Source organism: Erithacus rubecula (assembly GCF_903797595.1).
Source record: "Erithacus rubecula genome assembly, contig: SUPER_W_unloc_1, whole genome shotgun sequence".
NCBI classification, from domain to species: Eukaryota; Metazoa; Chordata; class Aves; order Passeriformes; family Muscicapidae; genus Erithacus; species Erithacus rubecula.
The window spans coordinates 1874973-2019151 of NW_027635709.1; the positions used below are offsets into that span (position 1 = coordinate 1874973).

At 44.1% G+C, this 144179-nt stretch overlaps 1 protein-coding gene across 1 annotated transcript; it reads left to right on the top strand.

The window, feature by feature from the left end:
• The first annotated feature begins 3353 nt into the window (after window positions 1–3353).
• Window positions 3354–100886, top strand: LOC306814081 (electromotor neuron-associated protein 1-like). Its single transcript, XM_079329796.1, has 5 exons — window positions 3354–3718; window positions 15752–15853; window positions 81934–82016; window positions 90659–90799; window positions 100833–100886. Exons 1-5 carry the CDS (start codon window positions 3538–3540, stop codon window positions 100869–100871), a joined length of 546 nt encoding a protein of 181 aa, XP_079185922.1. The 5' UTR covers window positions 3354–3537; the 3' UTR covers window positions 100872–100886.
• The last annotated feature ends 43293 nt before the right edge of the window (window positions 100887–144179 follow it).

A 144179-nucleotide genomic window follows, 5' to 3' on the forward strand; every position in this document is an offset into this window, starting at 1 on the left:
AAGGCTCCAGCAGCCCCCTATTTAGTAGTCTTTCTATCTCAGGTTTTTTAGTCCCCTCCTTCCTTCTAGGGAAATGGGGTATTGTTTTATTCTCACGGGGACCTCAGGATTCTTAATTTTTACCGTGAATGGGGCTATTTTCAGTTGTCCAACGCTTCCTGGGTTGTACCACACATCAGGACTTATTCTGTCCTCATCCTCTTGTCTAAGGGGGCAAAGCCTAATTTGTAATTCCTTTTCCACTACTTCTATTTGAATTCCTAATTCTATGATCATGTCTCTTCCTAATAGGTTATAATCAGATTCTGGTACTAGTAAAAAGTCCCCTATTCCTATCTTTGATTCTGATTCCACCGTCATCCTTTTTATCACCCTTACTTCAAAAGGTTCTCCTTTTGCCCCCACCACAGTGGCGGTTTCTTTAGACAGGGTGCATCCCTTGGGCAAAAATTGAATGGTAGATCTTTCTGCACCCGTGTCGACCAGAAAGGTTATCTCCTGGTCATGGGGACCCACTCTCAGTTTTATCAAGGGCTCTTTTTGTTGTTTCCGGGTCCTCATTAAATAGAGCCCCTGACCCCTCTAATCTGCTTTGAATTCTTTCTCATCTCTAATTCGGACTCGACATTCCCTCTTGAAATGTCCCCTCTTTCCACAATAAAAGCACACCTTCTGGTCTTGCCTCTCCCTTGAATCTCTCGGACCCCCAAACTCTCTTATAGGCTGTTTTTGCATCTTTCCCTGATCTTGCCCTCTACTTTCCCGCACCGCAGCAACCATCATCCTAACCTGTCGCTTGTGACTCTCCTCTTCCCTTCTAACATATACCTTCTGAGCCTCTCTTAACAACTCATCCAAGCCTCTATCCTGCCAGTCTTCCATCTTTTGTATCTTCTTCCTAATGTCTTCCCAGGATTTTGAAACAAAGTGCACCTTCAGCACTGCCTGTCCCATCTGACCATCCAGGTCCATTCCTGAATAAAGTTGGAAGTTCTTCCGCAACCTCTCCAACCATTCCGTGGGGGTCTCCTCCTTTCTTTGTCTCTCATTAAAGGCTTTATTAATATTCTGACCCCTTGGGACTGATTCTCTAATTCCCTGAACTATAATAGTTCTTAAGTCCTGCATATGGGTTCTATGGGCCAGGTTCTGATGATCCCAATTCGGGTTCTGAAGGGGCCATTTTATATTTGCTGCCGGCCCCTGCGCATGTTGGGCATCCCAAATACGCATCCCCTCCCTCCTGATCATATTCTTTTCCTCTGCCGTAAACAAAATGTTTAAAATAGACTGTAATTCCTCCCATGTATACATGTTTGGGCCTAAAAACTGATCTACCCTTTCAGCCACTCCCAATGGATCCTCCAACAAGTGTCCCATTTCTTTCTTGAAGTCTCTCACATCCCCCGAGCTAAGGGGCACCGATATAAATCCTATTCCCGCCTGCGGTCCCCCCATGGGCATCTCTCTTAAGGGAAACAGCCCTTTCCGAGCCCTGCTCCGAGTTGTTGGCCCAGTATATTCTGACTGATCTAAATCCGAATCTTCCTCCGGGGGTGCATTGGGACCCCCTCCTTGCGCTTGGGGTGGGGGCACATATGGGGGAGGGACTATCATAGTCTCCTCAGCTCGACCCCCCTTCTTCTTCTCCTTATTCTCGCTAGATTTTTCTGTTAGTTTAAAAATAAACACCTCTGGGCGGCCCACCCACACCTTAGCATATTCACTCTCCTCCAGGTGAAAAGGTTTCTTTGTATTTACCCAAATGTTTAGTTTTTGCTTCACCCAGTCCTCGGAAGACCCAAATACTGGCCAAAACACACCCTTTGAGATTTCCTTTCCACCCCATATCTCTACACAATAGTGTATCATCCTAGCCTTATCCTTCCCCCCTGCGTCCGGAAAATGTTCCCAATTATCTAAAAAAAAAACCCCAAGGGACTGTCCCCTGGTACAAGTGGGAGTTTAATCCCTGCAGGAGGCTTACTCTTCCCCTGTCCCATTCCTCCGGAGTGCCTTCATTCACACAAAAAGTCACTTTCGCTTCCCCTGTTTCGTGGCCCAAGCCCTCGCGGGTCAATGGGAACCGCACTACTAAAGGGTCCGCACTCACTTGGGGAATCTGGCTGCCAGTTCCCCTCTCAGTCACACACCACGTCGCCGCACTCCGGGATCCCGACCCCGCCCGAACGGATCCCCTTTTACTTACGCGTCCCGCGTCTTCGTCCGGACTTTGTGCACAAAATTTAAGGGGTCAACCGGGCCCTTTTCTCCTTTGCTTTTGCCTTCTGGTTTTAGGTTCGTCGGTCGAGGTGGGAGCGGGGGCTCCCGTCCCTCGGGACCACCAAGAGGGTGGGGCGCGCCTTCCCACAGACGGGAAATCCCCCTTACCCAATCTCGATCCGAGTCACGGCACCAAATTGTTATAAATGAGCACAAGGGCCATACTCAAAACCAATTGGAAAAATTTATTGAGTACAGACAGCAAAGGCAAAATTGCAGCGCTGGGTGGCAGGGAGTCTCCGCTCCACAAAACTGCCACACTTTCCCCCAAAGTTCGTTCTCTTTTAAGTCCCCTGATTTCCGGGTGCGCACGTTTCTCCGGTTGCTAGGGGTTCTTCCGTTGTCAGCGCTGATCCTTACAGTACCCTTTGTTTTCCTAAAAAAAAGTTACTAAGACGTTTGGTTATTGTGCTAGCCTAAGTAATCACATACCCACAGACCAGCCCGCATATCCGGGCTTCAAGATTGCTTATCTAAGCCCGCATGTCCGGGTTTCAAGATAACCTATCTTACAACGAACAAAAAGGTCACCATTCCCTCACAAAAATTAACAAGAATATTTAGATTGCCATTAGGGAGGGAGGGAAATACGGCTAAAATTTTGCTGTACTACCACAGAAAGATGCAGGAGACTGGACTCTTGGCCTTGCACAGTGGAGTTCCTTTTTTCATCCAACATCATGGTTGCAGCTGGAGCCTCATTGCACTGCCATTATGCTTCAAGGCTGAGATCCTGGGAGAGCCTCGGGGAGTGGGAGATGGCAAAGACAGCAGTGAGGGTGTGGTAAGACAGGGTAAGACAGCAGGAGGGCAAAGGAGAAGGTTGTATATGTGAGGGACGACGGACCTGCGCCGGCCAGGGGAGCACAGGCGAAAGGGTCACGTGGAAAGTCGGGGTGCACCTCAAGGCCACCCTTGAGGCGGCCCCTCGGGAAATTATTCTCCCCCCTGAGTTCTTCCTGCTTCCGGGGACCTCTGCGGGGAGCATTTGCCGCAGATGACATCAGCTGTGCATGCTGGAGAAATGGTGGTGCGGGGATGCGCCGGCTCCCCCTCCCCCCCGCCCCTTTTCCTTCTTCTCCTCCTCTTCCTCCTCCTCCTCCTAGCCAGGTTCCTGCCCTGCACCGTGTCCATACAAAAGCGCCGCCGCCTCCCCATCCACCCTCACTCCCTACCTTCTGCGGTGCAGCCGCGGAGCGGCCTTTCTCCCCCCAGCATCCCGGATCCGCGGGACGGAGGAGTGAGGCGCCCACGATGGCCACCGTGGTGGTGGTGGAAATGGATTCAGAAGCCTCCAGTAGCATCCCCAACCCCACCCCCCTCTCGTCCAGCCTTTCGCACCGCTTCCTGGACAGCAAATTTTACCTGCTGGTGGTTATTGGCGAGCTGGTGACCGATGAGCATCTGCGGCGGGCTATCGCCAACATCGAGAGAGGTGAGACGGCGGGGAGCGAGGCCGACGCAGGCAGCGCCGGAGCCCCCAACCCGCAGACGACTTCCCCTCAGAGGGCAGGCAGTCGCTCCCCGTTTTCTTCCGCACGAGGCCAGCGGGGCCGTAGTCTGGGTTCGGCCGGCGGGGTGGGGGGCCTGGCTGCTCCTTGCTTATGATCGGGGCGACACACGCACGGCACAGAGACATAAGCTGAGAAGTCTAGGTCTCTGGTTTCTTCTTTTTATTGCACGAGGGGGGGTCTTCGTCCCATCTGCGCGCACGCCCCTCCCGTCCTACCGGACTGGGAGCCAGGGTCAGCGACTGCGGGCCGGGCCTCGTGCGGCGTCCGGAGGAGGCGGCGGCGGCTCCCTGCTGCTGCCTGCACAAAGATCTGCAGTCGGCTCGACCTGTACCGCACCCCACTGTCCATCCCCAGGAGCGTCTAGCGGTCAGTGGGCAAAGAGGGCAAGCCTCCTCCTCACCACTGTTTGGGGTGGAGGGGCTGCGGCAGTGACCTAGCGCCGCCGAGACCCGCCCGGAGACAGTGGCGGGTGGGCGTGGCGCAGTCCGCACTGCGGTCCCTATGGCAGCCCGGAGCTGACAAAGGGTGTCCGCGCCTCCAAAAAAAAAAAAAAAAAAAAAAAAAAGCCAAAAAAAACCCCCCCAAAAAAACCGGGGCTGGGACTGGGGCGGTCGGGCTGGGCGGTGGCTGTTTGGCGTTTCCCTCGGTTCCTCAGCAAACCCTTGTTCCCCACCGCGAAACCAAATAAGAGGGATTCAGGGCGTTTTCCTTTTCAGTGGCAAAGATCCCTGAGCAGGAATGCGGCTGTGCCTATTGTGTCTAACTTTCGGCTACGAGACTTTTCTCTTGCCTGGAGAATTTTTCAGGACCTAGGCTCTATATGCACATAGATATTTCAAAAATGAAAAAGATATGGGTAATAAGGCTAATACCTGAGTGATCAGCCTCATTATTGTCCACCTACAGGATGCAATGACTCACTGTTTATTTGTCCTTAAGACAGCAATACAGGAAGGTATCTCTAGTGAAATGACAATATTATAACTTCTCGATGTGGTTTCTGATACAATCAATCACAGTGTACATGGAGAGGGGAACAAAGCCCTGTTGCCATAATAGTAGCATGAAGCACAAAGGAAATTATTGCTGGACTCTATAGTTTGTTAAATTCAATTTACACATGATTTTGTAACATATTTTTGTTCTGGGATGGTGAAAACAGAAATATCAGAAACCTGCCATTGTTAGGAGAGAGAGACCTTGCGAAGGGGAATTGTTAGCAGCCTTGTCTTATAGGTGTGGTTCAGCAGTCCAGCTAGGACTTAATTTGTCTCCATTGTTTTCTCAGCTATTGTTGCTTTAGTTGGCAATTTTTCTTGGTTCTTTTTTTTCATAACTGTTTCTGGTAAAAGGCTCTCTCATCACTGCTAACCAGCTTCACTGTGACCTGTGTATCTTTATTACTACCATTGTTTCCTAGGGACAACTACTGAGTCAGATGCTTTGTCATTCAGAGCCTCTTCAGCACTGCACTTTGCCAATGCTATCATAAGTTTTGGTTGCGCCAGAAGTAAATTGGCTGCATTTATTTACATTTTTATCCACTTGCTCTATACATTTTAATACTTATGCCCTCAAAACATTTGGTGTCATCCTTCTCTGAAAAAATGTTCTTCAGTTTCTTCATTACACTGTTCTATTAGTCTCTTCTATTGTACAGTTCCTGATACATAGCTCTGTTGCCTCTTGCCTCTGTTGTCTGTCTACTTCTTGCCACTTGCAGTTTTAGATATTCAGAGGGAATGCTTTTGCCTTTTTATTCATAATTTTGGGTTAGAAGTCACCTCACTGTTCCTGGTGTCATACAATCTGATTGGAACTTTGCTTGCCAGGAAAAAACCTTGATCGAATTTTGAGGTGCATTGTTCTGGATGAGTATACTAGGAGTCTGAAGCTCTATGTGAGGCAAATATGGTATTGGCTAATCTCTTTCATATGGAAAAATTTGCTGTAGTCTGGAAAAAATGTCTTCTTTCAACCTTTATTCTCAACATAGCCTTAGGGTTCTTGATAACTCTGCCTCACAGTCTTCTTTGATACATCTCCTAAGTACCATCTCTGAAAAGTGTGTATTCATGCACTGAACTGCAGCACATGTCAAAGAAAAAGTCTGCTGATAAAACATCAGTGGTGTGATGCCATGCAACCTGGTGGAATGCAGAGTCATTTCTCAATATATCATGAAGAGGGAATGGTATGGTGAGCTGCATTTCCAGTAATTATACTTAGGATGTCACTTTGCTAAGGGGCCAATCCTCCAACCCATTGTTCACCAAAAAAGAAGGAGGGAGCAAAGACAAAACTTCAAGATTTTTCTACTCATTTGGCAGATGCTACTGGGTGTGCCCTGTCTGCTGTCTGATAAATCCTGTGTCTAGTGGCATTGCACTCCTAAGCCTGCAGAAATAGCTTCAGTTCAGTCATACTTCCAGTAGTTACTTCCATGCTTGTAATGATATACATAATTGGATTGATCTTGGATTTTAGTTCCAGAATTGCCTCTGTTCTACCCAAACCTGATTAGGTATATAATACATTATACTACATTATAATGTATGTCCAGATTTTTTTGCATCCAGAATGCTGAATCATACAGCTGCAGATTTGGAATATTCTATTAAAATCCCAACTTCAGCTTCTAGGACTATTGTGTGCATTATATATATCTAGGTTTTTTCTTTTTGGACATTTTGGAAATTGCCTAGCTCATCAGTCTATATCTAATCAGAATCTTATCCCTACTACAAATTAGGATTAATGACGAAAGCAGCTAGGGATGGATGGTAGACAGATCCTATCATTAGTAGCATGTGGTGGTTTGACCTTATCTGGACACCAAGTGTCCATCTAAGCCACTCTATCACTCCCCTCCTCAACAGGACAGGGAACTGAAAATATAATGAAAGGCTCATGGTTTGAGGTAAGGACAGGGAGAGATCACTTGCCAATTACCGTCACAGGAAAAACAGACCTGACTTGGGGAAATGAATTTATTACAAATCAAATCAGAGTAGGATAATGAGAAGTAAACCCAATTCTTATAAAAGCACCTTCCTCCCACCCCTCCCTTCTTCCTGGGCTTTAACTTTATGCCCGATTTTCTACCTCCTTCTCACTGGTGGCACAAAGGGAAGAGGAATGGTTGTTTCTGCCACTCCCTCCTCAGGGGGAGGACTCCTTCTCTTGCTCCATTGTGGGCATCTCTCTCCACAGCTGCACAGGTTCTACCAGGAGCCTGCTCCAGCACTGTCTTCCCTTTGGGACACATCCACCTGCTCTGGTGTGGGGTCGTCCAAGGGCTGCATATCTGCTCCACTCTTAACCTCTATGGGCTGCAGAGAGACAGCTGCTTCACCACGGTCTGCACCACAAGCTGCAGGGAAATCTCTGCTCTGGCGGCTAGAGCATCTCCTTCACTAGCCTTGGTGTCTGCATAATTGTTTCTCTCACATATTCTCACTTCTTTCCAGCTGCAATTTGCTTCTGCACAATAAATTTTCCCCCTTCCTATATATGCTCTGACAGAGGTGTTATTACTGTCACTGATTGACTCAGACTTGGTTCATCTTGGAGCCAGCTGGTGTTGGCTTCACTGGACATATGAAAGGCTTCTGGCAGTTTCTTGGAGAAGCCACCCTCTAGCTCCCCTACTACCAAAACCTTGACATGCAAAACCATGTTACGAACCAGTTTAACATGGAAGACCAAAGGAAACTAAGCCTCGGTGAATAAAACGTATCGGATCCAGAAAGATTTGAAATATACACAAAAAAGGTGATTAAAACCAAACGAGGTTAGATGTTGGTGCCAAAAATTTATATATGTTATTTAATAGTAAAAGAGGCAAAAAGAAAAAGAAAGAAAGAAAGAAAGAAAGAAAGAAAGAAAGAAAGAAAGAAAGAAAGAAAGAAAGAAAGAAAGAAAGAAAGAAAGAAAGAAAGAAAAAGAAAGAAATAGAAAAAAAAGTGTGTGGGGGAGTAGGACAGGGAGAGGGTGGCAAGGGTTAGGTAGAAACATATCACCTATTCAAGGGCCCCAACAACATCTTGTGGCTTCCCTTCATCTGGTCTTCTTGGAGGTGAGGGTCCTCTGCCACCACGCTGTGCCATGCCATGCTGTGCCAAAAAGTACAGAATCCACTGGATTAATAAATGTTTTGGCCAGGTGGGAATGCCCAGGTCCCTCTCTTGAAGGGGACCAGTTTGACACCGTCCTTTGCAACGCTGTGGATCTGTTGCATCATGTTGCAGTGCTCTGGTGCAGGGTCTGGGGACCCCTTTGGGAGAGGGGGCCTTTGATGGGCCATGACACCCCTCTGTTGTGGATAAGCTGATAGCTCTGGGGCTATGGTCTCCACCCTGAAGATGCTAAGCTTGATCCCTCTGTGAATGTATTTCTTCTCTCCCCAGACCTGAATTTACTTTATCTCCATCAGTGAGCAGTCCAGGGCCTCAGTCAGAAAGCCTATTCAGGGTGTGGTAGTCTTAAGTTCAGCACCTTGTTGCGAGGAAAAGGTTAAAAATGGAAGAATGGTGAGGAGATGGTAGATTCTCTCAAGTCATCTTGCAGCTGGGAATGTCAAGGCCTGGAGAATAAGTGTGGCAAACACCAAATATTATGCCTACTGCTGTTTATCCTCTCTGTAGTAATAACATAGGTGTTTGGAGAGACTGGGAAGCACTCATGGACATTCTTGAGCTCCCTGTTTTAGGAGAGAGATCAAAGCTCACAGATCATAATAAGCATGTGCATGGGCCCTTGATTAATTGGTGCAAACATCAGGCCTGCCACCTGTCAGAATGGACTGAGCCTAATGGTGCCTGCATTCCCACTTGTGTATCTCTACCTGGGTGTTGCTTCAGGATCCTCCAGTTAGCCAGGTAATGAAATAAATTTCCTCTTTGCATTTCAGCCATAGTTTTATGGTTGTTCTGACCACCTATGTGTGTTGATTCACACAATCTTCTTTTCAATGTACTTCAGCTTTGTGATCAATGTTAGTTTACTAGTCATAGTTTTTATATGCACTTTATGTGTGTGGTATTATATCATCATTACTTTCTGGCTCTCAGAAATTTCTAAGACCTGGAAAAAGTTAAAGCCTGCTGAGCTGTATTTGTCTGACAAGACTACACTCCAAAAATGCACCATATATATTGCCAAGAGATTTTTGAGAAATTAACATAAGGAGACTTACAGAAGACTCTCACTGCTTGTGCCTGTGAACAATGATGCATAAATTCAGGAGGTGGAGGTGGCCAGTTATAGTTCAGTTATTTTTCTCTTGAGTAGTTATGAAACACACAGGCGATACTTTACTTCCAAAATTATTTAGTTTCAAATGGCAGCTGCTTAATAGCTGCTATCATATCACAGTAAGAAGCATGGTCCTACCTTGACTGGAATGCTGACAAGGAAAAGCCCTGGATGAATTACCCCTGAAGAGGCTTCAGGCTCTTGAAATGCAAAGGTTCACTTATGCAGAGCTGCAATGGGAAACTACCAGGACAGATCTGGTTTCTCTGTTCTTCCCCCTCTTTCTTCTTCTCTACCTTCAGCCCTGCAACATGGTTTCTGACAGTGCAAGACTTGACATTTCCTCTGCCTTGAAAGAGAATATATTGCATGAGAGGCAGTGTTGACAATAAGGTTTGCAGCCTGAAATCCTGACGAGTTATGAGAAGAAATATTAGTGTTAGTCTCTTGGTAAAGGGTTGACCACACAACTCTTCAAGCATTTCCCTACCCCAAAGGTAACAAAACCCAAAGTGATTAAAAAATTTAATGCAAAGACATGATCAGAAATGTGGGGAGGGACCACTAGACAATTTCTCACATGCAATCCCTTATGCATTTGCCAGCTAATTTGTGTATTTTTAATGACACTACTTTAGGGAAAAAAAGAAAAAATCACTATAATTTTGGTGTTCAAAATCACTGCAGTGCTTGGATTTACCAGTAGTGAAACCATTTGCTCATTATTTTCAAAACAAAGGAAGAAAACTATAGAAAAAATCACAGAATCATAGAATGGTTTGGGTTGGAAGGGACCTTTAAGATCAATTCCAACCCCCCTGCCATGGGCAGGGACACCTTCTACTATACCAGGTTGCTCAGAGCTCCATCCAAACTGGCCTCTCTTGTAGCCGGGTCTTCCCAGAACCTTCTCTTTTCCAGGCTGAACAACTCTAACTCTCAGTCTTTCCTCATAGGAGAGGTTCTCCAGCCCTCTGATCATCTTCATGGCCCTCCTCTGCACCTGGTCCAACAGGACCTTCTTATGTTGGGGGCCCCAGAGTGGGATACAGTACACCAGATAGAGGTCTCCTAAGAGCTGAGCAGAAGAGGACAATCACCTCCCTCGACCTGTTGGTCATGCTTCTTTTGATGCAGCCCAGGATGCAGTTAGTTTTCTGGTCTGCAAGCACACATTATTTGATCATGTCAAGCTTAGAATCATATCAGGGATCTCTGATGCAGGATATCAGGGTAAAGGAATCTAGAGGGTAGTGGTCAATGGATCAGAGTGCTGGGCCTTGGGGTTCTGTATTGGGACCAGTGTTATTTGATATCTTCATTAATGACATAGACAAAGGCATCAAGTATACCCTCAGCAAATTTGTTGATGACACCAATCTGAGTGGTGCAGTTGACACACCTGAAGGACAAGATGTCCTCCAGAGGGACTTGGACAAGCATGAGAAGTAAGCCCATGGGAATCTCATGAGATTTAACATGACCAAATGCAAGGTGCTGTACCCAGGTAAGGGCAGCCCCTGCTATTAATACAGACTGGGGGATGAACAGATTGAGAGCAGTCCTGCTGAGAAGGATTTGTGAGGTGCTGGTGGATGAGAGGCTGGACATGAGTCAGAAGTGTGTGCTCACAGCTCAGAAAGAAAATTGTATCCTGGGCTGCATCCAATGCAGCGTGGCCAGCAGATTAAGGGACTTGATTCTGCCCCTCTGCTCTCATGAGACACCACCTGAAGAACTGCATCCAGCTCTGGGTTCCCCAGTACAGGAAGGACATCAACCTGTTGGAGTGAGTCCAGAAGACAGGCACCAAGATGATAAGAGGTATGGAGCACCTTTCCTACAAGGAAAGGCGGAGAGAATTGGTACTGTTCAGCCCAGAAAAGAAGAGGCTTCAGGGTGACCTAATTGTGGCCTTACAGTACCTGAAGCGAGCCTACAAGATAGATGGAGAGAGACTATTTACAAGAGCATGGAGTGACAGGACAAGGAGGAATGGCTTCAAACTGAAAGAAGGTAGGTTGAGATTAGATATTAGGAAAAAATTCTTTACTGTGAGGGTGATGAGGCACTGGAACAGGTTGCCCAAAAACGTTGTGGATGCCACATCCCTGGAGGCCAGGCTGGATGGGGCTCTGATCAACCTGGTCTAATGGGAAGTGTCCCTGCCCATTATAGAGGGCTTGGAACTACAGGATCTTTAAGGTCCCTTCCAACTCAACCATTCTGTGATTCTGTGAATCTTGGAAGAAAGACACTTGGGTCAAGGGGGATTAGATTAGAGAACATCTATGCAAGCTTGTCATCCACAACTCCATGGGCCCTGACAGGATGCATCTACAAGCGTTGAGAGAGCTGGTGGATGCCATAGCTAGGACATTCACAATCATCTTTGAAAGGTCATGATGATCAGGAGAGGTGCCTGAGGACTGGAAGAAAGCAAATGTCCTCCCAGTCTTCAAAAAGGGCAAGAAAGGGTGCCCACAGAACTACTGGCCAGTCAGCCTCACATTGATCCCTGGAAAGGTTTTGAAGCACCTCATTTTGGAGGCCATCTCTAAGCACATGGATGACAAGAATCACAGAATAAGCTGAATTTGAAGTGACCTAAAACAATCATCAAGTCCAACTCCCAGCCCTACACAGCACCATCTACAAGAGTCACACCATGTGCCCAAGAGTGTTGTCCAAACTCTGCCACGCTTGGTGCTGTGACCACTGCCCTGGGGTGTCTGTTCCTGTTCCCAACCACCCTCTAGGTGAAGAACCTTTTTCTAATATCCAACCTAAACCTCCCTTGACACAACTTCAGGCCATTCCCTCAGGTCCTGTCACTGGTCACCACAGAGAAGAGATCAGTATCTGGCCCTTCTCTTCCCCTCATGAGGAAGTTGTAGACTGCAATGAGGTCTCCCCTCAGTCTCCTCTAGGCTGAACAGACCAAGTTACCTGAGCCACTCCTCATACAGCTTCCCCTCAAGGCCCTTCACCATTTTTGTCACCCTGGTTTGGATGCTCGCTAGTAGTTTAATATCTTTCTTATATTGCAGTCACCAGAGCTGCACACAATATTCAAGGTAAGGCCACACCAATGCAGAGAAGAGAGGGACCATCACCTCCCTTGACTGTCTGGCAATGCTGTGTTTGATGCATCCCAGAATATGGTTGGCCCTCCTGGCTGTTAGGGTGCACTGTTGAATCATATTCAACTTGCCATCAACCAGGACCCCCAGATCCCTTTCTGCAGGGCTGCTCTCCAGCCCCTCGTTCCCCAGTCTGTATGTACATCCAGTGTTGTGCCATCCCAGGTGCAGAACATGGCACTCATCTTTGTTAAACGCTGGGGGTTTCCCAGCTCTCTAATTTGTTATGGTTCTTCTGCGGGGGGAGGGGGCTTTGGAGCTCTTTTTCCCAAAATTTGTCCTAAACTTGGACAGCCTCTCTGCCTTCGAGGGAGTCAGCAGCTCTTCCCAATTCAGTGTCATTGACAAACTCAGTATTTATGAAGACAATTAAGGGCACTGGCCTAAGATAGAGCCCTGCAAAACCCCACTAATGACTAGACTTAATTCATTGCTTTTGTGGTCCTGGCTGGGTGGCCTATAGTAGACTCCCACGATGACATCCACTATATTTGTTCCTTAATCCTTACCTAGAGGCTCTCAACCATGCCATTACCAACTGCAAGCTCTGTTGTGTGAGTTGACACAGGCAGCCAGAACAACCGCAAACTCATGGCTAGAACACAAAAAATTAATTTATTTCTGTTATCTCACTAACTGGGTGATCCCCAAAGCAAAACCCAGGCAGAAGCACTCAAGTGGAGACACAGGCACCATTAAACTTTGTCCATGCTAGAGGATCCCTGGCCTGCTTTTCACACAGGCTTATCTAGAGAAATTCCCAGCTGCAAGGTCACTTGATCTATTTACAATCTGCCTCACCAGTCTTCTGCTTTTAACCCATTCCTCCCAGCAGCCATACATTCCAGACCCTCCATTACATTCCTCCCCACCTTGCCTGCCCTGCCTTTTCCTATTGAAGATCCTGTAACCATCCATCATGACACACCCATCCCACCAGATTTTACTTATGCCAATGGTGTCATATATCTAGGACTTGGCCAAGGCTTCAAGCTCCTCTTGCTTGTTCCTCATGCTGTTCATGGTGGTATAGAAATATTTCAAGTGCAGTTCAGTGTAGCCAATAAGCTGTGGAGACAGAATGAAGGATCTTACTAGTACTCAGTCCCTCAAATTTTGGCATGTCCCATTGCTTATCACTGGCAGGCCTGGTTTTGTCCCTCTTCCCCCCTTAGAATCTAGTTTAAAGCTCTATCAATCAGCCCTGCTAAGTCCTGAGCTTCTCATTAACTAACACCCCCAGGTCTTTCTCCTCAGGGCTGCTCTCAACCCATTATCTGCCCAGCCTGTATTTCTGCTTGGAATTGCCCTGACCCATGTAACAGGACCTTGCACTTTGCCTTCTTGAATTTCATGAACTTTGCACAGGCCCACATCTCAGCCCTGGTAAGGTCCCTCTGGATGGCATCCCATCCCTCCAGAGTGTCAACTGTACCACACAGCTTCATGTAATTGACAAACTTGCTGAGAGTGCATTCTGTCCCACTGTCCATGTCACTGACAAAGATGTTAAACAGCTCCAGTCCCAATACCAACTCCTGGGGAATGCTACTTGTCACTGGTCTCCACTGGACATTGAGCCATTGATCACAACTCTTTGAGTGCAATCATTCAGCCAATTCCTTATTCACCAAGTGGTCCATCTGTCAAATCCATGTTTCTGCAGTTTAGAGACAAGGATGTTGTGTCAGACAGTGTCAAATACTTTGCACAAGTCCAGGTAAAGTCAGTTGTCCTTCTCTTATCCATCAACACTAACCCCATTACAGGAGGCCACCAAATTTGTCAGGCGCTATTTGCCCTTAGTGAAGCCATTTTGGCTGTCATAAATCATCTTGTTTTCCACGTGCCTTAGCATAGTTTCCAGGAGGATCTTCTCCATGATCCTGCCAGGCACTGAGAAGAGACTGACTGGCCTGTAGGTCCTCAGGTCTTCCTTATTTCTCTTTTTAAAATTGGAGGTTATGTTTCCCCTTTATTCAGTCAATGGGAACTTCACCGGACTTCTCAAATGATGGGTTGTGACTTAGCAACTTCATCCGCAAGTTCCCTCAGGACCCATGGATGCATCTCATCATCGGGTTCCATGGACTTGTGCACCTTCGGGTTCCTTAGATGCTCCTGAACTCCTACAGCGGTTGGTTCTTCATTCTCCCAGTCTCTGCCTTTGCCTTCTGTGACTCAGGCAGTGTGGCTGAAGCACTTTCCAGTGAAGACTGTGGCAAAACCTTCATTCAGTACCTCAGCCTTCTCCATATGTTGGGTTACCAGGTCTCCTGTTTCCTCATGGAGAGGGTCTACCCTTTCCCTAATCTTCCTTTTATCATCAATGTACCTATATAAGCTTTCCTTGTTGCCCTTGACATCCCTGGCCAGGTTTAATTCTCTCAGGGCTTTACCTTTTCTAACCTGATCCCTGTCTGCTCAGACAATCTCTCTGTCTTCCTCCCAGGCTACTTGTCCCTGCTTCCACCCTCTGCTGTCTTCTTTTTTGAGTTTTTCCGGGAGCTTCTTGTTCATCCACACAGGGCTCCTGTAATTTTTGCTTTACTTCCTCTTCTCTAGAATGCATTGCTTCTGAGCTCAGAAGAGGTGATCCTTGACTATCAACCAGCTTTCTTGGGTCCCTTTTCCCTCCAGGGCTTTATCCCATGGTACTCTACCAAGCAGATCCCTGAAAAGATTAGTCTTCTCTCCTGAATTCTGAGAGACTTTATTTTCTTTAAAGAAGAATCTTAAAACATGTTCTGTTAGTTTGCTGTAGGTTTTGGTTTGGTTCTGGTGATTTTGGTTTTTTTTTAAATTTAGTCATCATAATGTTATGGTAGGAAACTATAAATTGGCATTTTGGCTATAGTGATTTTTATTTCAAATTTCAATCCTTAAAAATACATTTCAGAAAAATACATTTTATGATCATATATGTGCCAAGTGTCTCACTTTCTAAGTAGCTGGGGAAAAGTGGTAGTGAATAGAGGATGAGATTTATTTTTTTAAATAAAAAAAGATCAAGCATAGCATTTTAAAGTCTTAAAACTAGGATCACTTAAATTTTAATTTAAATATGCACCATTTCAAAGATTTTGAATGAAGTCAGCAATTTAATATTTTGTATTTAAATATTAATTTGCAACATGCTACTTGTTATCCTTTTTTTTTCCTCATATAATTGTCTTGCAATAGAGCTAACATATCCTCTGAGTGATTCAGTCTTTTCAGTTTTATAAAACAGTGTATTGCTATTTTAAAGTAAATTCCAGGACATCTCATAATGTGGCTATTAGTATGTTGGAATGAGCAGTCATAAATCAGGGGCCTTGAATGATTGTTACCTTTTGGAAAGGCAGATTTCCTCTTGCTTATGACTAATCCCCATCCAGAGTGCTTTTTATGAGTGCTCAGCACTTTCCAAAGGATAGCTGCATGGCTTGAAAGGAGTTGAAATTAGTTTTGGAATTTAGAAATATGCAAATGTCATTAGTGTAAATGGAGAAATAATCAATTAAAACAGTGTTCATATATCAAGGTAGACATGTTTTGCATTTTAAATTTTAGGAATCCGATCTTGGGATACAAGCTTGATTGAATGCAACTTGGATCAAGAACTAAAACTTTTTGTGTCTCGTCATTCAGCTCGATTCTATCCTGAAATTCAAGGTGAGATTTTGGAAATGTTGGTCAAAGTTTTGTATGCTTTTTAATGAGTAGAATTAACAAATACACTCAGGTATCGGATGGTCCTCTTTTATTTGTGATTCTCTACAATGAATACTTTTTTCTTTGTTTTAAAATAAAGCCTGTAAATTATAGTTTGTTTTAACGTTTTGACAAGAGGAAATGTCTGAAACATTTGAATAATCAGCCTTTTAGGTTAACTTCATGTATCTCACCATGATTATTTTCGCAGTAGATGTTAGTATTAGACTACTTTTAAAGTTAAGTGAAACTCACTTTTTGACTGAACAGTTTGTTTGTGTAGCACCAATCTATTAGTCCGGGAGACTGAAGCTGTTCTTCACTGTGATAGGTAGAGCACATACCGAAAATAACCTGAAAGATTAGCTCTCCAGTTTGATAGAGACTGAAATAGCATCATGGCTGTTGTACGAGCATGGCTCAAGCCCCATGTTTGTCCCTAAAGGGCTTAGACTCTTTTTCTTGGTATGAAAAAGCTGAGGGGTAGAGGGTCTAACTTGACTCGCAGGAACTTTCTTTGGCTTGTATGAAGATACTAGAATTTTAAAGGCTGCATATTCTGCTGCGTTTTCTTCGAGACTGTCATTCCTTTAGAGGATTCATAAAATAAATTTAAAAACCCAAGAATTTTGTGAAGTGTAAAATTTTGTTTTATTCTTAGTGCATGGAAATCAAGTATTTGGTAAGTTTTCTAGCATCTCATTACTTTAATGCAAATGGTTAGTGAGTATATGAGAGATTTTATACTCCAAGAAGTATAGGTTGCTTTTATTGGTGTAATTATTGTGGCCATGTGCACATTGACTAGTACAACCTAATATTGATGAATGTTATAAATTCTGACTTCAGGAACATCTTTTAAGTATGATGATGCCATGGTTTAACCCCAAGGAGCAGCTAAGTACTATACAGCCACTTTCTAACTTACCCCCCATCCTGGTGGGATGGTGAGGAGAATCAGGAACAAAAAAGTAAAACCTGTAGGTAGACATAAAAACAGTTTAATGATTGAAACAAAGTATAATAATAATTGTAATGGTAATAAAAAGGAGAGGGATACAGATAAAACCTAAGAAAAACAAGTGATGCACAATACAATTGCTCACCACCTGCTGACTGGTGTCAAACCCATCCCTGAACTGTTATTGGCACCCATTCTGGGTAACTCTCAAAGTTTATATACTAATCATGACATTCTATGATGTGAAATATTTCTTTGGCCAGTTCAGGTCAGCTGTCCTGGCTATGCTCCCTCCCAGCTTTTTTGTGCACCTCTTCACTGGCAGAGTTAGACTGAAAAGTCCTTGACTTCAGGTAAGCACTACTTAGCAACAACCAAAACATTAGTGTGTTATCAACATTATTCTCATACCAAATCCCAAACACAGCATTGGAGCAGTGTCACGGTGTGACCTGGGTTTTGCCAATTTCAATATATTAAATTTATTTTAGAGATAGGATTTAGGAGTAGAGACAACGCAGGCTTAAAACTTAAAAGGGTATAAGAAGAAATTTATTAATAACACAAAAAGAATTCAGAATAAGATTTCTAGATTATTCCCTCCTCCCCCTCCCTTCATTCCACATCTCTTAACAACATACAGAAAACACTTCAGTCAGTTATCTACTTAAATAATCATTTCAGTTCACTCTAGAGAGAAAAGTCCCTTGCTTGGTTTAGGCTTAGGGGGTGTCTTCACCTTCACAGTCTGCATCCGCCCAGACCTACAAAACTATGAATTTCCTCCCATTTTCACAGTCCTTCCAGAGCTGTGCTATGGGTTATATTACACACTTGGGGTACCACTTTTAAAGGCAAGCTGCTGAAAGGCAAATTTCTCTTCATCTCTTTTTCTATTAAATGTGTCTGTCCATATTTCCAGTCCCAAAACAGAGAGCCCCATTTCTTCAAAGCAAAAAGGTCTTTTTTTCAAGCACTTAAACCTCCCCAAGTATATTTCACAGTTTAAAGGAATTTTAGTGTAGTCACAGTCCCCTTATAGCCCCACAAAAAAGGTTTTCAGCTACTCATCAGTTGCATCTTTTCAATCTCTTCCCATCAGGAACTTTATCTTCATTCCGCTGACTTCTGTAGACTCCATGCTTTATTTCTTCTCATTCAGGGGAGCTCAGGAGATCAAGAATCTTATCCAGGCATTAAAAGAGTTAAAATTGCATCCAGAACGTGAAGAATCCACGTGGTCAGCTGGAGGCCTCTTCTCTCAGAATGGGGGGGGGGGAGGGGGGAGGGAGAGCTTTTGGTGGGTCCCCGATTTCCCCGCTTGGCCATGTCACGTGGAGACGGGAACCGAGCTGAGCCGAGCCAGGAGCTGTGCAGGGCCAGGGCCATGGGGAGCTGGGGGCCACCAGGCCAGGGCCAAGACCGAGCCCTGGCCCCGCCGAGCTAAGCTGGGGCTGGGCCAGGGGCTGCTAGGGCAGGGGCCAGGGCCGTACCAGGGCCGAGCCTGAGCCCAGGGGCCGGGGCCATGCAGCCGGGGTCGTGGGCTGGGGCCCCGGCCAGAGCCACTTTACCTCCAGAGAGGCCGAAAACCAAAAGAGAACGGCCCACCCCCTACCAATGTGATTTATGAAAACAAAACAACTCTCTCATTGGCCACCTGGGATGTCAACCACCAAATCATCCCTCCGACTGGTCCCTGCATCCCACAGGGGAAGCTCCCAGAGGGGGGACCAGCCCCTCTGTTACCCCAGGCGGCTCTGCCTCCCACCCTTCCATGTGGAACTAGCACAAGCAGCTACTAAGAAAATAAAAATGAACTCTATCCCAACCAAAACCAAGACAGGTGAAAAGGGGTATGAAATGTTTTATCATACTACTGCATCACATTCCATTCCTAAGGTCAGTTGCTATACACTGTTGACAGAGGTCTTGATGTCTTGCTAGCATGGCATCATTGACCTGATGGTCTTGAATACTGTACCGAATGTCTTGTGTTACTAATTCTTCCTCTTGCAGCATAGATTATAGCAAATTTTTCCATATCTATAGAGAGTAAAACCTTATTTTTCAGCACTGATCAGTCCTTAAACAATAAGCTGCCAAAATCTGTGTTGAAAGAGCTTTAAGGGAGCCTGAAACTGGGAAAGAGGGAACATCCAGGAATAAATCTAGCCCTCCTGACCAATTTAATTTCTCAGATTTTGTGGAGAAGCCCATTGACACCTTCAGAGTTCCACTGCATAGATCAGAGGATAATATTTTAGTTTCTCTATTCTCTCTCTAGTTCTCTGATGTAGAATTTTTATGAGGCTCCTTTATGTGTTCTCTACAGTTTGATAGGAAGGAGGGGGTTTCTCTTGCCATTTGTCAATAAAATTTTAGAATTTCTGATTTCTGTTCAACAAATGTTGAATTTTGACTGTTTAATCAGGAAAACTGGCAATATTTATAATAAAGAAGATTGCAAACATGTATTCTCTTAAACTCAGAAATTCTCTGGAATTTGAAAAACTAGGTGACCTCTTGTCCAAGGAAAGTATTCATCCAAGATGATGGGATAGTCTATGGGATTTAATTAAACAGCCTTTTTTCAATCTTTTGAGATTGAACTCTTTGTGCAACTCAAACTTAGGGACAGTTTACTCTTGAGAGTAATTTAGTATGTCTGCACAACGCTTAGTATAGTGAGGTCTGACTAATGGATGAAACTTTTTTCGGATTATAATGTTTATTATGATAATTGCAGGACCAGTTGAGTACATGCTTGTATGCTTTTCAAAGCAGTTTGAAAATATATGCAACACAGTTTCTAAGAAGATAGGTGCAAGAGAATGTCTGTCAAAGCATTTGTGTGTTTTCACTTGAGGAATTTGAGGTCTAATCCTCAGACACAGCAAGGACACACAGCAAGGGACTAAAGTTTTATTCAACAGCAACAAAAATGCACTTTATTGAGTGCCAACAACTCAGTTTTGCGATAGAGGGGACAGATAAAGGAAACAAAGTAAAGAGAGAGAGAGAGCGAAAGATGGAAATGGGGAATAGCTACCAATAGATGAGACGCGTCCCCGTGGTCGGCCAATAGACACAAAGGTCCTCGTGGACCTGCCAATAGACGCAGTGTCCTCATGGTTCGGCCAACAGATGCGTCTTCTGCGGGGAGATCTCAAAAGTCATCTTCAGAAAGTCATCTTTTATAATCCTTTTCCAAAGTGAGTGGCCTCTGGCCAAGAGGTGGGGAGATTTATGGACTATTGTATGCAGAGACCGTTGCTCCGAGAAGCAGGTGCAGGAATAGGCCACTATAGCCAGTACACTGCTCGAGAGCAGCATACCATGGCAAGCAGCAAGCACACCTACAAACAGTCCCTCGGCAAGCATCCACCTCAGCCAGGCCAGAACTCCTGTCCAAAGCGATGTGGGGTCCTTGGGGTCTTAGTCTCTGATCTTGGATGGTCATGAGGCAGATCAGGGAAACTTCAGACTGACCCTTACAGTTAGTCAAAAACTAACTAAAAGCAAAGGAGAGTTCTCTCTGGCTGGCCGCCACAGCAACACAATCCAGGAGAAAAAGCGATGAAACTCCTATCTCTATGTTTTGAAAACAACCGTGTCTTGACATTCCACTGCTTATCCTTCCTCTCCTTCACCTAAAATCCGACCTTAAAAGTACAAATCTTATTTCTGGGCTAAACAGATGAATGGGGTTACAATTCAATGTCACAAAGTCAACCCAAGACAATGTGGAAGAGAAACGAGTACCAATTGCCACCTAGACAGTGCACTGCCAGCAGTACCAGACAAATCGAGATGCCATGATTCCCATCTGCAAGATGATCCATGAGTTGGAGAGTCAAGGAGTGGTCAGCAAGACCCACTCGCCCTTGAATACCCCCATCTGGCTTGTGCTCAAATCTGATGGAGAATGGGAATTGACTGTGGGCTATCGTGCTTTGAATGAAGTGACTCCACCGCTGAGCTCTGCCGTGCCGGACATGCTGGAACTCCAGTACGAGCTGGAGTCCAAGGCAGCAAAGTGGTACCCCACCAGTGACATTGCCAATGCATTTTTCTCCATTCCTCTGGCAACAGAGTGCACGCCTCAGTTTGCTTTCACCTGAAGGGGCGTGCAGTATACCTGGAACTGACTGCCCCAGGGGTGGAAACACAGCCCCGCTATCTGCCATGGACAAGCTCCAGAACATCTGCAGTACATTGATGACATCATTGTGTGGGGGAACACAGTAAAGGAAGTATTTGAAAAAGAAGAGAGGATCACCCAGATTATGCTGAGATTTGGAACACCAGAGCAGCCTTTTTCAACTGGATTCCAGAGGAAAACCAGACCATTCTATATGATTACTGGGCCTTCCGAGGAAAACTACACCCTTCTACAGGACCACTGCTTCAACAGAACCACATGTGTCACTCCAGGAGGACTGCAGCCACCATTTAATCACACTGCTACCAACACCCTGACTGATGGGGTTTTCAGGTTGTGTTCTGGTACTGTCAGTGTTTTGGGTTTTTTTATATTACTGCATTTCTATTTTAATTCTCCTAGTAAAGAACTGTTATTCCTATTCACAGAATCACAGAATAATGAGGTTGGAAGAGACCTCTAAGACCATCGAGTCCAACCTATGTCCTAACACCTCAACTTAGAGTCTAGACTATAGCACCAAGTGCCATGTCCAGCCTTTTCTTAAACACATCCAGAGATGTTGATTCCACCACCTCTCTGGGAAGAGCGTTCCAGTACTTAATTATTCTTTCGGTGAAAATTTTTTTCTTAACATCCAACCTATACCTTCCCTGACATAGCTTGAGACTGTGTCCTCTGGTTCTGTCAGTTGCTGCATGGTGGAAGAGACTGACCCCCACCTGTCTACAGCCTTCCTTCAGGAAGTTGTAGAGAGCAATAAGGTCACCTCTAAGCCTCCTCTTCTCCAGGCTAAACAACCCGTGCTCCTTCAAATGTTCCTCATAAGGCTTGTGTTCCAAGTCCTTCACCAGCCTTGTTGCCCTCCTCTGGACACGTTCAAGCATCTCAACATCCTTCCTAAACTGAGGGCCCCAGAACTGGACACAGTACTTAAGATGTGGTCTCACCACTGCCGAGTACAGGGGAAGAATGACCTCCCTGCTCCTGCTGGCCACACAATTCCTAATGCAGGCCAGGATGCCGTTGGCCTTCTTGTCCACCAAGGCACATTGCTGGCTCATATTCAGCTGGCTGACAACCAGCACCCCCAGGTCCCTTTCCACCTGTATACTATCCAGCCACACTGTCCCCAGCTTGTAACGTTGTAGGGGATTTTTATGGCCAAAATGTAGAACTCAGCACTTAGACTTATTAAACTTCATGCTGTTGGACTCTGCCCATCTATCTAACCAATCTAAGTCTCTCTGCAGAGCCCTTCTTCCTTCCAATAGATCAACACAAGCTCCCATCTTAGTGTCGTCTGCAAATTTGCTAATGAAGGACTCGATGCCCTCATCCATATAGTCTATAAAAATATTAAAAAGAACTGGCCCCAGCACAGAGCCCTGAGTGACACCACTGGTGACTGGCTTCCAGGTGGATGCAGCACCGTTCACCACCACTCTCTGGGCCCGGCCATCCAGCCAGTTCCTAACCCATCGAAGAGTGCTGCTGTCCAAGCCGTGCGCTGCCAGCTTCTCCCGGAGTATGCTGTGGGAGACAGTATCAAAGGCCTTGCTGAAGTCTAAATAGACAACATCCACAGCCTTTCCTGCATCCACCAGCCTGGTCACTTGGTCATAAAAGGAGAGCAGGTTGGTCAGACATGACCTACCCTTCATAAACCCATGCTGTCTGGGTCTGATACCCTGGCCATCCTGTAAGTGCTGTGTGGTAGCACTCATTATGAACTGCTCCATTATCTTACCTGGTACTGAGGTCAGGCTAACTGGCCTGTAGTTACCAGGATCCTCCTTCCTATCTTTTTTGTAAATGGGTGTCACATTGGCCAGTTTCCAATCATCTGGAACCTCACCAGTGAGCCACGACTCATGATAAATGATGGAGAGCTGCTTCACCAGCTCATCTGCCAGCTTCCTCATCACCCTGGGATGGAACCCATCTGGTCCCATTGATTTATAAATATCCAAGCCTCCCAGCAGTTCTCTGACTGCCCCTTCTTGGATAACAAGAGGATCATTCTGCTCCCTGGCACCACTTACCAACCCCTGAGGACAGTTGTCTTGAGGACAAGCTGTCTTACCACTAAAGACTGAGGTGAAGAAGGCATTAAGCATTTCCGCCTTTTCCTTGTCTTTTTACTTCTTAATCTTGCAATTTCCTCCCTAAGCTCAGCCACCAGTGAAAGGAGGTAATTCGCCTGTTCACACCACAGGAAGGCCTCCTCCACTACACCCCCTGATGCCACTGATAAGCTCAAACACTCTGGGCAGGAATGGGTCTGTACAGATGCATCCCTTTTGGAGGGCTCCACTTGGTCACATACACTTACACCAACCACAGTTTTTGACCGTGTAGAAACCATTACTAACAGAAACCTCAAATGCAAGCAGGCAGCAAAAACCACCAAAAAACAACACAGAGGACACCTTACTAGCAAGAAAACTTGCAAACCTGCCTGCTTGTCCTGCCTGTGCAAACTGCTGCGCAAACTGCGGTGTCCACGCCCCAGCCCCTGTATGCCCAGCTCCTGTTTGCCCGCTCCTGTTTGCCGCGCTCTGGGTAGCCACGCTCCCCAGAGGCCTCTTATAATCAACCACTTAGCAATGAAGGAAGCTCCACCCCTCATTCCTCAGTGACTCACAAAAGCAAACCACTTACCTGTTCAACAATCTAATAACCAACCCCTCAGCAGCAAGCAAAGGAAGTTCCACCCCTTGTTTCGGAATGGTTCACAAATGCCAATATTCCTCACAAATTCCTATATCTTTGCCTGAAAGCTCCCATATTTCAAAATTATAATAATTGGGAGGGAGGGGGTTTACATTTTCCATTTGAAGAGAGGCTTCTGCCTTCCTTAGCAGACACCTTGTCTTTGAAACCAAGATAGGTGGGAATTCTCAGTATATCCCCCAGGGCAGGGGTGTTCACAATGGAATGATGTATTACTGTGAGGTCTGGGTTATTTTGGGACTTCTGATGGTCTAAGTCATGGTAGCTGCATATTCTGCTAGTGACATTGAGTCCATTATGGCCCATTAGCGGAGATGATCCCTCAGGCTGAGTGTAGCTGTGCTGCTGCTTCCCTGAGGGGAGTTATCACATCTGAGTCATTGGTATGAAGAAAAAGAAACAGGGTTTGCCTCATTTTCCTAATCTCATTTAACACCCATTTTTTAGCATGAGGTTTGGGTGTGCACTGGGCAGCTACTGCAAATGATCCATTATTAACAGTTATCAGAAATGATCTAGAGGGGTGTAAGAATACAGTTTGGTTAGCCTGCCATGAAATTAGACTTATTTGTGCTTTTTTTTTTGCCAGTAGATGTCATTGTCAATGCCTATATTCATTCCTGTGCAGTAAATGAGTACATATTAAAATTAGCATGAATACTTCTCTACTGTTTTTAGGTTATGGTATTTAATGTGATACATATGTTTCTATTTTGCTCTGATCTTGCTTGGAGTTCAATTTTCAGACAATTCAGATCTGTTGACTTAAAAGGACAAATCCCTCAATGTGAAATGAGCTCAGCAAAATTAAGATCTATCATAGAAGCAAAATGTAGCTCAGCTCTTAGTTGGAAGACCACAGAGAGCGATCATTTATGAAAATACTTAACATTATGTTGATGACACCAAGCTGTGTCATGCAATTGACATGCCTGAAGGACGGGATGCCATCCAGAGGGATCTGGAAAAGCTTGAGGGGTGGGTCCATGGGAACCTCATGAGGTTCAACAAGAAGTGCAAGGTCTTGCACTTCGGTCAGGGCAATCCCAAGCACAAATTTAATCTGGAGGGAGAATGGATTGAGAGCAGCCTTGAGGAGAAGGACTTAAGGGGGTACCAGTGGATGAGAAGCTTGACATGACCCATAAAGCATAGAATCATATGTCCTGGTTTGAAGAACAGGTGTCTTGAGGATAAAGGCAGAAGTTTTCCTTTGAAAATAGAGACTTTAATTCCACTCCCCCCAAGTATTATAAATGTTTGAATCAAAGACTCTAAGGCAGAGATAAGGGGGTAGGAATAACAGCTTTTTTGCTAATATATTTAACCATACAAGCAGAAACAAAAGCAGTTGTTAAAATTACCAATAAAACAGAACAGATAACTCGGTTCAGTCCTTTCTTTAGCTGCAGGCACTCTCTGCACTCGCTCCCGGTGCTCCAGATGGGGAAAGCCTGACAGCTGCAGAGAAGCGGGTGGGAGCAGATGCGAAAGGGGGTGGCAGCAGCCACGCCGGTCTCAGGTGGGAGCGGGCTGGAGAGGGCAGCTCCTTGCTCACCACTTCTGTCCGGGTAATTAGCTGTGTCCTCAGAGGTAGGAGGCTGTAATGGGGGAGATGCAGGGCAGGTGATCGCAGACCGTCTGAGTCTCCTGCGTTCAGCCACATGGCTGCAGACAAGGGGTCCTCTTCCGAGCTCGCCTGAAACATGAGCAACCCCTCTGGAAACATAAGTAGCCCCTCCGGAAGCCCAGCTCCCACCTACCCCTTTGTTTAGAGTCATCAAAGATCCTGAATGTAACCCGGCCAGTTCCAGTGGCATGATAATGGGAAAAATTCTTTCAATTGACACAGTAATAGAAAAACACTCAACCCCCAACATTTTCCACCCCAAATTTTTAACATGCCAACATGCTACAGCAAATTAAAACTTTTAAATCATATACATACATGCAGTTACAGGCACAGTATCATAGATAGTTCACCCTAGAACAAGGTCTCCTTGGAGTATGCATTGGGTCGCTCCATCCTTTTGCATCACCCACCAAGTGCAACCTGGTCCTTGAGCAAAAACCACCCCACGAAGAGGATTGTCTTTGCTGGAGGCAGAGTTCACCCAGTTTTTCCTAACATGCCTCTTAAGGTGTACCACTGGGACCTTATGTTCATCTGGTGTTCCCAAGGGCTCAGATGGGCAGGGCCTGCTCGATTAGTGGAACCTCGGGTATTCACTAACCATGTGGCCTTTGGTAGATTAATCTCCCAGTTCCTGAAACTCCCCCCATCAAGTGCCTTTAAGGAGGTTTTAAGCAGGCCATTGCACCGTTGGACTTTCCCAGCCGCTGGTGCATGGTAGGGAATATGGTACACCCACTCAATGCCGTGTTTTTTAGCCCAGGTGCTTATAAGGCTATTTTTGAAATGAGTCCCGTTGTCTGACTCGATTCTCTCATGGGTACCATGCCTCCAAAGGACTTGTTTCTCAAGGGCCAGGATGGTGTTCTGAGCAGTGATGTGCGGCACAGGGTAGGTCTCCAACCATCCAGTGGTGGCTTCTACCATGGTCAGCACGTAGTGCTTGCCTTGGCGAGTCTGAGGCAGTGTGATATAGTCAATCTGCCAAACATCTCTGTACTTATATTTGGACCACTGCCCCACATACCAGAGGGGGTTCACACGCTTGGCTTGGTTGATGGCAGCACGTCTCACAGTCATGGATAACCTGAGAGAGATGTCCATGGTTAGATCCATCCCTCGGTCTTGTGACCAGTTATAGGTGGCATCTCTGCCCTGATGACCTGAGGCATCATGGGCCCATCAAGCTAGGAACACTTCTCCCTTGTGTTCCCAATCTAAGTCTATCTTTGAGACCTCTATCTGTGCAGCCTGATCTACCTGCTCGTTGTGCCTGTGTTCTTCATTTGCCCGACTCTTGGGAACATGGGCATCCACATGACGGATTTTCACGGGTAGCTTTTCTATTTGTGTGGCAATGTCTTTCCACTCAGCAGCAGCCCAGATTGGTTTATCTCTAGTGCTATAAATGAATGCAATGGGCCATAAAGGATCGAATCAAAATTAAAAAAATTTATAAGTTACAGAAGGCAAAAGCAAAATCCACAGCGCCGGGCGACAGAGGAGCTCCTGCTCCGAAACTGCCGCACCCCCCCCTCTCAGCTCGCTCCTTTTAAGTTGTTCAGTTTCCGGGGATCCATGCCCCTCCTCTAGCAGTTCTACGCATGCTCCTCGGGTTTCATGCCCCTCCTCTAGTAGTTCTGCGCATGCTTCTCCAGTTTCTAGGGGGTCTTCTTCTGCCTTCTGGTGGTCGAGGGATGAAGGTGAGTAGTCTTCCTCATCCTTGTTTTACTTACCCTTACTAGCACTTAAAGCGATAGGTGATTAACGCAAGCAAAGTGAAAATAACTAACAGCATCTTGGCAAGCAAAGCAAAACAATTAGAGACATCTTGGCTCACTCTCAAGGTCTTTCAGACAAGCAAAGCAAAATAATTAACAGCATCCTTGCAAGTAAAGCAAAACAGCAAAATGATATCCCAGCCTCCAAGTCCTTGCAATATCCTCTCAAGGTCTATCAGGCGAACAAAAGGTTTTTTACTCATCACAACTCTCCCCTTTTTCTATATTATTACTTTTGTTCGCTAAACCTTTGTAATTCTTTCTTACTTAATTCTGAATAGTCTTCTGTTTCTTCTCCATTTAAGGCTTCATATTTTGCTCGTATTAACATGAGGTGAACTGCTTCTAACCTGTTCTTTACTATGCTAATGATTTTGTTATAATGCAAGGGCCAAGGGTGAGTCCTAAGATTAGCAAGATTAATGGTCCTGCTATGGTAGACAACAAGGTTGTTAACCAGGGAGAATAGTTAAACCAAGATTCATACCAACTTTGTTGGGCCTCCCTTTCTTTTTTACGTTGCTCCAGTTGTTTCTGGAGCTCAGCCATAGTGTCAATTACTATCCCAGTGTTGTCCACATAGGTGCAACACTCCTCCCGCAAAGCCACACACAGCCCCCCTTGCTGTAAAAACAGCAGGTCTAATCCCCGTCTATTCTGTAATACAACTTCTGAAAGAGATCTTACTGATTTTACGAGACTGTCCATTGCCTTCTCTATTCTACTTAAATCCTCATCTACTGAAATTCTGAGATTTAAAAATCTTTGCTGTTGGTTCACTAAGGAAGCCACTCCTGTCCTCACTCCAGCACTTCCTATGCCCAGTAATACAGCAACTGTGAGGGCTGTAAATGGTTCTCATTTTTCTATGTGATGCTTTGAAGTGATTTGATGAGCATACACATAGTCCTTTGGGTAGTATACAATCCGGGGCATTACCATGACCTGAATGCAGTATTTGGATGTTTAATTGAAAATAGATATTGATATACACGGGGTTACTCCTAATGTGTTACAAACCCACTTGGTGTTTGCAGCAGGGGTTAACCATTGGGCTGGTTCATGGGAATCAGTTACCGCCATTTTTACCCCGCAGAGGTGGTCTTTATCTCGAGGTATGTTGCCTATACACCTCCCCTTCCCCTTTACCTGAGCCATTGACACTCCTGGGGTGTTTTCTTTTCCCCTTTTCCAAAGGCACAAGGAGGGATTGGTCCCGTTTACTTTTTTAGACTTTGCTACAGAACCTAAAGCTTCATAAAAGGGTGGATTAATACTGTAGCATAACCAGCACTCCTTAGTCAAATTGGGGTATGTGTCATTCAACAGCCTAAAGGTGGCTTGTAGAATTTTCCATAGGGCCCCTCTACTTGATTGTGTCATGACTGTGGTTCCTATTAACTGTGATTTATTGTTGGCCTTCATGAAATTTTCTTGGGTCATGCTGTCTAAGTCACCCTGATTTATTATTGTGGCTTCTGAGTCTATTATTGCAGGATTTGGTCCAACAGGTTGAGGATCGTGGGGTACAATTTCCTTTTTTATAATAATATATCCTCCCCGGTCTTTTTCAGGTTTCCATATTCTAACTCCCCAGAATTTTCCTATTACCCATCCTGGGTCCTGGGGCTGCGTGATGTTAAGATAGACCCATTTGCAAGTACCGATATACATCACCCCCCCTGACAGATCTGTCCAGGGCTTTTTACATCCATGTGGACCTCTTTCAACTCTTAAGTATTTATCTTGAATTTGGACCGGCCATCCCAGGGAAATCGTTTCACAGCCCCAATATCCACAGTAAAATTCTCCAGGGTAATTACAGTATGACCTTCCTGGGTTAGATGCTGGACACATGTAGAATACACTATAGGGGCTAGAACCCCTCCTATCAAGCAGGTCATCCAGGGTTATATTAAAGCTAGGACTTCCCGAAGTAATTTGTGTTTGAATTTCTCTCTGACCTTCCCATTTTACAAGTGACCATTTAAAGGGCTCGTGACTCGCATGCACCCCTTCTAAAACCATTAAACAAATTATTCCTAACTGGAGGTAGCAGCTTTCCCATTGTCCGCAACTTATCTGCCAATGATTTTTTTGATTATTCCAGTGTCTATTTTTCCTGCCCTGGGTTTTGATCTCTGATCTCCTCTTTGCACCTGGGTAACCCTCTCCACAATATTTTCCTCCTCTGCCTCGCCCATCAACTCGGTTGCAACGAGCTATGGGGGGTTCCATCTTCTCGGCAGCAAGAGTATTCTTCAGGAGGGGTGCTTGTCCCATGCTTTTTGATTCGTTTTATGTACTTGTTCCACTTACGGGCTTTAATCAGAGGAGTGTAACAGCTGAGTTCAGGTACCCACCGTCTACACAGGGCAGCTACAATTTTGGCTACAAATGGGGTAGGTTTGTTAGAGTGATAACAGTAAAATCGAGGGTTCACTCCCTTTGAAAAGATTTTCCACCACTCTTCAGATCCCACCGAAAGCCCACCAGCAGCCACTATGGTGGCTAGGACTTGAGAAGTGAGTTTCCTTTGACTCAAATAACAATTGCAACACACCCCCCTAGGGATGTAACCGTTGCGGCAATGGGCCCACCACTCCTCTTTACAAACTAAACAAAGAAAACATACAAATGGGTTACAATTTCCCCAACAATTTTCAGCATTACATTTGATTTTAACTTCAACACCCAGTAAGCTTTCCCCGCCCTCTAGTCGTGCTCCAGTTTTTCTGTTTTCTATTGTGAAAGAAAAGTATTGTGGGTCCCAAAGTTCAGCATCCATGTGATACAGGTCTCATATCCTAGAGAAAGGAGAAAAAGGAAAAAAAAAGTCTCTCAAGGCTGTACCTTCTTTTTCAGTGTTAGCTTCAAGTCCCCAGGTGTGCCTTTCACTTCCCACTCAGGATTGTTGGTAAACTTGGATGGATCTATTGGTCCTTTGATTCGACTTGCATGAGTCCACCCTTTCTCTTCAGTGCTCACCGCTGTGTCAGTTGTAAGCAGCACCTGTAAGGTCCTTCCCACTTAGGTGTTATTGGATTTTCCTTCCAACTTCGGACCAGTACCCAGTCTCCGGGCTGAACCTGGTGTAATACAAGATCTAACGGTGGTCTCTGTGCCAACATTCCTTTTTCCCACAACTGTTTCCTGAATTTCATTAAGATTACTAAGTACTTGTTAACATACTGTTCATTAACATTCGGGTTTGTCTGTGTCTTTTCCAGACTATAGGGCATGCCATATAACATTTCGAATGGGGAAATTCCTAAATCCGCTTGGGGTTGAGTCCGGATGTTTAACAAGGCCAGAGGAATGCACTTAACCCATGATAACTTTGTTTCTAATACCAATTTAGTAAGTTTTTTCTTTATTTCTCCATTCATCCTTTCTACTCGGCCTGAACTTTGAGGGTGCCAAGGAGTATGCTGTTCCCATCTTATTCCCAATGCTACTGCTAACTCTTGAGTTACCTTCGAGGTAAAGTGTGGCCCCTTATCGGAATCAATTGTTTCTGGTACACCATATCTGGGAACTATTTCTTCCAGTAAAGCTTTTACTACTGTCTGTGCGGTTTCTCTGGATGTCGGGAAGGCTTCCACATAATGGGTAAGATGGTCTACTATTACTAAAAGATATTTAATCCTCCCCACCTTTGGCAATTCGGTAAAATCCACTTGAATATTTGCAAAGGGTCGTTTTGCTAAAGGCCTTCCCCCATGGGGTAATTTTCTGAGGTTACTTCGATTTACCCGCAAGCAGGTAGGACATCCCTTTGTAATATATTTAGCTGTATCATGGAGCCCAATGCTCATATACTTGGCAGCAAAGTGATCTACCAGCCCCTGGGCTCCCCAATGAGTTTTCTGATGTAATTTATACAGTATCCTTTGAGCTACTGCCTTTGGTAATACTTCCCAGCTGTCTGATAATATCCACTTCCCTGATTCCTCTTTAACCCCCATTCTCCTAAGTTTTCCTTTTTCCTCATTCGTAAAAATTGTATCAGTCTTGTCCAAGTTTGGGACAAATTTTAGGAAAAAGACCTCCAAAGGGCCCCCTCCCCCCCTTACAATTCCTTCCTTCACCACGCTCGGAAAGAATTTTTTTCAGGGGAAAGTGGAAAAAACTTTTTATTAACAAAATACAAAAGAAACACTTCCCAGCACAGACCCAGATTGAGATGAACTCGGCAGATCTTCGCCGGGAAGGGCAGCAGAGCTTCTTTGGCAGACTTCCAGAGGTGGTCTCCGAAGTTCAGATCCGTTTCCTCTGGAGCCGGTGCAAATCTTAGGGATGGGGGGGGGGGGGGAAGGGAGAGGGGCAGTTTAGGCAGCCGGGGGGGGGGGGGGAAAGCAGCTGAAGCAGGGGGGGGGAGGGGGGGGGGGGGGCAGCCGAAGCAGCAGCCAAAGCAGCAGCCAGCGAGCAGCGAAAGCAGCAGCCAAAAAGCCCCAAAAGCCGAAAAACACCCGGCTAGATAAAACAGCCCGGGGGACGGGCCTGCAGCTCCATGGTGGGGGGTAGGGAGAGGAGCTAGTCAAAACATAACCCATAACAAGTCTCGTCATCGTTATTGACTCCATCCTCGTCTTTTGGCCCCCCTTTTTCTTTTAGGACCATTTCTTTCAGGGCTGCCCGTTTTGCCTCCTGGTCCGCAGCGTTGTTTCCCCTGCTTTTAAAATCTATTCCTCGTTGGTGTCCCTTTAAATGAACTGCTGCTAACTTCTTTGGCCCTCTCAGAGCTTTTAATATTTCAACTATAAGTTTTTGGCGTATCAGATCCTTCCCCTGTGAGTTAATAAGACCCCTTTCTTCCCATAACTTTCCAAATGTATGGACTACCCCGAATCCATATCTAGAGTCAATAAATATTGTCCCCTCCTTCCCTTCAAGAAGTTTCAAGGCTCTTAATATTGCATATAATTCACATGCTTGGGCAGACCATGATCTGTCTAATGTGCCCGATTCCACCACCTGTAAGTTTGGACCCTGTACTATTGCATACCCTGATCTTCTCTTTCCTTCTATTACCCTGGAGGATCCATCCACAAAAAGTTTTTTGCCACTTTCCAACTCTTCTTCTTCCAAATCCGGTCTAATCTTAGTCTGTTCTTCTATTGTAGCTATACAGTCATGGGCTAAAAATTCATGCTCTGGCTTCCTGTATAAAAATGCGGCCGGGTTCTGTAGTGTAGTAGTTTCTAACTTCAAATTGGGTGCCTCTATCAGAATCCCTTCATACTTTAAAAGCCTAGCATCTGATATCCATTTTTCTGCTTTTTGCTGTAATACACCCCAGATATTATGAGGGGACATTACTTTAAGATTACCATTAAAAGTAATTTTTCTAGCTTCTTCCACCAGTAAGGCACATTCGGCCACTATTTGTAAACAGGTTTGCCAGCCCCTACTCACAGGATCTAAAATTTTTGACAAGTAAGCAACAGGCTTCTTTTTCCCTGCTCAATCCTGGGTAAGTACCCCAAATGCAACACCCTCTTCTATGTTCACAAACAAGAAAAAAGGTTTTCTTAAATCTGGGAGGCTTAAGACCGGGGCATGGACCAGACTTTCTTTTAATTCCTGAAGTTTCTCCATGTCCTCCTGCCTCCATTTCATTATTCCTTCCTGTGTTAATTTTTGGTAAAGAAATCTAGCTTTTCTGCTATAATTCTCAATCCACTGTCTACAATACCCAGTAAGTCCTAAGATTTGACGAACTTGTCTCTTGTTCTTTGGAATGGGTAGTGACATAATTGCTTGGATTCTTTCAGGGTCTATTCTTTTCTCCCCCTTCTTTAAATAGTGCCCCAAGTATTTTAACTCCTCTTCTACAAACTGAAGTTTAGTCTTAGAAACCTTTAATCCCTTAAGCCCCAAAAAGTTCAATAGCTTTATACTTTCTTTTCTTACATCCTCTTCATGTTCCCCTGCCAAGAGTAAATCATCTACATATTGGATCAAATTGACTCCTGGTGTTGTTTGGTAATCCTGTAAAATTTGTTCCAATGCTTGTCCAAACAGATTTGGAGATTCTGTGAACCCCTGGGGTAACACTGTCCACCTCAATTGTTGCCTCCTCCCTGTATCGGGATCTTCCCATTCAAATGCAAAATAATCCCGGCTCGCCTCGTCGAGAGGACAGGCCCAAAAGGCATCTTTTAAATCTATAACACTATACCATAAATTGTTAGGCCCCAATTTACTTAAGAGTGTATATGGATTTTCCACCACGGGGAATAGAGACACTGTGCGTTTATTGATTTCTCTTAAATCATGAACTAACCAATAAGTGCCATCTGATTTGCGCACAGGGAGTATCGGTGTGTTAAAGGGTGACATACATGGTTCTAGCAGCCCCTTGCTTAATAATCTATCTACCTCAGGTTTCAATCCCCGTCGACCCTCAGGGGATATGGGATATTGCTTTATTTTTACCGGGACCTCCGGATTTCTAATAATCACTGAAAATGGGGTTAATTTTAGCTGTCCCACGTTTCCTGGGTTGTACCATACTTCGGGGTTTATCTTTTCTTCATCTTCCACCCTAAGAGAGCAGAGTTTAATTCGTAGTTCATTCTCTGCTACTTCTATCCTTATTCCTAGTTCTATAATCATATCTCTTCCCAATAAATTATATTCAGATTCCGATACTAACAAAAAGTCTCCCAATCCAATTTTTGATTCTGATTCAACTGTCACCCTTTTAATAACCCCCACTTCAAAAGGTTCTCCTTTTGCTCCTACCACCGTAGCAGTTTCTTTAAATAAACTACATCCTTTTGGCAAAAACTGAATAGTCGATCTTTCAGCTCCCGTGTCAACCAGAAAAATTATCTCCTGGCTATGGGGACCCACCTTTAGTTTTATCAAGGGCTCCTTATGATGTTTCTGGGTCCCCAAAAGATAGAGCCCCTGACCCCTCTAATCTGTCTCAAACTCCTTCTCATCCCGAATGTTGACCCTGCACTCTTTCCTGAAGTGTCCCTTTTTTCCACAATAAAAACACACCTTGGTGTCACGTGTGTCCCTAGGCTCCCTAGGCTCCCTTACTGGCCGCTTCTGTGTCTCACTCCGATCTTGTTCCCTACTTTCTCGTACCGCAGCAACCATCATTTTAAGCTGTCGTTTGTGGCTCTCCTCTTCCGTCCGAACATACACTTTTTGGACCTCTCTTAATAACTCATCTAAGCCTCTATCCTGCCAATCTTCTAATTTTTGTATCTTCTTTCTTATATCCTCCCAAGATTTAGACACAAAATGTACTTTTAACACTGCCTGTCCCATTTGGCCATCTGGATCCATCCCTGAGTAAAGCTGGAAATTCTTTCTTAACCTTTCTAACCACTCTGTAGGAGTTTCATCCCTCTTTTGTCTCTCATTAAATGCTTTATTGATGTTCTGGCCTCTCAGGACTGCTTCCCTAATTCCCTGAACTATGATTGTCCTTAAGTCCTGCATGTGTGCTCGATGCACAGGATTCTGATGATCCCACTGAGGATTTTGAAGGGGCCATTTAATATTAGCTGCAGGACCCTGAGCGTGTTGGGCATCCCAGATACGCATCCTCTCTCTCCTAATCATATTTTTCTCTTCAGCAGTGAACAAAATGTTCAGAATGGACTGTAATTCCTCCCAGGTGTACATATTGGGGCCCAAAAATTGGTCCACTCTTTCAGCAACTCCCAGTGGATCCTCTAATAAATGTCCCATTTCCTTCTTAAATTCCCTAACATCCCCTGAACTAAAGGGCACAGATATAAATCCTATTCTAGCCTGAGGTCCCCCCATGGGCATTTCTCTCAGTGGGAACAGATTTTCCTGGTCTTCCTGTTCTTTCCTTGTTTTATTTCTTGTGACTGGCCCCTGATAACTAGGTGAGTCTGAGTCCGAGTCTTCTGCTTAGGATGGTGCACTCGGAACTGGCACAAACGGTGGTGGGACAATCAAGCTTTCCTCCCTTTTATTTGCCTTCTTCTTTTTCCTTCTGCCCTCTGGTTTTCAGTTAGTTTATAAATAAAAGCTTTAGGACGGGCCACCCAAATTCTTGCATATTCACTCTCCTCTATGTTAGGGGGCTTCTTCATGTTGACCCAAAAATTTAATTTTTGTTTTACCCAATTTTCTGTTGATCCAAAAATCAGCCAGAACACATTTTTAAAAATTTCCTTCCCACCCCAAACCTCAACACAGTAATGTATCATCCTGGCCTTATCCTTATTCTCTGTCCCAGGGAAATAGTCCCAGTTTTCTAATATAAACCCCAGGGGACTGTCTCTGGGTATGGGTGTGAGTTTAACTTCCCCTGTCCTATTCCTCCGGAGTACTTTCACTCACACCACAAATCACTTTCGCTTCCTCTGTTTCGTGGCCCACACCCTTGCGGGTCAATGGGAACCGCACTACTAATGGTCCACACTCGCTTGGCGATTTGGGTTGCCAATATGAGCGCGCTGCGTGATGAGGGCAATCCACTTGCTCCATGTGGCGACGGTGGCGTGGTGGGTAGAGGGAACCTTTCCTTTGAACATCCGCCCCAGCACTGGCAGTCGGGGTTCCAGGAGAAGCTGTGCTTCTGTGCCAATCACCTCTGAGGCAGCTTGAACTCTTTCATAGGCAGCCAAGATTTCCTTCTCTGTGGGAGTGGAATTGACTTCAGACCCTTTGTAACTTCTGCTCCAGAATCCCAGGGTCAGCCTTGGGTCTCACCAGGCACCTTCTGCCAAAGGCTCCAGGACAGACCATGGTTCCCAGCTGCAGAGTAGAGCACATTCTTTACCTCTGGTCCTGTCCTGACTGGGCTAAGGGCTACTGCATGGGTGATCTCCTGTTTGATCTGGGCAAAGGTTTGCTGTTTGTTCTGGGCCCCAGTGGCAATCGTTCTTGCGAGTGACCAGGTAGAGAGGGTTGACAATCTGGCTGTACTGAGGAATGTGGATTCTCTAAAAGCCGATAGCACCTAGGAAAGCTTGTTTTTTCTTTCTTGCTGGTCAGTGGAGACATTGCAGTGGTCTTATTGACGACCTCAGTGGGAGCCTTGCACCGTCCATCTTGCCACTTCACTCCCAGGAACTGGATCTCTTGGGCAGGTCCTTTGACTTTGTTCTTTTTAATGGTGAAACTGGCTCCCAGCACAATCTGGGTGATCTTCTCTGTTTTCTCACATACCTCCACTGCCGTGTTCCCCCACACAATGATGTCATCGATGTACTGCAAATGTTCTGGAGCCTCACCCTTTTCCAGTGGAGCCTGGATAAGTCCATGGCAGATGGTGGGGTGTGTTTCCACCCCTGGGGAAGTGGGTTCCAGGTGTACTGCACACCCCTCCAGGTGAAAGCAAACTAACACCTGCACTCTGCTGCCAAAGGAATGGATAAAAATGTATTGGCAATGTCAATGGTGGCATACCACCTTGCTGCCTTGGACTCCAGCTCGTACTGGAGTTCCAGCATGTCCGGCACGGCAGAGCTCAGCGGTGGAGTCACTTCATTCAAAGTACGATAGCCCACAGTCAATCCCCATTCTCCATCAGACTTGAGCACAGGCCAGATGGGACTGTTGGAGGGTGAGTGGGTTTTGCTGACCACCCCTTGGCTCTCCAGCTCACAGATCGTCTTGTGGATGGGGATCACAGCATCTCGATTTGTCCGGTACTGCCAGCGGTGCACTGCCATGGTGGCAATTGGCACCTGTTGCTCAGTCACTTTCAGGAGTCCTACTGCAGAGGGGTTTTCTGATAGTCCAGGCAAGGTGTTAAACTGCTTAATGCTCTCTGTGGCTACAGCAGCTATTCCAAAAGCCCACCTGAACCCCTTTGGGTCTTTGTAGTAGCCGTTCCTGAGGAAGTCTATGCCTAGAATGCATGGTGCCTCTGGGCCAGTTACAATAGGATGTTTCTGCCACCCCTTCCCTGTCAGGCTAATCTCAGCTTCCAGCAAAGTGAAGTCCTGTGATCCCCCTGTCACCCCAACAATGGAAACAGGTACCTTCCCCACATGTTTTGGTGGTATCGGGATGCATTGTGAAGCCTTATCAACTAACAGTTTATGCTTCTGTGGCTTTGATGTGCCAGGCCATCGCACCCACACTATCCAATAGATCCTGTCATCCCATGCCTCTCCCTGGCTAGAGGCAGGGCCCCTCTAGCTCTGGTTATTATTTCTTTCCTGGGCATATATAGTGGAGGTTCCTTCCAGGGGATCTGACAGATCATCCTCCTTGCTGTAATACCCTTCACCTTGCTTGTGGGAGGTTGAGGCTACCTTCATTTTTGCTTGGTTCCCTCACCTAGCATTTCCCTCCCTGAGTTGATGCACCTGTGCTGCCAGGACAGAAGTGGGCTTCACATCCCATTTTTCCATGTCTTCCCCATGGTCTCACAGGAAGAACCACAGGTCAGCTCGTGGGGTGTACCCTCTCTCTCTAGCTGGGGAGCGTTCGGTTGGGTTATAGATTTGGGGCCTGTGACTTGTACTGGTGCTGCACTGATCTTCCTTATCTCCTCCCTTATCTCTTCCCTCATCTGCTCCCTCATATCCCTCATCCTCTCTTGGACCTCTTTGAGGTCCTTGACCACAGCAAAAACATGGGCCTGTATTGGGCCATTCATCATACTCTCTAAATTTCTGAGCTTTTTGGCAACAGAACCCACTGTCTCTCGGTGGTTATCAGCATTGATCATTGCAATGAAGGTGGTATATTGTGATGGCCTCAGGGTTTCCAAATTGCACAGCATCTGCTCTGTTCACGTGACCTTGTCAGGGTCATTGTCATCCTGTCCATCCCTCCCAAAGTATATCTCTAATACTGCCACTTCTCTCAGCTGCTGGATCCCTTCCTCAAGGGTCTTTCAGCGCATTCTACGGTGGTGCTCCTGCATTCTCTCTCTGTGGACAAACCTCTCTCATTCATTAAAAGTCTGTCCCAGAGGGAAAGGTGGCCTTACTCCCTTACGAATATCTGGTCCACACCTGAGTCTTGGGCCAAGGATCCCAAATTCCTGGCCTCAGTTCCATCCAGTTGTACACCTGTTCCCGTAAGGTCCCAGACCTGGAGTAACCAAGTTGTAAAAGCCTCACAGTCCCGCCGTGCAATGTCTTTATACAGGTTACGGAGACTATTGTATGAGTGGGACTCGGTGACGATCTCAACCCCTGGCTCCCTTGCTGGTTGTAAGGACCCTCCTTGCTGATCCCCATTATCTAAGTGCCTCGTTTTAATCTTAGATTTCCTAGTTTCCACAGGAGCAACTGCTGCTGGCTGTGGCTGCTCCTGTGATCCAGCTGGAACCTGGACAGATACAACATCTACAGGTTCCACTGCAGCAGCATCAGACTCTCCCTCTTTAGGGCAGAGGGAGGGTTTCTCACCAGCTGGGGAAAAGTGCTCCTTCAACATCTGGCCATGCTCCTTTAGCATCTGGCCTTGCTCTTTCAACATCTGGTCTATCTCCTTCACTAGAGTCCCCACCCACTCTGAGTGGTTCATTTCTGTGGTGGGCTGTGGGGCAGGATCAGGCTCTGGGACAGCATCACTAGTCTGTTGGAGTGTGTTTATTGGAGGGCCACAATGAGTATCAGAGGGCTGTAACACCTCTCCTAGTGGCAGGTGTCTCTGGTCATTACAGTGGGTTTTGACTAGATGAGGTCCCTTCCAACCCAAGCTATTCTCTGATTCTATAATTAATTATGCAGTACCAGTGGGGAAAAAAACAAAAGCATTATACATATGGCTATATTTGTGCATAAATGAATGCATGCTGTGGATCTATCTGAGGAAATACTTGTTACAGATCATGCATTCTCTGTCTTGTCAGAATGCCTCTAACAGACATGAGCTTTCCCTCTTTTGAAGAGTCAGTATAATCACACCAAGACATACAGTAGTGTCTTTGCTCCCTTAATGAATTTAAAGCACAGCATGAAATAGAAGACGTGACACCTAAGCAAGTAGACTCTGACTTACTTGTCAGCTTTCCTCCTGTCTCAGTCTGTGGTATGACTGTCTATTGGGAATATATGACTACAGTAGCATATAATTTGACAAAGCATTTCAGTGTTGTCTATCTAAAAAGACTGGTTCAAAGAAGTTAAATCCCAGTATGGCCTGTTGTCTTTCTTATATGACAGAAAAAAATTCATGGCTTTCTAAGTGACTGTAGAACACATGATAAATCCTAAATCAAGACACCTGAAGTTTAGTTCTTAACTTTGCCCCTCAACTGCATAAAAATGGTCTGTGACTGTAAAACTTGGATGTTGTGGACAAGCCTTGATCTGGATCATTCAGTTGCAGTGACAAAACAACCTTTTTTTTTTTCCCCTTGTTTCAGCTTCCCATCAAGGACTACTCTGCCAAGTGTGACAGTAGAGAAGCTAATGTCAGTGTTTTATGTGGTGAGGTCTTCATTAGAATTTAGAATGAGGCCACCAATCCTCTTCAAATTTACCATCAGTCTTTGAGCTACCTGACCTAGTGGAAGGTGTCCCTGTCCATGGCAAGGGGTTGGAACAAGATGACCTTTAAAGGTCCCTTACTAACAAAGTCATTCCATGATTCTATGATTTGAAAATAACAGAAAAGTTGAAAAGCTGATATTAGCCATTCACCATTTGTGGAACTTCTTCAGATTTCTGAGTTGTGTTTAAAAAAAAGGTAAAAAAATAAGTGAGGGCTATTTTATGAAACTGAACACCTACCTACATCTGTATGGGCAAAAGCTTTTGATATACATCATTATATATTAGACAAACATTGGAGTGCTGTTGAAGAATTGCAATTTTCTAGATCCCGTCTATAGGTAGTTTGAGGGAACTGGTTTTAGTTTGTAACAGGGTTCCACATAAAATGAAATGCAGCACTACTAAGTTGCTGTGGTGCCACATGAAATAAATCTGAGCAATTCTCTCAGATGGTTTCCTTGCTAGTTAAGTGCTGGAGTTGGCTCTAAATCATCTGACTTCCATTAGACCTTAACCCCTCTAGGAAACTCAGCATTTGCGCACAACACAAGCTGGTGAAATATTTTCTGCCATCTCTATACAAAGCTTCATGTCAGGTTCAACCGAAATGCTTTTAAGTGCTGCTGCATGTCTGTGGAAATGGGTGCTTTATGATTACTAAAACCTTTTTGCTGGTCCTAAATCTAGAAATGCTTGCAGGCTAAATGTTAAAATGCCATGGAGAGATGAAATAAGTGACATTTTTATTACCCCTCAGAGACTGACTTAGTGAGTGACACAACTTTCAAATCCTGGGGGAAGACAAGTGGCAAGGAATAGTATTTTCACTTCGACACCTCTGCTATGCTATCTCTGCCTCTGCATGACTGCTTATCTCATATCCAAAGGTTAATTAGAAGACTTTAAGATGAAGTTGTGGAAAAGAATTTCAATTCCATCTATATGGATTATGATCTGGTGGAGTTCATTAGCATGCAGACAGACTTTGAGTGTAATTAGTTTTGATGTGTACTGAGCATTGCAGTGGATTTCCTGGGAATTTAGTGAACATTTTTCTAATTAGAGATGACAGTTCTCTGCAGCAGTTCTTATATGTATAAGATGAAGCTATTTCACCAGGTACAAATTCTGTGCCCTCCTGTAAAAGCTTGCTGTAGCCATGCAGGCAGGAAGTATCCTCCCTTTATGGGGCAGCAAGGGTAGTTCTATGCTCCTCAGCTCAGAGGCTGTCTAAACTCTTTTGGGAGACATCTTCTTCTTCCTAGGATGAAGTAAGAGAGGATATGAAAAATGATAACTCAAACACTTGAAAATGCAAGTAGGTGTTTTCAGAACTAGATCTGTTTATCTTTTTTTTCCACACTGAAGTTGGTGCAGGGACAGTGTACAGTGTCAAGGAAAAAACAAAAAGTAAATCCAAGCTAGACTCTTGACTGACTTCTGGAGTCTGCCCACTTTTATCATATAGATGGACAGCTTTTGCCTTCACATGTGCTGGTTCATTGATTTCTGGTTTCCAAGCCCTTTGACTTCTGATAGCAGGTATTTTTTTCTAGTAGTTTAACAGTGGATATGAACTACCACTATTTGTTGTTCATACATTTCTTTTTGAGACTACAGTTTCCATCAGTGAAAAATTTACTGGTTGCCAGACTGTAGGAAGATTCGACCATAAATAACTTCATATACTACAAAGTTCAGTGTCTAATCTGGAGTGCAAGACTTGCTGCAACAACCCTTAGTGCTTGTGAACGGATCCATCATTCATTATTCATGGGCTACCGAGCAAATTAAATTCTCTAAATTGAACTAGAAGGAAAGATAGAAATTACATATAAACTGAGAAACCATAATTTTGTATTAAATACGTGTCTGTCTTGGTTTAGATGACGGCAATCCATTTACTTCATGTGGCATCTGTGGTATGGTGGGTAGAGGGAACCTTTCCTTTAAAAATCCACCGCAGCACTGGTAGTCAAGGTGCCAGTGTCCAGAATAAGTGTGCTTGAGATTGCTCAAAAGATCACCAGCAAGAGTATGAGCAAAAGTCAGATTTAATATTAAACTACAAAGCACAACAGATTTGTTGGCAAGATTTACTCCACTTACAAAGGGCAACTAAGACACAACAGGGAAAGAAAGCAACAACAAAACCAAACAAAATCCAGGCAATTAAAGCAGAAATTAATTGAAACTACCTAGAGGTGTGTGTATGTCTGTGTGTAAAGACAGTATAAATAAGGATGAAAAGGAATGCAGTCTAAAACTTAACAGTACTTTATCATATATCTTAATTTTTAGTTTAACTATGATCGGGGCTTCCACGGGGCATCAATCGATGGCGGACTCACGACTGATGCAAACGTCAGTCCCTTATTATCTCAACTTTCATACCTTCTTTCTGAGTTTCCTACAGGCAGCTCCACACAACACTGACTCCTCCTCTCATTTTCTCTTCCTTCTGCACGACCTCCTAACCCTGTCTTGTCCCTCGCACAACTGCCTGACCCTTCCTCCTCACAGCACGACCAGCAGATTCCAACTGACTCTTGACCGGCTCACCCACTCTCATTGGACGTAGCTGTGACCTATTAAGGGCAAGGCTGTTTCCAGTCTTTGGTAATTAGTACAGCTGCAATTTATCAGGGGTGAGAATGCCTTCAGCACTATCTCTACTCTCTTACAATCCATCCTCCCACACTTAACCTTGACAATCTAACAGCATTTATCCTAAAGTATAACTGTAACTTAACCTAACTTCCAGATTTCCTATAGCATATGTCCAAAGGCTATGCATGCAGACATAGTCAGTGCAAGATAAAGTACATGTGGAGAAATTTTTATTTAATACTATGTTTTTATTAATACTATGTCTTTTGGCCTAGGTGTTTATGAGGACGTTTTTGAAATTGGTTCCATTGTTTGACTAGATTTTCTTAGGGGTGTTATGTCTTTATAGGATTTGCTTTTTTAGATCTAAGATGGTGTTTTGAGCAGTAGCCTGAGGTACAGAGTAGGTATTTAAATATTTAGTGGTGACTTCCACTATGGTCAGTATATAGCGCTTGCTTTGGTGGGTTTGGGGAAGGGTGATGTACTTAATTTGCCAGGCTTTTCTATATTTATATTTGGACTACTGCTCACTATACTATAGGGGCTTTACTCACTTGGCTTCCTTGATTTTAGCATATGTTTTATAGTTATGGAAAACTTGAGAAAGAAATACTGTCTATGGTTAGATCTACTTCATGGTCTCATGCTCATTTATAGCTAGTATTCTTGCCTTGATGGCCTGAGGCACTATGGGCCTACTGAGCTAGGAATAACTTTATTTTGTGTTGCTAATCAAATTCATTTGAGACACTTCAATTTTTGCAACCTGTTTTACCTGCTGATTGTTTTGGTTCTCTTTATTAGCCTGACTTTTGGGGACATGAGTATTTATATGACGGACTTAAAGATAGCTTCTCTGAGTGGTAATGTCTTTTTACTTATTAGCAGCTCATATTGGTTTACTTTTACCCTGCCAGTTGACCTTTTTCTACTTGTCTATCCAAGTTTACAGAGCATTGGCTATGACTGACGAATCAGTATAAAGGTATAGCTTTGGTCACTTCTTTTTTCAGCAATGTCTAGGACTAGCTGAACGGCTTTGAGTTCAGCAAGTTGACTTGATCTATCTTCTCTTTTATTAGCTTGTGTGACCTGTCATGTGGGGCTCTATATGACAGCATTCTACTTCTGGTTTATCCCCACGATGCGACAGGAACTGTCGGTGAAAAGAGCATAACGTGTTTTTTCTGTTGATTGTATGGTGGAGCTTCTTTAGTCTTTATCACTTGTTTTTGCTGTTTTTTGTTAGTGAGACTAAAGTTTTCACTTTCTGGCTAGTTTGCAATTATTTCTAAAATTTTAGGGCGATTTGGGTTTCTAATACGGGCATGCTGTGTGATGAGGGCAATCTATTTGCTTTATATGGCATTGATAGCGTAGTGAGTAGAGGGAACTTTTAAACATCTATTTTAGCATTGGTAGTTGGGGTGCTAGAAGGAGTTGTGTTTTTGTGCTAATTACCTTTGAGGTGGTTTGAACTCTTTTATAGGCAGCTAAGATTTCTTTGTTTTGTGGGAGTGTAGTTGGCTTCAGACCCTCTGTAACTTCGGCTCCAGAATCTAGTGGTTGGCTTCAAGTTTTACTAGGTACTTTCTACTAAAGGCTTTAAAACAAACTATTGTTTTTGACTGCAGAGTAAAGCACATTACTCACCTTTGGTTCTCTCTTGACTGAGTTAAGGGCTACTGCATGAGCAATCTCCTGCTTAATTTTGGCAAAGGCTTGTTGCTGTTTAGTGTAGAAGATGTTACCCCCCCAAAGTATACCCCTGCGATGCCATCCCATGAAACAAAGAAATTCCTTCAAACAAAACCCCCCCTCCCTTATCGAAAACCCTGTTATCTCTTAGGATTTCTATTGACTCTTAAAGTCACTAGTTAATTGGTGCTTTTCTTACTTAGAGTTTTAAGATAATTGGTTAGTTTGTAAGTTGTAGTTTTTATTGGTTAGCAACTCAATCCTCTGGAAACCTATATAAAGTCTTTGTTATCTAATATAATTAGACCGTTGCTAGCATCTCCCTTCTAGGACAATAAAGTTTTCTTCGGAACCTTTGCTGCGCGGTCTCAAGCCTTTACACTTCGCTAGTGAGTAGCTGAGGGTTCTGTATCCGGAGTTCAGAAATATCTGGACTCAGGGCTGCAGACCCCGGGGTTGGAAAGCATACAACCCTAAAAACAGCTACCATTTAGGGCTCTAGTGAAAACTGTTCTTTTTGTGGGTAACTAAGTAGAGAGGGCTTACAATTTGGTTGTACTTGGAAATGTGCATCTAAAAACTTATGGCACCTAGAAAAGCTTGCATTTCCTTTTTGTTGGTCAGTAGAGACATTGTGGTGATCTTATTTATAACTAGTGGGAATCAGATGCTGTCCATCTTGCCACTTTACTCTTAAGAACTGGATCTTTCGGGCAGGTCTTTTGAGTTTTCTCTTTTTGATGGCAAAGCTGACTTTTAGGAGAATTTGGATTGTCTTTTCTCCTTTTTCAAATATTCCATTGCCGCATTCCTCTACACAATTATAATATTTATATACTGCAGATGTTCTGGATCTTCACTCTTTTTTAGTGCAGTCTGGATCAGTTTATGGCAGATGGTAGGACTGTGCTTTTACTTCTGGGGCAGTTGGTTTTAGGTGCATTGTATGCCCTTTTCGGTGAAAGTAAACTGAGGCCTGTATTCTGCTGCCAGAGGAATGGAGAAAAATGCATTGGCAATGTTAATAGGGGCATATTACTTTGCTGCCTTAGACTTTAGCTACTATTGGAATTCTAGCATGCTTGGCATGGCAGCACTTAGTGGTAGAGTCACTTCATTCAAGCCACGATAGTTTATAGTCAATCTCTATTTTCTGTTAGACTTACTCACAGGCTAAATGGGGCTATTGAAAGGTGAGTGGGCTTTACTGATCACCCCTTGGCTCTTTAGTTTACGGATTATTTTGTGGAGGGGGATTACAACATCTTGATTTCTCTGATACTGCTGGCAGTGCATTGTTGAGGTGGTAATTGGTGCTTGTTACCCTTCTACTTTTAGGAGTCTTATTGCAGATGGGTTTTCTGATAGTTTAGGAAAGGTGTTTAATTGCTTAATGCCCTCTGCATCTACAACAGCTATTCCAAAAGCCCACTTGAGTATTTCTGGATTTTTGTAATAGCCATTCAGGAGGAAGTTTATGTCTAGAACACACGGGGCTTTTGGGCTGGTCACAATAGGATGTTTCTGCCACTCCTTTGGAGTTAGTCTCACTTCAGCTTCTAACAGTGTTAATTGCTGCAATCCCCCCATTACCCCGGCAATGTAAACAGCTTCTGCCTCTACATGTCCTGATGGTGTTAGGGTACACTGTGCACTAATATCAACTACTGCTTCATATTTTTGTGGCTCTGATGTGCTAGGCTATCGGATCTACACTGTCTAAAAGACAGGGGTTTTTTTCCTTCTTCCTGGCTAGAGGCAGGGCCCCTCTAGCCCTGTGTCCTGGGTTGATGTTATGACTAGCTCCTCTCCCTGCCCCCGCCATGAAGCTGCCAGCCGCCGTGGCAGCCCCTCCCCGGGGCAGCGTAGCTAGGCTGCTTCTGCTTGCCCCCGGCTTGCTTCTGCTTGCCCCCAGCTAGCTTCTTGCTGCCCCCGGCTTGCTACCCTGCTGGCTACCCCGGCTGCCCCTCTTCCTCTCTTCCTTCTTCTCCTCATCCCAAAAATTTGCACCGGCTCCAGAGGAGACGGATCTGAACCTCAGAAACTGCCTCTGGAAGTCTGCCAAAGAAGCTCTGCCGCCCTTCCCAGCAAAAATCAACCGAGTTCGTCCCTCTCTCTTGGTGAAATTGTTTTTTTTGGTCATCTAAGTCTGTGCTGGGAAGTGTTTCTCTTGTGTTTTGTTAATAAATAAGTTTTTTCCACTTTCCCCTGAAGAAAATTCTGAGCCCGGTAAAAAAAGAAATTCGGGCGGGGGGGACAGATGGGACTCCTTTAAAAGTCTTTCCCCAAATTTGTCCTAAACTTGAACACCCTGATTATAATTTTTTTTCTGGCCATACATACTAGAGGTTCTTTTAAGGGGATCTGACAGATTATCCTTCTTTTTGTAATACTCGGCAGTTCAGTTATGGGAGGCTGAGGCTACTTTCACTTTAATGGAAGTTCTTTGGTTCGTGTTTCTTTCTTTGAGTTGACGTATCTGTGCTGTTAGGACAGAAGTGGGTTTCCTATCCTACCTTTTCATGTCTTTTCGATGGTTGTGTAGAAAGAACTACCGATTAGCTTGTGGGATGTACCCTCTCTAGCTGGGAGAAGTTGGGCTCTGACTTTGGGGCTTGTGACTCACAATGGTGCTGCACTGATTTTCCTCATTGTTAGAGTGTGTAAAACAGAAGCCTCTTTGAGTCCCTCAGAGAGGAATGTAGGGATTGAATTAAAGCTTTTAGAGGAATTAAAATATATCGAGCCACACAGACATGAAGTAGAAGTGTAAGCTTTAGTTTTAAGTAAGTAGAAATATGTCGCTGACTGTGGGGTCTCTTTATGCCTGAGATCCCTCACAGCAGGACATTCGGTGGTTTTAGAGTCCAGGTTTTCCCAGCTGATGCACCGAAGAAGCAGTCACAGGCTGTTTTCTGAGGTTTCCAAGGTTGTTTATTCTTTCTTATCTAAAGAATTCTCTCTCTAAGTTACAGAGGTCTGTCTTGCAGGCTGGTCAAGGCACACTGACTGCCCTTGGGGCAGGACTTATCTTTTATACTATAAATTACGTACCTAATGTTTACAATTACTTTCCAATACGTGACACCTTTATTACACTGTCCCACTTTCTCCCAAACCAATCCAGTGGTGCCATCCTGGCCCAAAGATGGATGGCATGAAGAAGAAAAAAGAAAAGACATACCACGCCCAAAATCCTCCATCTTAGCTTTAAACCCCCTAATATAAGCATTTCTAAAAATTCACTTTTCTACCTCCTAGCAATCTAATTTATACTCTATTTATTTTTTGTGATTTGCAATTCTTCCTGCAAAGAGAATAATTTTTCCCAGGGGCTTAAATCCAGTCCATAGGGGTCCTGGGTACTGTGCCAAGGCCTCTGAGACCCCTGCCCAGGGGGTCTCGAGGCATCCAGGGAAGCCAGGGGAACACCCTGGACTCCCACAGAAATATTATTAAGCAGCATAGATATGAAGTAGAAGTGTAAGTCTTAGTTTTAAGTAAGTAAGAATATGCTTAAAATGCCTTAAAGAGAGTAAAAGGTCCTAGATTCTAGTGTAAAGTTTAGGCCTCATTGAAAGTTCAGGAACTTAGCCCCAGACATAATGAAAACATAGTAAGAACATTGCTTATATTTTCTAGATAGAACAGATAGAACCATTTATGTGAATACATAGAACTATATGCATAAGTTATGTGTAAGAATTAACACTATTTTTGTACTATAGAACTAGAGTTCTAATGGGTGAAGAAGGAATGTTTTAGGTTCGTGTTTTTAGCTCATTGGATGATTTACAAATAAAAACCTTGGAACTGGAGTGAAAAAATCTCCTCTACCCACCATCATCCTCATCACTACTACCTCACACTTGGAAGAAGAAGAAGAGACAGAAGAAGAGAAGAACAGAAGAAAAAGAAATACCAGGGAGCTGCTGCAGCTGCTTCTGCTCGGGACTTTATACCAGGGAGCTGCTGCTCCTGCCACTGCTCATGAATCTATGCCAGAAAGCTTTAACATGACTTTGATATTCTGGACTCTTTGCCTTTGAGACTGATGTGCTTCTACAATAAACAACTTTACAGCAACCAACAACTGCTCTTGTCTCTTTGAAGGCCTAGACCCAGGAATAACTCAACACCTCATCTCTTCTCTCACTACCTCCCTCATTTCCTTTTTGAGATCTTTAACCACAGCAGAGATTTGAGCCTGCATTGGGCTATTGACTATACTGTTATAATTTTTGAGCTTGCTTGCAATAGAACTTACTGTCTCTCGGTTGTTTTCTGCATTAATTCTTGCAATGAAGATGGTATATTGAGATGGCCCTAGCTTTGCTAGGGTCTACAACATCTGCTTTGTGTACTGGATCTTGTCAGGGTCATTATTATGCTGTCCACCCTTCTTAAAGAGTACTTCTAGTACCACTGCTTCTTTTAGATGTTATATCCCTTCTTTAAGGGTCTTCTATTGCATTTTATGATGGTACTCCTGCATTTTCTTTTTGTAGACAAACCTCTCTCTTACACTCATTAAAAGCTGCTTTCAGAGGGAAAGGGGCTTTGGCTCCCTTACGAATACCTGATCTACACTTGGGTTGTGGGTTAAGGGTCCCAAATTCCTTCCTTCAGTACTATGTAGTTGTACGCCTGTACTCATAAGGTCCCAGACCCAAAGTAACCAGGTTGTATAAGGCTCACGGCCCCTTTGTACATTTTTTTGCAGATTACAGAGAGTGTAGTATGACAGGGACTTGGTGATGAACTCAAACTCTGGCTCCCCTTGCTGGTTGTGAGGGCCCTCCTTTCTTACCCTTATTAACTGGGTGTACTGGTTTGATTTTAGACTCTATTGTTTCTACAGGGGCGACTGCTGCTGGCTGTGATTGCCCATGTAGCTCAACTGGAACTTGGACTGCTGTAACGTCTGTGGGTTTCACTGCTGCATCATTAGACTCTCCTTTGAGGCAGGTGGAGGGTTCCTCATCAGCTGGGGAAGTGTATTCTTTCAGCACTTGGCTCATCCCACGTATCTCCTTTACTAGAATCCCCACCCAATCTGAGTGGCTCATTTCTGAGGTGGGCTGTGGGTTAGGGTCAGGCTGTGAGGCAGGATCTTTAGTCTTTAGGGTAGTGTCAGATTCTTTGTCAGCATCTCTAGTTTTTGAGGTAGGCGTCAGGGTGGTTATCCAAGTAAATCTCCTCTTATCTTTGAATGCTAAATAGAATAGGTTTAACAGGCATATCAGTAACACCAGCTACTGTATGATAATATTAGCATTTAGAGAATATTTGAACCCTTCAAAAACTGGTGGGTTGGGCCCAAAAGAGCTGGGTGAAGGTCTGGGAGGGAATTTCCCCCAATGTTATTTACTCACAGTAGGTACTATTATTAAAGTAACCCTAAAAACATAGAGTTAGTGTGTGATAGCCCTGAATTTATGTGCCCGTCTTCTAGAGAAGGTAAAATTCTATTAAATTTTCACCTTATTAACCTGTAAAGAAAACTGGAATATAGCCACAGCAGTCTAAATTATAGGACTTATGTTTAGATAAGGGGCTGCAAATGGGAGAAATATAGCTGTGAGAACATACCACCTGAACCAGGGTGCAGTATGCTGTAACTCCTTCTTATCTATCCCTAAGAAGGAGCTAGGCACTGCATAGGATAAACAAAGATTCAAAAGAGGCTTCTTGCCTTTCTCAATGTTCGTAGTTTATTTCATGGTGGTCCCAGGGCAAAAGAGGAGGAGGATCTCAGATAACGGTCTTTTCTAGGAAAAGGTCAGGGAGGGGAATTTGGCTCTCTACCTATAGGATAGGGACAGGAGGGAAGAGTTAAAGCATTCCTTATACCTCTGGTATTGGGTTACAACATCTCCCTGTTTTCTGTTTATTAAGTGGGGAAAGATATTAGATTTATTTTGATTGGGATTATGATTTTGCCCACCATTTTTAATTGGTGGGAGAATCAGATTGTTCTATGTTTTTCATTTCTATGTGATTGACTACAGAGGTAGAAGGAATGATGCCATTAATAGCTTTAAAAACTAAGTGACGTAGGATCCCGAACGCCATTATTACAAGGAAAAGAATAATAAAGAATAACAAAATTGTTTTAACTATAGAAGTCCACCACCCTGAGAACCCCCAGCCTTTGAACAGTTCATTGAATCAATCTTCTGATTCTTGCTTCACTTGTCCAATCAAGCTGTTCATGTTTCAGAGGGCAGTGTGGACATTAGGAGCTTTTGAGGTCAGATTTATGCAGCAAAGTCCTTCAAATTCCTGGCATTCATGTCCATGCAGTAGCAGAAGAAAATCTATAGCAGCACAATTTTGGAGTGTGGCCTGCCTGGTAATTTCCTCATCTAGGAGAGAATTGATGGCGGTTGATGTTAAGTTTGCCTGTTTAACAACCCAACACTCTAGGTGGCCTAATTCACCTAGAGCTTTGGCTGCTGCGACCCATGGAAGAAACACGGACACAGCAATTCTTTTTGATTTGGCCCAATGGAAAATATCAGCATTACAGTTTGGATCTAGATTGTCAGCACTTCTCTTTTGCATTTTGTCAGCTGATTTGTTTTTGTGGGTCCAGTCACTAATTAAGGTTTCATTGGGTGCTAATAGGGACAACCGCCCGAAGGTACATGGCCCTCCTGGAAGCTGAGAAGGAATCCCTGCCCATGCCCGCTCTCCACAAATTAAAAAAAATCTCTTAGGGAGACTTTTGGGACTTGAATAAGTTGGGGTGTCCATTGCAATATGGTTTAGAATATTGCACCAATTTTTTGCCATGAATTCTCTACGAAATTGTCGTATGAGATGTAACTCATCAGTGTGAGTAGGTTTTGGGACGATATTAAAATGAATGCAGTATTGTGCTGGGTAGGAACCCAATAACTCTAATTCTTGGGGTTTCCAAGCTGCTTTGGGCAACTGTGGCAGCAACTCCTCTATAGGGTTTTTACTCATTATAGCCTCCTGCCTAGGATTTTTGTGAAATGGAATGGTGTATATCTCAGGAAGTTCATTGGGCTTTTGTGTTTCAAAGGTGGCTGAATATTCTCCAGCCTTCAATGGGACCCCTACCAGGCCGGTGGACATAGGATCTTTTGCTGCTGCAGTGGACAGACATATGTTTTCCTGTTGGAGCATCTGTGCCAGGGTCACCCAAATGTTTTGACGTGGCTGAGGGATGATCCATGCATCTGCCAAAATGTTCAGTGTTAACAAGAAGACAACTTGGAAGGGGTTCTTCATGGGGTTGAGTGGAAAGTAGGTTTTCTCTAAAAGGAAAAACAAACATTTTAAAACACATTAAAAGTCTCTGTCTGCCAGAATGTACTTCTTTATGAAGATTTTTTCTCTTCTTCCCGGCGGCGTCTTCTTTTTGAAGCAGTGGCTACTTGCTTCTCATCTTCTGCTGGAGCTGGATTTTTTGGAACAAAAGGTTTCACCCACTTTTGGGGAATCCACCGAGGGCCTGAGGGAGTGGATACGCACGCATAACCACGTCCCCAGGTAACAAGCTCATAGGGACCTTTGGTTTCCCATGTTTCTGGGTCTCTAATCAAAACTGGTGGATGCTGAGACAATTTGAACTGTTTACTGCTGTTAAAAGTGACATACCACAGGTGGACTCATGTTTTCAAATGAACAATTCAAGAAATTGATAGTGAACTGGGCTTTACAGAGCTTTTGCTGTGGAGACATCCACACAGTTGAACTGCTCTGTCTAGCCAGAACCTGTTTGAGCATCTGGTGGGCATGCTCAGTCACAGCTTGGCCTATGGGGGAGTGGGGGGGTGCCAGTTTTATGTTCCACTCCCCACTGCTGGACAAATTCCAGGAACTCCTTGGATATGTATGCTGGGCCATTACCTGTTTTGATTTACCTAGGGATCCCCAACACTGAAAAGGCTTGCACTAAGTGTTGTTTGGCATGCAAAGCCTTTCCTCCTGCATGGGCAGAAGCATAAATTGCACTCGAATATGTGTCAATACTCACATGGACATATTTGAGGCGACCAAAACTGGGAATGTGTGTGATGTCTGTCTGCCACACTTCACAGCTGCCAAGGCCCTGGGGATTAACCTCCATACCCAGTGATGGCATGGCCTGGAGCTGGCAGCTGGGACAGGTGGCCACAATGGCTCGAGCCTGAGTCCGTGTTTGCTGGAACTGACGGACCAGACCTGGAGCATTCTGGTGGTATTGCTGGTGGCTCAGCTTTGCCTGTTGGAAGATGTCAGGGAGGCGTGATTTCTCAGCTGGGGCTGCAAGGGAGTCTGCCACTCGATTCCCTTTGCGATTTCTCCTGGCAACTCGGTATGTGACCGGACATGCATCACATAGAATGGATGTTCTCGATGTGAAAACTAATAGATTAGTTTTGAGAGCAGCTTGAAGAGATGCTCGTTATCAATATCTTTGAGAACTGCCTGCTCCGCTCTAGACACTACTCCAGCAACATAAGTTGAGTCGGTTACCAAATAAATGGCTCTGAAAACTTCTCAAAGGCTCTCACAACTGCAGCCAGCTTGGATATTTGGGGCGAACCCTCCAGAAACTCAACATCAGCTTCCCAATGCTGAGTCTGTGGGTTTCTCCAAGTCATCACCAACTCGTGAGAGGCCCCTGATGCATCTGTGAACACTGTGAGATCTTCGAGGGGTCTCTGACTCCTCTTGTCATGAGGAATGAGGTGGAATTCCTCATTGAACAACTTATGAGTTGGGCCATGGACTGATATTTGTCCACTGTAGCTGTCTAGAGATATTTGGAGGCTGGCATTACTCTGGAGCAAGTGTTCAAGCATCTCTTTGGTCAGCCTTTCAGGAGAGTTCTTTCCCTTCTCAGAAAGTTTGACCGGAAGGTGAATGCATGCAAAGCCACAACCAGCCAGCTCACACAGTCTCATCCTTGCCTTCTGAATCAGCTGAGCTCTTGTGACTGAGTGATGGTTTTGGATCTTTGATGGGAGAGGAAGACGCACTCTATAATTGACAGTGAATCTCTCTGCCCCTCGATCCACTGGAATATTAGACTATGCAGGTGTGGTAGTTTTCTCAAAACAATGAATTTTAAAGGCAGCTTGGGCTGATAACAGTGAGCCTGCCTCTCTGCCAAAGCTTTCTGTAACTTTTTGATTGCAGTTTTTGCCTCTGGGGTCAGTTCCCTGGGAGAAACCAGCTCTCTCTCCCTCTTCAATAAATTAAAAAGGGTTTGTAGGTTTTCATTAGTGAGGCCTAGCCAGGGCTTTACCCAATTCAAAGACCCACATAGGGAATGGAGTTCTGCTAGGGTTTTGGGATTTCAATTGATTTCCAATTTCAGTGGGACAATGGTCCGTGCAGTAATCTCCAAGCCCAGATACTTCCAAGGCAGCATCCTCTGAACTTTGACTTCCTGCAATTGAAATCCAGCAGAGGTTAAAACTTTAACCACTAGGTCAAGTGTGTGTTGGAGTATCAGGTTATTGGGAGCACACACAAGCACATCATCTATGTAATGCAAGATTATGGCTTCCTGTCTCTGTGCACGCACAGGGGACAGCAATGAGGCTACATACCACTGGCAGATGGAAGGACTGCACCTCATACCTTGTGGAAGTACTTTCCAGTGGTACTGCTTCATTGAGGCTTCTCGATTTATCAAGGGAACTGAAAAGGCAAACTTTGGGGCATCTTCAGGGTGTAGGGGGATTTGGAAAAAACAGTCTTTGATGTCTAATACAGCCAATTGCCAATCTCAAGGTAACATCTTGGGGATTGCATCCCAGGTTGAGGAGACCCCATGTACTGAATCACTTTGTTTATTTCTCTGAGGTCATGTAATAATCTCCACTTGTCTTTCCCAGGTTTCTTTATTACAAAGACCGGGGAATTCCACGGGCTTGTATTCACTTCAATGTGGTTTTTTGCTAATTGCTCCTCTACAAGTTCTTCAAGCGCCTTAAGCTTTTCCTTTTTTATTGACCACTGTGCTACCCAAATTGGTGTGTCATTCAGCCATGTTAATTTCTGGACAGGGCGCTCCACAGTGGCCAGTTCTGAAAATACTGAGGAGTTTTAAAGATAATAATTTTAATTCCCCACTGGAACATGGTGCCTCTCCCCCATAAGGGACACTTGTAATCTATAACAAATGGACAGACACTAGCTAATTTTCCATCCAGCCCCTCAATTTGCACGATGCTTTTTGATATTTTTGCCAATTTATTTCCTTCTATACCTTGAATTTTTCCAGCCACAGGTTGCAGTTCCCAGTGTGAAGGCCATATTCTTTCCCTTATGAACGTCACATCTGCACCTGTGTCAAGCACTCCTACCACATGGAGATGATCTGATCCATGTATTAGGTTGCATGCCAAAGAAGGTTTTTCCTCACCCACCGTTTCTACCCAGTAGGCCTCAGGTGATTTTCCATCTGCTGTGACCTCCGCTGGAATGGGAATGGCCTGGGCTAAGATTTGCCCTTCACCCAGGTAGAATGGTGGCTGAGAACAGCATGCTAATATTATGAGGCAGGATATTTTTCCTTTCATGATCATGGGAGCTACTTCAATTTCTAAGGGTGTGTGTGCCATGGTTCCAACAACAAAATACTCACTCTCTATTTCCGTGTGAAATATGGTCATGTCTATTGACAAGTCCACTGTAATAATTGGTCAGTCAGTAGACCTGAAATTAAAACCTTTGGTAGTCTCCAGCCTGAAACGGCCACAAGGCTGCCGGACCTGGTTAATAGAACATTTGACATTTAATTTGTTTTGTAAACGCACACGTTTTGTCCCATTTTCCCCCTTTGTTTTTAAGAGAGAGGCTTTTGCCAGAGTAGTGCCCGCAGTATTTATATCTTTGCGCGTTTTTATGTTAATAGAGGGCTCGCGCTGTAAACTCAGGTTTTTTTGTTTGTTGGATTTCTTTTGTTTCTGGTTAAGAGGGCATTCCCTAGCGAAATGTCCTTGTTTTTTACACTGGAAGTGGGTGATATGCTGCAGCTGTTCAGGTGGCACTGGTTGCTTCTTTGCTCGTGGTGTTTCAGCTGCTGCAGGCTTGGATGGTGCTTGCCTTGGATTCCTTTCTGGTGCACTGAACAGTTCTGCTTTACTGGTGCAGGCTTCTATCATTTGTGCTAAAGTTGGTTCTGGATACATAGGAAGACATAGAATAACTCTGAGACACGCTTCATTGGCATTTCTTTGTGCCATCTCTTTTATCAATTTTTCCTGGGTTGTTGGGTCATGCACTTGTCTTTCCACCTGTGTGCGCAGAGGATCTACAAATCTTAAAAAGTTCTCAGAATCATATTGTTTAACAATAATATAACTACCAGTTACTTCAATTGTTGGTAATTGATTAAAAGCTTTCTTGGCTATATTGCAAATTTTATCTAAAATAAATTTAGATAACACTTGAGTTTTTTTTCAGGGCAATGCCAAGTCCCTTCACCACATAAATGAGTGTAATATCATTTTCTTCAGAATATTTGGAATTGTCAGGGCTTTGGTGAAGCTAAGTTAAAAGAAACATTAAAGAACGTTTCCAAATATTAAACCATAAATCATATTCTGAGGGAGTTAGCAAACACCTGAAAAGATCCTTTAAATCGTGAGGTATCATCTAATTTTAAGTAAAAGTTGCTTTCATCATACCTTTAAAAATTTCACTGCTTCTACCAAATTTTCTTTGTACTTTACAAATTTCCTTTTTATCCTGGTGTGATAGAGGTTGGTAATCTCTCTTGCCATTTCTCCTACCAACATAGACTACAGGACCAACTGATGGTATATAGTCTTCTAAGCTTTGAGCTTTAGGGCTAGGTGTCTCTTTATATGTCGACCTGGGAGATTGTGCATTCTCCCCTACTGCAGGGACAGAGTGTGTTCCCCAGCTTCTGTTAGCTGAACCTTCCCCTCCCCCATTTCCTGCAGCTGCTGGGTTATTACTTTTTCCTTGGCCTTTGCTGTAATTAGGAGGATTGGTATCTGTAACCTGTGCTGGAAAGAGGTGACTAAGGGAACCTGTGGGTGTAGGGTTACACGGGACCAGAAACGGGTTATGAGATGGGAAAGGGAAGGGGACAGGGAAGGGAATTGAGGGAAAGAAAGGGTTATGGGACGAATAAGCTGAAGCATGGCTGCTTCCATAGATCATGTGGTCCCCACTGTGAGACCAAGAAAAGTTACTTTTTGAACTATCATCACAGTGCCCTTGAGGTAAAATGGGTGAAAGAGACGGGTATAGAGGGGATTGTCTGACAGGGTGTTCAGAATTTTCAGAGCTTGGGTATATGGGGGGAGGAAACTTAGTAGCTTCCTGAGGTATCTCTTGTTTCTCGTCCTTTTCAGGGACAGGGAAATTTGGGGGATATGGGGGCGGGGAGGGGGGGGGTTTAAAGGATTTATCTGTGGCTGTCTTTTGTTCTCTGGTTCTAATAAGCATTTGCGTACTTGTAAAAATATTGAGAGAAATAGAGCAGCATTAGAGTCAAATTTCTCTACTTTAGATGTTAATAAATTTCCCACATTATCCCAAAATAAAACTGAATTTATATTTTGCAATTCACAGTCTGGAATTTCAAAAAACAGCCAAGAGACAAAATGCCTTAACAGTTTTTTAGAAACTGTAATTTTTTCGGCATGTAAAATTTCTTGAATCTGAGAAAATGCAGTCTTTTGATGTGCAGGCAATTGTGTGCCCATTATGACATTTTAAAAGTGATCTGCACAATATCCTATACTTCTACGCAACACTCACACAAACAAAAACTACTCTTTTCTGACCCGAAATCAAAAACCCCAGGAGGAAAGCGAATGCGAGGGTTTCTGTGATCGGGATGATGCAACCCCGAATACGTGTCCGGCGTTCCGCCGGCTGTGCCGGTCCCGGAATGGCCCTGCCACCTTGCACTTCTTTTGGGGGGACCCTGCGTGCCACGCAATTCTGGAGCTGTTCCCAGTGGGGTTTATTTTTCCGGTTTCCACGTGCATGGCGGGGAGCCGCTCTGCTCAAATTGTGGCTGCTGCTGTGTCGCTGCAGGGTCCTAGTACCCGTCCCTGCTGCCGCGCTACCGCTGGTCCGCTTGGGGGCCTTCCTTCCCACCACTAGGGGGAAATTTTGGGGTTCCTGCTTCCCACGTGGGACTTTTTACCTGTCCTGCAAACCTGGGCTGTTGTGTGGTTCGTGGAAGCTGTTTATCCTTGAGCTGACTTACTCTGGCGCTAGTGTAGAGTTCTAGGCTCAATCCTCCCTGCCTGGGGCTGTATAAAAGCAGCTGCCAAGTGTTGGGGGTAGTTGATAGAGCTAACGAGCGTAAAAATCTCCAAAGTGGGATTTTAGCTACCTGTGGGCTCTTGATTTTAAGCTGCACGTTGGGCGTCAACTGCAGTATGCTGTAACTCCTTCTTATCTATCCCTAAGAAGGAGCTAAGCATTGCATAGGATAAACCAAGGTTCAAAAGAGGCTCCTTGCCTTTCTCAATGTTCATAGTTTATTTCATGGTGGTCCCAGGGCAAAAGAGGAGGAGGATCTCAGATAACGGTCTTTTCTAGGAAAAGGTCAGGGAGGGGAATTTGGCTCTCTGCCAATAGGATAGGGACAGGAGGGAAGGGTTAAAACATTCCTTATACCTCTGGTATTGGGTTACAACACCAGGGAAAGCTAGACTGCATGTTGCCACTTAATGCGGTTTCTATATCTGGCACAAAAAAAAAAAAAAATAGCTTACTCAGGAGTTGTTTTTTTTTTTTTTTTATGCCTAACATAGGGCACCAAAATCTGTCTTGGTTTGAAAGACAGGTGTCTGTTAAGGAAGGCAGGAGCCTCCCTTGGAATGGAAAGTGTAAACCCCCTCCTTCCAAATTATTATAATGTTGAAATTAAGGGGCTCTCATGCAAAGATATGAGGATAGGAATAACAGTTCTTTACTAGTATGTGTAAATAATGATTATAAAGGCCAACTACATCTTAATAGGGAAATTAAAATAAAAATGCAGTAGGATAAAAACATTGACAGAGTCAGAGAACAACCTGACACTGTGTTTGTCAGGGTATTGGTACCAGTCTGATTAAATGATAACTACAGTCTTTTTGGAGTGACGGATGTAGTCCTGTTGAAGCAGTGATCCTGTAGAAGGGTTTAGGTTTTTTTTTGAAAGGTCTAGTGGTGGTATAGATGGATCTGATCTTCCTCTGGGAATTTAGTGGAAAAAGTCTGCTCCGATGTTCTAAATTTTAGATTTTATTTAGGAAGGAAATGCTTGGCTCCTCCCCTTGGGTGGAGCATCTCACAATGGGATGATGTAATTTTATCAGTCATGCAGTGGGACTCAATGGCCTACTTACAGAAGATATTTTTTGGACAAAGGATAGGTTGTGGAAGAGATAAAGAAAACTGCTCCACTTGGTTTTAAACACTGGCTTATTAACAGAGGATATCCCCTCTGGAGTTATGAGGGATGGGTTATGGAAGAGATAAGGCATACTGCACTGCCTGGTTTCAGCAGATGGTGATAGAAGATATACTTATGGTTGCATCTTGCATTACAGCCTAAGTCAGGATCATGTCATATTGCTTCATCTGATACTGCCAACAGTGCACTGCCGAGCTGGCAATTGGGACATATTGGTCTTCCACCTTCAGGAGGCCAGCTGCAGAAGGATTTTCTGATAGTGCAGGCAAGGTGTTCAATTCCCTAATTCCCTGTGCCTCCACATCAGCTATTCCAAAAGCCCACCAGAGTAGTTTTTGGTCTTTGTAATAGCCGTTCCAAAGGAAGTCTATGCCTGGAATAAATGGGGACTCTGGGCCAGTCACAGTGGGATGTTTCTGCCACTCCTTCCCAGTCAGGCTCACCATGGCTTCCAACAGGGTCAACTGCTGCCTTCCCCCATCACCCCAGCAATGGAAATGGATTCTGCCCCCACATGTCTTGATAGCATTAGGGTACACTGCCACCAGTATCAACGAATGTTTCATATTTCTGTGGCTCTAATGTGTCAGGCCATCAGATCCACACCATCCAAAAGACCAGATTTTCCTGTGCCTCTACATGGCTAGAGGCAGGGCCCCTCTAGCCCTGGCTGTCATTTTAAAGCTTCCTTCAAGGGGATCCACCATATCATCCTCTCTTCTGTTATACGTGGCAGCTCGGTCATGGGAGGCTGACGCTACCTTCACTTTAGTGGAACTTCTTTGGTTAGTGTTTTCCTCCTTGAGTTGATGCAACCATGCTTCCAGGACAGAAGTGGGTTTCCCATCCTACCTTCTCATGTCTTCCCCATGATCATTCAGGAAAAACCACAAGTCAGCTCGTGCTGGGGGATGTCATGCTCTGACTTTGGGGCCTGTAACTCGCACTGTTCTTCCTCACCTCCTCCCTTGTTGCATTAAACCAGACTGGAGTCAGTTTCTTCATGAAAGACAAGCCAATTCTTTATTCACATAACTCATTTTTATACAGTTTTCACAGACCTCGTGTTTAACTCCAATTGGCTAGTAGTTCTCTTGCCACTCAATTAATTGATTAGAAGGTGCTTTTGTGTGTACATGCTAAGATGTTTTCTATTCACAGGTGTTTACATTCTTTCTTTGTTGATTCTCATGGGACAGATCTTTTGTTATTACAGGTGCAATTTATTTTTCTCTACAAGAATAGGTCGTTATGCAAATGGACTCTCATTCTCAAGATTCTTTCCCTGATTTTATAAAGCTTTTCTTTTATAAGATTCCTACCTGTATGCAACACTCCCTCACTTCCCTAATCTCCTCTTTAAACTCCTCTTTGAGATCCTTAACCACAGGAGAGACATGGGTGTGCATTGGACCATTGACCATACTCATAATTTCTGAGACTGTTGGCGGCAGAACCCACTGTTTCTCAGTTGTCCTCGGCATTGATCATTGCAATGATGGTAGTGTATTGGGATGGCCCTAGATTTGTCAGCTTCCACAACATTTGCCCTGTGCACCTGACACTTTCAGGGTCATTATCATGCTGTCCGTCCCTTCCAAAGAGCACCTCCAATACTGCCACTTCTCTCAGGTGTTGGATCCCTTCCTCGAGGGTCTTCTAGCACATTCTATGATGGCACCCAAAAACATACACTTGGTGTGTGATAGCCATATATCCATGTGCCTGCATTCTAGAGGAAGTTAAAAATCCATGAATTCTTCACCTTATTGACCCATAGTGGGAACTGGATGGCAGCCACAGTAGCCTTAGTCATAGGACCCATGTTTAGATAAGGAGCTGTAAATGGGAAAAATATAGCCACAACCATGTGCCAACTGAACCAGTGTAACCTAGACCATATGGTGCCACCCAACAAGGTTTCTATATTCAGCACACAAAAAATTAGTTTACCTAGAAACTGCTATTCCTTTTTCACCCTTTCCTGTCAATGCACTCAGGCCCCATGTGTGGTGCCAAGGTCTGTCTTATTCTCAATTCTAAGGGATGTTACCACCTTCTTTGGCAGACACCTGTCTTTGAAACTATGATCCCCTTCCCTTTGAATTATTACAACGTTAAAATTAGGTGTTGCACTAGTTTGAAAGCAAATTAGTGGGAGATCCCAAGTCAGAAATACAATTTAATAGGAAAATAAAATTGATATAATAATGCAAAATTACTGACAGAGTCAGAATACAACCTGACACCCTGTTGGTCTGGGTGTTGGTAGCAGTCCGATTAAATGGTGGCTGCAGTCCTCTTGGAGTGATAGATGTGGTTCTGTTGAAGCAGTGATCCTGTAAAAGTGAGTAGTTTTATTCTGAAGGTCTAGTGGTGGTGTAGAAGGGTCTGGTCTTCTTTTGGGAATCCAGGGGGAAAAGGCTGACTGTGGTGTTCCAAATCTCAGATTATATCCAGGTAGGAATGCTTGGCTCCTCTCCCTGGGCGGAGCATCTAACAATGGGATGATGCAATTTTATTAGTTATGCGTTGAGACTCAGTGGCCAATTAACAAAAGATATCCCCCTAGAGGGAGGATGGGTCATGGAAGAAATAAAGAACACTGCCCCACCTGGTTTTAGCAGATGGTGCTAGAATACATAGTTTTGGTTATATCTTACATTGCAACCTAAGACAGGGGTTTTCAAGCATAGATATGGGAAAAGGAATACCAGTTCTTTTTTAGTATGTATGTGTATAACAAGGCAAACAAGGGACAACAATGGCAGCAATGACAAATAAACAAACAGAAAACTCAATAAACAGCCTCTTTCTTGCTCTTTCAGTAATTTCCCTTTGGTGTAGTTATGGTCACAGCCAGCACAGGCGCTGGTGGGCTCCTGGTGGGAAGGGTAGATGCGATGATTCTTCTGCATCTGCAGAGCGTGCTCCAGTGAAAGCTCAGAGACCACGTGGTTAATGCTGGCTTGGCCGAGACAGGAAGTCATGGGTGACAGCTGGTCACAGTTGCCAAGCTACCATGCAGAGGTGGCCCATACAGAGACACCCCACAGGTCTGCTCCCGACTCTGCCCCAAACAGCTGGGAAACAAAAAAAGAATTAGGCATATTTGCAGTCCATCCCTCTAATCATATTAATGGCCCTTCTCTGGACTCACTCTTACTGAAAACCATGAAATAAACTCTCCAACCAATTTGCTAGGTTAGAAAGCCAACATTAATTAGCTGTGCTGGATGCGTGGGGATTTGTCCTAAAAGCATACATGCCGAGTAACCTAACAGACCAAGGTATATTCCTGAAACTAATACATATTCATCACATTTCCCGAATACATGCATATATGCTAATTATTTGTGTGGACTTATTTGGATATGATTTCAGATCTGATGAATCTTTTCTCCTTTAGGCTATCCCAAATATGTAGTCAGGTCATAATGTACTTCTGTTACCATTCTTTCCTCTGGTACACAATCCCCCATTTTCAATGTTAAGGTATCAGCTCATACATATTAATCGCTAATAAAAGTAAACAAGGAGGCATTAGCTGGCACAAGACTTTTTAGTGATAGATATAGGGAGTTAACACAAGGCTGCCATAATCTCTGGCCTTTGTACTAAGCACTGGATGGTACAAAACTAAGCATTAACCATGAATATAGGGATCATACACTTCTCTAAATTTTAAATAATTTTCCAACATCTTCCCTCACTGCTGCATAGACTTCTTCTTAAAGAAATATAACTTGTTTAGTAACAACTCCAACTCAAGGAATAACTTTCCTGTGCTGAGGATCCCAGAGCTGGACGCAGTACTCCAGGTGGGGTCTCACGAGAGCAAACTTGTTTCTGTAGGGAGAGTCCAAACAAATTAGCCCATTTAAAAAAGGAAAAATACATCGTGCGTTAATTTTGTGTTTTGCATCAGTGCTATCGGTAGCTTCCCTGGCAAGTGGGCCACAAGGTTTAGTTAAAGTCATAGGTACAGTACTGATGCATAGTAGATCGAACATCACAGGCTATCATGTCTGTAATGTCATATATTATCTTTTCCCAGTAAGTGGAGTGCTAAGCTCATTTTTAAAAAATATTCTGCTTACAGGGCTTCCAATAGGCCTGTATTGATTATTTAATTGATGGAGAACTCTAGGAAGTCTCATATCTGAATGACCTTTGTGTGGTTTGAGATTCCTTTTCAATAAGCCATTAGCACTTTCTACCATTTCATTTGATTGAGGGTAGTATGGGGTATGGAATGCCCATTTAATTTCCTCTTGTTTTGCCCAATCTTGCACTTCTTTGCACAAAAAATGTGAGTCATTATCACTTTAGATAACATCAGGAGTAATTAATTTGTGAATGAAAATTATAGCCCTTGTACTATGTTTCACTGATTTTCTTTCTGACACTTAGTCACCATAAGCAAGCCAGAGACTACTTCCACTCCTTTGAGGATGTATTGATAACTCACAGAGGATTTAATAATTTTCCATGTAGACCATAATGTTTCCTCTTTGTTGGTATATAGAGGTGGTGCTTTAGCAGGGTGATCTGCTCTTAATTTCTATCTATGCTGGGAACATTCTGTAAGAATAGTTTCACAAGTTCTTTCTGTTTTTATTTCTTTTTATATTTCTCTATTTTGTTTCTATTTCTTTACTCTGTGGAGAAAAATAAAGTTCTTCTTTATGTGTGTGGCCTAGGTTTTGATGCAACCATTCTCCCAATAAATACCACTCAGGATTTAAGATGATTTTCCTAATTTTAGTTAGCTCATCTGCCTTTTGATTCCACTTTGGTGCTGGTTGATTAACCTTTGTATGAGCTTTTGCCCATCCCATCTTGAAAGGTGTTTTCCTGGCTTTATATAACAATGATTGCCAATTTTTGCTTCTCCAAACTGGGGATCTCTTCACTTCCTAATTCAAAGTTTCCCATTGTTACTGAATTTTTGGAACTCTCTCAATATGGACAAAGAGTCAGGTTTAGAAAGGAGACATTGTTTATTCTGCACAGGAAGTTTCCCAGAATTCAAACAAGCAGTGAGAGAATTGATGCATTGGAATCTACATAAACCCACCTATCTAATAAAGAGTCACCACCTATTAGTGCATAATTGTTTAGCTTGTGCAACCTTATGTAATATGTCTCACTGTACCTGTGTAGCCCTCTTTGAGGGTCTCTGGTAGTAGTTTGAGGAGGTCCCCCCCACTCAGTTTTAAGCAAAGTTCAGCTCAGGATGCATAGAATCCCAGGTTGAGTGCCAGTTCTGGTTTGCTGTCATCAGAATCACCCCAAATATCTCCATCCCAATCTTTGGGGACACCACTAGTTTCCTAATCTGTAGGAGCTTAGGGAATTGAGTAACCTGTAAAAGCATCATTTTGACCTGTTCTCAAGACTTTTGTGTTTTTTACTTTTCTTCCTGTAATTGTTTTTGCAGCTGTTTGATTTTTAAAGACAGCAATAACTCAGTTCCCTTCCTACCCTCTATTTCTTTCTCTAGGTCCTGCTCCTTCATTTGTTCTATTCTCCCTTTCTTTTGATGCAGCCCAGGATACAGTTGGCTTTCTGGATTCTGAGCATACCCTGCCAACTCACATTGGGCTTCATGTCCATCAATACATCCAAGTCCTTCTCCTCAATCCATTCTCCATCCAGGCTTTATTTGCACTTAGGATTGCCCTGACTCAGGTGCGGGACCTTGCACTTGGCCTTATTGAACCTCATGAGGTTTGCATGGGCTCACCTCTAAAGCCTGTCGAGGTCCTTCTGGCTGGCATCCCTTCCCCCCAGCATGTCAACTGCACCACACAGCTTGGTGTCATCTACAAACTTGCTGAAGGTGAACTTGATCACACTGTTGCCAACAAAGACATTAAGCAGCATCAGTCCCAATACTGAACCCAGAGGGATGCCACTCATCACTGGTCTCCACTTGGATGTTGAGTCATTGACTGCAACTCTTTGAACGTGACCATTCAGCCAATTCTTTATCTGTCAAATCCACATCTCTCCAGTTTAAATACAAGGATGTCATGCAGGACAGTGTCAAATGCACCACTTATATCCCCCTGTTCCATCACCAATCCTGTGAGCAGTTGCATGGGGAACTTCAGTCCAACCAGTGAGTGTATCCTGTGGCCCAACTCTGCTGCCCAAAGGTGGCACCTGCGCTTGGGCCCCTGAGTGCTCCCATTCCAGGATGACTACAGGCAATGCTTTGGCTCTTCCTTATCTCATCACCAAGGGAAACTCCATTCCCTTTCAGGGAGTCCTCCTGTCTCTGGCATCCCTGATTCCAGCCAATTTAACCCCTTCTGCAGTTGGGCCTTCTTTCCCTCCATTCCTGCCAGATAATATCTTGGTCACAAACTACCACTGCAAAGCAGTTACAATTTAAATTTCCCTTCCAAGAGGGAGGCTCTGTTTTCATCCAAAATATGAACAATAAGTGTTACTACTGAAATTGGGCAATCACTTAAGCCCCCAGGGACTGAAGTGATTTCAGAAAGCACAGTGTGTCACTAATCCCAAGTGAAACACAACAGCCATAAATACCATTTATTTTGAGAGATAAAACTTAAAATGTACCAATATTTTTCTGCAAACCAAGGACAGCTAATAATTCTACACTTAACTATAGCTCCCGGGGATTGGAGGTGTTCCAGCCCTGGGCTGCTATGAGAGTCCGAATAGCTCGGAGAACTCCTGAGGCAGGGCCAGCTACTCACTAGCAGAGATAGAGACTCTGACACCTGCTGCAGATGTTCCGAAGGTAATTTTATTTCTTCAAAGGGGAGTCCGCGTGCAAAGTCCAGTTATACAATATAACAAGGATTTTTTATAGCTTTCTAGAGGATTGAATTCCTAACCAATGAGAACTACAAATTGCAAACTGTCCAATTACCTTAAAATTCTAAGTAAAAAAAGACCAATCACTTAACAACTTTAAAAACCAATAGGAATCCTAAAAGATAACAGAAGTTTTGATAAGGAGAAGGGGGGCATGCTCTAAGGGGTTTCTTTGTCTTTAGGGAACCAGATCCCAGGGGCCCTGCTTGGGGGAAAATCTTCCACATTGTACTTTTGCAATGTAGTGTTGTAATAGACCAGCCAGGACTCAGTTTCTTCGTCCAGGGAAAAGCCCCTTCTTTATTCACATAATTCATTTTTATACAGTTTTTACAGACATTGTGTTCAACTCTGATTGGCTTGTAGTATTCTTGCCACCTAACTCATTGGTTAAAAGGTGTTTTGTGTATACATGTTAAAACACTCTTTTTCACTCAGATGTTTACATATATTCACTGATTCTCATGGGACAGATCTCTTGTTTCTCCCAGGTGCAGACTGCTTTTCTTATGAGAATATTTTGTTGTGTTAACTGGCTTTTTGTTCCCAAGGTTTTTTTTTTGCATGGGAACTTAGAAGCTACTGCTAGCATAGCTAGAATAGCAGGGCCTAAACCGTATTTTATAAGACCTTTCTTTTATAATATCTCTGTCTGCAACAACCGAGTCCAAATACTAACATCATAGTGTCTAACTCTTAATAATCAGCTAAGAACTTCTAGAGCAAACATTAAATAAACTCTAAACTTTGCAAGTGAGCATCCCCAATCAAAATTTGGGCTGTTAACCATGTTGTCCACCAGGGTCTTTCAGCTGTCATCTCTGGGCTACTCCTGGGAAAGCTGAATAAGAAAAGCAGGTTGGCTCTGCACAGGGTGGCCTGAAAGCCCATTTCCAGAGCTGTGCTAACCGAAATGCTGCTTTTTTAGCTTTGTTACTGGGCTTGCATCCAATGTTTACATTGCATTACCAATATTTGCTCTATATTGCTTCTTTCGCAGTGTTTCAGATAACATACATTTTTATTTTATAGCTCTCCTGCTTGTCTCTAATTTATGACATTTATTGAAAATAAACCCATTTGCTTGCAGACTGTCAGGCAAAATAGTTAAATCACAGGGGCTTAGCATCTGTGAAATATTTTGCTATCCACTGGAGTGGTATCAGGAAAGCAGTGATGGAAAGCCATAAACTGCCTGAGATTAGAAGTGTATTCTGCAGGACCCCAACTTTCATTAGGAAGGTTAAGCACATTTCAAGCACTTCCTAAAATAAAAACAAAGGCCTGTCCAGAATGGACAGTTTGATGCTTTCCTAATGCATTTCATTATTGACTTTTCAGTCTTTAAAAAGCATTTCTATCCTTTTCTTCATGCCTCTACTGCTCATGCAACTCACAGTCCTCCTTAATGGATACTAGGTGCTTGCACAAAGTGTTTCAGAGCAGGGGAAGGATTTAGTATGCTTGCCAGGAGAAGGATGGGACAGGCCTGAGGCTGCTTGTCTCGGAGTATGCTGTTGCTGCAGATATGCCTATAACAAAAGTCTCTTCCCACCCAGACTTTGAGCTAAGCAAGCTCTACCTGAAAGTGCCTTTTAAGAGACTAGGCATTTTCCCAGGAGTTTAGGTGGAAGCCAAGACTAGATTGAGTAATCTGTGGAGGTCAACCAAAGGTAAAGCCAATCTTGTGCCTGCTGTCCCCCACCCCACTGGTAATACTCTGGAAGTATGCAGTGACAAATACATGTGCAGTTTCTTTCATTGGGGGCCTTTGCTGAATATTTTTGCTTCTCTGGGTGTGGCAGAACAGAAATCCCATGAGAGCTTCCCTGAAATGGCCGCAGTCTTCAAACTGGCAAAGGGCTGACATACAAAGAGCAATGAGGTCAGTGGAACAGGCTTATTTACCTGGCTACTGAGCTCTGGTGCTTATGCTCTCCTGCTAGCTATTGACAACTTATACAAGTTCTAACAGTCTCGGCACCAGTCAGAAAAACCACAGCATCTTTACTGAACCTGAAGGCTTGGAGTTGGAGGGCTTTCAGATTCTGGCATAGGTATGTTTGGAACATGATTTTCAAAACATAACCACAACCCCCCTTCCCCAACAAAACATAATCAACAACTACAGTGTAGAAGTTGACAGTGGCATTTATGTGTGGTCCATAGAACTGAGAGTTAAGGTTACATCCTTGTAAAACATGAGATTCATGATTGCTAGGGTTTATTGGAGGCTCAGGATAATACCATTTCATCAATGTTAAGCTGGGATGGGGAGAGGGAGGAGTAGCGATGGGGGGAGGGAGGGAGTGTGACTTGCTTCCATGCCCTTGATAAAAGATATACAAAATCTGGATGCTATAAAAGGAAGAGGAAAAAAATTGAAAACTGATCCAGAACACTGCTCACACCATTGTTAAGGCAACTCCATCTGGTATGAGATACCATGGAAGGCTACCATATGTAATCACGATTCCTATACTGGAGTATTCCCCCACTGCAGAGCATAAATACCTGATTGGTGTGAGTAAAGACGTCAGAGACAGACTCTTCTCAGTGCTGCTCACTGACAGGATGAGAAGGAACAAACTGAAGTATGGGATATGCAACTTAGACTTAAGGAAACACTTTTTTTACTGTGAGGGTAGCCAAACACTAAAACAGGGTTCCCAGAAAGGTTGTGGAGTATCCATCCTCAAAGATATTGAAAAAACCAACTGGATATGGTCCTGAGCAGTATGTTCTAGCCCATCCTGCCAACCTCAACTATCCTGTGATTCTCCAACTGTAAACAAATTCAAATGATGCAGTAAAAATTGGGTGAGTTATGTTCCATTTCATCTCACACTATGCATTGTCCTGCTTCCTTTGAAGTAGAAAATTCTGTATCTTTTCACAGGCATGCAAGGTTTTTGCTTATTAATATTATTTTTGTATTGTTTAGATAGCTGTCTGATTTATTGTCACCTAATTTGGGGGAAAGCTTACATGCTGATTTATTATGTTACTTTGGTTCTGATGCCTTTTCCTGGTCTTAAAAAATTGAGAGTCAGACATGGTTAAGGGATAAAGGGTTTTTACATCGGTATTTTAATAAGGATGCTTATTGGTGCACCACTTCACCAAGGTGGAATGTGTCGCAATGCACCCACACAATGGATCGCGTATACAATTTATAGACCTTACGAATTAGCATATCTAACAAGGATGCCCCAATGGGAGGCCTGGATGAATGGCGTGATATCCCCCTATTCGAGAAATTCCCCCCTGGATGGGCCAAATCTCTAGTTTACAGGATATGTTCTTGAGAGGACCTTGGTTTCCCAAGATAGTGAAGGGTTTTCCAGCCTGCTACTACTAGGCCTTTAGGATGTTTGGCCTCCTGGCCTAACAAAATACTAGGGCTATGCTAAGTTATCAGACTTAAGGAATTACAAGTATGCATGCTAATGTTATAAATACATATTATAAAATTGGCTTTTCGCAAATATTAAGGTGAATGCTATATGTATAATGTAAAATAACTTTGCTGTAAAGATACAGTTTTCATTTCTGCTATTAACAAAACTTAGACATGGTAGTGGGATAGCTGATATATAGTTCTGCTTGCAATTGAACTGCCTGTTTGATTGGGATAACATCCAGTGAACATATGATGAGGACCCTGTTACTTATATGCCAAGTATCACCACCTGCTGTCTAAAGAAAGTATGGACCAAGGCCCAAGCTGGAGGTGATAATGAGAACGGACTAAAACCATAGCCAAGAAAAATGCATGCTCTAAGAAGGCGTACCCAAGTAGCAGCCATGCTAAACACATCCTATAATATGTAAACTAGTTTGTAGAAAAGTTTGAATATGCATAATGGTTTATGAATATGCAACAGGTTTATGCAATAGAAGAAGCATTTAAAGAGTGACTCCAAAGACACTAGATGTGCTTTTGGCTAAATGCCAAGCACCCGGTCATTAACCCTTTGCTTTATTATCTTTGTCTCCTATTGCCTTTTAATAAACTTTTTAAATTTTACCAGGAGAGTGAACCTCATTTTTCACACTAACAATACTGAGGATACATAAAAATTATATAAAAGGTATATAAAAGGTAAAAAACATCTTTGCATCAGTTCTAGTCCTGAAACTTTTATGTCCCAGTCTGGGGTTCCTCCTCTGCCCCGAGATCACCCCAGAGGGACACGAAGGGTGGTTCAAAACCTGGTTTCCCCCGAAGCCGCCGAAGAGAGACTGCCGGAGACAGTTTTCTCTTTTTCCAAGGACAGTTTATTGTTTCTTATCTCTGGGACACTTTGCCTGGCCAGCAGCGGTCTGCTCAGCCTGGCATCCATGGTGGAATCTCCCTGGTCAAGGCAGGGCTTATCTTATATAGTTAGTACTACGTATTACATGTTTACAAAATTTTACCAATACAATACAATTTTATTAAATGGTCCAGCCCTGACCCCAACCAATCCAAGAGGCCAACGTGTCACCCAACATGGATGACATGGAGAAGAAGGAGGAAAAGGTGTCCACCCCCCAAATTCTCCATCTTGGCCACATGTCCCTTATCATAAACATTCAAGAAAACCTATTTATCTACGTTCTAACATTCTAATTTACACTCTATTCATCATTATTTTCTGTGTCTCTTCTCTCAATGTGGGCAGATTCTCCCAAGGAGCCAAATCCAGCCCCTGCAGCTCCTGGGCAGCACTCAGGGGTCTCTGAGGGGTCTGCCAGGGAGGTTTTTGCACCCCCAAAGGAGCCAGGAAAAAACCCTGGACTCCCACACTTTTATATATTTTGACTGTCTAATTATTTGAAGAAATTAGGAAGCCATGGCAAATCAATTGAAAAATTATGACATGATCCTTTTCTTATCAATGTAATTTTTTCTTGCTTCACAATTTCTAATTTTAATTTGATGTACTGTCCTTAATTATCTATGGCAAAGGTATGTTACATTGCCAGTATACAAGTAATGAATCAGTGTAATTAGTAAAGCAGATGGAGCTATGCTATTGTAAAGAGCAAAAATGCAGAAATAGGAATAGAATAGAATTTAGCAAAATTAGCTAAAGGAAATGCAGGCTAAATATTGCAGAAAAGTTCTCAAGTGTTTGATTTTTTTAGATTGTGCTAACCCAAAGAATTAAGGGGTAGGTCATTCACTTGAGTGGTTTCAGAATATGCTGGGTATTAGACCATATCAAAAATATGGTTTTGGGAGAGATTTACCTAGATGAGGTCAGGAAATTTTTTGTCTATCTATTAAACAGCCACTACTGGAAATTTTTGGCACTGAAAGCCTATGCCTATAAATGCCACTGTGCTAAAGTATACTTGAGTTTGTCACATTTTGTTTGAGAAAACACAAAGCTGGTGTTAGGAAATAATTTCATCTCAACACTTTATAAGTTTTCCAGTCTACAGAAACAAAAGTAACTGGTTCACATGACACTTCAGTTGTTTCAGGGAGCATTATGTTATGTCAGGATCAAAAGCATCTACAAGTATAGTTCATCTGTGAATTATTGCTTTTCTTTCTATGTATTAGATTGAGCTACTTGTCTGTGTTCAACAAGAGAGCTATAAATACTGGTTTAATTTTAAGTAATTGCAAAGATTTGTAAATCCCAGTTGATGCCTTGAGGAGCTGGAACAGAGACTACATAGAGTTAAGGAGAATAAAATGGGTATTTAATGAAAGGCCTTCAAAGGCCACACCCTGGCAGTACCAGTGCCACAGTGTGGTCCCTGCCCTGCCTGGATGGCTACAAGATGGAAGCAAAAAAGGGCTTGGTCACATGATCTCGCATCTTCATAGACTTTAGTCTATTTCTATACAGGAGTGAACCATCCAATTAATAGTATCAAATTATAAGGTTTCATCCTCCTTGCCTGCTTGCAGGCCTGACCTCTTCTTTTCACATTGTTTATGCTTAGAGCCTGGAGTTGAAAAACTGTCCTTGAGTCAATAGCTGAAATCGGACTATTTTGTCTTCATCACCCTAAACACAATGGAAAAGCATATCCAAGCAGAACAGAAAATTCAGAACTTAAGGCATCACAGTAAGGTAAATAATATCTGAAAGTTTCCTTCTAAATGGTGCTATAGGTTAATGGTAGTGACAAAACCTTTGAAAATTATTTTAAATTAATGCTATCTCATTAAAAAAAAAAACAAAACAAACAACATAACTCGTAGAATACTTTGGTGGTTCCCGAAAATATATACTTGGACTTTAAATATTCAGAGGAAAGTGAGTTCTTAAATTCATGCTGGTTCACATCCTGCAGATTCAGATGTCTGCATTAAAATGGCTTTGTGACTCTCCATGCACAGGCATTTTCAGGATGTGTTCATTTGGTTCAGATGTTAGCTGCAATATAATATTTCATTTCACTTGGCAGAACTTAAACACATAACTTGGGATCAGTATTGTTTTCAGATGCTGTTCAAAGGATACAGTGATATAATCCTAGGGGGTCTCATCCTTCCATTTATGAATAGGCACTGTATACTTATGTCCTGGTCTGAAGGACAGGTGTCTGCCAATAAAGGCAGAAGCTTCTCTTTGAAATGGAGAATGTAAATCCCCTTCCTCCAAATTATTATGATAATTTTGAAATTAAGGGGTTCTCAGGCAAAGACATGGGAATTAGGCATAACAGTTCTTTACTTGGAAAATTAAAATAGAAATGCAGTATTAGAAAGAACAATCCCAACCCTGACAGAGTCAGAATACAACCTGACACCCTGCCAGTCAGGGTGATGGTAGCAGTCCAATTAAATGGTGGCTATAGTTCTCCTGCAGTGGCAGATGCAGTTCAGCTGAAGCAGCGGTCCTGTAGAAGGGTGCAGTTTTCCTCTGAAGGTCCAGAGATGATGTGGAAAGGTCTGGTGTTCTTCTGGAATCCAGTGGAAAGATGGATAACTTGCGCTTTAAAATCTCAGGTTTTTTATCTAAGTAAGAAAAACTTGGCTCCTCTCCCTAGCTGGAGCATCTCCCAATGGGATGATGTAATTTTATCAGTCATACAGTGAGATTTAATGGCTCAGCAGCAGGTGATATCTTCCTGGAGGGAGGATGGGTTGTAGAAAAGATAAAGATGATTGCCCCATGTAGGCCTAATAATGGCCCATTCGCAGATAATATGTGCCACGAAGATAAGGAATCACTACCCCACCTGGCTTCAACAGATGGTGATAGAATGCACATTTCTTGCCACATCAACCCATTATCCACCCCTTATTCTATTACCATCTGCATAATGAAAACCTTACGCGCAATTCTCACTTAAGATTAGGTTTCCCTGTGGTACACAATGGGTTTCCCCATTTTTTGACATTACCTACCAAATGTAACCAAATCCTTGAGAAAAGACAATCCTATAGATGGGTTTGTCCTTGCCGGAGGTAAGACTAATCCAAACAGACTTTCTTAAAATGCCTATTATGTGTACTACAGGGACTTTATCTCCATCCACTGTGTGCAAGGGTTCAGATTGGGCAGGACCAGCTCGATTGATGGACCCTTGGGTGTTGACCATCCAGGTGGCCTTTGCTAAGTTTGTTTCCCAATTCTTGAGGGTTCCCTTACCAAGCGCCTTCAGGGTAGTCTTGAGTAGGCCGTTGCACGGTTCAACTTTCTCGGCAGCTGGTGCATGACAAGGGATATGACATATCCATTCAATGCCATGTTCTCTGGCCCAGGCGTTGATAAGGCCATTCTTGAAATGAGTCCTGTTGTCCTACTCAATTCTCTCAGGGGTGCCATGCCTCCAAAAGACTTGCTTTTCTAGGCCCAGGATGATGTTCCGTGCAGTGGCATGGGGCAGAGGGTAGGTCTCCAACCATCCAGTGGTGGCTTCCACCACGGTCAGCATGTAGCGCTTGCCTTGGCGGGTTTGAGGCAGTGTGATGTACTCAATCTGCCAGGTGTCTCCTTACTTATATTTGGACCAGCGCCCCCCATACCAGAGGGGCTCGTCCCGCTTGGCTTTCTTGATGGCAGCACATGTCTCATAGTCATGGATAACCTGAGAGATGCTGTCCATGGTTAGATCCACCCCTCAGTCTCGTGCCCATTTATAAGTGGTGTCTCTGCCCTGACAACCTGAGGCATCGTGGGCCCATTGAGCCAGGAACACTTCTCCCTTGTGTTCCCTATCTAAGTCTATCTTTGACACCTCTATCTGTGCAGCCTGATTTACCTGTGCATTGTGTATGTGTTCTTCATTATCCCGACTCGTGGGAACATCAGCATCCACATGACGGACTTTCACGGGTAGCTTCTCTACTCGAGTGGCAATGTCTTTCCACTCATCAGCAGCCCAGATTGGTTTTCCTCTACGTTGCCAGTCAGCCTTTTTCCACCTTTCCAGCCAACCCCACAGAGCATTGGCTACCATCCATGAATCAGTGTAAAGGTAGAGCTTTGGCCATTTCTCTCTCTCAGCAATGTCCAAGGCCAGCTGAACAGCTTTGAGTTCAGCAAGTTGACTCGATCCACCTTCTCCTTTGGTAGCTTGTGCAACCTGTCGTGTGGGGCTCCATACGGCAGCTTTCCACTTCCGGTTCATCCCCACCATGTGGCAGGAACTGTCGGCAAAAGGACACTAGCATGTTTCATCTGCTGGCAATTGGTTGTATGGTGGAGCTTCTTTGGCCCAGGTCACTTGTTTCTGCTCCTCTTTGTTCACGAGACCAAAATCTTTACCTTCTGGCCAGTCTGTAATTATCTCCAAAATCCCAGGGTGATTCGAGTTGCCAGTACGGGTACACTGAGTCATAAGAGCAATCCACTTGCTCCATTTGGCATGGGTGGCGTGGTGGGAAGACGGAACCTTTCCTTTAAACATCCACCCCAGCACGCGCAGTCGGGGTTCCAGGAGGAGCTGTGCTTTCGTGCCAATGACCTCTGAGGCAGCTTAAACTCCATAGGCAGCCAGAATTTCCTTCTCTGCGGGAGTGTAATTGTCTTCAGACCCTCTGTAACTTTTGCTCCAGAATCCCAGATGTCGGCCTCAAGTCTCACTAGGCAACTTCTGCCAAAGGCTCCAGGACAGAATTGGGTTTCCTATCCCATTTGGCCACGTCTTCCCCATGGTCATGCAGAAATAACCACAGGTCAGCTCGTGAGGTGTACCCTCTCTCCCTAGATGGGGGGCATTGCACTCTAAATTTGGGGCCTGGGACTAGTGCTTGTACTGCATTGATCTTCTTGATCTCCTCCCTCATCCCTCTCATCTCCTATTTAAACTCCTCTTTGATTTCCTTAACCACGGGAGAGACATCAGTCTGCATTGGTCCATTGATCGTACTCAAAATTTCTGACCTGATTGGCAAGAGAACCCATTGTCTCTTGGTTGTTATCAGCATTAATCATTGCAATGAAGGTGGTGTATTGATATGGCCCCAGGTTTGCCAGATTCCTCAACATCTGCCCTGTGCACCTAACCTTGTCAGGGTCATTGTCATGCTGTCCACCCCTCCCAAAGAGTACCTCTAATATCGCCACTTCTCTCAGCTGTTGGATCTCTTCCTCAAGGGTCTTCCAGTGCATTCGACGGTGGTGCTCCTGCATTCTCTCTCTGTGGACAAACCTCTCTCTCACACTCATTAAAAGCCGGTCCCAGAGGGGAAGGAGGCCTTGCTCCCTTACTAATACCTGATCCAAACCGGAGTCCTGAGTCAAGGGCTCCCAAATTCCTTGCCTCAGTACCATCCAGTTGTACACCTGTTCCCGTAAGGTCCCAGACCTGGAGTAACCAAGTTGTAAAAGCCTCACGGCCCCATGGTACAATGTTTTTTCACAGATTGCAGAGACTTTCTTACGAGAGTGACTAGGTGACCATTTCAACCTTTGGCTCCCCTGCTGATGGCGAGTGCCCTCCTTGCTGATCCTTATTATCTAGGTGCTTTCTTTTCATTTTTGATTTTCTAGTTTCCACAGGGGCAACTGCTGCTGGCTAGGACTGCCCCTGTGGTTCAGCTGGAACCTGGACAGATGTAACCTCTACGGGTTCCACTAGAACAGCATCCGACTCTCCTTCTTTAGGGCAGTGGGAGGATTCCTCACCAGCTGGGGAAAAGTGTTCGTTCAACATCTGCCCCATGTCACGCATCTCCCTCTGCACAACCCCCACCCACACCGTGTCGTTCCTTTCTGCAGTGGGCTGTGGGGCAGGGTCAGGCTCTGGGGCAGCATGTCTATTTCCTGGGGGTAGGTATCAGGGTTGTTATCCAAGCCAATATCCCCTTGTCTCTGAGTGCTAAGTAGAACAGGCTTATCAGCAACACCAGCCACTGTAGGGTATCATTAACATTTAGAGGAGATATAAACCCTTCAAAAACTGGTGGGGTAGAGCCAAAAAAATAGGTGAAAGGTTGGAAGAAACTTTCCTGGTACCATTCCCTCACAGTAGGTTCAATTATTAAAGTAATCCCAAAAACATACAGTCAGTGTGCGATAGCCCTGAATCCATGTACCCGCCTTCCAAAGGAAGTGAAAAATCCTCGAATTCCTCACCTTATTAATTCATAAAGCAAACTGGATAACAGACGTAGTAGGCTTTGTTATAGGGCCCATTTTTAGATAAAGGACTACAAATGGGAGAAATATTGCAACGACCATGTGCCACTCAAACCAGGGTAAGCTAGACCACATGATGTCACCTAATGAGGTTTCTATATTCAGCACACAAAAATTGGGCTATTCGAGAATTGTTATTCCTTTTATCCCTTGATGCCCTCATGCCTCAACTTGGGTGCCTAAATCTGTCCTGGTCTGAAGGACAGGTGTCTGCCAATAAAGGCAGAAGCTTCTCTTTGAAATGGAGAATGTAACACCCTTACTCCAAATTATTATTATAATGTTGAAATTAAGGGGCTCTCAGGAAAAGATATTGGAATTAGGCATAACAGTTCTTTACTTGGAAAATTAAAATAGAAATGCAGTATTAGAAAGAACAATCCCAACCCTGACAGAGTCAGAATACAACCTGACACCCTGCCAGTCAGGGTGATGGTAGCAGTCCAATTAAATGGTAGCTATAGTTCTCCTGCAGTGGCAGATGTGCTTCAGCTGAAGCAGTGGTCCTGTAGAAGGGTGCAGTTTTGCTCTGAAGGTCCAGGTATGATGTGGAAAAGGTCTGGCTTCTCCTCTGGAATCCAGTGGAAAGAGGGTAACTTGCTGTCCAAAATCTCTGTTTTTTACCTAGGTAGGAAAGAAAAAACTTGGCTCCTCTCCCTGGCTGGAGCATCTCCCAATGGGATGATGTAATTTTATCAGTCATACAGTGGGACTTAATGGCTCATCAGTAGATGATATCTTCCTGGAGGAAGGTTGGCTTTTGGAAAAGATAAAGACGATTACCCCACCTAGTCTTTAAGATGGCCCATTAGCAGATAATATGTTGCATGGAGATAAGGAATCACTACCCCACCTGCTTTTAACAGATAGTGATAGAATACACATTTTTGGCCACATCAACCCAAGGTAACCTAAAGATCTGTGAATAAAATCGGAAGCATGCTTTGGGTCAATAGGGCTTCATCATTCCTCTTTTTCTTTGTTTAGAATTATGAAGGGCTGGGAAAACACCATTATTCTTACCTCATCTAGCTATTAGAGGACAAAATGGTAATTTTTTTAATGGAGGGAAAAGAAAAAAGATAGTTACTTGATTCCAAATTCTCATCTAACAGAACAAGCTGATCACTAGCATTGATAATGTTAGAGAAGTTTAGTCCTAAGACATAGCATACTGATCTTCCTATAAAAGATTTAAAACAGTACCAATGGAACATCCTCAATATTTAGCCAAGCCTTTTGGTGATTTCTCTTTGAGTCTAAAATGTGAAGTGCTGAGTAGCTGGAAGTACATCAGGACAAAGGATTTCTAACAACAAAGGGAGCATCACAGTGTATGGTTCGTATATTACTGGACACTTAGGTAATATGTTTCTATACCCATTCATCTTGCCTTGGAGCACTGCTACATGCTAACACAACCCTTGTGTTTTGCTTCCATATGGCACAGCTATTGACTGTGGTTGATTAAATGAAGTCCTGTAATACTGTGATACCGAAATCAGCCAGATAGAAACTTTTTAACACAGTTCTTGTATTAGACAGCAGGCATTCTTTATTACAGCATGTTGGTCACTGGGAGGATCCTTCCTCTAATCAAGTGCCCTGAGCATCAGATGAACAATTTTTATAATACACACTGATTAAATATTCATTAGCTATCCCTGCTTACTTGACTTTATTTTGCATAGTTAAACCTCTTTTTGGAAGTCCTTATATGGTTCTTTGGGGTCTGTCTTCAAGTCCAGTGTCCTTTTTAGGTAGCTGTTCCTTTCCCCCTGCTTTTAAGTAAGCTCAATATTGTCGTTTTGCACAACTACTTTGTCAGCCTTGCAGAGCTGAGCTGGCATCCTGCTTGCATTTTGCAATACTTCTATTTGCCTGTTACAACCATTATTTCTCCAAGGTTGTGCTGTTCTGTTCTACTGTCCTTGATAAGAGTAAAATGTTGTTTTGTTCTACTATCCCTATCAAGTGAGTAAAATACTGTTTGTTCTACTGTCTGTATCAACTTTTATTATTTTGCTTCTTTTTTTCCAGCTTTAACAGAGCATTGCTGATCTCAGTCAGGTCAGACACAGTCAGAGCCCAGTCTTGACACATCAATGACAACACATATCAGAACAGTCAAAAGTTTACAATGTAATAAAAACTGAAGTCACACATGCTATCATTTTGTGGCCTGAGTGGGATTGTAGGCAGCCAGTGATTTGTAGGCATCAGTGAGTCTGTGATTTATTTTTATGGCTTCAATACGGCATTATGTTCAAACACAAGAATTTAACTAAAAAATATATGGAGCCCTCTGCTGTTTATGTGAGTTCTCATTTGCCTCAACAAGTTATCTCGGACAGTGGTCTGATCTAAAAAAACACCACCAAAAAAGCACCTCACAATAGACAATTATGATCTAATTTGCTTTAAAGGGACATGTATTCTTTCCTCTCACATCCTGAGATGTAGCCTAGAGGAAGAAGGGCAGTCTGGTAGAGAGAGACCTAGACAAGTCACCTAGACTGGCCCATTGGCAAATAAGGATTGAGATCTCAAAAGCAGATAGGATTTCTGAAATGTGTAAACTGCGTGTTTACATGGAAAATTAATCCCCAGAGCTCAGCTGTGTTATTAGGACAACTGCTAGTCTTTCATTAAAAAAATGTGCAGGTTACTTTAATTTTCCCTTCAGTTATCAGTGAGAACATATTGTCCCTTTGTCCTTTTTGCCAGAATCATCACATCACACCACATCATCTACTTCCTCTTCAAATAGGTTATTCTGAATTCAATTTGTGTGGGAATGGCATTGATAGGGAATGAGTTAGCACTGATGTCCATTCAGGATGGCAGGAAGGACTGATGGGAAGTCCTCTGTTGGGTAGCTTGTTGCCTACAGCATACATCCCCATGGGCTGCTGTTTGCACCAGTATAGCCAGAAGGAAGTGGGTCAGTAGTAATCCTTGGTTAAACAAGACTTGAAGTAGGACTTGCTTTCTTTCCCTTGCTATTCGTTTACCTTTTGGTTTTGCACAAAATTGGCTGCAACACAATTACCATAAAAAGTGGGCCCCATGATCATGATGCTTGATCAGCATGAAAAGATCAAATGTGTAAGTTAGGAACCTTTTCAGTTGCTTCTCTAGAAAATGTTAGACACCATCCCGATCTCAATAATTATACCATAAATGTCATCAATATTTGGGTGCGTAGGTGAGCAATGGGATTTCATGGCTGTGGGAACTAGGATGATGCACATTTTAAGCAACTGTCACGTGGTATTTGCTTCTTCTCTGTATTGGAGTGATTCTGAATCAAGCAGCAGCCAAGTCTCTTTATTCATATCTGGTTTTAATTTGAAGCTTTACTTAATAAAATGAAGGATGAGGAAATACTTGCAAAAAGATAAATATTTTTTCCAGAAGTCTTTAGATAGGATTTTAACCTACTTTACAGAAACTAGAGGTGGATACAATCTAGCTAGTCAGTCGCATCTGTGCAACCTGAAAATGTCTTCCTTTTTTTCTTTGACGTGTCACAAAAATATTTTGTCCAATGTGTAGAGATAAGCTGAAAAAACTTGGTGGTTACTTTAAGACAACCCTAAATCATCTGCACAATTCTCAGATTCTCCCACTTCATCTGTAGTTTAATGTGTCTCAGTCCCTTGCCAGTTTGTAAAAGGTTGTTGCTTCTTTCTACTCCCACACTATACTTCATTTCTGTTTGATAAAAGGCTTTCCGAGGGAGACTTTTACTTCATTCCAGATGAGCATCTGAGTATCAGCCTGAGCAATAAGCCTGAGTTACTCTTACAAAAATCAACTACCAGCGCCAGACCCTGTAAGGTAATCAGTTATTGATGCCAAGGAGTGGAAGAGGGAGGCAGTCACACGTGAAACTCTAAATAGGCACATTTAAATGGTCAAGACTGCTACACTCACCTCTGAAATTGTGCAAAGCATTTGACACTGTCACTCATGACATCCTTGTCTCTAAACTGGAGAGACATGGATTTGACAGATGGACCACTCTTGCAGTGGATAAGGAATTGATAGGATAGTTGCTCTCAAAGAGTTGTGGTCAATAGTTCAAAGTCCAAGTGCAGATCAGTAATGAGTGGCATGCCTCAGGAATCGGTATGGGAACTGGTGCTGTTTAACATCTTTGTCAGTAACATGGACAGTGGAAGTGAATGTACCCTCAGCAAGTTTGCCAATGACACCAAGCTCTGTGGTGCACTGAACATTCTGGAGGGAAGGGGTGCCATCCAGAGGGACCTTGACAAGCTTGAGACATGGGCCTCTGTAAACCTCATGAAATTCAACAAGGCCAAGAGCAAGGTCCTGCTCCTGGGTCAGGACAATTCCAAGCACAAATACAGCCTGGGGGGAGAATGGATTGAGAGCAGCTTTGTGAAGGACTTTTGGGGATGTTAGTGGATGAGGAGCTTGACATGACCCATCAGTGTGCACTTGCAGCCCAGAAAGCCAACTATGTTCTGGGCTGCATCAAAAGAAGTGTGATCAGCAGGTTAAGGGAGGTGATTTTTTTCCCCTCTCCTCTGCTCTTCAGACACTGCACCTGGAGTACTGCATCCAGTTCTGGGGTCCTCAGCACAGTAAGGACATTGACCTGTTGGAGCAAGTCCAGTGGAGGGCCACAAAGATGATTAGAAGGATGGAGCACCTCTCCTTTAGAAAGGCTGAGAGAATTGGGACAGTTCAGTCTGCAGAAGAGAAGGCTCTGGGGTAACCTTCATGTGGCCTTTCAGTACCTGAATGGAGCCTGCAAGAGGACTGGAGAAGGACTTTTTACAAGAGCATATGGTGATGCCTTTTTCTCTTGGCCTAGAATTGTGAGCCAGACACAGTTAAAGGATAAAAGGGTTTTTATCTCAGTATTTAACAAGGGTCCTTATGGTGCAAAAATTCATCAAGGTGGAATACACCAAAATACACACATCTGGAATACTGCATATACAATTTTATAGACCTTGCAAATTAGCATATCTGACAAAGATTCCCAAATGAGAAGCTTAAATTAATGGTGTGACATCACCCTATTCTAAAGTATTCCCCCCAGATGGGGCTTGAACCTAGTTTACAAAATATGTTCCAGAGAGTCTTGGTTTCTCAAGATAGCGTAAGGCTTTCCACCGTCCAACTGTGAGGCCTTTAGGATGTTTGGTCTTCTTGCCTAGTAGAATACCAGGACTAAGCTGAGATATCAGACCAAAGAACTACTGTTGCATATAGGTAAACCTTACAAAGAGAAGGCCTTGTAAAATCATGGCTTAGGCCTGCTACTTCAGCTAAGCAGAAAAGGACTATGGGAAAGTGACTCAGCTGAATTAGAGACAGAAAAACAAGTTATATAACCATCGCGTGCTCACATTGTGTTGAATGGTGGTTGGTTGAATTATGCTTGTTATGATTTAAAATTATATAGCTGATAACCAGCTAATTGCTTAAAAAGGCCAGGTTTTTGGAATAAAGCGGCTCTCCTTTGCACCTGCCAGGGGACTCTGCCTCTATGGACCCTCACTTCACAAATTACAAGCATGTATGCTATGAATATTGAGAATACATAAAATATATATAAAAAGAAAAGGCAAAAAATCATCATGGCATCAGTAGTGATCGGATGAGGTGGGAACAGTTTCAAAGTGAAAGAGAGTAGGATTAGACTAGATATTAGGAAGACTTTTGTTACTGTGAGAGTGGTAAGGCACTGGAACAGGTTGCCCAGAGAAGTTGTGGATGCCCCATTCCTGGAATTGTTGATGGTCAGGTTGGATGGGACCCTGAGCCAACTGGTCTAGTGGAAGGTGTCCCTGTCGATGTCAGGGAGTTGGAATGAGATCATCTTTAAGGTCTCTTCAAACCAAAACCATTCTATGATTCTATGAATTTTCTAGAGTGGTGTTTCTGGCCCATAAGACTGCATGCCATGGATATTCCTGAAGACATGAGCCAGCACAGTAGTTGCTGTGGCCAGTGTGCACTGTCCTGGGTAACCTGAGGGCTGTCCCACAGTGAAACATATAAATAGCTCTGGGAAAGCACTATTTTAAACCACTGGTTGAATTTAATGTCTTCTTTTTCCTCTCTGTGCTTGCAGGTCAGAAGATTCTTCACCACAGAAGTGATGTCTTAGAAACTGTAGTCCTAATCAATCCCTCAGAAGAAGCAGTCAGCACTGAGGTAAGTCAGTCAGAAATATTTCACTGGATGTGTCATAAAAGCTCCATTAAGTGAACAGGTTGAGAGAAGCTCCTAACTGCAGGCAAAAGGACATGTTAGAAGCAAATATCATTAAAAGCATAAAAAAAGACCCTTGATTTTTTTCCTGTTTTCCTGGACTTCTGATAAAACTTCAAAGACATAGGACAGAAACACACCATGTAGCCAGCACTCATTTCCTCATAACACACCAAATTCTTTTCTTGAAGTGAAGACAGCTGTGGTGAAACTACAGCTGGTTTTCTTCTGTTCCTCCATTGTTTCGTAGCTCTGGCTGCCTTTTTTGCATATGAAAAAGTGCCTGAAAAGAAATTCAGTTCCTTGAGATAAATGAAGGTCCTAAAGAAGAATGACCATCTATGTGGTGGTGACGCTAGGTTGCTCTATATGATCTGTCCTTCAAAAACTGTGTGACATGATCAATGGACTCTGAAGTGTCCCAGAAGAGTTCTGTCAATTCCTCATGAACTTGCTAGAGTAGAGCCCAAGAACTGAGGATGTTGTTCAAAGAAAAAATTGACAAATTTAGCTGGCGATATTGAAGGTTGTAAAAATTAGTGACCATTACATTGCTAGCCAGTGCTGAGAAGCACTGACATAGTACAATTTCTTTTGGGAAATGAAATTATTCTGTGTGATGCTTTGACAGTTTCCAGATGCCAGGCACTCACAAAATACACTCACTCACTCACTCACTCACTCACCCTTCTCTGCTACAGCTGGACAGAGGAGAGAAAATGTAATGAAGGCTTCATGAGTTGAGATAAGGACGGGGAGAAAACACTCAAAGGGCAAAACAGGCTCAACGGAGAGATATAAAGTGAATTTATTACTAGCAAAATAAGAGCAGGATGATGAGAAGCAAAATAAGCCCTTAAAAGCACCTTTTCTCCCCCCCCCCTTCCTACCAACAGTGCAGGGAGACAGGGAGTGGGGGATTTGGTCATTTATCACCCATAGTTTCTCTCACTGCTCGGGGAGGTCAATCATTCCACTGCTGCACTGTGGGGTCCCTACCATGGGAGACAGTTCTCTGTGAACTTCTCCAATGTGTCTCCATCTAACGAGCAACAGTCCTCCCAAAACTGCTGTAGAGTGGGTCACTCTTCCACAGGGTGCAGTCTTGCAAGGACAGGCTATTCCAGCCTGAGAGCAGGGCCCCTCTCTCCATGGGTCTCCCACAGGATGACAGCCTCCTCCAGGCATCCACTTGCTCCAGCATGGGCACCTCCTCCATGGGCTGCAAGTGAATCTCTGCATCCCCCGTGGACCTCCATGGGCTGCAGGACAGTCTGCTTCACCATGGTCTTCACCACAGGCTGCAGAGGAATCCTGGCTCTGGTGCCTGGAGCACCTCCTCCCCTTCTATCTTCACTGACCTTGGTGTCTACATAGTTGTTCCTCTCACATGTTCTCACTCTGCTCTTTTCTGGCTGGAATTTAAACTGCGTAACAATTTTTTGTTTTTCTTTCTTCTTAAATATGTTATCACAGGGGCGTTACCACCATCTCTAATTCACCCAGCCTTGGCCAGCGGCATGTCTGTCCTCAGAGCCATCAGGGATTTGCTCTGCCGGACATAGTGGAAGCTTCTAGTAGCTTCTCACAGCAGCCACCTCTGTAGCTCCCCACTACCAAGAACCAGGCTGTGGAAAATCACATCCTGTATTGCAACCTGTTGTATTTCATTTATGTGGTTTGTGTAGCACTGAGAATGGTATCTCCATAAACTCCCCTGTACCCTATCTTGTGGTTTGGCCCTTTCCCCTCCCCCTTCCCCTCTGCCCTGAGCTGATTGACTGGGGTCTGGGTTCCCTCTGCCCCCAGTGGGAGGTCTAAAATACCACAGACAGCCAGTCCCACTTCCTCTTTCCCCTTGGAAGCCTCCTGGAATAAAGCTTTGGAACTCCTTCGGGGGAAGGATCCTCTTTTGGTCTTTTATCTCGTTCCTGCAGGGCTCTGGACTTCTTAGTACTGAGCTAGCAAAGAGGAAGGTCCAGGAAGCTACTGCAGCAACCTAAGACACAAACCAACACACTCTGCTTGCAGTACTTTGTTAAAAGTTCTACTTATTTGCCAACATGAAGTGATATCAAACACAAACAGGAAGAAACTTTCATGGTTTGACCCCAGCAGCAACTAAGTACCATGTTCTTAGGATCCAATTATTAAAAGATGCCTTCACCCAAATTAAGGTGCAAATGCGACCATAAGCCAAAGCAAATAGTATGGATTTTATTTAACAGTAAATGGGGTGCGGGGGGAGAAAGAGAGAGACAGATTAAGTAGAAAGATAGCCACCATCATATGCGTCCCTGTGGCATCCTGCTGGCCTTTCCTCTTCTGGTCTTCTCAGTGGTGGGGGTCCACTGGTTTTCTTCTGGAGGTATCACTTATACAGTCCAAATCCCAGGTATCCACAGAGCATAGATGGTGTTCCCACAACTTGGGCTGGCATGTGTACACAGGCTTCCTTCCTTTCTCAGAGTTTGCCATGGTAGGAATTTTTGTCCACATAGGTTACTCACATCTGCCTCACCAGGCCTGACATTTTCCTTTTCTTGACATCTGCGCTTATCACAAGTTTCTGCAGTACAATTTTGTCTAGTGTCCTAATTCCAAACCTTTTCCTCCATTTAGGCTTGGAATTAACACCTTCCTGTTTGCCAGTTGTGCCTATTTTAGTGGCTTATCTTATGGGAACTTCCTTCTTTGACAGTGTTTTGATACATTTCACTGTATTCTTTGTCTTGACACATGCAGCCACTCACTCCACACTGGGGAAAAAGTGAATCCTAAAAAAAAAAGTAAACCTCATGGATAGAAATAAGAACAGTTTAATAATTGAAACAAAATGACATGCAATAAAATAATAGTAACAATAATAACAGTAATGAAAAGGAGAGACAGAATAATAAAACCCAAGAGAAAGAAGTTATCCACAGTACAATTGCTCATCATCTGCTGACCAATGCCCAGTTAGTCCCCTGCTGACCAGCTCCCCCCAATTTATATACTGAGCACGATGTTCTATGGTATGGAATATCCCTTTGGCCAGTTCATGTCAGCTGCCCCAAACTGCAGTCTCTGTTCCTACAGTGAATGGACTACAAGATGGGGACTGGAAGAGCAAAGTCCCTCCCACTGTAAGAGAACATTAGGTCCGTGATAGCCTAAAGAACTTGAACATATATAAGTCTATGGGACCTGATGATATGCATTCCAGAGTCCTGAGGGAATTAACTGATGTAGTGACCAGGCCACTCTCCATGATATTTGAAAAGTTGTGGCAGTCAGGTGAACAAGAAAAAAGGAAAAATCACACTCATCTTAAAAAGAGTAGAAAGGTGGACCCCAGGAACTACAAACCTCATCTTTGTGCCTGGGAAGATTATGGAACAGATCCTCCTAATATCTATGCTAAGACACATGGAGGACAGGGAGGTGATTTGAGATAGTGTCCTGGTTTGAAAGGACAGGTGTCTGCCAGTAAGGGCAGAAGTTTCCCTTTGGAATAGAGACTTTGGTTCCACTCCCCCCCCCCCAAGTATTATAATTGTTTGAATCAAGGACTCTGAGGCAGAGATAAGGGGGTGGGAATAACAGCTCTTTTACTAATATATCTAACTGTAGAAGCAGAAAACAATAACAGTTAAAATTGCTAACAGAACGAAATAGATAACTCGGTGTCAGTCCCTTTAGATGCAAGCACGCTGTTTCTGTGCTTAGTCCACAGACTGGATCTGCCGAGGGCAGACGGAAACGGAGGCAGGAGGGAGGGGGGTGCGGCGGCAACGGCCACGCCGGTCTCGGTGGGAAAGGGCTTGAGCGGCGGCTCCTCGCTCACCGGGTGTGTCCGGGTGATCAGCTGTGTCCGCAGAGGCAGGAGGCTGGAACGGGGCAGATGCAGGGCAGGTGATCACAGAGGGTCTGGCTCTCCTGTGCTCCGGCCGCGTGGCTGAAGATCCCAGGCGTCCTCCTCCCAGCTTGCCGGAAACGCGAGTCCCCTCCCGGAAGCCTCAGAGGCCCCTCCGGGAGCAGTTCCCACCCACCCCTTTTGTCTGGACTCATCAGGGACCCTGGGTGTCGCCCGGCCAGCTCCATTGGCATGATAATGGGAAAAATTCTTTCAATTGACACAGTAACAGAAAAACACTCAACCCCCAGCAGATAGCCAGCACAGCTTTACCAAGAGCAAGTCCTGCCTGACCAATCTTGTGGCCTTCTATAATGCAGTGACTGCATCAGTGGACAACAGAAGGGCTATGGATGCCATCTATCTGGACTTCTGTAAGGCTTTTGATGCAATCCCTCATAACATCCTTCTCTCTGAATAGGAAATATGGATTTGATGGGTGGACTGTTCAGTGGATGAGGAGTTAGTTGAATGGTCACATCCAGAGGGTAGTGGTCAACAGTTTAATGTCCCAATGGACACTGGTGACAAGTGGTGTCACTCAGGGATCTGTATTGGGACCAGTGCTACTTAATATCTTCATCAATGACATAGTGGGATTAATGTCCCCTGAGCAAGTTTGCAGATGACACCAAGCTGAGTGGTGCAGTTGCCAAACCTGAAGGACAGGATGCCACCCAGAGGGACCTGGACAGGCTTGAGAAGTGGGACCATGGGAATCTCATGAGGTTTAATAAGACCAAGTGAAAGGTGCTGTACCTGGGTACAGGCAACCCCTGGTATAAATAAAAACTAAGGGATAAATGGATTGAGAGCAGCCTTGCCAAGAAAGATTTGGGGGTGCTGGTGGAAGAGAGGCTGAACATGAGCCGGCGATGTGTGCTTGCAGACCAGAAAGCCGATCATGTTCTGGGCTGCATGAAAAGAAGCATGACCAGAAGGTCAAAGGAGGTGATTCTGTACCTCTGCTCCACTTTTGTGACACCCCATCTGGAGTACTGCATCCATTTCTGGAGCTCCCAACATAAAAAGGATGTAGACCTGTTGGAATGAGTCCAGAGAAGGGCCATCCAGAAATGCCAGTAGGATGGGATGCCACTCAGAGGGACCTTGACAGGCCTGAGAGGTGGGCACTGTGCGTACGAGCAAACCTTATGAAGTTCAACAAGGCCAAGAGAAAGGTCCTGGACCTGGGTCAGGGCAATCCCAAGCACAATATAGGCTAGGCTGATGTGGACTTGGAGTTGTTGATTGACAAGAAGCTTGACGTGACCTAAGAATGTGCACTTGCAGCTGAGATAGCCAAACATATCCTGTGCTGCATCAAAAGAAGCATTACCAGCAGATTCAGGGAGGTGATTCTCCCCCTCTGCTCTGCTCTCGAGAGACCCCACCTGTCCTGGTTTGCAGGACAGGTGTCTGGCAATAAAGGCAGAAGATCCTCTTTGAAATAGACAATGTAAGCCCCCTCCCTCCAGAGTATTATAATTTTTCAATCAGGAACTCTCAGGCCGAGATAAGGGGGTAGGAATAACAGCTCTTTACTAATACATCTAACCGGACAAACAGAAACAACAGCAGCTATGAAAATGAACAACAAAACAGAACAAATAACTCAATTCCAGTCCTTTTTTTCAGCACAGACACACTCTGCCTGCGTCCAGTCCCGGTGGTGAAAGGCGGGGGGCAGGGTCCGCGCAGCTGCGGAGGTGGCAGACGGGAGCGGGGGGAAGGCGGCAGCGGCAGCTGTGTCCCATGTAGGACAAGGGTGGAGGAAGGGCTCTCCGCTCACCGTTTGGATTTTTGGTGGTCAGCTGTGGTCTCAGAGGTAGGAGGCTGGATGCGGAGCAGATGCAGGGCACTGTCCGACCGCAGAGAAACCTCGCTCCCCGGCATTCGGACCGCGTGGCTGGAAACGGGCAGTCCTCTTTCCTCAGACCTCGCCGGCGAGTGAAAAAACCCCGAAGCCAACCCCCACCTACCCCTTTGTCTCGAGCCCTGAAAAGAGCCTGGGTGTAACCCGCAGGCTTCCTTAGCATAATAATGGGAAAAATTCTTCAAACTGGGACGGTAAGGGAACAAACCCCAACCCCCAACACCACCTAACCTAGAGTACTGCATTCAGCTCTGGGGTCCTCAGCACAGTAAGGGCATCAGCCTGTTGGAGACAGTCCAGAGGAGGACCATGAAGATGAGAGGGCTGGAGCACCTCACCAATAAAGACAGGCTGAGATAATTTGGACTGTTCAGCATAGAGAAGAGAAGGCTCCTTATAGCAGCGTTTTGGTATATAAAGGAAGAAAAGAAAGTTGAAGTGTGACTTATAACAAGAGCATGAAGTCATAGGATACTACATACAATATGTCATAAAAAGGCTTGGTGAAATCATGGCGGCCACTGAAGGTCAACTCAGCACATTTACAAAAATTTTACTGTACAGTACAGAAGTATACAGAAGTATACTGAATATATGGATTTTTCTTAGCATGTGAGTAAATCTCCCTCTGGAGGAAAACAGTAATTATTACTAGCTATAATGAGGGTAAAATAAAATAACAAAGCTCTAGTTTAAAATATTTAACAGTTATTTCAAAATGCAAAAGTTTATTTCTTCATTGTAAGTTCCTTTGAGCCATCAAGTATCTACATAATTTATTACTGATTTGAAAAAGGTCTTGGGCTGGTACACTTAAAAAGTTATAGTGTTCATAGTTAGTGGTATCATGAGATGTAAATAGTACATGTGACTCTACCTGAGTGCTGGATGATATTTATGGTGAAAGAGAAATATCCTTAAAATTTGTAGGGAATTGAACAGAATGGCAGTCTAAATATGCAACTTTTATGTGTGATTTAAGGCTGTTACTTTTTAGTGACAGCTTTGTTACAGAATGACAAGTAATGTTGTACACTGGGAAAAGAAAATTTGCCTTCCAAAACCAGTCTGACATTAGCATCTAGGATACAGCTGCTCAAGGGTGTCCTGATACGGTGTTATTAAAATTCAACAAGAGTTAGGGAAGGAATATATACTTTTTCATTCAAATTTTGTTCTTTTTTGCTCCTTACTCAATTTTTCCTTGTGTCATTACTTTTATTTAGTTTCTTTTTTTTGCTTACCAAGGTTTTACCTCAACTGGCCACTAAGTATCATGCAGCCACTTGCATGCTTCCCCCCACCCTGGTGGGATGGGGCAGAGAATCAGGAAAAGAAAAATAATCATGGGTTCAGATAAAAACAATTTAATAATTGAAACTAATATAATATAATAACAATAATATTAATAATAATGGTAGCAAAAAGGTGAGACAGACTTCCAGCCTTCTTGGAGTTCTTTGCTCTTCAGGACTGCCTCCCAAGGAACTCTCTCAACCAGTCTCCTTAACAAGCCAAAGCCTGCCCTGCAGAAGTCCCAGGTGGCAGTTCTGCTGACACCCCTCCTTACTTTTCTGAGAATTGAAAACTCAATAATTTCATGATCGCTATGCCCAAGATAGTCTCCAAACATCGCATCACCCATGAGTCCTTCTCTGTTCACAAACAGCAAGTCCAGGGAGTGCCTTCCCTAACTGGCTCCCTCACCAGCTGTGTCAGCAAGTTTTCTTCCACGCACTCCAAGAATCTTCTAGGCTGTTTTCTCTCTGCTGTATTGTATTTCCAGCAGATATCTGGTAAATTGAAGTCCCCCAGGAGAACAAGGGCTAGCAGTTGTGAGACTTCTCCCAGTTGCTTATAGAATATTTCATCTGTCTCTTCATCTCGGTTGGGTAGTCTATAAGAGACTCCCACCAGGATATCTGCCTTGTTAGCGTTTCTCCTGATTCTTACCCATGTTATAAATTCATGAGAAATTGTGATCTCTCTAATGACTATTTATTAATAGAAAAAGCAGCAAGCAAACAGCGTTGAGTGCGCCGGGGAGTCACCGTTCCACTGACAAGGCACATCACTTAGCATTAGTTCTGCTCTTTTATTCAGTCTGAGTTTCGTTTTCCTGGTAATCCCCTCCTTCTTTCGTTTCCTTGATTCCACATCAATGGTCGTCTTCTGTGCAGGTGTTGGCTGTTGCTAGGGGGTTGTTTGCCTTCTTTCTGTGGTCTTTTGGATGAAGGCTCGATGTCTTCCTCAGTGTCTTTTTCCTGACCTTTTCTCTCTGCATGCGTAGTTATTAGCTATTTATATAACTATAGTTATTTGCTTAATACAATTTTCACAGTTTCCTTAATTTTTGTTCTATGCAAGCAGATATAAGAGCAAGTTCCTTATTTTTATGCAAGCAGACATAATCACAAGTTATCTTAAGCAAGCATAACCACAATTTCTCTTAGGCAAGCATAACTACAATTTCTCTTTTCTTTTGTTCCATGCCTTATTTGACTTTCTTTAAATTGATTCTTATAATCATCCCAGGCACTCATCACACAGCATTCGCATGGTTTTATTTTTACTATCACATCGTAACACGAATCACACATACATTTCTCACACCCATAAACACTCAACTCTATTTGTGCCATCATCAAGCTCCAGAGAATAAAAACACTCCATAACTTGAAAATGCTTTGACAGTCCTATGGAGGCTTTGGTGTAAAATATGCCTTAAATTAGATGAGGCAAACCTTATGTTCTCAGAGGAATGTACAACCACACGATAATTCCCATTACTGATATGTTTCTTCTCCTTAGGTGCGCTTAATGATCACAGATGCTGCACGACAGAAGCTCCTTGTACTAACTGGACAGTGCTTTGGAAACACAGGAGAACTCATTCTTCAGTCAGGGACCTTCTCCTTCAATAATTTCATTGAGATCTTCGCAGATCAAGAGGTGTGTTCAGAAAAGTGTTTACCATATATTGTCATGTGATTGCGCAGGTTTTTAAGACTAAAAATGGTCCTCTTGTTAGAATTAGCATTAGCTAACTACTGCTGATGCTTTTTACTCTTTAATAGAGTCTTTATTTAAAGACATTTAATTTACTTCAGTTTTGACATAAATTGCTTTACAACGGAATTACATTTTAATTTGGGGAATTAAACTGCAGTTTCAAGAAAGAGAAAACCAAGGAACATTTTGACAATGGAAGGAGACAGTGTTGTGTTTAAAATATTCAGTTTGTTTATCTAAGGTGCACATACAAAGCAGTTGAATTTGACAGCAGGTTCTTCCCTGATGGCAGTTCAGTAATAAGTAACATGAAATAAGACAGACTATCTGCTGGAATGGGTGTAGTTTTTTGCACGACCTACCTGTTTGGCTTCTTTACTGTTGTTGGGGGTTAGGTTTTGTTCTCTTACTGTCTCAATTTAAAGAATTTTTCCCATTATCATGTTAAGGGGGCCTGCCGGGTTACACCCATGCTCTTTTGAGGACTAGACAAAGGGGTAGGTGGGGGGCTGGCTTCTGGGGGCAGGCTGCTCACTCATCCTGCGAGCTCAGAGGAAGAAGACGCCCCGTCTCCAGCCCACGTGGTGAGAACGCGGGGGAGCCAGGCATACTGCCGTCAGACTGCTCTGCATCTGCCCCGCTCCAGCCTCCTACCTTTGAGGACACAGCTGACCACCAGGACTCAAACGGTGAGCGGGGAGCTGCCCCTCCACTCTGCTCCCACCTGAGACACAGCGTGGCGGCTGCCGCCCCTGCCCCTCTGCTCCCGCCTGCTCTCCGCAGCTGTGTGGGCCCTGCCATGTTTTTCACCACCGGGAACAGACACAGGCAGGGTGTGCCTGCGGCTAAAGAAAGGACTGGAACTGAGTTATTTGTTCTGTTTTGTTGCTAATTTTAATAACTCCTGTTGTTTCTGTTTGTATGGTTAGATATGTTAGTAAAGAGCTCTTACTCCTACCCCCTTATCTCTGCCTTAGAGTTTTTGATTCAAACAATTATAATACCCGAGAGGGAGAAAACTTAAATTTTCTATTTCAAAGAGGAACTTCTGCCTTTATTGGCAGACATCTGTCCTTCAAACCAGGACAACTGTATTGTTTAACATTTTTATAGTAAAATCTGTAAATCTTGCTTGATTTAAAGAACAAAAGTACAAGAATTAAACATACCAACATTTAATGCTGTTTCGTTCATGACTTGTTATTTTGCTGTCTTGCTTAATTTCTGAAAGTCCCAGTAGGGCAGGAACCCATATTAAACAAGCTGTCACACTTAATTTGGCTGCTGTGTAATGTATATATATTTAAATAATCTATATGACTGTGTCCCTATGATGCCTGGAACGGCTGACCTGGAACAGAGACTAGACAGAGCAAAAGGAACAAAATCGGTATTTATTAAAAGGGTAAACCTCAGGCAGTGCAAGAGCCTGGCCGGGGCTACACCCAAGTCCAATCCAAGATGGATCCCAGTCACGAGTTTTTGCCCTTTTATAAGTTTTGATTTGTCTACACATTGGGGTCAGTTATCCAACCACAGCCCCAGGCCACAAAGTCTCAGTCCCCTGGCTTGCCCCCTTTCCCTAGCCGTTTTTTATGCTTTTTGGGTAACGGGTGTCCTTGATTCTCTAGCTAGGAAGGTATTGTTTTGTCTAACTACCCTGTGAAGAGGACTTACTAACACCTAATATGAAGTTTCAGAGTTAGACACTAAGCAGCAGAGAATCTGAAAAATATAAAAAGCTAAATCCCAAGGCATCATTTCCCCCCTTTAGAGGCTTGACAAGGCCTTTACCTTGTCAAGTCTCTATTCTAAATATCTACTAATAATAGGTATTTAATATCAGTTAAGTATCTGACAATAGTAACTAACAACAGATAACTATCAAATGGTAAATAAATATCTAACAATGGATAAGTATCTAATAACAGTACATATCTCTAACAGTAAATATCTAATAATAGATAAGTATCTAACAATAAAGAACTAATAATAGCAATAAACAATAGTGAACAGTAATAAATACATAACAGTAGTAGTGTCTTGTACAGTCGGATATTATGCAAAGAAAAATAACTATTATCATAAATAGTTCTTTAGGCACAGAAGAGGAATCATTTAAAACATGTTTTTGCCTGTATCAGTCTCTGGTTTTACAGTTGTTTCAGGAGTAGAAGCTTTCTTAATTCTGGAGTAGTGAATCCAGGGTCCTTTGCAAGCAACTTTGACTGCAGTTGGGGTGGTCTGCAGAACTTGGAATGGTCTTCTCTACTTGGCTTGTAGAGGCTCACCATCCCACCAATTAACATAGACCCAGTCTCCAGGCTTGAAGGAATGTGGAGTTGTGTCCTGTCCTATAGGTCTGGATAGCACGACGTAATTCTGGAGCTTCTGCAAAGTGGAACCTAAAGCCATTAGATATCTCTGTAAATCAAGTTTCCCCTTCATGTGGATTTCACCTGGAATATGCCAAATCTGATATGGTCTGCGGTACAGTATTTCATAGGGATTGATGTTATCCCTCTCTCTCAGCTGTATGCGGATTCTCAGTAAAGCTATAGGCAAGGCTTGAACCAATGTCATGGATGTTTCCAGACAAATTTTGCTTATTTGTGTTTTGAAAGTCCCATTCATACGTTCAACTTTACCACTTGCTTGGAGTCTATAAGGTATATGCAGATCCCAAGTAATTCCCAAAATCCAATAACCTCTTTAACTACGGTTGTAACAAAATGTGGTCCCCTATCTGATGACATCCCCAAGGGAACCCCAAACCTCAGAATTATATGATTGAGCAAAACTTTCACCACTTTGGTGGTTGTATTAGTGCGACAGGAGTAAGCCTCTGACCATCCACTGAAGGTGTCAACTAATACCAGTATGTACCAGTATCCCTCTTTGCATGGTAACTCCACAAAATCTATTTGCCAGTAATCTTCAGGAAGATCTCCTGCTTTTGTCACTCTGAACAACTCTTTTCCCCATCTCAGGGTTGTTTTTGCAGCAGATTTCACATTTGTTCACTCTTGATTGTACTATGTCAGTCATTCTTTTTCTTATTACTACCTTTTTTGATGTTTCAGAAGATTTTCAACCCCAAAATGTGTGTTTTCATGTTCTCTCTGAGCTAGCTCCCAAAGGATCAGGGGTGGGACTACAACCTGATTTGCTGGTATAACAGCACATCCACTTTCTGCGATCTCAGCTTTAAGGAATTTAATTAGTTTGTGGTCTGTTTGGTCATATTTTGTGGTGAACCCTGACAAATCAATGTCTTTTTGTTGAATTACTGCAAGAATACCTTTTTCTGCAATTCCTCTTGTTGCTTTATCAGCAAAATGATTTCCCAGTTCTGGAGTGGTTTTCCCTTTTTTATGACCTCTACAATGCATGATAGCTACTACCTCTGCAGGTTTTTTAATGCTCTCTGAGGGCAAGTATTTGTTCAGTATGTTTAATTTGATTACCTTGAGTGTTCAGAAGTCCTCTCTCCTTCCAGATGTCTCCATGGGTGTGGAAAACACTAAATGCATATTTATAGTCAGTCCGTATATTTACCTTCTTTCCTTTGCTCAGGTCTAGGGCTCTTGCCAGTGCAATCAATTCAGCTTTTTGTGATGACACACCTGCTGGCAGGGCCTTTGCCTCAATCACTTTGTCTTGCATGGTTACTGCATAACCTGTCATCCTTTTACCATTTTTCATGAAGCTGCTCCCATCTGTAAAAAGATTCAATATGGATTTTCCAAGGGCACATCTTTTAGGTCTTGTCAGCTGGAATAGACTTCTTCAATTGTCTGTAGACAGTCATGCTTAGGCATACCAGCAATTAAGGTGAAGGACAGAAACATGGCAGGGTTAAAAACAAAACTTATTTTCAAGGTAACATCAACCTGCTCTAATAACAGTGCCTGATATTTAAGCATCCGGTTGCCAGACAGCCAATGTCCCCCCTTTTTTTCAAGTACAGCTGTTACTTTATGGGGTACATATACTACAGTGTTTCACCCAAGGGTGAGTTTTCGGGCTTTCTGGATCAAGATGACAGTGGCTGCCACAGCCTTCAGGCACCCTGGCCAGCCTTGGGCAACACTTTCCAGCTGTTTGGAAAAGTAGGCCACAGCCCTCCATTGGTTTCTGAGGCACTGTGCTAGTACCTCCAAAGCTAGATTCAGTCTTTCATATGTAAAAAGTTCAAATGACTTAGTCAAGTCTGGAAGTCCCAGTGCTGGAGCTGTCATTAGTGAGTATTTCAGCTGTTAAAAAGCTGCTCTACTGTGTGTAATTATTTTCTTGGCTGCCTTTAATCCTCCATATAGGGGTTTTACCAGCAGTCCATAATTTGCTATCCACAAACGACACCAACCTAGCATTCCCAGGAAAGCTTGCATCTCTCTCGCTGTATGGGGCTCTGGGAGTCAACAGATGGCATCTTTCCGTTCTTTGTTGAGCTGTCGATGTCCACGGAAGATGCCAAGCCCCAAGTAAACTACTGCTTCTTTAGCAATCTGTGCTTTGTCTTTAGAAACTCTGTACCCACTCAGTCCCAAGAAGTTAAATAAACTTACATTCAATTGTATGCAGTCATGTCTGATTCTAGTCACAATGAGGATGTCATCCACGTATTGAAGAATAACTCCTTCTGACTCCTGTCTTTTCCAGTCCTCCAATTCCTTTGCTAGCTGGTTTCCAAAGATTGTTGGGCTATTCTTGAAACCCTTGGTAAAACTGTCCAAGTTGACTTTTCCTCCCTGTATTGGGATTTTCCCACTCAAAAGCAAAAAGCTCTTGGCTGTTTTTGTGTACAGGAATGCAGAAAAAGGCATCCTTCAGGTCTTCAACAGTAAACCACCCTAATTCATCTGTCAGTGTGGTCAAAAGGGTGTAGGGATTGGCTACTGTTGGGTGTATGTCCTCTGTAATTTTGTTAATTGCTCTTAAATCATGTACTAATCAGTAACTCTTACCATCTGCTTTCTTAACAGCTAAAATGGGGGTGTTGAATTTGGACTCACATTGCACTAACAGACCATGTTGTAGGAATTTTTCAATTATAGATGCCAATCCCTTACAGTTCTCAAATTTCAAAGGGTATTGTTTTTGCCTTACCGGTGTGGCTTCTGGTCTGAGTGCAATACTCACTGGTTCTGCCCGTTTGGATCTTCCTGGGATATCACTGGCCCATACTATTGGATTGACCGCATTTTCAACTTCAATGGGAATTTCACAATTTTTTTCCTGTGTAACAAGTGCAGCAACTTCAACAAATTTAGATTCAGGAATTATCACTCTTATACCCTCCCCCTTTTTAAATTTAATTTCTGTTTCTAACAAATCCCTCCCCAGCAATGCTTATGGGGACTTAGGCATATAGAGGAATGGATGGGTTACCCAGTGCTTCCCCAGTTTGAATTTTAAAGATTGGAAGAAAGGTCATGTTTCGCTTACTCCAGTCACCCCAACAACATGTACAGTATTGTGACTCAGTTTCTCTTCTGACGTATTTAACACAGAATATGCTGTTCTAGTATCTACTAAAAACTTGATGTCATCTTTCCCCAGTTTACCAATAACCAAAGGTTCCGCCAGGGCGGTAGCATTCAGTCCCCATCATTTAGAACTTGAACCGCTTGAGGCTTGTACTACTGGGAGTCGGGGAACTGAGGATTTTTCTTTCAGTGCTAAACAGTCCTTCTGCCAATGTCCCCATTTCTTACAGTAAGCACATTGATTCTTCTCCATATGGGAAGTTTTCTTGGATGACTTTTCCTGAGTTGCCTTCTTACTAGGTTGGGATTTAACTTTTTCAGTTGGGCCCCTGTGTTGAAACACCCTCCAGGCTACTTCTAGCATTTTATCTATGTCTCGAACTCCCTCTATCTTTTGCAGCTTTCTTCTTATATCATCTGAAGCCTGACCCATAAACAACAGAATTAGATGGGCTTTACCATCATTTGACTCGGGATCTAAATCTGTATATTGAATTGCAGCTTCTCTTAATCTGTTAAAAAAATCACTGGGTGATTCATGATAATTATGCTTTATTGCATAAATTTTTGACCAATTTATAGCTTTAGGAACACCATGTTTTAACCCATATACCACAAGACTTTGATATAGTTTTAGCCTCGCCATATGTTCTGGTATATTTGGATCCCAGCCAGGATTTTCTAGGGGAAATATCTGAGACAGTGCCTTGAAGCAGCCCAATAGCTATGCTGGCCACTACTGATGTTGTGATAGCTTTATTGGCCATTTGTGTCTCAGTGGGATCAAGTAATGTGTCTAACATAGAGTTCAAATCAGCCCAATCAGGGTTTTGTGTGTTAATTGCTCTTTCTACTAATGTGGCCACTTTATCTGGGTTCTCTTCATATTTCTCCACTGTAGTTTTCCATTGCTCTAACTGGATAAGGGAGTAATGAACCTTTAAATATATCAGCCCTTGGTTGTCAACTGCTTGTCATAATGGAGCTTGTAAAATTGGTTCTTTTTCTTTTTTTTTTTTTTATCTAGTAGGTTTCACTATTGAATTGCACTCTTTGATGGCCTTTTTAGCAATCTTTCCGCTCCTTCACTTTCTCAAAGCTGCAATTACTGCATCAATTTCATCCTCCTCCTCTTCCTCAGAACCACCCAAGCAAGAGCTGTCTGACTCTGTATATTCTGCTGTAATATTAGATCTGCTTCAATTAATCTTAATTCTAGAAAGCGCTAAGCAAGGTTTATACCATATTGGAGACTCACAGGCCTATGAGCAGAGGAGGCAGTACTCCTCCCGTGGGAGGGCCCCTCTCTGCCCTCTCAGCAAAAGTCCCCTTCCCCCAAGCCTGCCTCTTTCCCTGATGACAACAGTGAGGATGGCGGCGGATGTGGGCGGTGGTGTCTGTGCCTGCCAAGGCTCGCCTTTCTCCTCCTTTACTGACTGGGACCCTGCTAGGGGCATGCCCCCCCATGCCCCCCTTGCTCCGCCGGAGACAGGAGTGGAAGAGCCTCTCCCCAATCAGACCGGGGAGGTCCCTGTTCTCAAATCAGGGGCGATGAGGTCTAACTCGGCCTCCTTCTTGTTTTTATATTCCCTATTCAATATTGGCTCTCCTTTTTTACTTTTCCTCTCTTTTTTTTTTTTTTTTTACGACCAAGATATATCCTTCCTTTTTGTTTGCTGCTGGGCTTTGTTGACATGCTAAGATCATAAAAAGCCTAGCATATTCTAATTCATCAGGGTATCTGTATTTGCGTATACGGGAAATCAAACTTGATATTAATTTCTTAGGAAAACTACTGAATTTTGGCCACACCTCATGTTATTAAGTTCATAAGTAGGCCAGATATTTTTGGAGAGTCTGAAAAGTTTGTTTTCAAAAAGCAATGACTCCCCCCCAGTTACGTCCCCCCAATTTTTCGATACTAATCCCAAAGGACTATCTATGGGAATATTATTATTACAACACATACAAGAGAATATACATCCCATATGTTAACAGTTATGAGTGAGAAAGTCCATGGAGATCAAAAGAACCAGGGAGAAAGAAACCAAAGAATAAGCCAGAGATGGATTTCGAACTCCTGCCTTTCAGAACTGCAGCACGAGAACTGACCCACTGCTGGCCTCAGGCCAATATCTCTGCAATCGAACCCCGATTTTCAGAGAGCATCCTCTCTTACTACTAGCAGGGAGGTGAAGAGCATCAGCAACTCCACCTGGACTCCTAGGGTCCTTCAACACTAAACAAAATTACAAGAGATCTCTAAACACCTAACTTAGGTGCTAAAGCAGAATACCACTTATCCAGTTACTCATGAGTCTCTGTACCAGTCCCAGGGGTTCTTGGGCTCTGGTACCTTCTGGACTGCAGCTGGGCCCCCCCAGAGTGCTGGCAGGAGTGGGGGGGGGACGGGGGGGGATGGGGGACAGGAGCTGAATGTTCCTCAAGTCCAGGGGTTTTCCAGATGCCTTAAAGTCCTTTTGTGGTGGCCAGAACTGATGCCTGGAAAGGCTGACCTGGAACAGAGACTAGACAGAGCAAAAGGAATAGAATAGGTATTTATTAAAAGGATACACCTCGGGCAGTGCAAGAGCCTGGTTGGGGCTACACTCAAGTCTAATCCAAGATGCATCCCAGTCACGAGTTTTTACCCTTTTATAAGTTTTTATTCATCTAAACATTGGGGCAATTGTCCAATCACAGCCCCAGGCCATGAAGTATCAGCCCCCTGGCTTGCGCCCTTTCCCTAGCCGTTGTTTATGCTTTTTGGGTAACGGGTGTCCTTGATTCTCTAGCTAGGAAGGTATTGTTTTGTCTAACTACCCTGCGAAGAGGACTTACTAACACCTAATATGAAGTTTCAGAGTTAGACACTAAGCAGCAGAGAATCTGAAAAATATAAAAAGCTAAAACCCAAGGCATCACCTAGGTATTTAGTTCCCAAAATTAAATAGGAACATTTCAGTGGGGTGAATTTTGAAAGTTCAGCACTGAAAAAGAAAAGTTTTCATGAGCCCCTGTTTAATGTTTTATCCATTTGGGGTCAGACTTTTTAGCAGGGCCTGTTGAAATAGAATAAGGCATAATGTTTTTAAACTAAAAGAGCGATGATTTAGACTAGATATAAGAAATATTTTTTTTTTTTAGTATTGTGAGTGGTGAAACACTGAAACAGGTTTTCCAGAGAGGTTGGAGACCTTCTATAATAAGGTCACCCAACTAGTGGGTGAAGGCAGGGCGATGGATGTAGTTTTTCTGGATTTTAGTAAGGCTTTTGTTGCTGTCCCTCACAGCATCCTTCTGGAAAAGTTGCCCAGCTATGGGATGAGTGGGCTTAATGTGGGCTGGCTGAAGAACTGGCTGAAGGGTATGGCTCGAAGGGTTGTAGTGAATGGGGCTATATCTGGCTGGTGACCAGTCACTAATGGACTTCCTTAGGTCTCAGTTCTAGGGCCAGTTCTGTTCAATATATTTATCAATGATCTCGATGCAGGATTTAAATCTACCTTTAGCAAATTTGCTGATGATTCCAAACTGGGAGGTGCTGTTGATTCTCTTGAGGGACTAAAGGCCTTGCAGAAGGATCTACATAGATCAGAGCATTGGGCAATGAAGTTTAACAAGTCCAAATGCTGAATTCTGCACCTGGGACAGGGTAATGCCAAATGTGAGTATAGATTGTAAGATGAGTGGGTGGAGATCAGCCCTGCAGAAAGGGATCTGGGCATGCTGGTTGAGACAAGTTTCGCTTTTTTGATTTTATTTGCTTTACTTTTTTACAGACAAAGCCATGTCTGACATAGGAGTGAGATTTATTTATACTCATATCAATGGTTTCAATACAACAAAGATAGAAAATATGTATTTTCTGCTTTATTTAGTTATTGGTATGTGTAATGGTTTGAAAGCAAAACCAATGAGAGACTCCAAGTCAGAAATACAATTTAATAGGAAAAAAGAAAAAAATAAAATACATGCAATAGTGCAAAAGAAAAACTACTGATGGAGTCAGAATGAAACCTGACACCCATCTAGTTAGGGTGGTGGTAGCAGTTCAGATGAAGTGGTCTTGATGAAGTAGTGATCCTGTAGAAAGGTCTGATAGCTCTTGTCCTCTGGAAACCAGTGGGTAAGGGCTGCCTTAGTGTTCCAAATATCTGGTTTTATCTAGGTAGGAAATGTTTGGCTCCTCCCCCTTGGGTGAAGCATCTCACAATGGGATGATGCAATTTTATCAGTCATGCAGTGGGACTCAATGGCCCATTAACAGAATATATCTTCCTGGAGGAAGGATGGGTGGAGGGAAAGATAGAGCATTGCCCCACCTGGTTTTTAACAGATGGTCCATTAGCAGAGTATATCTCCCACAGAGATAAGAATCACTCTCCCACCTGGTTTCAGCAGATGGTGATAGAATACATACTTTTGGGCACATCTTTACATTGTAACCTAGGACAGTATGATAACTTTTCTTTTGATTACAGCCATTGTTTTTGTTGCATTTTATTATTGGTAAGTGCTGAAAATAAATTATGTAATGCAAAGAAAGGAAGCAAGACATAGACAGAGGACCACAGAGATCTACTTCAATCAAGCATCTCTTTTTATATATCAATTTCTTTTGCTGATTCAGTTTGTAGTCCAAGACTTTCAAATTATTCACCTGCAGTCTAATCTATATTACCTTTATGAAAACTGCTCCTATAGCTTGAACTACTAATTGAGTGTCTGCAAAGAAGGTTGTACTATTTTGCATTATACCACGTGGGTATATTTTGCATTGAATTTTACATCTGAATTAATTCTATAAAGTTTATATAATTTGGTGGTCTCTTTGATAAGTGCAAATAAAACAAATGGGCTACATTTGACCTATTTTCCTGTTAAAAAAAGTCACATTTCTTTGGAATTGGAATAACATAGAAAGTAAATCATACCTCTTCATGTTTGTGTACTAATATGGAAACAGAAAATATTGGGTTTTAGTTCAGACTGGAATAGAGCAATACCTCTTCATACTATGGCATAGAACTTTTTGTTTTCTGTGCCTTTATTTCAGTAAATTGTGTTAGTACTATCATGTTGCCTTTTAGGAATGGTACTCCCGAGTTTAGTGTCCCCACCAAGACTCTCCCAAACCAGACACTGCACTCTCCCCCTCCACCCCCACTGAAAGCACAAAAGGCAAAGATCATGGGTTGAGAAAAGAACACTTTACTGGAAACAGCAATAAGATAAGAAAACTAACAGTAACAGCAAGAATATTAATAATAAAAGCTATAAGACAAATAAACTATTTATATGGAAAACTGTGATAAATACTGACTGGCTCTTCCTGACCACATTTTTCTCCTGACTGGAAAAAGGTCATCCTCCTCTTCTGAAGCCAGACTCCCTTTCCCCCATCCCTATCAATGACATAAGGTGGTATTGAATAGCATTAGGGTCTGGCCATGCCCCCCCTCCTGACTACTGTAAAAAATTAGCCCTGTTCTGGCCTAACCTTGGACACATGTTTTCAAACACTGTCAAAATTAATGGAGTTATTATAGATTTTCACTTTTGTGATCCATGAGTTGAAAATAAAAATAATGACAAGATTGTTTTTAATCCTAACACTTTTTTCTGGCTTTTTCTTTAGCACTGAATTTATATTTTTTTATTTATAAGACTATATATATAAAGCATTATAAATATATTTAATAATATGATATATATATATTTTTAAATATATTTGTCATAGCTTAACCCCAGCTGGCAACTAAGCCCCACATAGGGGTTTACTCATTCCTCTCACAGTAGGATTGGTGAGACAGTCAGAGAGGGAAAAATGAGAGAACTTGTGGGTTGAGATAAAGACAGTTTAATAGGAAAAGTAAAAGCCACACATGCAAGCAAAGAAAAATAAATAATTCACTGCTTCTCATGGGCAGGCAGGTGTTCAGCCATTTCTGAGAAAGCAGGGATCTATCATGAGTAATGATGACTTGAAAAGACAAACGCAATCACTCCAAACATCCTTCCATTCCTCTTTCCTCTCCTAGCTTTATATGCTAAGCGTGACATATGGTATGGAATGTCCCTTTGGTCAGTTGAAGTCGGCTGCCCCATCTGTGTCTCCTCCCAACTTCTTGTGCCCCCACAGATGACTCATTGATGGTGTGATATGAGAAGCAGAAAAGGCCTTGATTCTATATAAGCCCTGCTCAGCAACAGCTAAAACATCCATGTGTTATCAACACATTTTTTAGCACAAATACAAAACACACCCCTATAATAGCTACTATGAAGAAAATTAACTCTCTCCCAGCCAAAACCAGAAAAATAGAACATATATAAATATATTTGCCTCACAATCTCACAAATACAAAACATGTGACTTTTTGCATTTTTGATGGAATAAATAATTTCTTAGTGTTCTGCAAAACTGTCCTGCGGTCTGGGAATCAGGACCCAGTCTGCAGAAAGAACTGTGGTATGAAATACATTCTGTATAAGGAGAGGGTGGGGAAGGCAGCTTCTCCAAGAGGATGTTAGCCTCCTCTGGGCTGCAGTTATTCTTTCTGCCTGTTTTGAAGATGTGCTGTTTCACTTAGATATTTGTCTGGCTCTTCTGAATCGACAGGGGCAGCAGGGAGACTTGTGAGACAATGGCAGAGATAGTCACTGCTCTGGCAACATTAGCTTCATAGTCCTCATCCTCTCTAAATTAAAACTTGCACTGTCCTCCTATAAAGGGTAAAGGACGGAGGGGAGAACCTTGGGGTACTTTCCCCCCTTTAGATAGCGAAGGTGGGACCTTTCCTCATAAGCTGATCCTTTGTATTTTCAAAAATACAGTAGAAAATTAATTGTGATAGCTGGTTCTTTTAGTTTCTAGGATGGGTACTCAACAGTGCAGAAGCCAATAAAAAAGGTTTTATCTGATCAGGAACTATTATGTTCTGATATTAATTGTAATTTAAAAATGAATTTACATGCATCTTTTGGTTTTTTACAATCTTAGGTTGGTGAATTATTGAGCACCACACACCCTGCCAACAAAGCCATCTTAACTCTTTTCTGCCCTGAGGAAGGAGAATGGAAAAGTTCCAACCTGGACAGACACAACCTTCAAGACTTTATTAACATTAAGTTCAACTCAGCTTCCCTATTGCCCAAAATGGAAGGACTCTCTGAATTCACTGAGTATCTGTCAGAATCAGTAGAAGTGCCATCACCCTTTGACATTTTGGAACCTCCAGCTTCAGGAGGCTTCTTGAAACTCTCCAAACCCTGCTGTTATATTTTCCCAGGTGGAAGAGGGGACTCTGCATTGTTTGCAGTGAATGGATTCAACATGCTTATCAATGGAGGATCTGAAAGAAAATCTTGCTTTTGGAAACTTATCCGGCACTTGGACAGGGTAGATTCCATTCTACTCACTCACATTGGAGATGATAACCTGCCAGGAATCAATAGCATGCTTCAGCGAAAGATAGCTGAATTAGAAGAGGAACAGTCCCAAGGGTCTACTACCAACAGTGATTGGATGAAAAATCTGATCTCACCTGATTTAGGTGTTGTATTCCTTAATATACCTGAGAACCTGAAGAACCTGGGTCCTAACTTCAGAGTAAATAGGAGCATAGAAGAAGTTTGGTTTACTCTTCAATATTTAAATAAATTGTCTATGAAACCAGAACCACTTTTCAGAAACATAGGAAATACCACTGACCCTATCATCTTATTTCAGAAAATGGGAGTTGGCAAACTTGAGATGTATGTGCTTAATCCTGTCAAAAATAGCAATGAGATGCAATATTTTATGCAGCAATGGAGTGGTACTAGAGAAGATAAAGCTGAATTCCTGCTACCAAATGGTCAAGAACTAGACATTCCATTATCCTGTTTCACCTCTGTCTCATCCCTCATTGTGTGGCATCCAGATAACCCTGTAGAAAAAATAATCCGTGTTTTGTTTCCTGGAAACAGCACACAATATCATATTCTAGAAGGACTAGAAAAACTCAAACACTTAGACTTTCTTAAACAACCAATGGTTACACAAAAAGACCTAACTGGAAACATTGCTAGTCCAGCTGTGAAACAAGCAAAGCTGAAACAGCGAACAGATAGCAAGGAGTGTCTGAAGCCTGCTGCAAAGACACCAAACAAGACTGTCAGAAAGGAATCTAAAGAAGAAACACTGGAGCCTGCAAAACCTAATCCAGGACCGGAAAAGATTCTGAAATTGGAAAGCAAAGAAAAAGTTCCAGTTAAAAAAGAGAAACCAGCAAAAGGGGAGACCAAATCTATAGTGGCAGAAAAAGATGTTAAAAGTAAAGAAGAGCAAAAATCTGAAACTCCTGAAAAACAAGCTACAGATGTAAAAGCAAAAGTGGCAAAGGACAAGCCAGTGAAAAAGGAAGTCAAAGCAAAACCTGAAGAAAAGAAAGAGGAAAAAGAAAAACTAAAGAAAGATGTTTATAAGAAAGAGGAGAAAAGACCCATCAAAAAAGAAGAAAAACACAAAAGAGAGGAGATCAAGCAAGAAGTTAAAAATGAGGTGAAAAGGGAAGAGAAGGAAACTAAGAAGGAAGTAAAGACAGAAGCTCCACCAAAGGAAGTTAAAAAAGAAGGTAAAAAAGAAGGTAATAAAGAAGAGAAGGAAATTAAGAAGGAAGAAAAAGGAATCAAAAAAGACATCAAGAAGGTTCCTAAAGGAAAAAAGACATCTGCTGCTTCAACTGAAATAAAAAAGCCAGCAGCAAAGCCTAAACCACAAAAAAAGCCAGAACCTACTAAAAAAGAAGCTGTTTCTGCTGAAAAGCCAAAGGAAAAAGTTAAAATTAGGCCTGTCAAGGAGATTAAAATCAGTGGAGCTCAAACTGCCCTTACAGCAGTTGGAGCCATTACCGCAACTATAGCAGCTGCAGAAATTGCAGCTAGTGGAAAAGAACTTCAAGTTGAGAGATCCCTTATGTCTTCACCAGAGGATTTAACAAAGGATTTTGAGGAATTAAAAGCTGAAGAAGATGAAACAATAAAAGAAACGAAACTTCAAGTTGCACTCATAGAGAATGAACTGAGACTCACTGGCACAGAACAAAGAGAGACCTTTGAAGTCCAAAAAGAAAAATTAGATCATGAAGGACCTGTTGAGTCCTCTGATGAAGGCATAACTACCACAGAGGCAGAGGGTGAGTATGAACAAACACCTGAAGAATTGGAACCTGTGGAAAAGCACAGAGTTGATGACCATGAAAAGCTTGAAGATGAGGGAACTGTCTTGGAAGAATCATATGAAGGAGGAAATTATGAGGAAAAGGCAGAGACAGAGGAAGCTGAAGAGCAAGGTGAAGATGCGGAGGTAAAGACACAACTGGTCACTACAAAACCATATATTAAGAAAGCAAGAAAAATGCAAGAGAGTTCAGAAGAAATAATGCCTGATATTAAAGCCAAAAAATATCTTGAAAAGGCAGATGATGAAGCATCAGATGAACAGGCTGAGGAGGACATGGAAGAAGCAGTAGAAAAGGCAGAAACTGAAGAGACTGATGAAGACAAGGAAGATGAAGCAAAAGACATTAGAGATGAAGAGAAGACAGAAAAAATAGAAGCTGAAGAAGATTGTGTGATGGCAGTAGTAGACAAAGCTGCAAAAGCTGGTGAAGTTGAAGATAATTATGGCCTACTTATACTTACACCAACAAAACACTCAGAGCCTCAGTATCCAGCAGTTGAACTGGCTGCTTCTATACATGATGAAACATTACCTGGTGGCTCAGAAAGTGAAGTCACTGTTTCTTATGAAGAAGATAGAGAAAATCCACCTGAGGAATTCACTGCTACTTCAGGTTATCTACTGTCTACCACTGAACTATCCAGTGAACCAATTCCAATGGATGAAACATCTATGCCCTTGGATGTCATGAGTGATAAAATTAACAATGAGGAAAGTGAGTCACCTTCTCAAGAGTATAAGTACATTACCAAGTATGAGACATCATTGTACTCTCAAGAATTTGCTAGACCTAAACTTTCTCCACTTCCAGATGCTTTTATTGGATTATGGGAGGAATCCAAAACAGAGGCCACAGAAGGCAAAGACTATAATGCCTCAGCTTCTACCATCTCACCACTTTCTTCATTAGAGGAAAACAAATTATGTAAATCTGCATTCCAAGATGTATATTGTCAAAAAGGAAGTGAAATCCAAGGAACTGACAAATTAGAAATCAAAGAACCCTATCCAGAAGATGGTGGAAAACATACAACAGCCAAGAGTCCATCTAAGAGTTTGTCCCCTCCATCACCTGTTGCCAAAACACCACTAAGTGAACGCAGTGTGAACTTTTCACTTACTCCCAATGAGATCAAAGTCTTGACTGAGCCAGTCCCCATTGCTACATTGTCTGATGTACATCAAAAAGTTGCCAAAGAGCCCTGTGCAAGCCCTGAAGATAAAAAATTGCAAGTAGCATCTCCCTCACAGTCTGCTGCAGGTAGTGCTGGCCACACACCTTATTATCAATCCCCCATTGATGAAAAATGCAATCAGCTTTCCTCTGAAACCAGTGAAAAGTCAACAGAAGTTCCTGTTATCTTGGAACTCAGTGAAGACAAAGATGAGTCTGCCAAACCCAGAATTAGCCCTATGGATTGGCCTGTGCCAGATTCAGAATCTCCTATTGAAAAAGTTCTCTCACCTCTATGGAGTCCACCACTGATAGGTTCAGCGACCAGTTATGATACATTTTTGAGTGCTGATGTAAAGTCTCCCACCAGAGATTATGGAAATCCTTCCAAGGGGAAACCCAAAAAAAAAAAATCACCTTTTCAGATGAACCCAGCTTCTGAAGCCAGCTCTGTGAGCCTTTTCCAAGAAAAACAAAGTGAAAAAATTATGGAGTTTATGGTAATTAATGAAGGTTTCAGCCTAGAAAGGAAAATGGAGGATACAGTACCCAGCCGCTCTCAGTCTTCACTGGTCTTGGATGAGTGGAAGTTAACAGGTGATCTCTCATCAACTCAAATAGATATTGGTCAGTTTGGTTCCTTAAAAGAAGACACCAAAATGTCAATTTCAGAAGGCACTGTTTCTGACACATTTGCAACTCCAGTTGATGAAGTTGTAGTAGAAAATACCTATTCCCATATAGAAGGAGTAGCTTCTGTCTCTATAGCATCTGTTGCTACTAGTTCATTTCCAGAACCAACTAGTGATGATGTATCTCCTTTGCGTGCTGAGGTTGAATCCCCCCACTCTACTGAAGTTGATGATTCCCTTTTAGTGTCAGTTCTACAAACACCAACAATGTTTCAGCAAACAGATATGTCTCCATCTAAAGAAGAATGCCCAAGACCCATGTCAATTTCTCCATCAGATTTCTCATCTAAAACTACAAAATCAAGAAACCCAGTGCACAATCACAGATCTCCTGAGCAGTCAGCTATGTCAGTAGAATTTGGTCATGAGTCCCCTGAGCAGTCTTTAACAATGAACTTCAGTAGGCAGTCTCCAGAGTCTCCTACTGTAGGCACTAGTGTATACCATATATCTGAAAATGGACGGACAGAAGTAGATTATAGCCCTTCAGATATACAGGAACCTATTTTTGCATGGAAGACTTCCCCTGTGGAGCAGTCATCTTGCTCTCAGGAGAAGGATATTTCAGAAATTATTTCAGTTTCTCAAATTGAAGCTTCATCCTCAACTTCATCAGCTCATACACATTCCCAGTTAACTTCACCACTGCCAGAAGAAACCTTTTCAGGTGCTGTTCCACCCAAACATATGTCACTACATTCCTCTTTTGCTTCAAAAAAGATGCAGAGCCTAGGAGAAAAGCTTTCACCAAAGTCTGACCTGTCTCCATTAAATCCAAGGGAATCTTCTCTGTACTCTCCTAGTTTTCCAGATTCACATCCTGCAATCATAGAAGCTGTGTCAGCTACTCACACATCTTCATTATCTTTGCAATTGTCCTCTGTCAAAGCATTTGGTTGCCAAGAACTCCTAACAAAGCACAGTCCAGAACCTTTAATCAGCCCAGAAAAAGAAGACTTAGAGAAAAGCAGCAGATCACAAGAAGAACCTAGTTATTCTTACAAGGCCTCAGAGAAAACTGTTAGGTCACCAGAGGATATTAGCTACTCCTATGAGGCAGTTTCAACATCTAGATCACCTCAGTCCACACATTATTCCTATAAGATGACAGGGAAAACGATGGGGTCACCAGGAGTCACAGATTATTCATATGAGATAATTGGAAAAGCTGCCAGATCACCTGATGCTATGGATTACTCCTTTGAGACAACAGGGAAAGCCACCAACTCACCTGAAGCCACAGATTTCTCATTTGAGACAACTGGGAAAACCACCAGGTCATCCAAAGTTACTAGCTATTCCTATGAAGCAAGTGCACATTTTACTCCAGAAAAATCTTTAGCAGCGTCTCGTCAAGATGTTGACTTATGCCTTGTGTCTTCCTGTGAATGTAAACATCCTAAAACTGAACTTTCACCATCATTTATCAACCCAAATCCCCTTGAGTGGTTTGCAAGTGAAGAACAGTCTCAATATCAAAAGAAAACATTAACTCAATTTATAAGATCTCAGCCACCTTCTGGGGGAAAGCAGCAAGGGAGGCAGTGTGATGAAACCCCTCCCACATCCATGAGTGAGTCTGCCCCATCTCAGACTGATTCAGATGTTCGCCCTGAGACTGAGGAATGCCCTTCCATCACTGCAGATGCTAACATTGATTCTGAAGATGAGTCAGAAACCATTCCAACAGACAAGACAATTACATACAAGCAAATTGACCCACCACCTGCTCCAATGCAGGATCACAGCCCTTCCCCTAGGCACCCTGACATCTCCATGGTTGATCCAGAGATTATGCCCACTGATCAGAATTTGGGTAAACCTTTGAAGAAGGACCTCAAAGAAAAGACAAAAACAAAAAAGCAGGGTACTAAGACCAAGTTGTCTTCTCCTTTAAAAAAAAGTGATGGTAAATCAAAACAAGTCGCTTCACCAAAACCAGCTGTACAGGAATCTTTGAACAAAAATTCCAAAACAGTTTCTCAAAAAAAGGAGTCTGTGGAGAAAGCAACCAAAAATATCTCTTATCCAGAAGGAAAGTCTCAAGTGGAAGAGAAAGATAAGGACACCAAGAATGCAGCAAATGCATCAACACACAAGTCAGCAAAGACTGAAACCACAGGTAAAGACAGGAGTTTCCTAATGTTAAGATTTTCTTTGTTGTTGCAGTGAAGTTAGGTTGCCTTTACATCAGCTGACAATGTGGTTTGTAGCAAACCCCCAAGGAAAATTCATGTTTTAAATATAAATCTGGCATATTATAGCTACATTTAAATTAATGAAATTCACGGAATTAAATTTTGCAATCTGATAAATTTGATGTATCAGTTTGCTCAGATGCAAAGAATTAGAGAGGGTACATCAAATATAAAAAACTTAATACTGTCTGAATTGTTAACTATTAGAATTAAAGGTACCACTTCTGTAGGTGAAACAAAATTACTTTATTCATAGTAATAATTATATGGGCATAATGTTCTTAACATAAACGAATGCAATTCAATATTGTGAGAGGCATAGGTATAATCAGACATTGGATGCTTTTATTACTTTGCCTGATGAATTTTAAAAATAGTATTTAAAAAAAATTATAACAATAGTAAGAGCACTTTCAGTGAGCTGAGCATGTACATCACATAATCCAGTTGTGGTTGAATGACCTTGGCTGGACACTAGGTGCCCACCAATCTGCTCTACCACTCCCTAGCTGGACAGGGGAGAGAAAATCAGATGGAAAACAACTCATAGGTTAAGATAAGGCAGTCTACTAAAGTGAAAGCAAAAGTTTGAGCACACACAAGCAAAGAGAAAAAAAGAGTTTATTGTCTACTTCCCATCAGCAAGAGATGTTCAGTCACTTTCTGGAAAGCAGGGCTTCAGCTCATGCAGCAGCTGCTCTGGAAGGCAAACATTGTAGAATAACCAATGACACCAGTTTCCTCCTCTCTCCCTTAGCTTTTATATCTGAGCCGTTGTCAGATGGTATGGAATATATTCCTTTGGTCAGTTTGGGTCAGCTGCCCTAGTTGTGTCCCCACCCAGGATCTTGCCCACTTCCAGCCCTTTGTTGGGGGGCAAGAGAATGTTAGATAGCTCTGACGTTGTGCCAGCGCTGCTCAGCATTAGCCAAAACATTGTTATGTTGTCAACACCTTTCCAGCTACAAATGCAAACCACAGCACTGTGAGGGTTGCTATGGGAAAATGAACTCCAGCTCAGCCAGAACCAATACACAGATTAAGTTTTATGCCATCAGTGATGACTAAACATCCAGAAAACGAATGTAATTTTGAATTACTCTTGCGTATTCCAAGTAGCAATAAAATATGAATTAGATTACCAAAGGACACATTGTGCTAATATTTGTTTCTGGCACATCTTGTTGGAGAATATTCTGGGGATACTTGGATTTTGCTGTTTTCAGGACTGATGTTTTATTAAAAACTTTTTCAAGGAGCAAGTGTAGGATTCAGTACAAGAAAACCAGCATTCAGGTCTCGGTAGCTTCATAATTTTAAGTGGTCCACTATTCCTTTCTTACATAATTATTTGCATGTCACTCCTAGTAGATGTTTTTCAAAGCAGCAGTGCAGTTCCTCATGCTGTACATTTCTCCAGCACTTCATTTTTATATTATTCTTCTTCATTGAGGCATACTTCTAAGGTATATTCTAGCACTGAAGACAAGGGTCTATTCAATAATGACATTTAAGTGTAATATCTAATAAATTATGCAATGTTAGCATATACAATTCAGAAAGGTGCATCACAGTTTTTTATGATAAAAGATTGTAAAAGGGTTTTTTTGTATACCCAATAGTTTAAAACTCTCTAATTAAGGGAATCTTATCATATTATGATGCTTATTTGACATATTGCCCTGTGATGAATGGCAGGTCCCACTAGGCAATTATATTGGACTTGCCTGTATTTTCAATATGTAATCCTAAATAGAGTGCATTGTTCAGATAATTTAGTTTACCAAATGTGATGGGTTGACACTGGCTAAATGTCAGTGCACCTATGAAAATTATTTATTCATTTTCTTCTGCTATAGTTAAGCAGAGGAGGGGGAAAGAAAATTCATGAGGTGAGATAAGGATTAGGAGAAAAACACTTTAAAGGCAAAACCTGCTTAAAACTTTAAAAGGTATAAACAAAAATTTATTAACAGGATTGAAAGAGGAAATAAGAACTAAAAATAAACTGTTAGAACACCTTTTTCGTCCCCTCCCCCCCCATTCTTTCTTTCTCACCAACACTGCAGGGAGATAAAACATGGGATTTTTAGTCACTTTGTCACTTCTAAAAATTTTTCATTTGTTTACTTAAGGAAAGAAGTCTCTTTTGTTATGCCATGGGGTTTCTCCTACAGGAAACAGTTCTCTGTGAACTTTTCCAATGTGGTGTTAATTTTCACTGCTAACAGTCCTCCCAGAACCTGCTTTCAACGTGAAGTCCCTTCCATGGCTTGCAGTCTTCCCACAACTGCTTTTCATGGGCCATTTAGCTTATGGGTGCAGTTTTTAAAGATGAGTTGTTCTAGTATAAAAGCAAGAGTCCTCTTGCTCTATTTCTGAAAGCAAGGGTTTTCTTTCTTTCTGTTCAACCTACTCACCCAATTGCAGCTTTTCAGTATCCACGTGCTCCAGCACCGGTGCCTTTTTCTCATGGGCTGTGGGGTGAATGCTGCATCCCCCCCATGCACTTCATGAATTACAGAGAAACAGTTTCCTGTATTATAATCCTCACCACAGATTGAAGAAGAGTTTCAGCTCTGACGCTCGGAGCACTTCCTCCTCCCCCTCTCTTTTTTGCACCAACCTTAGTGTTGCCATATTGTTCTCCTCATGCGTCTTCACTTTTTCCTTTTCTCTGACTTAGGAGAGAATCAGTGTTTGTAGGTTCATTTGTTCTCAAGTTCTATCAATTGAAACAGTTTTTATAGATCTCTGCAGCGCTGAAAGGTTAAGTTTGTCCAGGCTCCACAATCGGGGAATTGCTTGCCATGCTTCTCTCTCTATTGGTCACGTGGTGTCTGCAGGCACTGCGCAAGCCACACTGGCTGCTGGCTCCACTCCACGCCTATTCTTCATGTGGGACGCCGAAAAAAGAAAAGCTGCTGCTGCTGCTTTTGTCTTTCTGTCAGCAGCATGGATAGTTAAAAGCAGCTAAGTAAATATAGTCCATTGCAAGCCATGCTGAGACAAACTGCGGCTGTGTGGCGCTGCCCTGGCTGCATGGTTGCTTGCGGTGCTGGGATGGCCCCCAGCAGCATGGCTTGGCAGCCGTGCCAGGACAGTGTCCAGTGGCCCCTTCTGGGAAGGGGCCCAGGCCTGTCTCTCCACCCCTCTTTTGAGAGCAGAGTGTTGTTGGATACTACTGGGAACCAGGGAAAAAGCAGCCTTGAAGCTCTGCCCTTCTCAAGCTGCTTTTTCCCTGGTTCCCAGTAGTATCCAACGACAGCAGAGAGCAAGAGAGTTTCCCGCAGTTATTCGTTTTTAAATATATTATGGAGGTGTTATCAGCTTTTTTCTAATTGACTTAGCAGTGTGCTAGTTGTCAGAACTAGCTAGCAATTGGTTTTGCCAGGCACGGAGGAAGCTGCTAGCAACTCCTCACAAAAAATCACTTCTGTGGCTTTTTCCCTCTTCACCACAAATCAATTAATGCAAAACCAGCACGCCAAACTTCATCCTCTGTAACATCATGAGGAGATCAATTAAACATAAATGGTGATCATCTAGATGAAATTAGTGGCTGAATCCTGATTGTCAGTTCACACCATGATTCAGTGTGCAGCAAAAGCAGCTATTTTTGACCTCTTCTTAGAACAGGTGCTATGCTATGTATAGCAGAAAAACATGTTTCCTTCTACTTTTTGTGATAAGTGGTTAGTTTGCGCATGCAAATAAGGAACCAGCAGACAAACAAACACTTGTTCTCAGTTTCCTGCAGTAATTGCTTTAGGAAGTTACTCTTTTCTCTCAATTTCCACTTTGCCCCTCCTTTTGTTCACATGTAGCATCTTCCTGATGCACCTGTAAGACAGTTTGAACATATCAACAGCTACTATGTCTTGGTATGAGCTGATACCCCAAATCTCAGGACCACTTCTGCATTGCTCCCTGTGTGACCCTAGCCTTTATAATCATGCATACCTGAGACTTTCAAAAAGTTGTACTTCTTAAATTGGAAAATAATACTGCCATTTACTGAATGGTAATTCAGTAATCACGGTCCTGCATAGTAATTGTTGGATAATAGTATAATGCTGGGAAAGGTTTGGTCAAATGTTGGTTATGCAGTAGTGAGGTTTTTTTATTGTATTATATAGTTAGCTATTTTTATTCAATTTTTTCCTCCCAGTCCAATTGCAACTGGCAAACAACAAAGTTGGAATGTGTTATTAGTTGTAGGAGGGTAATGCCATAACTGTTTCAGGGGACACAGAAGTACAATTGTAGCTATGTATTGTTTAACTAAGACAAGCAATTTTAAGAATTTAATCTCAGCAGTTATAGTGGTAATTAACAAATGCATGTTTTAACTAGCCTGTGATATCTTCTTTTGTTGTTTGATTTCCAAAGGAGCTGGGAATATTAAGTCATCAAAATCTACATCAGTGCCTCCAGGACCTCCAATGTATTTGGATCTGGTATACATTCCCAACCACAGCAATAGAAAGAACGTTGATGTTGAGTTTTTCAAGAGGGTGCGGTCATCCTACTATGTGGTGAGCGGAAACGATTCTGCAGCTGAGGAGCCAAGCAGGACTGTTCTGGACTCCCTGCTGGAGGGCAAGGCCCAGTGGGACAGTAATATGCAGGTAGGCTCTTCACTAGTATGTCCCATCTCTGAGGGTCTCTTCAGGTGTGAGACCTCCCCAGAGAGGGTAAGCAGGTGGTCAGAAGTCTGGTTCTCTCGGAGGCACCGGCAAGAAAGCAGCTTGAGACGATCTTGTGTTGTTTCAAGGCAGTTTATTTATCTTATCTTTAAAAATGTTTCTGCCAGTCTGACACAGGCCCGCTCTGCAGGTCGACGATTGCAGAAGAACCCCTGGCTGGAATGTGCCAAGGTCTTTATACTCTAAACTACGTATACAATATTTACAAATTTTCCCCAATGCCATGCAACCTCTTTACAATGTCCAGTCCATTCCCCATCCAATCTGTGGTTCCCAGGGTGCAACTTCAACATGGATGACACAAAGAAGAAGGAGGAAGAAGCCCACCAAACCCAGGATCCTCCATCTTGACCACATGGCCCTAAATATAAACAATCTAAAAACCTACATATACTACATTCTAATATTCTAATTTACACTCTCCTCATCATTATTTTCTGTGTCTCTTCTCTCAACGTTGGCAAATTCTCCCAAGGAGCCAAATCCAGCCCCTGCAGCTCCTGGACAGCACTCGAGGGTCTCTGAGGGGTCTGCCGGGGGGTCTTTGCATCCCCAGAGGAGCCAGAGAGATACCCTGGACCCCCACATCTCCCCCTCTGTTTGCACCAAAAAGACCTCCTTCATGGTTGTGTCCAGAGCCCTTCTGTTGGGGGTTGAGTGTTTTTGTGTTACTGTGTCAATTGAAAGAATTTTTCCCATTATCATGCCAATGGAGCTGGCTGGGCTACACCCAGGATATCTGATGAGTCCAGACAAAGGGGTGGGTGGGAACGGCTCTTGGAGGGGCCTCTGAGGCTTCCGGGAGGGCACTCGCGTTTCCGGCGAGCTCGGAGGAGGACGCGCGGGATCGTCAGCCACGCGGTGGAGCACAGCAGAGCCAGACCCTCTGTGATCACCTGCCCTGCATCTGACCCGTTCCAGCCTCCTGCCTCTGCGGACACAGCTGATCACCCAGACACACACGGTGAGCGAGGAGCCGCCGCTCCAGCCCGTTCCCGCCCGGGACCGGCGTGGTCGCTGCCGCCCCTCCCCCCTCCCTCCTGCCTCCGTTCCCGTCTGCTATCGGCAGATCCAGTCTGTGGACTAAGCACAGAGACAGCGTGCTTGCATCTAAAGGGACTGACACCGAGTTATCTATTTTGTTCTGTTAGCAATTTTAACTGTTATTGTTTTCTGCTTGTACAGTTAGATATATTAGTAAAAGAGCTGTTATTCCCACCCCCTTATCTCTGCCTCAGAGTCCTTGATTCAAACAATTATAATACTCGGGGGAGGGGGAGTGGAACCAAAGTCTCTATTCCAAAGGGAAACTTCTGCCCTTACTGGCAGACACCTGTCCTTTCAAACCAGGAGAGATTTTGGCGCCCAGACGTGGGACAGAGGGCACTGAGTTGAGAGTTAAGACAGGAATAACAGCTCTCTTAAATGGCAATATGTTGTCTGGTTTAATCTGGTTTGTGTTCCATGTGGTCACAGCCATCTCCCTCCCATTTGCAAGCCCTTTTTTGAATTTGGGCCCCTCACCAAGGTTGCTGTGGCTATTGTCCAATTGGTTTGGTGGATTGATTATGTCAGGAATTCATGGGTTTTTAATTTTTTCTGGGAAGCGGTTGCATGGATCCGGAGCTATCATACTCTAACTGCATGTTTCTGGGGCTATTTCAGTAATGGTGCTTACTGTGAAATAACGAGTGCAAGGGAAATTTTCTCCCAACCCATCACCCAGTTTTTTGAGGCTACCCCACTGGTTCTCAAGGATTTCAGATCTGTTTTAATTGCCAGTGCTATTATACAGTGGCTGGTGTTGCTGGTAGGCTTGTTCTACTTAGCATTCAGAAACAAGGGAATATTGGCTTGGACGACAACTCTGATACCTGCCCAGGGACTAGGGATATTGCCCCCGAACCTGCCTCTGCCCCTGGGACTAGGGATGCTGCCCCAGAGCCTGCCCCTGGGACTAGGGATGCTGCCCCAGAACCTGCCTCTGCCCCAGGGACTAGGGATGTTGCCCCAGAACCTGCCTCTGCCCCAGGGACTAGGGATGCTGCCCCAGAGCCTGATGCTGCCCCACAGCCCACCGCAGAAATGAGCCACCCAGAGTGGGTGGGGGCTCTAGTGAAGGATATAGGCCAAATGCTGAAAGAGCATAGCCAGATGATGAAGGAGTATTTTTCTCCAGCTGGTGAGAAACCCTCCCCCTGCCCTAAAGAGGGAGAGTCAGATGGTGCTGCAGTGGAACCCGTAGATGTTGTATCTGTCCAGGTTCCAGCTGGATCACAGGAGCAGCCACAGCCAGCAGCAGTTGCTCCTGTGGAAACTAGGAAATCTAAGATTAAAACGAGGCACTTAGATAATGGGGATCAGCAAGGAGGGTCCTCACAACCAGCAAGGGAGCCAGAGGTTGAGATTGTCACCGAGTCCCTCTCATACGATAGTCTCCGTAACCTGCGTAAAGACATTGCTCGGCAGGGCCGTGAGCCTTTTACAACTTGGTTACTCCGGGTCTGGGACCTTACGGGAACAGGTGTACAACTGGATGGAACTGAGGCCAGGAATTTGGGATCCTTGGCCCAGGATTCAGGTGTGGACCAGATATTCGTAAGGGAGCAAGGCCTCCTTTCCCTCTGGGACTGGCTTTTAATGAGTGTGAGAGAGAAGTTTGTACACAGAGAGAGAATGCAGGAGCACCACCATAGGATGCGCTGGAAGACCCTTGAGGAAGGGATCCAGCAGCTGAGAGAGACAGCAGTATTAGAGGTACTCTTTGGGAGGGATGGACAGCATGACAATGACCCTGGCAAGGTCAAGTGTACAGGGCAGATGTTATGGAATCTGGCAACCTGGGGTCCATCTCAATATACCACCTACATAGCAATGATTTATGCCGATAACAATCCAGAGACAGTGTGTTCTGTTGCCAACAAACTCAGAAATTTCGAGAGCATGATGAATGGCCCAATGCAGGGTAATGTCTCTGCCGTGGCCAGGGACCTCCAACAGGTCGAAGATAGGATGAGGGATATGAGGGAGGAGATGATGGAGGAGATGAGGGAGGTGAGGGAGGAGGTGAGGAAGATCAGCGTAGCACCAGTACGAGTCACAGGCCCCCAAGTCAGAGCTTCACGTCCCTCAGCTAGGGAGAGAGGGTACACCTCACGAGCTGACCTGTGGTTTTTCCTGCGAGACCATGGGGAAGACATGGGAAAATGGGATGGGAAACCCACTTCTGTCCTGGCAGCACGGGTGAGTCAGCTCAGGGAGGGAAATGCTAACCGAGGGAACCACACTAAAATGAAGGTAGCCTCAACCTCCCACAAGCAAGGTGCAGGGTATTACAGCAAGGAGGATGTTCTGTCAGATCCCCTGGAAGGAACCTCCACTATGTATGCCCAGGAAAGAAATAATAACCAGGGCTAGAGGGGCCCTGCCTCTAGCCAGGGAGAGGCATGGGATGACAGGATCTATTGGATAGCGTGGGTGCTATGGCCAGGCATGTCAAAGCCACAGAAACATAAAGTGTTAGTTGATACTGGTTCACAATGCACCCTGATACCATCAGAACATGTGGGGAAGGTACCTGTTTCCATTGTTGGGGTGACGGGGGGATCACAGGAATTTACTTTGCTGGAAGCTGAGATTAGCCTGACAGGGAAGGGGTGGCAGAAACATCCAATTGTAACTGGCCCAGGGGCACCGTGCATTCTAGGCATAGACTTCCTCAGGAACGGCTACTACAAAGACCCAAAGGGGTTCAAGTGGGCTTTTGGAAGAGATGCTGTAGAGACAGAGAGCATTAAGCAGTTGAACACCTTGCCTGGACTGTCAGAAAACTCCTCTGCAGTAGGACTCCTGAAAGTGACTGAGCAACAGGTGCCAATTGCCACCATGACCGTGCACCGCCGGCAGTACCGGACAAATCGAGATGCTGTGATCCCCATCCACAAAATGATCCGTGATCTAGAGAGCCAAGGGGTTGTCAGCAAGAGCCACTCACACTTCAACAGTCCTATCTGGCCTGTGCAGAAATCTGAAGGAGAATGGAGACTGACTGTGGACTATCGGGCATTGAATGAAGTGACTCCACCACTGAGCGCTGCCGTGCCGGACATGCTGGAACTTCAGTACGAGCTGGAGTCCAAGGCAGCAAGGTGGCATGCCACCATTGACATTGCAAATGCATTCTTCTCCATTCCTTTGGCAGCAGAATGCAGGCCTCAATTTGCTTTCACCTGGAGGGGCGTGCAGTACACCTGGAACCGACTGCCCCAGGGGTGGAAGCACAGCCCCACCATCTGCCACGGACTGATCCAGGCTGCACTGGAGAGGGGTGAGGCTCCAGAACATTTGCAGTACATCAATGACATCATTGTGTGGGGGAACACAGCAATGGAGGTTTTTGAGAAAGGAGAGAAGATCATCCAGATTTTGCTGGGAGCCGATTTTGCCATTAAAAAGAGCAAAGTCAAAGGATTTGCCCGAGAGATCCAGTTCCTGGGAGTGAAGTGGCAGGATGGATGGCGCCAGATCCCCACTGAAGTCATCAATAAGATCACTGCAATATCCCCACCAACAAGCAAGAAGGAGACACAAGCTTTTCTAGGTGCTATCGGCTTTTGGAGAATGCACATCCCTGAGTACAGCCAGATTGTGAGCCCTCTCTACCAGGTCACTCGCAAGAAGAACGATTTCCATTGGGGCCCTGAACAAAAGCAAGCCTTCGCCCAGATCAAACAGGAAATCGCTCATGCAGTGGCCCTTGGCCCAGTCAGGACAGGACCAGAGGTAAAGAATGTGCTCTACTCTGCAGCCGGGAACCATGGTCTGTCCTGGAGCCTTTGGCAGAAGGTGCCTGGTGAGACCCGGGGCCGACCCCTGGGATTCTGGAGCAGAAGCTACAAAGGATGTGAAGCCAACTACACTCCCGCAGAGAAGGAAATCTTGGCTGCCTATGAGGGAGTTCAAGTTGCCTCAGAGGTGATTGGCACAGAAGCACAACTTCTCCTGGCACCCCAACTGCCAGTGCTGGGGTGGATGTTCAAAGGAAAGGTTCCCTCTACTCACCACGCCACCGATGCCACATGGAGCAAGTGGATTGCCCTCATCACGCAGCGCGCCCGTATTGGTAACCCAAATCGCCCTGGGATTTTGGAGATAATTACGAACTGGCCAGAAGTTGAAGATTTTGGTCTCGCTGATGAAGAGGAACAGAAGCAAGTGACCCGGGCTGAAGAAGCTCCACCGTACAACCAGCTGCCAGCAGATGAAACACGCTACGCCCTTTTCACCGACGGTTCCTGCCGCATTGTGGGGATGAACCGGAAGTGGAAAGCTGCCGTATGGAGCCCCACACGACAGGTTGCACAAGCTACCGAAGGAGAAGGTGGATTGAGTCAACTTGCTGAACTCAAAGCTGTTCAGCTGGCCTTAGACATTGCTGAGAGAGGGAAATGGCCAAAGCTCTACCTTTACACTGATTCGTGGATGGTAGCCAATGCTCTGTGGGGTTGGCTGGAAAGGTGGAAAAAGGCTGACTGGCAACGTAGAGGAAAACCAATCTGGGCTGCTGATGAGTGGAAAGACACTGCCACTCTGGTAGAGAAGCTCCCCGTGAAAGTCCATCATGTGGATGCCCATGTTCCCAAGAGTCAGGCTAATGAAGAACACAGGCACAACAAGCAGGTAGATCAGGCTGCACAAATAGAGGTCTCAGAGATAGACTTAGATTGGGAACACAAGGGAGAACTGTTCCTGGCTCGATGGGCCCACGATGCCTCAGGCCATCAGGGCAGAGACGCCACCTATAAGTGGGCACGAGACCGAGGGGTAGATCTAATCATGGACAGCATCTCTCAGGTTATTCATGACTGTGACACGTGCGCTGCCATCAAACAGGCCAAGCGGGTGAAGCCCCTCTGGTATGGGGGGCGATGGTCCAAATATAAGTATGGAGAGGCCTGGCAGATTGACTATATCACACTGCCTCAGACCCGCCAGGGCAAGCGCTACGTGCTGACCATGGTGGAAGCCACCACCGGATTGCTGGAGACCTACGCTGTGCCCCACGCCACTGCTCGGAACACCATCCTGGGCCTGGAAAAACAAGTTCTCTTGAGACATGGTACCCCTGAAATAATTGAGTCAGACAATGGGACTCATTTCAAAAATAGCCTTATAAACACCTCGGCTAGAGAACATGGCATCGAGTAGGTATACCAGATTCCCTACCATGCACCAGCGGCTGGGAAAGTCGAACGGTGCAATGGTCTGCTTAAGACCACCTTAAAGGCACTTGGTGGGGGGAATTTCAGGAACTGGGAGATCAATCTACCAAAGGCCACATGGTTAGTGAATACCCGAGGTTCCACTAACCGAGCAGGCCCTGCCCTGTCAGAGCGCTTGGGAGCAGCAGATGGAGATAAGGTTCCAGTGGTACACCTGAGAGGCAAATTAGGGAAAACTGTCTGGGTGAACTCTGCTTCCAGCAAAGACAATCCTGTTCGTGGGGTGGTTTTCGCTCAAGGACCAGGTTGCACTTGGTGGGTGATGCAAAAGGATGGAGAGACCCGATGCATACCCCAAGGGGACCTTGTTCTAGGGTGAACTATCTATGATACTGTGCCTATAACTACATGTATGTATATAATTTAAAGTTTTCAATATGATGTAGCATGTTGGCATGGAAAAAATTCGGGGTGGATAATGTTGGAGGTTGAGTGTTTTTGTGTTACTGTGTCAATTGAAAGAATTTTTCCCATTATCATGCCAATGGAGCTGGCCGGGCTACACCCAGGATATCTGATGAGTCCAGACAAAGGGGTGGGTGGGAACGGCTCTTGGAGGGGCCTCTGAGGCTTCCGGGAGGGCACTCGCGTTTCCAGCGAGCTCGGAGGAGGACGCGCGGGATCGTCAGCCACGCGGTGGAGCACAGCAGAGCCAGACCCTCTGTGATCACCTGCCCTGCATCTGACCCGTTCCAGCTTCCTGCCTCTGCGGACACAGCTGATCACCCGGACACACCCGGTGAGCGAGGAGCCGCCGCTCCAGCGCGTTCCCGCCCAGGACCGGCTTGGCCGCTGCCGCCCCACCCCCCTCCCTCCTGCCTCCGTTCCCGTCTGTTATCGGCAGATCCAGTCTGTGGACTAAGCACAGAGACAGCGTGCTTGCATCTAAAGGGACTGACACCGAGTTATCTATTTTGTTCTGTTAGCAATTTTAACTGTTATTGTTTTCTGCTTGTACAGTTAGATATATTAGTAAAAGAGCTTTTATTCCCACCCCCTTATCTCTGCCTCAGAGTCCTTGATTCAAACAATTATAATACTCGGGGGGGGGGGGGGGGGGGGAGTGGAACCAAAGTCTCTATTCCAAAGGGAAACTTCTGCCCTTACTGGCAGACACCTGTCCTTTCAAACCAGGGCACCTTCGAATGCAACGAAAAATACAAGGTAGAACAATAAAAAAGACAACAAAGAAAATAACAATCCCTACTAATACATAAAAACCATCTTTCAAGATCTCTCTCCCTAAGAGTGAGAGGTCAAAAAAGTCGAACAAACCATGCATCCATGATCCAGTGACTTCTCCAAGTTTTGCCACACCTTCCTGTAATTGTCTTATATTTTCATGAATCGATTTTGAGTGATCAGACAGGTTCATGCAGGACATTCCTGCAAATTCCTCACATCCGTGTGCATAAGTCAGCAATAGATAACTGCTGCTCTGTTTTGAAGGGTCGCTTTCCTCACACTGTCGACGTCTGTTAACATGTCACTCAGTGCATTGGAGATAGCTTTGGAGTTTTTGCTCAGCCAACAACCCAAACGATCCGATTGATTCAAGGCCACCCCTGATGCTGTTTGGGGAGAGAATATCACTACTGAGATTCTCTTCGCCTGGTCCCATGCATAGAAATTGTCATCACAATTTGGATCGTATTGTTCAATCCCTCTTTTCTGTCTATGTTTAAATTCTCTCAAAATTTTCTGATCTGGTGTTAACAACGTAAGTCTCCCAATGCTGCATGGACCTCCTTTGATGTTTGCAAGGATAGCAGGCCAAATTCTGTCCCCACAGACGAAAAAGACTCCTTGTGGCACTCACACAGGAACTTGGGAGGATGGTTTGTCTGAAATCAATGTGTCATTACACCATGAACTATCATTTTTATAAACATACTTGTTTGGAGTGACATCTATCTGTATTTTTGTCACCTCCGAACCTTTAAATTTCACACAGAAATCCATTTTCATTGAACCAAAGATTTCTAGTTCTTCTGGTTTGAAAAAGGCCTCAGGGAGAGAGTGAACCCACGTATACCATTCATCTATCTTTGGGGTTGCCCATTCCTCCACTGGAACCGCCACCAGACACGTTGAAAACTGCTTTTTTGGCCTGGAGAGTGTCAAACAAATCGTGTTCAACCCCGCTGCCTGTGCTAAACTTTCCCACACATTCTCCCTGGGCTGCATCATCGGTAGATCCATCTCATTACCCAATATTTTTGCCAAAAAGATCAAACGCAGTGTCACATAAACAAACATGATTCTCTTTAAGTCCTTTAAGTTTTTTCTGCTTCACTTGAAGAATTTGCGCCGTTGCTCTTTGTCTTGATCCGCAAGTCCCTTTCCTCACTCTCAGGGCTGGTTTCTGCTTGTGTTGGAGCCCCGTACAGTTTGATGCATTTCGCAGGCAACCACTTCAGACCTTTATCTGTGGAGACACAAGCAAAACCTTTCCCCCAAGTGATTCGTTTGAAAGGTCCTTCAATTTTACCTGTTTCCAGATTTTTTGCCATAACTAAAGGATTCTCCTTCAGTTTGGCTCTCTTCTCGTTCATAAAGTGTCTTATAATGGGTGGTGTCAGCTCTGAAAAAGATCTATTCAAAAAATTCAGTACATATAATGCTTTATACAATCTCATGTGAGGCATTGCCTCTGACTCCCCCCTTTTTTGTTTTTCAAGGAATGTTTTCAAAGTGTGATGAGTTCTCTCTATAATTGCCTGTCCTGTGGATGAATGTGGAATGCCAAACGTGTGTCTGACACCACATTTTTTCAAGAACTTGTCTAGACCTTTTCCAATATAAGTTGGCTCATTATCTGTTTTTACTTCTTGTGGCACACCCAATGATGCAAATGCTTGTAGAAAATGTCTACATGCATGCTGTGCCGTTTTGCCTGTATGTCAAGATGCGAAAATTGCCCCTGAAAAGGTGTCAATGGAAACATGAATATTTTTTAATTAGCCAAAGAGCGGATATTTTGTAACATCTGTCTGCCATAGCTGAATACTTTGCAATCCCCGTGGGTTAACTGCTCCCATGGAGATTGGTGGTTGAATCATCTGGCAATCTGGACAAGTTTGTACTATTTCTTTTGCTTGAGTTTTGGAAAGGTGGAAGGATTTCATCAATGCCTGCACATTTTGATGAAAAAATTCATGACTCAATTTTGCTTGTTGGAAAATATCAGGTAAAGTTTGCAGGACCGTCATAGTTAACTTGTCTGCTTACGCATTTCCTTCCGCTAGTGTCCAAGTTTAGGACAAATTTGGGGAAAAAGAGCTCCAAAGGCCCCCCCCCCCCCCCTTTTCTTTTTCACAATTCCTTCCTTCACAGAGCTCAGAAAGAATTGTTCTTCTGGTGAAAATGGAAAAAACTTTTTTATTAACAAAAATACAAAAGAAACACTCCCCAACCCAAACCCAGATGAGACGAACCCAGCCGGTCCTCGCCGGGGAGAGCGGCAGAGCCTTCGAAGCTGACCTCCAGCAGCGGCCCCCGAAGTCCAGATCCTCGTCCTCCGAGTCGGTGCAAATCCCTGGAGCAGGGAGAAGGGAGAGAGGGGGAGGGGCAGCCGGGAGCAGGCCCAAAGCAAGCCCAAGACAAGCTAAAGCGAGCCCAAGACAAGCAAAAGCAAACCCAAGACAAGCCAACACAGGGGCACAGACAAAACAGCTGGGGGAAAAAGGAAAAAAAACGGCCAAACCAGCCAGGGGAGGGGGTTACAGATGAGCAGACGGCAGAGAGCAAGACACAGCCCACAACCGAAGCGCAGCAAGAGAGAGAGCCGGAAAACACCAGCCTAGATAAAACCGTCCGAGGGAGGGACCGGCAGCTGCACGGGGGAAGCAAGGAGAGGAGCCAGTCCAAACATCAGCCCATAACATTCCACCCCTTATCCCATATCGTGATCATTGACACACGATTGGGATACACACTCACTAAACACGATATGAAAATTTTCTCTGACTTGCTTAAACCTTCAATACTTACACATTTCTTTCTATTTATAGAATCCAGTATACAATGGTGGCAACACTCAACAATAACATTTGTCTATACTTCATCCTATAGTCAGATCTCCCTGAGGTACACAGCGGGTTGTTCCATCCTTCTGCATTATCCACCAAGTACATCCTGGTCCTTGAGCAAAGGCAATCCCACGAATGGGTTTGCCTGTACTTGAGGCAGGATGAATCCATACTGTCTTCCCTAGCAACCCTCTGACATTAGCCACTGGGACTTTGTCTCCGTCTACTACATTAAGGCCTTCAGACTGGGCGGGACCTGCTCAGTTGGTGGAACCTCGAGTGTTGACTAACCAAGTGGCTTTTGCCAGGTGCTGCTCCCAGTTTTTTAGAGATCCCCCACCAATGCCTTTAATGTGGTCTTCAACAATCCATTGTACCTCTCCACTTTACCTGCAGCTGGTGCATGGTAAGGGATATGGTACACCCACTCAATACCATGTTCCCTAGCCCAGGTGTCGACAAGCTTATTTTTAAAATGAGTCCCATTGTCTGACTCAATTCTCTCAGGGGTACAATGCCTCCAAAGGACCTGCTTTTCCAGGCCCAGGATGGTGTTGAGGGCAGTAGCATGGGACACAGGGTAGGTCTCCAACCATCCAGTGGTGGCTTCCACCATGGTCAGCACATAACGTTTTCCCTGGCGGGTCTGAGGCAGTGTGATGTAGTCAATCTGCCAGGCCTCCCCATACTTGTATTTGGACCACCGTCCACCATACCAGAGGGGTTTTACCCGCTTGGCCTGCTTGATGGCAGTGCAAGTGTCACAGTCTTGGATGACTTGGGTAATGCTGTCCATGGTAAGATCCACCCCTCGGTCTCGTGCCCACTTATAGGTGGCATCCCTACCCTGATGGCCTGAGGCATCATGGGCCCATCGAGCCAGGAACAACTCTCCCTTATATTCCCAATCTAAGTCTATCTCTGAGACCTCTATCTGTGCAGCCTGATCGACCTGCTTGTTGTGCCTGTGTTCTTCATTAGCCCAACTCTTGGGAACATGGGCATCCACATGACGGACTTTCACAGGGAGCATCTCCACTCGAGTGGCAATGTCTTTCCACTCATCAGCAGCCCAGATTGGTTTCCCTCTACGTTGCCAGTCAGCCTTTTTCCACCTTTCCAGCCAACCCCACAGAGCATTGGCTACCATCCACGAATCAGTGTAAAGGTAGAGCTTTGGCCATTTCTCTCTCTCAGCAATGTCCAAGGCCAGCTGATAATAGATTCATCAGGTCTCCGGGTGTAATCTTTTCTTAATCCACGAAGATCCTTCAGGGAAAAGGAACTCATTATTGGTCTCTGCTTTCCCACCAGTTGTCTTGACTCCTAATTTTACATCAGGAGGTGTCGAGGGTCCCTCTCCAGCATCATCATCATCATCATCATCCACCGGCCGATTGGTCTTCTTGGTACGTTTCCCACTTCTTGTACTGGTAGCCACAGCCATTGGTTGGGGCTTATTATCCAGTTTAGCTGCTGGGTTTCGGCCTAGGGTGTTGGCAACAACCTGCGTAACTGGGATAGGAGACAATTTATCTCCCTGTTCCCTCTCCTCTGTCTCCTGCTCTATAGTGCCTAGCAGGGTGCGATATGCATGTGCCAGGGCCCAGCTCACTGTAATAATCCTTTTCTCTTTAGAACCATCCTGGCACTTCCCCTTTAAGTAGCTTGCAACCTCGATTGGATCCTGAATCTTTTCAGTTGGGAATTCCCAGATTATGGGGTCAGAAATTTCCATTAAAATCTGGCCCATTTTCTCCCATTTGCCATTCCACTCAAGATTCCTCCTGCTGAGCTTGACTCCTAAATCAGGAGTCTTCCCAGCCCCTTTAGAAATCTCAGCCTTCATTCTATATAGACTGCAAATGGTGCAACAAAGACTTACTAAATTAATTGCCATAAAGATGATTTCCTTAATACTCAGGGAGTTCTGAATGTTTTCTAATAAAGATGTAACCGATTCAGAGGAGAGGAAAGGAAATAAAGGCAGGAAATCTTCTTTGCCTGCTTCTCCTCTAATAAATAACACAAACCATGATTTATACATTCCTGAAGCAGATTCCAACATTCTCATAAATCTCCTGTAAGCCATTGCAACCAAGCCTAGCCCGATGAGCATTTTCGTCAATATCCCTTTCATACAAAAACTACGCATCAAAGACAACACCGGAGCTATCTCCGGATGAGTAAACAGACCCATTGACCACAAAGGCATTAAAACGTCAAAGAAACCTAATGAGCCGACATGCAAACAGGCCCCCACAACGAAAGACATTATGGATTTAAGAAACTTAGCCATGCCGACTGCTGAAACCAACATAGTATTAGATAAAAGTTTTTTCCACTTTTTTCTGGTGCTGATAATCTGAAGGTCGTGAGTTCGATCCTCACATGGGGCACCAAAAAGTATGTGCAAGTTTAGGACAAATTTGGGGAAAAAGAGCTCCAAAGGCCCCCCCCCCCTTTTCTTTTTCACAATTCCTTCCTTCACTGAGCTCAGAAAGAATTGTTCTTCTGGTGAAAATGGAAAAAACTTTTTTATTAACAAAAATACAAAAGAAACACTCCCCAACCCAAACCTAGATGAGACGAACCCAGTCGGTCCTCGCCGGGGAGAGCGGCAGAGCTTCCCAAGCTGACCTCCAGCAGCGACCCCCGAAGTCTAGATCCTCGTCCTCCGAGTCGGTGCAAATCCCTGGAGCAGGGAGAAGGAAGAGAGGGGGAGGGGCAGCCGGGAGCAGGCCCAAAGCAAGCCCAAGACAAGCTAAAGCGAGCCCAAGACAAGCAAAAGCAAACCCAAGACAAGCCAAAACAGGGGCACAGACAAAACAGCTGGGGGAAAAAGGAAAGAAAACGGCCAAAGCAGCCAGGGGAGGGGGTTACAGCTGAGCAGACGGCAGAGAGCAAGACACAGCCCACAACCAAAGCGCAGCAAGTAAGAGAGCCGGAAAACACCAGCCTAGATAAAACCGTCCGAGGGAGGGACCGGCAGCTGCACGGGGGAAGCAAGGAGAGGAGCCAGTCCAAACATCAGCCCATAACAGCTAGGAATCCTGGAAGTGATGAGTGGGCTCTAATGTGTGTTATAAAATATTTGTGTGTCCTGTTTTCCAACATTGTTTTCATGCATGATAAATAAGAACATAGAAGATCATTATTTGTTTCTCTCAAAAGCGATCCTTCCAACCTTTTAACTACATTTGCTACATATGCCAAATCTGTGACCAAATTAAGTGGTTGTTGGAATAATTAAAAAACTCTGACTACTGCCGCTAATTCTACAATTTGTGGTGATCCCTGTACTATTTTTGCTTTTGATTCCCATTTTCCTGTAATTGAATTTTGCCATGTGATTGCTGATTTGCCTGTTTTCCCAGAACCATCAGTGAATACTGTGATTCCATCCAATGGTTCCTCACTTACTTTTGATTTTTCTCTGAATCTCAATTTTACGTTCAATAATTTGTGACTTGGATAATGATTTGAACAACTGTCTGTATAATCTAAAAGTGCAATCGCCAGGTCCTGCGATTTTTGAAATGCCCAGTCAAAATATGTTTTCTTCAAGGGTAAGTATATCATTGACAAGTCCTTGCCCGCCATTGTCATCAACCTCGTTCTTTCCTTTATTATCACTTGTGCTGTCATTTCTAAGTCTGTAAGAATTGTCCTTGGAGATCTGTAAGATAGGAAAACCCATTCTATAATTAAAAGAGGGTCTTTTTTGTGTTCGTCCCACTGAAAAATCAAACCATATAGCTGTGTTTCTTCTCCCAACACTGCTAAATTCAATGGTAAAGAGTCCACATATCAGTGTGCTTGTCTGTCTTGTATCATTTCTGCGACTTTTTGCAAGCTTGCTTGTGCTTCTGGTGTAAGAGTCCTGGGGGATTTGACGCTGTCATCTCCTTTCAGAAGATCGAACAAAGATGAAAGATCTTCATTCGTCATTCCCAAAATCGATCTCATCCAGTTGATCTCTCCAAGGAGTTGCTGCAGGTCTTGGAGATTGTTGACTTTTGAGCTGATCTCTAATTTTTGAGGTTTAATTGTTTGTTCGGTGATTTTCCATCCAAGGTATTTCCAGGGTGCGATTTCTTGAATCTTTAAAGTGCTGACTTCGAGTCCCGCTTTTTGTATTTTTTCAATCACACAAGCATGGACTTCTTGTAGTTATTGATCTGTTGATGCAGCAATCAAGAGATCATCTATATAGTGTATAATTTTTTCTTTGGGATATTTGTGTCTTGCTGGAGCCAAAGTTTGCGCCACATACCATTGACAAATCGCTGGCGAGTTCTTGAGGCCTTGGGGTAAAACAACCCAATGATACCTCTTCATCGGCTCTTCTCTGTTCAAGCTTAGAACAGAAAATGCCATTCGGTAACCATCGTCTTTATAAAGTGGAATACTTAAAATGCAGTCTTTGAGGTCAATAATAACAAGAGGCCAGTCTCTGGGAATCATCGTGAGTGATGGAAGTCCTTGATGAAGAGGTCCCATCTCCTCCACTATTTCATTCAATTTTCTGAGGTCATGAAGCAATCTCCACGATCCAGAAGACTTTTTTCGGATGACAAGCACTGGAAAATTCCACGGGCTGTTTGTCGGTTTTATGTGTCTTTTTCTAGTTTTTCTTTCACCAAAGTTTTCAATGTACTCAACTTCTTCTTCTCCAAGGCCCACTGATCCACCCAACGAGGTGTATCAGTTTTCCATGTCAATTTTGGAGTGGCAAGTGCTGCAGTGAGCCCTACTAAAAATCCATTGTCAGGTACATGTTCCACTGTGAAAGGAGATCTCTTCCCCATACAGTGAATGGCTTTTGCACTATAAATGGACGAGTAATAGCTGTCTTCTGTCCGGGTCCTGTGAATGTTATTGAATTTTTGCTTTGGAGGCATACAGAACTTCCTCCAATGCCTGTGATTTGGCCCAAAGGTACAATCAAGTTCCATTCTCGTGGCCAGAAAATATATGAAATAAGTGTCACGTCAGCTCTGGTGTCCACCATCCCTGTGATGGTTGTTTTCCTGTTATTATATATCAAGTCACAAGTAATAGTTGGCTGTTCACGGGTTATGTACTTCAACCATAACGCGTGTACTTCGACATGGTCATTGTAGTGTGGATGCTTTTCGCCCATCGCCGGCATTACTTGATGCTCCAATGGATGCGATGGCAGAGATATCGCTTTTGCCATTTGAGTATTTTGTGGAATTGTCAATGGGGGTCGAAGAGCCCTTGCTAAAATTGTCAGCTCTTCGAAGCAGTCTGCTGAAACAACAGTAGGATATATTATCAGTCCAAAAATGCTGTACCGGTCTCTGCCTATTATCAAAAAATCTTGTCTCTTTCGGCACGGTGCTTTGAATGCTGTAGGTATAGATGCAGATTCTTCATTCAAAAAACAAACCACTTTTGAAGCTGACAGGATGTACTGCATTCCTGGTGGCAGCAAATCCCTGTCACAGGGCATGTCCCCTAACGCCCTGCCGAAGGAGTCAGATTGACGTTCCCCGACAACTGTATTGTCTGTGCCGGTGTTGTTGCTGTTCCTTGTGACACCGCCATAATTTCTGTCACAGCGCAAGGTGGTCCTGCTCTTCTCTTGGTGTTTTTTGGCAGTGGCAATGGTTTTCCATCCACATCTGTCAGAGAATAGCATTCACTTCCCAGATGTCTTCCTCTGCGACATCTAGGGCAAAGTTCTGGTAGCTTGGAAGTCTTTGTGGATTGAGGACAATTTTTCCTAAAATGTCCAAAACCCCCACAGTTGTAGCATTGTATTTCAGATGGGGTCTTTTTCTTCTTGAAATTTGCAAAAATCTTTTCATGTTGCTCTTGAAAAACTTCTGTCATTTGCTCTTTGAATATTGAAGCTATGTGTTGTGCGGGCTTCAACCATCTCCGTCAAGGATGGCTCGCCTGGCAAAGCACTGATGACTCTTTTGTATTCTGGATTTGCATTGGCAAATGCAAGGGTTTTCAGCAGATATAGTCTTGCTGTTTCTTCTGTAATTTGTCTATTGATAGCTTGTTTAAGTTTGTCAACAAATGAGGAAAAAGGTTCAGATGGCCCTTGTTTGATCTCTGTGTAAATAATATCATGTGTCCCTGCTGGTGAAACTTGAAGAATTTCCTTGCGAGCTGCTTCCTTGATGTCTGCCAACACTCCTCTTGGAAGCCTGACAGCTTGTTGTGCTGGATCATTGTGAGGAGGGTCTCCTGCTAATTCTGCCACGGTGAGGTTAGCATGAGCACCACCTTGGTACTTCTTTCGCAGCTCCTTCAAAGCTCTTCTCCATCTGCTCTCCCACATAAGTCCTTGTGTGTCAGTAAGTATCAATGACACAAGAGATCTCATGTCATATGAAGTCAAAATCATATTCATTGAGAATACCTTTTAAAACTTCTTTAAAATATGAAGATTCCAGTCCATAATCTCTAATTGCCTTAATAAAATCTTTAACTAAATCATGATTTATTTTTTGCCATCTCGGGTTTTGTCCTTGTGGGTCATAATTCACTGGCATGGCTATTTCACCAGTCCCAATTGCAGGACATTTTCTGCTTCTTGTCAAGTCCGTTCTAATATTTGCCCAATCAACTAAAGTATCTTGTGCTGCTGCTGCAGGTGTCTGTGTCTCTATAGGAATTTGTCTGCTCAAAGGAGTTACTTGTTGAGATTGAGGCCAAGCTGCTGCCTCATTCATTTTTTGATTCATTGGAATTGTAGATATTTGTGGTCCTTGCTGCATTGTTCTTTGTCCTGGCTGAAGAGTTGGAGAGCTTTGTAAAATTTCAGCTTTTTTCTGAAGATGAAGTTCCAAAACTGTTCCCATTTGCTGAAAAATCCTTCAAAAATGTTTTTCAGAATCACAGCCACAGAGCTTTGAATGTCTCCAGTGCTCACCATGCTTACTGGAATCCCTTCTGATGCTGTGATACATAGGGTGTTCTCCTGATCTTCTTCAGGAGACTGTGGCATCTTGTTTCCCATATCGGTTTGTTTCTTGTATTTAACTGGAAAATAGTCTGGTAATATAAATCTTCTGCCACACGATGGCGCTGTTGGTCTAGCTTGGAGTGACTCGGTTTGTTGTTGTCGTGTCCATGGCAACTGCTCGGCTTCTGGCGCCTGGGCCCGCCCCTCAGGGGTGCAGCCGCACTTCTCTTGGCCACGCCCCCGCTCAGCACGTTCTGTCCCTGCCCCGCGTCCTGCAGTTTGCCTGCTGTCTGGGTCGCCGTCCCTGTGACCCGCCTCCTGTCCCTGCGAGGTAGGTCTGCATGGGTATCTCTCTGTCTGTAAACTGTCTGGCCCTGTCCCTGTCACTTCCGGGTTTGGAGACCCTGGCAGCTCCACCCCCTGCGCATGCATGTGTTCCCTACACTTTGTCCGCACTACGCATGCGTCACTGGCCACTTCCGGGCCGGGTGGCTCCTCCAGTCCTAACACTGGGCACACGCTGCTCCTCCCAGACATGGATGGACCTACCGCCGCTTGCGCGCTGCCCGTCGCAACCATCGTCGTCCTCGGCGTGGGCGGTGCCGTTCCCGCAGATCCCGCCGCATCGGTCCTGCTCGAGTCTGTCCCGGCCGTGCCGCGAGAGCTCCCCCCCCGGCCGCTTCTGCGGCCCCGGCGCTGGATCCCGCCGCTTGTGGGCCGGGGGGGGGGGGGTGCCGCCTGTGGTCCTGGTGAGGCGCTGCTGAGCAGCGGAGGCTTTCCGCGAACAACAAACCGAACGGGGGTTTCTGCACTTATCTCACCCCCTCCCTCCCCCCCCCCCCCGCTGCCGCATCGCGCATCCCTGTCCCCCCTGCTTTGGGTCCCGAGGTTTGTGGTGTTCCCCTTTGCGCAAACGGTGGCAAAACCGGTAAAATGTCACTGTTTTGAAGCTCCGATGGTGTCGCAGTTACTCTATTAATTCCCGCAACACCACGAATTGGCGTTATCATCATCTCTGCCACTGCAGAAGTGTAAGGCATGGTATGTCCTGTTTGTTCTCCCTCCTTGGCTCCTCCCACCGCCCTCGGGGTAGAATGTAACTGTCCCCCTGCCGGTGGTGAGGATTCTTTTGAGGGACTATAAAGCAAAAACCCAAATCATCTAAGTTTTTGGGGAAATCCTCCATTTTGAGCTTTCCTGATTGAGGGGTGGGTGTAGGTAATTCTAGAAACTGGGGTGTATCTGAGGAATCTGGGGTGTCTGAAAATGAACTGCTCTGCTGCTGGCTGACAGTTTGTGTAGGCACCAGCTGCTGGCTGGATGCCCCCTCCTCCAGTCTTGGAAGACCCTCTATAGCCTTCAAAGGACTATAAACCTTTACTGTTTCTGTAGTTAATGCTTCCAGCATTACTCGTGCTACTGTTAAAAGATCTTTTGCTTTACTATCTTTCATTGTTTCGGTGTGGTAAATGTCTCCATTTATTTGCTGCCAAAATCCTACTTTAAATATCTGACTTGTATCAATGCGAGGGTAATGTACCCGTACCCACACAAGCAAATCTCTGAGCTCATCCTCTGTTACTGAAATTGGATGTGAGGAGGCTAAAAACTTTAACATAGATAATATTTGGACCTGTTCGTGGCTGAAGGACCCACCCATTGTGTGTGCCTATAGTGTATCTTGAATCTCAGCCAACTCACCAAAATGCAAAGGTGCCAGACCCAAATCGGAGTCCTCCTGGGCTTCTGTCCAGCAGAGCGCAGGGAGAGGAATTCCCGGGATCCTGCCTTCCGACACGAGTCTGGTAACTGGCTTTTCTGGAACCGGCTCAAGGTCTCTCTTTTGCAGCTTTCTTCAGGTGGAGTTTCAGGGCTTCCAACACTCATGAGTCCAGGAATCCAGACGCTCACCCAGGGACGCCACATGTCCTGTCTCTGAGGGTCTCTTCAGGTGTGAGATCTCCTCAGAGAGGGTAAGCAGGTGGTCAGAAGTCTGGTTCTCTCAGAGGCACCGTCAAGAAAGCAGCTTGAGACGACCTTGTGTTGTTTCAGGGCTGTTTATTTATCTTATCTTTAAAAATGTTTCTGCCAGCCTGATACAGGTCCTCTCTGCAGGTCGACCATTGCAGAAGAACCCCTGGGCGGAATGTGCCAAGGTCTTTATACTCTAAACTACTTATACAATATTTACAAATTTACCCCAATGCCATGCAACCTCTTTACAATGTCCAGTCCATTTCCCATCCAATCTGTGGTTCCCAGGGTGCAACTTCAGCATGGATGACACGAAGAAGAAGGTGGAAGGAGCCCACCACACCCAGGATCCTCCATCTTGACCACATGACCCTTAATATAAACAATCTAAAAACCTACATATACTACATTCTAATATTCTAATTTACACTCTACTCATCATTATTTTCTGTGTCTCTTCTCTCAACGTTGGCAAATTCTCCCAAGGAGCCAAATCCAGCCCCTGCAGTTCCTGGACAGCACTCGAGGGTCTCTGAGGGGTCTGCCAGGGGAGTCGTTGCATCCCCAGAGGAGCCAGGGAGATACCCTGGACCCCCACACTAGTATTTCTACCTGGAAATGTAATCTTCTCTGGAAAGCAACTACAGGAAGCCAGAGTGCCTCTGAAGTTGGGCAGCAGCTGCTAGAGCCAGGAGTTTTGAGCTTGGATGCCTTGTTTTACCAGTGATGTGAGAGGACACCCAAGCGAGTGACAGCTGCACCATGCTCAAATGCTTCTCCATTTCTGACCCTTCTGACCAGTCTCTGGTGAATAAAACAGTTGGGAACTGGTTTACAGGGCCATTTGTCTACTTGATCTTGTTGCTATACCATATATGATCCAAGTTTGGAAACCTTGCAGATTTTAAGTAGGAAAGAAAAGTGAATGTTTCATGGTTTATACCATCAATGCATACACATGGAAACTTCATATGCCTTTCCAACATGATAAATAAGCAAACAAAATATTAGGCCATAATCTGAAGAGCTATCAGTGGATAGTACAGACTGCGGCTTCTCTGAATAGTTGCACGTCAGTACCTTAGAGAACCAAGGTTTTATTTTGATAAACTGCTTCTTCTCAGTCATTTTATGTTGCCTGCATATTTATTTATTTATTTAATCCTAACCACTCTTTTGAAAAGAGAATCATAATTGTTGGCTAGGACTTCTTAAAAGGACATTTTTCTTATCAGTTGCTTCTGTTATCCATTCCTCAGGAGTTCTCCTCTTTTGTGTTGCAGGTGACATTAATCCCAACCCATGACTCAGAAGTGATGAGAGAATGGTACCAAGACACCCATGAGAAACAGCAGGAGCTCAACATCATGGTTTTGGCAAGCAGCAGCACTGTGGTTATGCAAGATGAATCTTTTCCTGCGTGCAAGATTGAACTGTAAGAACCAGACTGCAAGATTTACTTTTTGTCCAGATATTCTTCAGTTTGAAAACACCTTTTCTAAGAATTCAACCCATATATTTCAAGTGCTTAACTGTATACCTGCAAAATGCTATACTCTATCACAGTGATGCAAGTCACAAAAATTTTTTAGTCTTTGCTGACTGCTAAAGGAAATAAGAGCATTCCCATAATAAGGTCAAAATTACTCTGATAATACAGATCAAGTTTCATCTTCACTGAATGTTTGAAAACCATGTACTAGCAACTCCAAGTGACTTATGCCAGGTAGGGGCATTTCCTCTCTAAAGAATTACAAAGAGAGGAAAACAGAGAAAGGGATAGGAGGAGAAAGTAATTAATTATATCTCCAGGAGTCTCATGGCAACAGATGTATCGCTTACTACAGTTTATGTACTCACATGAAAAGGAGGTTTGAAATCTGTATCAATCTGAGCTCTTGCAAAGGAGGTCCTTACTTTACAGAATTAAATTAGCTGCAAAATAAGAAGCAGAATGTGGGTAGGAAGTTACGTATAACCTAAATGCTCATTAGCAGTTTTCCACTTTAATTTGAACCCTGCATACTGACATCCCATAACAATCATAGGCCAAATATGCATGTAGTCTGAACCTCATTGTGAATTCTAAAAGCTTTACTTCAGCATGCAAAATTGTTGATCTAAGGCATGCTCCCAGTAAAAATCCACCCACTCCAGTCAGAACTGACCAGTACACATGCTTAAATATCCATGTCCACTGTCAATTAACTAAAAAAATACCACAGCAGTTGGGAGTACATACAGTAGACAATTTGCCTTAGAAAGTGACTTGAATGTACAAAGAAACGATGTGCTTTTTTTTTAATGTTGAGACAGCAAATTTATAAAACATCTGTGTAGGATCATAGTTGCACCAGTAAAGAAGTCTGTGTGTGCATCAAGTGTATACTAGAAACCTATCTGACTGGTCAAACAGCTTGGTGCTATAAAGTACATGTTACTTCTGTGAACAATTCATTGATGCACCAGGACAGTTCAACAAGGCAAGATGAGCATTTTTTTTAATGGTTCTTTTATACTGTGGAAGCAAAATTGAAATAGTCTCCACTATCAGAGTTGCAAAACTTGGTAAAATAATATTCAGGATTATGAAGAAGGTTATCTGTGAGTCTGTACAGTATTCCACCTTCCTCTGTGTCCTGGTTTGAAAGGACAGGTGTCTGCCAGTAAGGGCAGAAGTTTCCCTTTGGAATAGAGACTTTGGTTCCACTCCCCCCCCCCCAAGTATTATAATTGTTTGAATCAAGGACTCTGAGGCAGAGATAAGGGGGTGGGAATAACAGCTCTTTTACTAATATATCTAACTGTACAAGCAGAAAACAATAACAGTAAAAATTGCTAACAGAACGGAATAGATAACTCGGTGTCAGTCCCTTTAGATGCAAGCACGCTGTCTCTGTGCTTAGTCCACAGCCCGAATCTGCCGAAGGGCAGGCGGGAACGGAGGGGAGGGGGGGGGGGGGGGAAGGGGCGGCAGCGGCCACGCCGGTCTCGGTGGGAAGGGGCTGGAGCGGCGGCTCCTCGCTCACCGTGTGTGTCCGGGTGATCGGCTGTGTCCGCAGAAGCAGGAGGCTGGAACGGGGCAGATGCAGGGCAGGTGATCACAGAGGGTCTGTCTCTGCTGTGCTCCAGCCGCGTGGGTTGAAGATCCCGCGCGTCCTCCTCCGAGCTTGCCGAAAACCCGAGTGCCCTCTTGGAAGCCTCAGAGGCCCCTCCAAGAGCCGTTCCCACCCACCCCTTTTGTCTGGACCCATCAGAGACCCTGGGTGTAACCCGGCCAGCTCCATTGGCATGATAATGGGAAAAATTCTTTCAATTGACACAGTAACACAAAAACACTCAACCTCCAACATTATCCACCCCGAATTTTTTCCATGCCAACATGCTACATCATATTGAAAACTTTAAATTATATACATACATGTAGTTATAGGCACAGTATCGTAGATAGTTCACCATAGAACAAGGTCCCCTTGGGGTATGCATCGGGTCTCTCCATCCTTTTGCATCACCCACCAAGTGCAACCTGGTCCTTGAGCGAAAACCACCCCACGAACAGCATTGTCTTTGCTGGAAGCAGAGTTCACCCAGACAGTTTTCCCTAACATGCCTCTCAGGTGTACCACTGGAACCTTATCTCCATCTGCTGCTCCCAAGGGCTCTGACTGGGCAGGGCCTGCTCGGTTAGTGGAACCTCGGGTATTCACTAACCATGTGGTCTTTGGTAGATTGATCTCCCAGTTCTTGAAAGTCCCCCCACCAAGTGCCTCTAAGGTGGTTTTAAGCAGACCATTGCACCGTTCGACTTTCCCAGCCGCTGGTGCATGGTAGGGAATATGGTATACCCACTCGATGCCGTGTTCTTTAGCCCAGGTGTTTATAAGGCTATTTTTGAAATGAGTCCCATTGTCTGACTCAATTCTTTCAGGGGTACCATGCCTCCAGAGAATTTGTTTTTCCAGGCCCAGGATGGTGTTCCGAGCAGTGGCGTGGGGCACAGGGTAGGTCTCCAGCAATCCGGTGGTGGCTTCTACCATGGTCAGCACGTAGCGCTTGCCTTGGCAGGTCTGAGGCAGTGTGATATAGTCAATCTGCCAGGCCTCTCCATACTTATATTTGGACCATCGCCCCCCATACCAGAGGGGCTTCACCCGCTTGGCCTGTTTGATGGCAGCGCACGTGTTACAGTCATGAATAACCTGAGAGATGCTGTCCATGGTTAGATCCACCCCTCGGTCTCGTGCCCACTTATAGGTGGCGTCTCTGCCCTGATGGCCTGAGGCATCGTGGGCCCATCGAGCCAGGAACAGTTCTCCCTTATGTTCCCAATCTAAGTCTATCTTTGAGACCTCTATTTGTGCAGCCTGATCTACCTGCTTGTTGTGCCTGTGTTCTTCATTAGCCCGACTCTTGGGAACATGGGCATCCACATGACGGACTTTCACAGGCAGCTTCTCTACCCGAGTGGCAATGTCTTTCCACTCATCAGCAGCCCAGATTGGTTTTCCTCTACGTTGCCAGTCAGCCTTTTTCCACCTTTCCAGCCAACCCCACAGAGCATTGGCTACCATCCACGAATCAGTGTAAAGGTAGAGCTTTGGCCATTTCTCTCTCTCAGCAATGTCCAAGGCCAGCTGAACAGCTTTGAGTTCAGCAAGTTGACTCGATCCACCTTCTCCTTCGGTAGCTTGTGCAACCTGTCGTGTGGGGCTCCATACGGCAGCTTTCCACTTCCGGTTCATCCCCACAATGCGGCAGGAACCATCGGTGAAAAGGGCGTAGCGTGTTTCATCTGCTGGCAGCTGGTTGTACGGTGGAGCTTCTTCAGCCCGGGTCACTTGCTTCTGTTCCTCTTCATCAGCAAGACCAAAATCTTCACCTTCTGGCCAGTTTGTAATTATCTCCAAAATCCCAGGGCGATTTGGGTTGCCAAGACGGGCGCGCTGCGTAATGAGGGCAATCCACTTGCTCCATGTGACGTCGGTGGCGTGGTGGGTAGAGGGAACCTTTCCTTTGAACATCCACCCCAGCACTGGCAGTCGGGGTGCCAGGAGAAGCTGTGATTCTGTGCCAATCACCTCTGAGGCAGCTTGAACTCCCTCATAGGCAGCCAAGATTTCCTTCTCTGTCGAAGTGTAGTTGGCTTCAGATCCTTTGTAGCTTCTGCTCCAGAATCCCAGGGGTCGGCCTCGGGTCTCACCAGGCACCTTCTGCCAAAGGCTCCAGGACAGACAATGGTTCCCAGCTGCAGAGTAGAGCACATTCTTTACCTCTGGTCCTGTCCTGACTGGGCCAAGGGCCACTGCATGAGCGATTTCCTGTTTGATCTGGGCGAAGGCTTGCTTTTGTTCAGGGCCCCAATGGAAATCGTTCTTCTTGCGAGTGACCTGGTAGAGAGGGCTCACAATCTGGCTGTACTCAGGGATGTGCATTCTCCAAAAGCCGATAGCACCTAGAAAAGCTTGTGTCTCCTTCTTGTTTGTTGATGGAGACATTGCAGTGATCTTATAGATGACCTCAGTGGGGATCTGGCGCCGTCCATCCTGCCACTTCACTCCCAGGAACTGGATCTCTCGGGCAGGTCCTTTGACTTTGCTCTTTTTAATGGTGAAACCGGCTCCCAGCAAAATCTGGATGATCTTCTCTCCTTTCTCAAACACCTTTATTGCTGTGTTCCCCCACACAATGATGTCATCGATGTACTGCAAATGTTCTGGAGCCTCACCCTTTTCCAGTGCAGCCTGGATCAGTCCGTGGCAGATGGTGGGGCTGTGCTTCCACCCCTGGGGCAGTCGGTTCCAGGTGTACTGCACGCCCCTCCAGGTGAAAGCAAACTGAGGCCTGCACTCTGCTGCCAAAGGAATGGAGAAGAATGCATTTGCAATGTCAATGGTGGCATACCACCTTGCTGCCTTGGACTCCAGCTCGTACTGGAGTTCCAGCATGTCCGGCACGGCAGCGCTCAGTGGTGGAGTCACTTCATTCAATGCCCGATAGTCCACAGTCAGTCTCCATTCTCTATCAGATTTCCGCACAGGCCAGATAGGACTGTTGAAGGGTGAGTGGCTCTTGCTGACCACCCCTTGGCTCTCTAGATCACGGATCATTTTGTGAATGGGGATCACAGCATCTCAATTTGTCTGGTACTGCCGGCGGTGCACTGTTATAGTGGCAATTGGCACCTGTTGCTCAGTCACTTTCAGGAGTCCTACTGCAGAGGGGTTTTCTGACAGTCCAGGCAAGGTGTTCAACTGCTTAATGCTCTCTGTCTCTACAGCATCTCTTCCAAAAGCCCACTTGAACCCCTTTGGGTCTTTGTAGTAGCCGTTCCTGAGGAAGTCTATGCCTAGAATGCACGGTGCCCCTGGGCCAGTTACAATTGGATGTTTCTGCCACCCCTTCCCTGTCAGGCTAATCTCAGCTTCCAGCAAAGTAAATTCCTGTGATCCCCCCGTCACCCCAACAATGGAAACAGGTACCTTCCCCACATGTTCTGATGGTATCAGGGTGCATTGTGAACCAGTATCAACTAACACTTTATGTTTCTGTGGCTTTGACATGCCTGGCCATCGCACCCACACTATCCAATAGATCCTGTCATCCCATGCCTCTCCCTGGCTAGAGGCAGGGCCCCTCTAGCCCTGGTTATTATTTCTTTCCTGGGCATACATAGTGGAGGTTCCTTCCAGGGGATCTGACAGAACATCCTCCTTGCTGTAATACCCTGCACCTTGCTTGTGGGAGGTTGAGGCTACCTTCATTTTAGTGCGGCTCCCTCGGTTAGCATTTCCCTCCCTGAGCTGACTCACCCGTGCTGCCAGGACAGAAGTGGGTTTCCCATCCCATTTTCCCATGTCTTCCCCATGGTCTCGCAGGAAAAACCACAGGTCAGCTCGTGAGGTGTACCCTCTCTCCCTAGCTGGGGGACATGAAGCTCTGACTTGGGGGCCTGTGACTCGTACTGGTGCTACGCTGATCTTCCTCACCTCCTGAATTCTCTCCATCATCTCCTCCTTCATATCCCTCATCCTATCTTCGACCTGTTGGAGGTCCCTGGCCACGACAGAGACATTTCCCTGCATTGGGCCATTCATCATGCTCTCGAAATTTCTGAGTTTGTTGGCAACAGAACACACTGTCTCTGGGTGGTTATCAGAATTAATCATTGCTATGTAGGTGGTATATTGAGATGGACCCAAGGTTGCCAGATTCCATAACATCTGCCCTGTGCACTTGACCTTGTCAGGGTCATTGTCATGCTGTCCATCCCTCCCAAAGAGTACCTCTAATACTGCTGTCTCTCTCAGCTGCTGGATCCCTTCCTCAAGGGTCTTCCAGCACATCCTACGGTGGTGCTCTTCATTCTCTCTCAGTGTACAAACTTCTCTCTCACACTCATTAAAAGCCAGTCCCAGAGGGAAAGGAGGCCTTGCTCCCTTACGAATATCTGGTCCACACCTGAATCCTGGGCCAAGGATCCCAAATTCCTGGCCTCAGTTCCATCCAGTTGTACACCTGTTCCTGTAAGGTCCCAGACCCGGAGTAACTAAGTTGTAAAAGGCTCACGGCCCCACCGAGCAATGTCTTTACGCAGGTTACGGAGACTATCGTATGAGAGGGACTCGGTGACAATCTCAACCTCTGGCTCCCTTGCTGGTTGTGAGGACCCTCCTTGCTGATCCCCATTATCTAAGTGCCTCGTTTTAATCTTAGATTTCCTAGTTTCCACAGGAGCAACTGCTGCTGGCTGTGGCTGCTCCTGTGATCCAGCTGGAACCTGGACAGATACGATATCTACGGGTTCCACTGCAGCACCATCTGACTCTCCCACTTTAGGGCAGGGGGAGGGTTTCTCACCAGCTTGAGAAAAATACTCCTTCATCATCTGGCTATGCTCCTTCAATATCTGGCTATGCTCTTTCAGCATTTGGCCTATATCCTTCACTAGAGCCCCCACCCACTCTGGGTGGCTCATTTCTGCGGTGGGCTGTGGGGCAGGGTTAGGCTCTGGGGCAGCATCCCTAGTCCCTGGGGCAGAGGCCGGTTCTGGGGCAGCATCCCTAGTCCCAGGGGCAGGTATCAGAGTTTTCGTCCAAGCCAATATTCCCTTGTTTCTGAATGCTAAGTAAAACAGGCCTATCAGCTACACCAGCCACTGTATAATAGCACTGGCAATTAAAACAGATCTGAAATCCTTGAGAACCAGTGGGGTAGCCTCAAAAAACTGGGTGATGGGTTGGGAGAAAATTTCCCTTGCACTCGTTACCTCACAGTAAGTACCATTACTGAAATAGCCCCAGAAACACGCAGTTAGAGTATGATAGCTCTGGATCCATGCAACCGCTTCCCAGAAAAAATTAAAAACCCATGAATTCCTGACATAATCAATCCACCAAACTAATCGGATAATAGCTACAGTAACTTTGGTGAGGGGGCCCAAATTCAAATAAGGGCTTACAAATGGGAGGGAGATGGCTGTGACCACATGGAACACAAACCAGATTAAACCAGACAACATATTGCCAGTTAAGAGAGCTGTTATTCCTGTCTTAACTCTCAACTCAGTGCTCTCTGTCCCACGTCTGGGCGCCAAAATCTCTCCTGGTTTGAAAGGACAGGTGTCTGCCAGTAAGGGCAGAAGTTTCCCTTTGGAATAGAGACTTTGGTTCCACTCCCCCCCCCCAAGTATTATAATTGTTTGAATCAAGGACTCTGAGGCAGAGATAAGGGGGTGGGAATAACAGCTCTTTTACTAATATATCTAACTGTAGAAGCAGAAAACAATAACAGTTAAAATTGCTAACAGAACGAAATAGATAACTCAGTGTCAGTCCCTTTAGATGCAAGCACGCTGTCTCTGTGCTTAGTCCACAGCCCGGATCTGCCGAAGGGCAGGTGGGAACGGAAGCAGGAGGGCGGGGGGGGAGGGGCGGCAGCGACCACGCCGGTCTCGGTGGGAACGGGCTGGAGCGGCGGCTCCTCGCTCACCGTGTGTGTCCGGGTGATCAGCTGTGTCCGCAGAGGCAGAAGGCTGGAACGGGGCAGATACAGGGCAGGTGATCACAGAGGGTCTGGCTCTGCTGTGCTCTGGCCGTGTGGGCTGAAGATCCCGCGCGTCCTCCTCCGAGCTCGCCGGAAACCCGAGTGCCCTCTTGGAAGCCTCAGAGGCCCCTCCAGGAGCCGTTCCCACCCACCCCTTTTGTCTGGACCCATCAGAGACCCTGGGTGTAACCCGGCCAGCTCCATTGGCATGATAATGGGAAAAATTCTTTCAATTGACACAGTAACAGAAAAACACTCAACCCCCAACACTCTGTCTTATTTTATTTGTTTAATTTAAGAGCATATATGGGTACAAACATACAGAAAACTATTTTTAAGTGCTGCTTGAACTTTTCATAGATTTTTAACAAAAGATTTCATTTAAAGGAAAACGCAAAGAGAAATTTTTCAGGCTAAGGCAATTTTTTTAGTAGTCTTGTACAATAAATTCATGTTATTTAAAGTTCTGGTGAGAATGGATATCAAGGTAAGATTTGTTGAAAATAGTCAACTGCCTTTTTGGAAGCTGGGGGAAGGGAGTCCCTGGTGGAAAAATTAACCTATTGATGACAACAGAAAATGGGATTTGAAATGTTGATTGCCTAATATTTACAAGAGTGTAATCTACATGCTCAATCCCCTCAAGATCTTGAAAAAATGTAGAATAAATGGTAATCCAAAATAAGTCCCTTTCCTCCTTCTGTCTCTTCCTTTCTCCTTTCTCTTCCTTCTTTAGACTGCTTGCAGCAGAACAGCATGTAGAACAGTTATGTCATTTATGACAGTCTGGACTTTTTAGTTTCAGAAGGTTTATCCAAATTAAAACATCTTGTTACATTGTAGAAGATTTGAAAATCCTAATTTATAGAATGTATAAAGGCCTCCAAAATGAAAATATGTGCTGGTCTGTATGATTCACCATTATGGCTGGTACTAAGCTTTGTAATATAGTGAACTATGACCTCATTTTATTTTCTTTACTTATAATTTGTTTTGATTTTACATTATTAGGATATTTTTGTTTAATAGGCATATGTTTGCACTCCTAATTTTTATGAGGGATTTTTTTAGTATTGCTTTAGGGCCCTTTATATGTGGGCTCCTGAGGCCTATTTAATGCTGTGAATTACTTTTTGTCCATTGTTGAAGTTTTTGATTTATTTTTAATGGCTTCTTCATTTTAGGTCTCTTTAGCAATGCTGTTTTTATTACTGCTATACCTTTTAAGTTGTTAAGAACTTCACTCAGAATGACTATGGCAGAAAAGGCAGATGGAAATGTATTGTGAAAACAAGCATGTTTGCTGGGGTCATAATCATTCACTTAAAATGACTTTTGCAATACATAGTCTTCAAAGTTATAGGCAAAATGTTTGGAAGAATAATTCTAAAATTTCTACAATTCTGCTTTGTCTACATTCTTATACAGGTCAGATTTCAAATTTTTAAAGTGGGTGGGATGTGATTTTCTCATATCTGAAATGATTTGTTTCATCCATTCCCTTTTAAATGTTAATCATGCCTGGGTGTAACACAACAATTAACTCCTCCAT

Excerpts from the sequence above, each read along its gene's own strand:
- LOC306814081 (XM_079329796.1), top strand. The coding sequence starts at position 3,538 with ATGGCCACCGTGGTGGTGGTGGAAATGGATTCAGAAGCCTCCAGTAGC. Across the intron at positions 3,719-15,751 it reads TATCGCCAACATCGAGAGAG|GAATCCGATCTTGGGATACA; the intron begins GTGAGACGGCGG and ends TTTAAATTTTAG. Across the intron at positions 90,800-100,832 it reads AGATCTTCGCAGATCAAGAG|CCATTGTTTTTGTTGCATTT; the intron begins GTGTGTTCAGAA and ends TTTTGATTACAG.